This window comes from Pongo abelii, chromosome 5 (assembly GCF_028885655.2).
Source record: "Pongo abelii isolate AG06213 chromosome 5, NHGRI_mPonAbe1-v2.0_pri, whole genome shotgun sequence".
In the NCBI taxonomy this organism is placed as follows: domain Eukaryota; kingdom Metazoa; phylum Chordata; class Mammalia; order Primates; family Hominidae; genus Pongo; species Pongo abelii.
The window spans coordinates 133,301,283-133,445,461 of record NC_071990.2 but is presented as its reverse complement, the minus strand read 5'-3'; the positions used below and the strand labels follow the sequence as shown (position 1 = coordinate 133,445,461).

The window sequence follows — 144,179 nt, the reverse complement described above, 5'->3', positions numbered from 1 at the left end:
ATCTTTTTAAATTTTAAATTGACACAGTGTTTTGTTACGCTGCCCAGGCTGGTCTCAAATGCCTGGGCTCAAGTAATCTTCCTGCCTTGGCCTCCCAGATTGCTGGATTACAAGGGTGAGCCACTGCTCCTGGCCACACCAAATTTTATAAGGATAAGTATTTGATCCTATGTTCAATTCTACTCTTATGTAGAATTGAACAGCCTATTCTTCCACCGTGTACAAAGACTTAACCCATGTTCTCTTTTTTCCAGACCATACGACCAACCCACTAGGTAGCATCATCTGTAATACTCCCAGGAATATCTGCATATTCAAATAAATGAAAGAATGGAAAGGCTAATGAAGCTGCCAAAATTCTTCCTTTTTTTTTAGATGGAATTTTGCTCTTGTCCCCAGGCTGGAGTGCAATGGCACCATCTCGGCTCACTGCAACCTCTGCCTCCCAGGCTCAAGCGATTCTCCTGCCTCAGCATCTCGAGTACCTGGGATTACAGGCATGCACCATGCCCGGCTAGTTTTTGTATTTTTAGTAAAGACAGGGTTTCACCATGTTGGCCAGGCTGGTCTCGAACTCTAGACCTCAGGTGATTTGTCTGCCTCGGCCTCCCAAAGTGCTAGGATTACAGGAGTAAGCCACCACACCTGGCGCTGCCAAAATTCTTACTGCTAGAAATTCATATGTTCCGCTGACTCTTTTTGACACACCATGCTAGCTACAATGTGCAATTTTCCTGTCCAGGAAATGGAAAGGCCAGGTATGGTCTGGGTAGAAAGGGGTTTTCGGTGTCATTTTAAGGCCTTAATAAGCTCTGAGAATTCTTACTATGGAAGTTCCTCTCTACAGCATATTAAAAAATCAAAACAAACCCCCATCCCACATTAAATATAGTTCAGGACTGTAATTTTTTTGAAAGGATGTTTATAATTTTGCTTTTGAAATTATTTGCCTACAAGTGGCATTTGATTTATGATAAGCTATGATTTGTTAGCTATCATCACCATGTATACTTAGGAATTCTTTCAAAGTAAGAAATCCCAACTTCCAAAATTACTTTCGAATGTAATGAAATTAGTATGCATCCTAAATTTTACAATTAATACAGTTGACATAGTGTTATAGTCATAAGATTTTAATTTAACATTTATTACTTTCAATTTTCCCATTTCTGATATTATTTTGAGTCTATGCATATTTTTTCAGGACTCAGTCATTTCATGGCCCTCTGAAAACCCTCTGTGCCTATGCTGCACAAGGAATAAAATAGCCCCAAAGATGCATTATCCCAAAACTATTCTGGATGAGAAAAAATGCATCCCAAAAATGGATCTCAGAAATAGAACCTTAAGAAGAAACTAAAATAAAAAGTCATTTTGCAAAGGTCAAAGAATAGAAGCTATGTGTGAGACAGCAGGACAAAAGCTAGAAACTTGAAATTAAAACTGAGGAACAGGAGTGAAGGGGAGAAAGCAAGTGAAAGGATGCTTAAGTAGTAAGCTGCAGACATTGCACCCCTGTGGCCTCATGGAAATGGGGCCTGTTGAAGAGCTCGCTTTTAAGTATTACACATTTTTAATGTGATCTGGAGCCAAAAATATGCCTTCATTTTCTCGCTCCAAATAACTGCTCCCCCGACTCCAGAACCTTGCCCTCACACCATTCTTTCTCTAGTTTTCCAAGAGGCCTCTTAGCTCCCAGTCCAGACTCCTTGCATGCTGCCCTCCCTGAGTGGGTCTTAGAGGTTCCTCCTTAGACAATGGGCTGTCCTAAACTGATCTTTCAATTAAGAGTCTCTGACTCTTATCCCAGAAAAGCCTATATTTTTTCAGATGTGTTTCTCTCCTCTTGATTTGATTTGTCTAAAGCAAATTGTCACCTCAGTTGTTAAAGCAGATTCCTTCCTTAAGGCAAGTTGCACTTCTGCTCCCAAGATTCAAAATGAAGTCTTCCTATCACTCTTCTATACTTATACTTCTAACCCCATTACTCTTACAGTCAGGTGACCTCAGTGATTAAAGGATTTCTGACTGTGATGGAGCATCTCAGTCCTTTGACTTTTCCCATTTCCCACTGAATTCATGTTTCCGAAGACCACTAAGTTTTAGGTTTTGAAGCATAGACAATTGTTACATCATCAGTAAAATTATTTCCATAGGTTCTAATGATAAAGTCAGATGTCTCTTCACTCAATCTCAGAAAGAGAACTTCTGGAATCTAATTACTGCTTTTTTTTTTTAAGTTTCATTGTTGCTGTTGTTGTTTTTTTATTTTTAGTAATAACGCCCTGATTGATGAGAAGCAAAAGTGTAAGTCTGACCCTCAAGCCTAACCTCATCCCATCTTCTTCATGGAATGAGCAGGCCAGCCACAAGCAGTCTCTGATCACGGAGCCGTTGAGGAGCTGCTCGTTCATGGTAAAGAGCTCTTGGGGAAAGAAGTATCACCAGCGGAGCAGTGGCTGCCCGCCACAATCTCGGGAGGGTTAGGAGGGAAGTTGAGGTGATTGAGCAGAACACATCACAAAAGAGGCTAATGGAGAAAGAGGCCTGTGGGTGAGTGTGCTGGATGCCCCAGCACACCTGCTCACGTCTGACCTGATGGTATCTGCCGGTAACAGTGCACGACAGTGTGAGTGCCATCCCTGGAATTACAGCGTGTGCTATATGTGTCATTGTTCACAAGGGGCCTGACACAGGGAACTAAGCCTGGTAACAGAAATGACGTTGAAAGCAAGACAAGCTGGCAGGAACCGGAAAAGCCATCCTCTAGGTCTATACATGAAAATGCAATTTGAGATGCTACGGAAATCCCTTACCGCTGCACTATCAAGAGCCGTCACCACTAGCCACACATTGTTACTGAGCATTTGAAATGTGTCTAGTGCAACTAAGGAACTAACTTTTAAACTTTATTTAATTTGAATTTATTTAACTTTAAAAAGCAATACTCTGTTCAGTTATTGAAAAAGTTTAATATATGACTAGAATAATTTAAGTATATGACTATGTTTTCAGTCATAAATTTCATAAAATCTGTACACAAATCAGATATTTTCAATGGAAATTTAGTGTCCGAGTTGAGATGTGCTTTCAAAGACTAAGTATAAAAAAGTGTAAAATATATCAATTCTATAATGATTATACATTGAAATAACAACATTGTATTGGGCTTAAATAAAATATATCACTTTTACTATGCAGCATTAACATTAATATAGTACTAAAATATATTATTAATACTAAACATTTGTATATCTTATGTAAAATATATAACTATATAAATGTATAAAGTAATATATTTAAGAATATATTAATGTATCATTGAAACTAATTTTACCTGTTTCATTTTCATTTTTTAATGGGACGCCTGAAAAATTTTCAATTATATATATGACTCACGTATTTCTTCTTTTTTTTTTTTTAAGACAGAGTTTTGCTCTTGTTGCCCAGGCTGGAGTACAATGGCATGATCTCGGCTCACCACAACCTCCACCTCCTGGGTTCAAGCCATTCTCCTGCCTCAGCCTTCTGAGTAGCTGGGATTACAGGCGCCCGCCACCACACCCAGCGAATTTATTTTGTAATTTTAGTAGAGACGGGGTTTCACCATGTTGGCCAGGCTGGTCTTGAACTCTTGACCTCAGGTGATCTGCCTGCCTCGGCCTCCCCAAGTGCTGGGATTGCAGGAGTGAGCCACTGCACCCAGGCTGACTCATGTATTTCTATTGAACAGCAGTACTCTATTACATGTTGGTGTATATATCCATTTAAATTGTTTAATAAATATAATTTTAATGGTTAAATACTGTACAAACTATTTGATAACCATTTTTTCCACTTCTCAATATGTCAAGAACATCTTGCCATAGCAATAGATATTCATCTACAACCTTTCAAAGACTAAAATGTATGAGAGATCCTTATTTGCCGGCATGAACTTATTGCTGAGCAAATTATTTGTGTTTGACGTCCATTCCTTATTAGAACACCTCCTAAAATACTGAGGACAGAGCAGAGAGGTAGCAGGTAGGGGAGCCCTGGACCATGCAATGAGATGTGTTTCCAAGAATCTAAGTACAGACTTGGATGAAAGGAGTATTTAAGAGCTAAACTTTTCATATTACATCTGCCCTAGTTGTACTAACAATAAGAGACAATCATCTGTCAATAGCTTCTATGGGCTATTGTCCCATTCAGGCTTATGCTCAAGCAATAAATACCATTTTTAGGAGGTGACTGTATAGTTGACAAACCATACAGCACCCACAGACTGCCTCTAAGCAACCAATACAAAACAGATTGATGAGACTTGCTGTACTTAAAGTCTTGTAAAAGAACAGGGAGTAATAAAGTCTCAAAATAGATTCTCTAATAAGAAAATTTTTCCTTAAATGTCAACTTTTGAATTTCAGCTCAACTATAGCAAATCTGTAGTTCTCATACTTAAAGAATAATTATTCTTAGATGGAAATATACTGTAGTTGATATATTGAATATACTGGCGCAAAAAGACTAAATTATTTCACAAATTTTCAGATCCCAAAGGAAATGGCACCAATACTCCTTGCACAGTAAAAATTGTCTAGAGACAGTATTCATCATCAACGCCACTTCTCAGAGATGCAGCATGGTATTGGGAAATTACGGGTTTCTAGTGTTTCAACAACCTGTATTTAAATCCTGGATTCACATTTACCAGTTGTGTGATCTTAGAATGTAATTTAACCTTCCTAAACCTTTCCCCATCTTAAAAGGAAGCAGCAATAAATGCCCTGTATGTCAATGTAAATATCAACATTTAGTATTTCATTCAATGGATCCTTTGAAGCATTTATTTTGTGCTAGGTACATAGTAGCTCATATATAACTGCTAAGTAAAAATTCTTTTTTTTTTCTTTTCTCCTTTATGTTACTTAAACATCTAACCCAGCTACATTGGAGAACACACAGGTAAAAGGGCAGCGATAGGACGAAAATAAAAATAAAACATGACACCCTGCCATAAAAGACTAATAGGATTATATACAGTTTGGGATTTTTTCCTCCTCATTTCACTTGCCCCTAATGATTTTGTCTCAAAAGACATTGCAATGGAAGTCCACTGCAATAGAATCATTTGCTCTTTCTTTTGTATTACACTGACATCGTGTGGCCATCTGAAGACATCTCTAGAAATTGACAACTGTCATTCCCAGATTTTTAACCTTCAGCTGCAGAGATGCCATATGAGTAGTTGAATCTCTACATTTAAGAACCAAATGACAAAACGAGTCCCTTTTGGAGGCTTTAAACATATTATATACATAGATAATTCTAAGAATACAGATTAGTTGAATAATTTGACATATTATTCTGTTGTGGTTTAGATAGTTAATAAAATATTTATTGTTTGTTTGTTTGTTTTAGGGAGACAAGGTCTCACCCTGCCACCCAGACTGGAGTGCAATAGCATGATCATAGGCCACCACAGCCCCAAATTCCTGGGCTTAAGCTATCCTCCTGCCTCAGCCTCTGAACTAGCTAGGACTATAGTCACATACCATCATGCTTGGCTAATTTTTTTTTTTTTTTTTTTTTGGTTGAGACAGGGTCTTGCTATGTTGCCCTGGACTGGTCTCAAACTCCTGGCCTCAAGCAATCCTCGAGCCTCAGCCTCCCAAAGTGCTGGGATTATAGATGTGAGCCACTGCTGTCAGTCCATTAGTCTTGATTTACACTTTAGTAATTTTCTTTTGTGATTTGGAGACAAAACTTTACAAACATTTTTGTAGGCCTTTAAAACTTTATATCCATAAGCACTGTATCTGGAGCTCCTGATAGATGAAATATTGTTTTATGACAGGGCTTCCCAAATCATCAGAATCCTTGGCATAGGGTTTGTTAAAACAAAGATTGGTGGTCTCCAACCACAGAGTTTTTGACTCTGCAGGTCTGAGGTTGGATCTGAAAATTTGCATTTTTAACAAATTTCCTGGTGATGCTGATACTCCTGGTCCCAGCACTACATTTGAGAACCACTGGTGTTGTGTTTGCAACTGCTAGGATTCAGAGCAGACCATGAGTGAGGTGAATTCCACTTAGAGGAGCAAGGGTATGTGCAGCTGTATAGGAGATATTTGATTTTTACCTCAAACTGCTTACCATGTGGCAAGAAGTACTGTCCGAAAGACATGGTGGTGGTGCAGCGGGCCGTGGAGTTCCAGTTTTTCTATTAATTTGTAGAAATCCCCTGGGAAGATCATTGCCCCTCTCTGGGGTTCAGTGCTGCCTGCATAGAGTGGGTTTTGAGGATCAAAAAATTATGAGATAGCAGGGCACTGTATCCATGAGAGTTAATACTTTACCAGTATTAAATGAGAAGTGAAAATAATGTGGAAGCATAATATTCTTGAAATAAATATGCAGTCTAAACACTGCAGTCTAAACACTAATGCAATGCAGGAGAACAGGAAAACCTAAGTGAGAAAGAAGTGGTTTGGCACACCATTAGCTAAGGCTAAAAGGCCCTCAGGACCAGCTACTCTCCCATAGCTTCAGATTACAATTGCTAAAAACCTGGAGTGAACTAAAGACTGTAACCTTATTTTACAAATGAGATTACCAGCACGGATGAAATTGCAGTTACAAACAACTGGCATCTGAACCCAGCAAGACCCATGTCCAACAGCGACACCTTGTGGCAATGACTTAGATAGCTGCACTGAGGGACAACAAACTCCAATGCTCTCTGCCTAAGGGCTTGGAAGAGGACCAACTCCCTTTATGTTGAATAATCCTGAGGAGTTCTTCAATAATTTGGGGGAGAAAGTAAGACCTCAAAAGAGAGACACTGGATTCTTGCATAAAGAATAAAATCCAGGCATCTGGATTTTTTAAATTACACAGAAAAATTGTGACCATATTTGTATATTAAAAATCAGTAATATGGGTCATGTTTGTAATACAATATTTGTTTCTGCTGTGGGAGAGTCAAGCAGGACTCAGTCTTCTCTATCTAGATCTGTAAAGGACTCCAATAATCAGAGAAGAAGCAGCTGTCACTGGTCCTATTCTGATGTTAAATATATCTATGTGTGCTAAGGACTGCGTGAATGAATAATCTCAGGTGTTAAGAATTTGCTAGATGGATTTATGTTTCTGAGCTGTAGATAAACTGAACATTCTCCCACTACAAACCTAGAAATTCTGGGTAAAATATAGCCAACATTATTTTAAATGCATTGTTGAGCTCTCAAGAAAAAAGAGGAATTCTACAGGGCCTTCAAATAATAATAAATTTAAAACTACGACTATGAGTGCCAAGTAACACGGAGGCCACCTTGGGAGGGAGGAGGGTTTCCAGTCCCAATAACCAAAAGTCTGCAGTTTTAGCACCCATATGAGCACAGAATGTAAAACGCTGAACCCAGCTGATGAAGCTGAAACTACAGCCATCACTCCATGCCCATCCCCCAATAAAGCCAAAACACTTACTGAACCAAAACCTCATTGAAGGGGTGGGTTACAAAAAATCCACTCACTAGCACAAGGAGAAACAGTTTGATCTGTTTGGATCTGTTTGGATCTGTTTGGATAGGAAAACAATTTTCCCCACCATTTATATCTGTGAGTCTTCCCATAAAACTGCTTGAAGTTTGAAACAGCACTACCTATATAGTCTGAGAACCCCCAAGCCAGGAGATTATTGTAAAAGTTAGTCCCAATATACAAATATCTCTAGGGTGTCTGACTAAAGCAAACTGGAAACCTCTTCAGAGGGGCATAGTTCCAAGTCAGGTTGTAGAGGATTTCTACAGATGAAGCCTAAGATGAGTTCACAATTCAAAATCACAAAACATAATTTAAAATGATCATCCATGAGAGAATGTTGGGATACAAAAGCAAGAATAATAGACCACACCCCACAAGTTAACAGAAAGGAGGAGTGGAACATCAGTTACGGATGAGGATGGGATAAGGAATAGGTCTCCACTCCATGCAAGTGGAAATGACTGCTAGTGGCTCTCCTGAGCTCTGTGTTGAGAATATTCTGAGGCCATGTCCAGGCTCCATGGGAAAGTTTCATTGTCATATTTACTGTTCTCTTCCTATTAGAAAAGTGTGTTTCTTTTCTCTCTTTCTTTGTCAATCTTCTCAGACAAATGAAAACAATTTACTTTACCCAAAGCACTAAAAAGAAAAAAAAATCGACACACATATTCATCTATTTGTCTTCCCTCCCTTCCCTCACCAGCACCTGTGACTGTTCTTGACACATAGAAGGCGCTCACCTGATTTTTATTTTTAATTTTTGTGGGTACATAGTAGGTGTATATATTGAGGAGGTACATGAGATATTTTGGTACAGGCATTCAATGGTAACTAAGCACAGAATGGAGAATGGGTTATCCATCCCCTCAAGCATTTATCTATGGAGTTACAAATCATCCAATTACACTCTTTAAGCTATTTTAAAACATATAATTAAGTTATTATTGACTATAGTTACCCTATTATGCTATATATAGTAGGTCTTATTCATTCTTTCTTTCTTTTTTTTGTACCCATTAACCATCTCCACCTCCCCGCCATCCCCCCACTACCTCTGGTAGCCATTCTTCTACTCTCTATGTTCATGAGTTCAATTGTTTTGATTTTTAGATCCCACAAATAAATGAAAACATGAAATGTTTGTCTTTCTGTGTCTGACTTATTTCATGTAATATAATGATCTCCAGTTTCATTCATGTTGTTTCAAACAACTGGACCTCATTCTTTTTTATGGCTAAATAGTATTCCCTTGTGTATCTGTACCACATTTTCTTTATCCATTCATCTGTTGATGGACACTTAGGTTGCTTTCAAATCTTAGCTATTGTAAACAGTGCTGCAACAAACATAGGAGGGCAAATATCTCTTCAATATACTGATTTCCTTTCTTTAGCATATATATCCAGCAAATGTGGGATTGCTGGATCATATGGTAACTCAATTTCTAGTTTTTTGAGGAAACTGCAAACTGTTCTCCACACTGTTTGCACTAATTTACATTCCCATCAACAGTATACAAGGGTTCCCTTTTCTCTACATCATCACCAGCATTTTTTATTGTCTGTCTTTTAGATATAGGCCATTTTAACTGGGGTGACATGATATCTGATTATAGTTTTGACTTGTATTTATCTGATGGTCAATGTTGAGCACATTTTCATATGCATGTTTGCCATTTATGTGTCTTCTTATAACTTTTATTTTAAGTCCGGGGTACATGTGTAGGTTTGTTACATAGGTAAACTTGTGTTATGGGGATTTATTGTACAGATTGTTTAGTCACTCAAGTATTAAACCTAGTACCCATTAGCTATTATTCCTGATGCTCTCCCTCCTCCTATCCCCTATCCTTCGACAGGCCCCAGTAAATGTTGTTCCTTCACATGTGTCCATGTATTCCCATCACTTATAAGTAAGAACATGCAGTATTTGGTTTTCTGTTCCTGCCTTTGTTTGCTAAGGGTAATGGCCTCCAGTTCCATCCACTTACTTGAAAAGGGCATGATCTCATTTTTTTTTATGGCTGTGAAATACTATAGTATTCCATGTTGTATATGCACCACATTTTCTTTATCCAGTCTATCATTGATGGGTATTTAGATTGATTCTATGTCTTTGCTATTGTATATACTGCTGCAATGAACATACAAGTGCAGGTGTCTTTATAATTGAAAGATTTAGTTTTCTTTGGGTATATACCCAGTAATGGCATTTCTAGGTAGAATTATATTTCTGTTTTCACACCTTTGAGGAATCACCACACTGTCAACCACAGTGATTGAACTAATTTATACTCCCAGCAACAGTGTATAAGCATTGCCTTTTCTCCACAACCTCGCCAGCATCCGTTATTTTTTGACTTTTTAATAACAACCATCAGCCATTCTGACTAGTGTGAGATGGTATCTCATTGTGGTTTTGATTTGCATTTCTCTAATGATTGGTGGTGTTGAGCCTTTTTCATGTTTGTTGGCTGCATGTATGTCTTCTTTTGAAAAGTGTCTGTTCATATTCTTTGCCCACTTTTTAATGGGGTTGTTTTTGGAAATTTGTTTAAGTTTCTTATAGATGCTGAATATTAGATCTTTGTTGGATGTATAGTTTGCAAATACTGTCATTCTGTAGGTTGTCTCTTCACTCTGTTTGTATTTTCTTTGCTGTGCAGAAGCTCTTTAGTTTTATTTAGATCCCATTTGTCAATTTTTGCTTTTGTTTCAATTGCTTTTGGTGTCTTTGTCATGAAATTTTTGCCTGTTCCTATATCCAAGATGGTATTGCCTAGGTTGTCTTCTATTGTTTTTATAGTTTTGGGTTTTACATTTAAGTCTTTCATCCACCTTGAGTTGATTTTTGTGTATGATATAAGGACGGGGTCCAGTTTTAATCTTCAAAGTATGGCTAGCCAGTTATTCCAGCACCATTTAATGAATACAGAATCATTTCCTCATTGCTTGTTTTTGTCAGGTTTGTCGAAGATCAGATAGTTGTAGGTGTGTGTCATCATTTCTGGGTTCTCTATGCTGTTCCATTGGTCTACGTGTCTGTTTTTGTACCAGTACCATGCTGTTTTGGTTACTGTAGTCCTGTAGTATAGTTTGAAGTTGGGTAGCGTGATGCTTCCGGCTTTGTTCTTTTTGCTTACGATTTCCTTGGCTATTCAGGCTCTTTTTTGGTTCCATATGAACTTTAAAATAGTTTTCTCTAGTTTTGTGAAGAATATCAATTGTAGTTTAATAGGAATAGCATTGAATCTATAAATTGCTTTGGGCAGTATGGCCATTTTTATGATATTGATTTTTCCTATCCAGGAGCATTGCATGCTCTTCCATTTGCTTGTATCATCTTTGATTATTTTGAGCAGTGTTTCGTAGTTCTCCTCGTAGAGATCTTTCACCTCTATGCTGAAGACTGGGTGCAGGGTCCTGCTGGATGTGGTGTTGGCTTGGGGGCAGGGCACTGGCGTGAGCAGGTCTGGACACCTTCTCTGTGCCCCACAAGCAGGAGTGATCACTCAGGGTGGGAGGAGGGTCCACTGTTCTCTGCACAGTGTTAGCACAAGGGCCAGGTGTTGAGGTGGGGATGGGGGGGTGGGGGAGCTGGCTAGCTCTGTGCCCACCAAAGCTCTGTCTTCAATGGCAGCCAGAAGAGGCGGGGGGCAGACTACACTCCCATGCACTGGCAGGGCAAGAAGGCAAAACCTGCCTGTGCAGACATGTGCCAGCAAAGAGATGTGAGGAGTTTCCTGGGCCTAGGAAAGCTGCAGTGTGGGGAGGGGGTGGATGGGCCGGTGTGTGGCCTAGGGGCAGCCTTGCTGGAGCTCTCCACCAATCAGATACCATCTGCCAGCACAGAAGCTGTGATGTGGCCTCGAGGGCACCCGAGACTGCCCTGCAAGCAGGTCTGGCCAGGCTGGGACCCCAGAAAGGCCAGCAGACCAAGGGGTGCTCAGGTCAAATCAGCCCTGTCTGATGGACAAGACCACCCTGCAGAGTTCAGTATGGACAGTTCCCCTAGGGCTAAAGTCTCCTATGGGAGCAAGTCAGGCCTGGGGAGATGGCTGTCCCTGGCTGTGCTCCACTGCAGGTGCTCCCACATCAAACCCTCCTGGCTCCATATCAGCTTGCTTGCCCTCCCACGACTTCTCCAAGGAGCTCTTCTTGCCAACTTGAGTGTCCATGGTGATCAAGGGATCTTCTCCTGCCGGTATTCCAGAGGCCCGTGGAGAGAGCAGGTTGCTCCTTGCCAGTTCAATTCACCCATTCTCCTGGAGCTGTTGTGGTCCAAAAATCAGTCCCAGTGAGCAGTATTCCCAGGCAGCGTTCCCAGGTTTCTTCCCCTCCAGCCCAGTTTCTGTGTCTTCCCTCCATCCACTCTCAGTGCCTTCCCTCTGAGGATCTGTTAGAAGCATGCCAGTTATCTGGGTCCCTCTGTGGGAGCTGTTCCACCTGGCTGTGTCTATCTGGCTATGTCTAGCCAGCCTACATTGCATTCCCCCACTTGCCCCCATATCCATATGTCTTCTTTTGAGAAATGTCTATTTAGATCCTTTGCCCTATATTTTAATCAAATTATTAGATGTTTTTCCTATAGAGTTGTTTGAGCTCCTTATATATTCTGGTTATTAATCCCTTGCCAGATGGTGATTGGTAGATCAGCTTTCATGAAACAAACCTTCTCTTCCTCTTTGCTAAGCTACCTGTCTTCCTGAAATCCTCGGCCTGAATAGTGACACCAGCTGGTTAGAGGCATCAAAGGCAGCAATCAGCCCTCAGAGGACAGTCCCAGTGGGGCACAGGAAGTCAGCTAATGAAAGGGCTGGCCACCGAACCTCCTCATATGCCACTTAAAAGCCACTATTTTTACTCTTTGCAAGATATTTTCCACTTCAAAGCTGCTGCCTTTCCCCCCTTGATATACCCTTACTTCCCAAATAAATTTCAGGCATGCTTTCTTCCAGTTTCAAGCCAAAATTCCCCCTGAAAAGCTATCTCTCCAAACATGGTTTTATGAGGAAAGCTAACAGACCTGAACTGTGGGGTGTTGAGGGCACCTTTGATATGGCCCAGAGCACAGACAGCCCTGTCTCCTCCAGGGTGCACTGCCAAACAGACAACTACTTTAAATAGACAGAACTCCACCTCTGTCAGCCTTGCCCTCCTCCCCTTCACAACCCACATCCGAAATCTCTATCATCCACACTCCTCTGTTTGGTCTGGACAAGGGAGTGACTTTGACAAGGCTCTCAGAATATTCTTCATGAATGCCAGCATTCCTCTTTGTGGTCTGGTTAACCACAGTAGATGAGTTTAGTTTCCCCTTTTCACAGAATTTTAGAAGTTAGTGGACAGATGCAAGACTGTAGAGATCTGATTACTTAGAATGGCAGAATCAAAAGGAAAAGGAGAAAACAGCTTCACAGAGAAAATGACATTTGAGCAAGACCCTAAAGGAAACATGAAAGGCCACCCATGAGGAGGGAAGAGTACACACAAAGATGGAGAGAGAAGATGTGAGGTGGATATGGGGCAAACCAAGGGCCACAGCTTGAGAAAAATCTAGCAAATACCATGAAGATGAATAATAAAAAATAATTTTAATAAGTTTGTTGGGGTCAGATCATGGAACAAAAAAGAATTGGAAAGTTATTCTGTGGTAAAAACAAAAACCACAAACATTTAATGAGCATCTATCTACCATGTGCCAAAATCTACCATAGCCACTGAGGTTACCATGAAGTCTCAGACACGGGCTTCAAAGTCCCCTCTAGAAACACAGAAGTTAATGTCTCGCCACTAGGTTCTTGAGTAACACATGTTATAAAATAAGAGTATTTTACCCTGTGACATAAACAAAGTGCTTTAGGAAATCAGAGGCAAGGGAAGAAGACGTGATGATGGGACAGTGGCCAAGTTCAGTGTCACTGCAGGGGAAGAACAATTAGGACTGAGCTTTGTAGAGTGAGATAACGAGAGGTTTGGGGATTGATGGTGTATTAGTCTGTTTTCACATTGCTATAAATAACTACCTGAGACTGGGTAATTTATGAAGAAAAGAGGTTTAATTGACTCATAGTTCTGCAGACTTAACAGGAAACATTACTGAGAGGCCTCAGGAAACTTAGTGTATTCGTCTGTTTCACACTGCTAATAAAGACACACCCAAGATTGGGCAATTTATAAAGAAAGGAGGTTTAATTGGCTTATAGTTCCACGTGGCTGGGGAGGCCTCACAATCATGGCAGAAGGCAAAAAACACGTCTTACATGGTGATAGACAAGAGAGAATGAGAGCCAATCGAAAGTGGAAACCCCTTATAAAATCATCAGATCTCATGAAGCTTATTCACTACCTCAAGAACAGTAAGGAGGAAACCGCCCCATGATTCAGTTATCTCCCACTGGGTCCCTCCCACAACTCGTGGGAATTATGGGAGCTACAATTCAAGATGAGATTTGGGTGAGGACACAGCCAAACCTAGTAACTTAAAGTCATGGCGGAAGGTGAAGGGGAAGCAAACACCTCTTCATATGAGAGAGAGAGAGCTAAGGGGGAAGTGCCACACACTTTTAAACCATCAGATCTCATGAGAACTCAGTATGATGAGAACAGCAAGGGGGAAATCCACCCCATGCTCCAATCACCTCCTACCAAACCCCTCCTCCAAGTCGACATGAGATTTGGGCAGGGACACAAATCCAAACTATATCAGATGGGATATATAGGCAGTAAAAGGGATGTTGTTCAGGGAGAAAGCAAGTGTGCTTAAATCAGTGTAATATCAATAAATATTGAATAAACAGCTGGAGGTGAGGGGAGATCTTCGTTAGTAGAATTACACGACTTCTATTGTAAATGCTTCCATTGTGGATACTTTCAAACTACCAATGTGAAGTTAACCCACTTGCAAAACCTCTGACAATTTATCAGTGGACCTTTCTAAGTAGGTGAAGGCTGGTCCCTGCACACCACTGCTTGGTTTGAATATGCTGAATATGCTGAATTCGAGGTGACTAGTAAGAACATTCGCAGAATGTTGAAGAATTAATCCTTCCAAGTAGCCCTGAGTATACTCCAAAGTCTCTTACACAGATGCTTTTTACCCTATTTCTCATAATCGCTTACTGCCACCTGCTGGGCAAAGAGATGTAGCACTCAAGGACAAATTGTATCTCAAGAACAAATTTAAACCTAAGCAGCTGTAACGTCCAGTTCTTGGTCCTGGGGTGTCACTACAGTTGTTAAGACAGAAGCTGCTAAAAAATGACAGTCTAGACAGTTCAGAGAAATGTCCTCAGTGGCAGCTGCAGCCATTGCCAGTCATTCTGAGAGCTTTCACGTGACTGGTGAAGGTCCCATTGATTGGCCCAGACTTCAGTGACCCCTGAGGCACAAGGGAAGGTATTTCTCCCCATATGATGCTCCTCTCAGTGTTCAAAGATCCCAGTGGATACTCCAACACACAAGCCAACGTCTTGGTTCTCCAAAAATTCCCATGGCATCTGCATATCTAGTTCATGGGCACTCCTTACATCAAATACCCCTGACATTTCCTAAACTAAAAATATCCAAGGATGATACTTCACTGAGATCTAATATTTAAAAGACTTTGCATTGTCTATTATACAAAAACATAATTACAAGAGCTAAATATAGTTGCTGACTTACTTTTCTTACTTCACAAGGAAGAGGACTTCATTATGAGAAGAAAGAAAAAACACTCAAAAGAAGGCATAAAAGATATTTTAAAGTTATTGATGGACTAATTATTAGTGTGATCACCACTTTTCATATGATTACAACAAGGTGAAATTTAGTTATTTATGAATATGCTAATACGGGTATTAAAAATTTTTACCAGGAATGAAAATTTTTCTTTGTATTATTTATTATTTTTTCTAGCGGGGTGTGTGTGTGTTTTAATAACTACTATTTAGCGTGACTCTTTTGTGAGTCACCTGCTCAACATCACATGTGCTATGGTTTAAATGTGTATCCCAAAAGGCATGTATTGGAAAGTTAATCCCTAATGCAACAGTGTTAAGAGGTGAGACCATTAAAGAGGTAGTTAGGCCAGGAGGGCTCCACCTTCACAAGTGGATCAAGGCCATTATCTGGGGAGTTGGTTTGTTATAAAAGGACAAGATTAGTTCATTCCTCTCTCATTTGCCCTCTCTTGCCCTTCACCTTCCTCTATGGGATGACATAGCACAAAAGCCCTCATTAGCACTGGCACCATGATATTGGACTTTTCAGCCTCCAGAAATGTGAGCCAATAAAGATTTCTGGTTTTTATTAAAAATTAAAATAACTACTATTTAATACAAAAATGGAAACCTCGTAAACATAACAACTAACATTCTGATTTAACTTGATTGAGAAAAATTAAATAAAGTGGAGTTTCTTGCACCTTAGAGTGGTAGACAAATTCAGATGTTACATTTGTTTCTAAAAACAGAGAATACTAATATCAACCCCCCACAAAAAAAACCCTACAACTAACATCATTCTTCAGGATGAAAGACAATACGTTCTTGCTAGAATCAGGAACAAAGCGAAAATGTCCACTCACCACCGCTTTTCAGCATGGTATTAGAAGTTCTAGCCAGTGCAATAAAGCAAGGAAAGGAAATAAAAGGTGTGTATATTGAAAAGAGAAAAATAAAACTGTCCCTTTTTGTAGAAAGCATGATTGTCTATCTACAAAAGTCCCAAGGAATCCACCAAAACACCCTCCTAGAACAAAAATTAATTGTATTTCTACATACTAGCAATGGAAATGTGGAAGGTAAAATTTTAGATACAGCAGCATTTACAATTGCTAAAAATATTCTTGAGTGTGAGTCTAATAAAAACGTGCCGAAAACTATGAAATAGCAATGAAAGAAATCAAAAATCTAAATGAATGGAGAGACATACTGTGGTCATGGATCAGACAACTCAACACTGTTAAGATGTCAGTTCTCCCAAAATTGATATATAGGTTTATTGCAATTACCAGCACAATCTCAGGAAGAAATTTTGTTGGTAAGGACAAAGACAAGATTATTCTAAAATTTATATGGTGCTGGGCACAGTGGCTCTTGCTTGTAATCCCAACACTTTGGGAGACCAAGCTGGGAGGATGCTTGAGCCCAGGAGTTCCAAGACTAGCCTTGGAAAAGTAGGAAGACACTGTTTGTTTGTTTGTTTATTTATTTATTTATTTATTTAGAGACAGTCTCGCTGTCTCCCAGGCTGGAGTGCAGTGGCTTGCTGCAACCTCCCACCTCCCGGGTTCAAGCAGTTTTCCTGCCTCAGCCTCCCGAGTAGCTGGGACTACATGCGCATGCCGCCATGCCCTACTAATTTTTTGTATTTTAGTGGAGACAGGGTTTCACCGTGTTGCCCAGGCTGGTCTTGAACTCCTGAGTTCAGAAAATCCGCCCGCCTTGGCCTCCCAAATTGCTAGGATTACAGGGAACTGCGCCCAGAGCAAGACCCTGTTTCTAAGAATCAAAAAAAAAAAAAAAAATTAGCCAGGTGTGGTGGTCCACACCTGTGGTCCCAGTCACTCAGGAGACTGAAGCAGGGGAATCTCCTGATCCTGGGAGGCTGAGGCTGCAGTGAACAGTGATCGTGCCACCACACTCCAGCCTGGATGATAGAGTGAGAACTTGTTTCAAAAATAAAATAAGATAAAATGTATATGGAAAGGCAAAGGAACTAGAATAGCTAAAAACAATTTTGAAAAAGATGAATCAAGTGGGAAGACTCACTCTGCCCAATTTCAAGACTTACTTTGCTGACACAGTAAACCGGTTACATGGTATTGATAGAGGGACAGTGACATAAATCAACAGAACAGGATAAAGAACCCAGAAGTTCACCCAGGAAAATACACTGAACTGAGTCTTAACGAAGGTAGAAAAGCATTGTAATGGAGGAAAGATAGCCTTTTCAATATATGGTCCTGCAGCTATTGTATATTCATAGGTAAAAATGTGAACCTTGACCTAAATCTCACACATTATATAAAAATTAACTCAAATTTTTGAATCATAGATTTTAAAGTAAAATGTAAAATATAAAACTTTAGAAGAAATCATAGGCAAACATTTTCAGGACCTGGGGTTTGATGAAAAGTTCTTAGACATGACACCAAAAGCATGCTTCATAAAAGAAAAAAAATGATAAATTAAACTTCATCCAAATTAAAAGTGTTTGTCCTGCAGAAGACCCAGTAAAGATGTGAAAATACAAGCTGCAGAGTAAGAGGAAATATTTGCAAACCACATATCTGATAAAGGAGTCATGTCTAGAATTTATAAGCACTCTCAATCTGCAACAGTAAAAAGTTAAACTATTCACTTAGAAAATGGGCAAAAGACGTGATGAAGTATTTCACCAGAAAGCATATATAAATGTCAAATAAGCACCATGAAAACATATGCAACATCTAATCCAATTGTGAAATGCAAATTAGGATCACTATGAGCTACCACTGCATGCCTATCAAATCAAACCAATGAAAAATAATGACAATAATGAAAAATAATGCCAGTAAATGTTTCACACGTCGTGGGTGGTGATTTTAAGTGTTATGGCCACTCTGAAAAATTGTTTGGCAGTTTCTCAAAAAGAACTAAACATTCACTTACTAATCAACCTAGCAATCATCCTCCTGGACATTTAACTCAGAGAAATGCAACTCTAAGTCCATAAAAGAACCTGCATATAGTTGTTCATAGCAGTGTTATATGTAACAGACAAGAACTGGAAATAACTGAAAATGTCCTACAATAGGTGAGTGATTCAACAAACTGTGTACCTCCAAACTAGAAATGTAACTCAGCAGTAAAAAAGCAATAAACTATTGATACACGCAGCAACTTTGCTTGATTACAGGAAAGTGCACCAATTGGGGGGAATAAAGTCAATCTCAAAGGGTCACATACTGCATGATTTCATTTATATAACATTGAAGCTACAAGCTATTACAGGTTACAAGCTTAGTTTATTCTCTGCATTAGATTTGCATGATTTACTTGTCTGTGTCTCTTTATTAGATGTCATCTCCAGTGTCAATGTCATCCTTTAATAGATGAACAGTTGCCAGGGTTTAACGATGCTAGAGGGAGGAGGTTAGTAGTATTGTAAAGCAGTAGCCCTGGAAGATCCCTGTGGTAATGAAATAGTTATATATCTTGATTGAAGTGGTACTTATCAAATCTAAACATATGGTAAAAGGACATAGAATTATGCATATGCTTTTTATCATTGTCAATCAACTCCTTGGTTTTGATGATGTAATCACTGGGGAAACCAGGTAAAGGATACACAGAACCTCTATACTATCCATCTCTGCAATTTCCTGTGAATTTGTAATTATTTGAAAATGAAAGTCTTTTTAAAAAAAAAAAATCCAACTAACAAAAATAGAGAGAGGATGCGCTTTGACAATTAATATATTTGTGTGCTATGCATGATCGAATTACCTCTTCTTGGTATATTCAAAGGGCAGGAAGGCCGGGTGTGGTGGTTCATGCCTGTAATCCCAGCACTTTGAGAGGCTGAGGCGGGTGGGTCACCTGAGGTCAGGAGGTTGAGACCAGCCTTGCCAACATAGTGAAACCCAATCTCTACTAAAACCACAAAAATTAGCCAAGCGTGGTGGCAGGGGCCTGTAATCCCAGCTACTCAGGAGACTGAGGCAGGAGAATCGCTTGAACCCAGGAGGGGGAGGTTTGCAGTGACCCGACGTGCCACTGCACTCCAGCCTGGGCAACAGAGCGAGACTCAGTCTCAAAAAAAAAAAAAATTAATTAATTTTAAAAAAAGACAGGAATCCAATTTATTAATTATACTCCTGCTGAACCCCTTTACTGCTTCCTTTATGCCCCAATTCTTATACTCTAGTACATAGATGGTTTCTATTACACTTACAACTCTTTACTAAATTTGATTTAATGATTTACATTTCTATATCCCTCTATCAGATATCCAACCTGGGTCCGCACCAATGTCATCTTCGAAATCCCAGTGTTTAGCACAATAGTGCAAATTAAGAGTTAAATACAGGTTGGTGAATGAATCAGCTATAGTCAAATAAATTGTACATTCATTTTAAGAAGTGGAAGAATTGGATTTAATCATTCCACAATGTATACACATATCAAAACTTTACATTGTACACCATAAATATATACAATCTGTCATTTGTCAATTAAAATATTTAAAAGAAATAAATGGAAGAATGTATAAGTGAATAACTTCAGATAATAGCTATGGGAGTTTGGTGTCTTTCTAGGAAATATTTTGATGAATGAAAGCACCTACGTTTTAATGACAAGAGCGTCTTACTTAGACCGTTCTCTCTCTAGCTGTCCTGGTTCCTTCCCCAAACTGAACAATTCCAAGACTTGCCAGCAGGGGGAGAGCAACTCTTTAGAGATGGCCTCTAACTACATGCTACTCTGCAGCTGTAGGAGTTTCCTATGTTCAATTTTATCTGATGTATAGAGTTAACAATGTTTCTAAAGTGACAATTGTATTTATTGCTGTTGTTTTTAGTATTGCTGTGAAACATAGTCATAACAAACTTGTAAGTTATCTACAATCAGGATTTACTATTTATGCTGTCAACACGTCCTCTTCCTCCTCATTAAAAAAAAATTGTGGTTAACCACAATTTAAAAAAAAAACCCACATAACATAAAATTTACCATCTTAAACACTTGTAATTATGTGGTTTAGTGCTGTTAACGTTGTTGTGCAACAGATCCCTAGAACTGTTTCATCTAGTAAAAGTGAAAATCTACACCCATTAAACAACTCCCCATTCTCCCAGCTCCTTGTAAGCAACATTCTACTTTCCATTCTAGAAATTTAAGTTCTTTGGATGCCTTATGTAAGCGGAATCATACATTGTCTTTTTTGTGAATGGCTTATTTTACTTAGCGTAATGTCCTCAAGATTCATCTATGTTGTAGCATGTGTGAGATCTTCCTTCTTTTTTAAGACTGAATAATATTCCATAAATATCCCACATTTTATGTATTCATTTATCTGTCAATAGCCACTTGGGTTGTCTCCACCCCCTGGCTACTGTGAACAATGCTGTGAACATGGGTATGCCTCTACTACGTCCTTTGAAGTATGGAATCAATATGCGCACCCAAATGACTTTTCCCCAATTCTTTTTTTTTTTTTTTTTTTTTTTTTTGAGACAGAGTTTCACTCTTTTTGCCCAGGCTGGAGTGCAGTGGTGTGATCTTGTCTCACTGCAACCTCCTCCTCCCGAGTTCAAGCGATTCTTCTGCCTCAGCCTCCCAAGTAGTTGGGATTACAGGCATGTGCCACCACACCCGGCTAATTTTGTATTTTTAGTACAGATGGGGTTTCTCCATGTTGGTCAGGCTGGTCTCGAACTCCCAACCTCAGATGATCCACCCACCTCGGCTCCCAAAGTGCTGGCATTACAGGCGAGAACCACCATACCCGGCCTCCAATTCTTTGTTTTATTTTTTTGAGACAGGGTCTCACTCTGTTGTCCAGACTGGAGTGCAGTGGTATGATCATGGCTCACTGCAGCCTCAAACTCCTGGGCTCAAGGGATCCTCCTACCTCAGCCTCCTGAGTAACTGGGACTACAGGTGCACAAAACTATGTATGGCTAATTTGTTTTTGTATCTTTTGTAGATATGGAGCCTTGCTTTCGGGCTTAGGCTGTGTCTCAATTATTAACTTTACAAACAACTGATGGAAAGAAGTAAAACTGGACCTATTATTCTCTGAAATGTTAGATTTATGTCAATTGTATTTCTTAAAGTGTAGACCACTAGCCTCAGAATTACTTAGTGTGTATTTATAAGGAAGAGCTACAGACTGTCGTGAGAGTGATGGGCAGGATTCTACCTGTCAGTAGGGTTTACTGAGTTTTATAGACAGTAATGGTAGAGAACCACAGCCTCAAGCTAAGTTTCCCCAAGCAAACCATAATTAGGTTCATCCAATCCAAGGGAGAGAGGCCAAAGTGGGTTTAAAATGACACATTGTATTATAAGAATGAGCACAGCAGAAGAGTGGCTTACACTCCCTCTTAATTGGAGAAACATCTAAACCTCCTGAAATAAACAAGAGATTCTGAATGCGACAAGCAGAGCCAGAATTGGCTCTGAACTCTGCCCCCCAGCTTTTCAGAACCCTGATTTTTCTCACTAATTCCCTCAAAGATGAAGATAAGCAGATTGACTATGTAGGTTTACCTGTTCCTTTTCCTGACTACTTTGGGATGGAAATCAGTTGTCTTATTTAGCTAATGCTGCATAACAAATCATATGTTGATTTATTAGCTTTGTACAATTTCCTATTTTTCAAGATTCTGTGGCTTGTCTGGGCTCATATAGGTTGTTCTTCTTATGGGCTTTTCTGGGGTCACTTGTGCCGCAGCAGTCATCTGGCAGCTCTATCGGGACTGGAGGGCATAAAATGGCCTTACTCTCTCATATGGGACCTTGGTCCCAGCTGTGAGCCTGGACCTCTCTACTGGATAGTCTCTCATCGTTCAAGTAGTTTAACCTGAGCTTTTTTTCATAGTGGTAGGAGCTCCATTTTCGGAACCTAAAGCAGAAGCTGCAAAGCTCCTAAGGATGCCTTATAAAATGCAAAATGTCACTTCTGCCACATTCTATTGGCCAAAGCAAGTCCCAAGGCTAGCCTACATTCAGAGGATGTGGAAACAGGCTCTGCCTGTTGTTGGGGGAGCAGCAAAGTCATTTTGAAAAGGAGCATGCAGGATGGAAAGATAAAACAATCGCTACGGAAAATGGTAACATGATGGGAAAACTGGTGAAACAAGGAAAGGGAAAACAAGGACAGGTACAGTGGCATGCACCTGTAGTCCCAGCTACTTGGGAGGCTGAAGCAGGAGGATTACTTGAGCACAGGAAAAAAGTAATAGAAGACAGAGGTGACAGAGATGTGTTATCTCCTGGGTAGGTGATAAATAAATGGGCCAAAGTATAAAAGCACTCAACACAGGAATTATTTATACCTCAAATGAAGAGGAACTTCATATAAGACACAATTCCAGAAGAGGAAAACAGCTCAGATATCACGGAAAGTCTGAAGACAACCTCAATCCATCCTTTCTTCTATCCCTAACTTTCCTTTTGGCTTCAGAAAAGTTGATAAGCTACAAAATGTTCCTCCCTGACACTGTAGTTTAAAGGAAGAAACAAATAACTCAGACACAATTTGGAAGATGGTCACCTATCCATCTCAGAGTAAAATAGAATGTCGATCATGAATAACATAAAAAGAAATGGCATTAAACTCGTAAGTATGCTATAAGGTTAAAACAAGGAAACAAAGGAAGGAAGAGAAGAAACAAGGAAGGATGGAATAAAAGAAGGAAGGAGGGAAGAAAGAAACGGAGGGAGAGAGGAAGGGAGAAAGGAAAGGCTCATTCCACCTGCTCCACTTAGAAGAAAATATAGGGGATAAAAAATGAGAATAAACACTGAAAAAATGTTTCATGTTATATAACAGGTTGATAGGAAGGAATACAAATCCAATAAATAAAAAGAAGCTCAAAGAAGAAACAATAAAACAATAGAAGGAGATTTTAAAACAGGGAATAGCAGGTCCCCAAAAATAAAAATATAGAAATAATAAACTACAAATAGCAGGTAATGTAATAAGCATTGATAAAAAATGAAAGCAATGGGACATATAGGAATGTTTGAGATAATCACAGTGATGAAAAATATTTTTAAAAGAGATTAATGCAATAATCAAGAAGCTAACAAAGAAGGCAGAACGTTAACTGTCGTGGGTTGCATGAATGCTTGTTATTTTCTTCCTTATACTTCACAGTATTTTTTTGTTAATTTTCAAAATAAAAATAAAATCTGTCCATTAGAAAATATTGTTTTTAAAAGGGAGGTTATGGGAGGTGGGGAAGTGTTGGGAGGCGGTCAGAAACTGACATATAAAAAAGGGAGAGCTTAGTAAGGAAATAAAGACAGAAAATATAAACCAAGTACTATTAGTCCTGTCCCACAGTAAAAAGAGAAGCCTGAGAAAGCCAGAGGGAACAAAAGGAATGGGGTAAAGACAACAGAAAAATGAAAGGATGAGAGCATATTCAAGAAGAGAGATGGAAGCAGTACAGAGGTGGGAATTACAGGTGTGTGTGTGTGTGTGTGTGTGGTGTGTGTGTGTGTGTGTGGTGTGTGTGTGTGTGTGTGTGATTTGAGAAACAAAGCCTTGTAGGAAGTGAGGCGTCAGGTCTGAAAGAAAAAGAGTTACACTTCCTCGATGAGGGACTAGAAAGAATGTCAACAGATGTGAACTCAGAAATGCTTGAAAGTGGAAAGGAAGATGATAAAAAACAAATGTCTTGTGCAGTGCAGCAGAATTCAAGCCAGAATAACTGGTTTAGAATGCAACTACTGATGGAATAGAACTTAATGAAAGAACAGGAACATTTTCAATGTGCTTTCAGAGGAGACAATATAATGTATTATTTAAATATATGAGCTTTGCCAAGTCCTGGGTTCAAATTCTTCCTTGGATAATGTAAATCATTTAGCACAATGTCTGAAACAAAACCCAGTAAATGATAGCTACGATTATTTTTATATTTGTATTTGATCTATTTCAGAGATGTCTTGGTTATCACAATATTGCTGATTCATTGGGTTTATGAAAATTTATGTTCCATATTTCAGTTTCACTGTCAAGTATCCGTCAGACACCTGATGGATGGGATAATTTTGTTTACCTCTAATTCACTTCACTACTACCTTAGCCAATGCTAAACTCCATTGCCCTGAATTTCAAAGATAGGAGGGAGGGTGAGAAAATGTCTCTCTTCTTTGGTAAAGTGTGTGAAAGTTGCCCAAAATCTATTTGTTCCATATGCCCCAGTGTGTTTGCTACTGGAGTAGTAACACCAGTAGCACTGATGTGCTTTTCCTCACAGCAGAAGGTGTTACCTGGAGTTGAGGGATGTGAGAACCAAGAGGCACTTGGTTCTCACATACCCTGCATCTCCACCTTTGCCAGTGAATGTTTATGATAGCTTGTCGCTGGAGAAAAACTATGTGCTTTGTAGAGAGGTTTTCATTTGAGATGTCAAAACTGAAAAATTCGCGCTTTCCCTTCAGCTCACCAGGCAGCAGACTTTCCACAGGACAGATTAACTGAAACAATTGTGAATGGCTCTTGAAAAGTATTCTTATTCTTTTATTATTATTTTAAAAAATTCTGCTTTGTGCACTGGGAAGATATCTATAAATAAACTCTTTCAAAAAATATCCCATTGAAAGTATCTTCTAGCACTTGAAAACTAGGGAGGCAAAGAATAATTACTGTGAAATTGTCTTCTGGCTGTATTTCTGTAACTTGTTATTCCTTAGCTGTCTTAAGTGGATGTTTGGTATGATTGTACCTTTGGGTTTCATTCTTCTGGACATTTTTTACTGAGCAACTCCGATGTGCCAGACATTATGCTAGAAATAACAGATGGTTTTGGAGACATGACTGATATGGTTTGGATGTTTTTTTCCCCTCCAAATCTCATGTTGAAATGTGATATTTGATGCCGAGTTGGGCCTGGTGGGAGGTGTTTTTGTCATGGGGGTCCTCATGAATGGCTCTGTCCTTGTGCTAAAGAATTCTCACCTTATGAGTTCACACAAGACCTAGTGTTTAAAAGAGCCTGACACCTCCTCCCTCTCTCTCTCTTGCTCCTTCTCTTGCCATGTGACATGCTGGCTCACCCTTTGCCTTCTGCCATGATTGGAAGCTTTCTGGGGCCTCACAAGAAGCCAAGCAGATGCTGGTGCCATGCTTACATAGCCTGCAGAACTGTGAAGCAAATACACCTCTTTTCTTTTTAGATTACCCAGTTGTGGGTATTCCTGTATGGCAATGCAAACAGACAAACACAATGACGATAAACACATGAAAAGGAAACTATCTCTGTAAGAAATATATGCCAACTTGGTTTGGGTCTGTGTCCCTACCCAACTCTCATGTCAAATTGCAATTCTCACTGTTAGAGGAGGGGCCGGAGGGGAGGTGACTGGATCATGGGGGCAGACTTCCCCTTCTTGTTCTCATGATATTAAGTGAGTTCTTATGAGATCTGGTTTGAAAGTATGTAGCCCATCCCCTTATGCTCTTGCTCTCTCCTGCTGGCCATGTGAATACGTGCTTCCTTCCCCTTCACCTTCTGCCATGATTGTAAGTTTCCTGAGGTCTCTCGAGAAGCAGAAGCCTGTGCAGCCTGCAGAACTGTGAGCCAATTAAACAACCTCTTTTCTTTATAAATTACCCAGTCTCAGGTATATCTTTATAGCAGTGTGAGAATGGACTAATACAGATGCTAAAATGCCAAATGAGAGTTACAGTCACTGAAAAAAACAATCCCACAGTATTGAGCTGTCACCCTGTGAAACTGCCTTTGCAAAGATTATGACAGTGAGAGAAATCTAACGTGGCTGACTCTATCTTGCTTCTAGCCTCACCGGCTGGCTGTCTTCCCTCAATCCAGTGAAGCAAATTTGTGACTTCCTCAATTGTCCCTATAGATAATGTCACTATTGTAGAACCTAAGATTGATCTTTTGATAAATTTTTCTGATTTTTGCATTCTGGCAACTGACTTCACCTGGACCCATGACTCATGACTTAACCAGTCCTGTGGTCTCCCACTCAGAGGTGGACTCAATGCATGAGGACTGTTTTCACACCCCTATAATTGCCTCTCCAACCAATCAGCAGTACCCATTCCCCAGTCCCATGCCTATGAAGCTATCCTTGAAAAACCCTAACCTCTGAGCCATGTAGCTAGATTAACATTAACTAAATGCTCTCTTTACTACAATGTCACAATCTCAGTGAATTGGTTTTGTCTAGTCAGTGGGCAGGAAGAACCCATCAGGTGATTACACTTCTGAAACAGCACACTTGGGACACATAAATCTCATCAGGGTTACAGTTTTCAGGAATATGCTCAAAGTATACACTCTAAGCAAATGTAACTGATGTTAACCTAAAAGAAGAAACTGAGGCAAACTTAATAGAAGCAGTTTATTTGGGCCAGTTTTGAGAATTGTAACCCAGAGGCATGGATTCAAGTTTGCCCTGAATGTGTGCTCCAATTAGCAGCAGTTACAAGTGAGTTTTTAAAGGAAAAAAGAGGCAGTTCCTAAATTGTTTACCAAGAAGTAATATCAACATAACATAAGCTTGCTATACATTGTTACAACATAACTTGCTATACATTGTTCTTTGCATCACAAACTCCAGGCATGTGAGGATAATGAGTGAGGCAGCTAATAAGGAATGAAAAGACTTTAAACAACTGCCCCTAGGCATGGGGGGAGGTGGGTGGTAAGAATAAAGTCTCACACTCACATCTCTCTGGGCCTAATTCTACATGCCTCACACAGCTCAGGCTGCCCTGAGCTATTTTTCTTTTCTTACAGGATCACAGGCTGGGAAATGTTTAGGTGGGGCAGCTTCTCTGGGCTTCCCAGTTTCCTTAAGAGGTTGGTGTTCTCTGTAGGATAAGATCCCACCAGGTCCCTGGAAACCCCAAGTGGAAGCTAACAATCCTCTTATACCTATAACCACACCACCTTGAAATTATTTTATTTCATGTTAAGCTTGCAAAGACTGCTTTTAGCAAGTTCTGTATTTGGATTTGGAGTCTGGGTCCTGGGTAAAATTTCTTAATAGGCCACGGTGCCATCTAACAACACTGTGTATGGGTTATGGAATAATCAACTTCATTACACATCTGTAGTTGTATTGCAACCATAATACATAACAAGAACTAGACTGAGGGCAGGTACTGTCTGTTACTACCAATGTTGGGAAAGTCTGACCACATAAACAATGGATCCCAAGGATATCTCTTTGGGCTGGACCTTGAAATAAAGGTAAAACATTGACAAGAGAGCACCAAGGGGGCAGGCATCCCATCTGCCCTGTTCTCCAATTTACCCCTAATGCCTGACACAGAGTAAGCTCAGCTTTGAAATCTACTGTCAACCCTGAGCTGGGCAAATCTATTCCAGTGCCAATGTCTTAAAGTGTGCTGTTGAGTAAACCTGCAGAGATAGCTTATGAACAAGTACACAGACAAAAGACCCATAGATTTACCATCTTGTTTCTGTTTGGACCTTAATACAAGTGGTTAATTTCATGCGCGTCCGTGTGAAGAGACCACTAAACAGGCTTTGTGTGAGCAACATGGCTGTTTATTTCACCTGGGTACAGGTGGGCTGAGTCCGAAAAGAGAGTCAGCGAAGGGAGATAGGGGTGGGGCCGTTTTATAAGATCTGGGCAGGTAAAGGAAAATTACAGTCAAAGGGGGTTTGTTCTCTGGTGGGCAGGAGTGGGGTCGCAAGGTGCTCAGTGGGGGCGCTGTTTGAGCCAGGATGAGCCAGGAAAAAGACTTTCACAAGGTAATGTCATCAGTTAAGGCAAGGACAGGCCATTTACACTTCTTTTGTGGTGGAATGACATCAGTTAAGGCGGGGCAGGGCCTTTTCACTTCTTTTGTGATTCTTCAGTTACTTCAGGCCATCTGGGCATATACGTGCAAGTCACAGGGGATGCGATGGCTTGGCTTGGGCTCAGAGGCCTGAGATTCCTGCCTTCTTATATTAATAAGAAAAATAAAACAAAATAGTGTTGAAGTGTGGGGGCGGCGAAAATTTTTGGGGGGTGATATGGAGAGAGAATGGGCGATGTCTCTCAGGGCTGCTTCAAGCAGGATTAGGGGCGGCGTGGGAACCTAGAGTGGGAGAGATTAAGCTGAAGGAAGATTTTGTGGTAAGGGGTGATATTGTGGGGTTGTTAGAAGAAATATTTGTCATTTAGAATTATTGGTGATGGCCTGGATACAGTTTTATATGACTTGAAAAACTAAATGGAATAAGAGAAGGAGAAAAACAGGTATTAAAGGACTAAGAATTGGGAGGACCTAGGACATCTAATTAGAGAGTGCGTACGGAGGTTCAGCATAGCATTGCCAGCAAAGATTATTTATTTACTTTAAGAGTTAAGAGTGGCGGTTTGGGGATAGTACCAGGAGATATCAGCTGTGATGGCTTGGAGAAACAGTGTAAACTGGCAGTGTAAACAAGAGCAGGGCATGTATGAGTAGTTGAGAATGGTGAATAGGGGTATGACTAGACAGAAGATAGTAGGGATGACAAGTTTTTGGCGGCACAGTCTAAGTTGGCCTGGTGTCTGGAATGAGACTGGGGCCTAATAAAAAGGAGTGTCTATACAGGAGCTTAAATGGGCTATATCTTGCAGCATTCCAAGGACAGGCCTGAATTCTGAGAAGCGAAAGTGGTAAAAGTATTGTCCAGTCCTTTTTTAGTTGGTGGCTGAGCTTGGTGAGGTGTGTTTTTAATAGACCATTAGTCTGTCACTGAATACTAAGAGCCTGAAAAAATGCTTGGCTGATTTGACTGATAAAGGCTGGTCTGTTAGCAAACTGTATAGAGGTGGGAAGGCTAAACTGAGGAATTATGTCTGACAGAAGGGAATGACAAGGCTAAACTGAAGAATTATGTCTGACAGAACAGAAGAAATGACTGCAGTGGCCTTCTCAGACCCTGTAGGAAAGGACTCTACTTATCCAGTGAAAGTGTCCACCTAGACTAAGAGGTATTTTAGTTATCTTACTCGGGGCATGTTGAGTAAAGCTAATTTGCCAGTCCTGGGTGGGAGCAAATCCTTGAGCTTGATGTGTAGGGAAGGGAGGGGGCCTGAATATTCCATGAGGAGTAGTAGAATAGCAGATGGAACACTGAGAAGTGATCTCCTTGAGGATAGATTTCCGTGATGGAAAGGAAATGAGAGGTTCTCAGAGACGGGCTAGCGGCTTGTAACCTACATGGAAGAGGTTATGAAATGACGACAGAATAGAATGGGCCTGTGAGGCTGGAAGGAGATATTTTCCTTGGTCTAAGAACCATTTGCCTGGTGTGGGAAGAGATTGATAGGTGGAAGTTTCAGCAGGGGAGTAGGTGGGAGTGACCGATGTGAAGGAGAAAAACTGGTCATGAGGGACAGAAGTTGGAGAGCTAGCTGCTTGTCTAGCCACCTTATCAGCGTAAGCGTTGCCTAGAGCAATGGGATCTCATGCCTTTTGATGCCCCTTGCAGTGAATGACTCCAGCTTCCTTTGGAAGTAAAGCGGCCTTGAGTAGAGTTTTTATTAAAGAGGCATTAATGATGGAGGACTCTTGTGTAGTGAGAAAACCTCTTTCAGCCCATATGACCGCATGGTGGTGCAGAATATGAAAGGCATATTTAGAATCAGTATAGATATTGATGCGTAGTCCTTTTGCAAGAGAGGGCTTGAGTTAAGGCAACTAGTTCAGCTTGCTGAGAGGTAGTGGAAGGGGCCAGAGCGGTAGCCTCAACGATATATGTGGAAGATACTATAGCATAGCCTGCCTTTGCTGGTGTGTGGCAATTAGGCCTGGTGGAACTGCCATCAATAAACCAAGTGTGATCAGAGTGAGAAACAGGGAAGAAGGAAATGTGGGGAAATGGGGTGAATCAGGTGGATCAGAGAGATGCAGTCATGAGGGTCAGGTGTGGTATCAGGAATAATGTGGGAGGCCGGATTGAAGTCCCGGGCAGGAACAATGGTAATTGTGGAGACTTAACAAAGAGTGAGTACAGCTGAAGGAGCCAGGGAGCAGAAAGGATATGCGTCAGGTGTGAGTAAGAAAATAGATTTTGGAAATTATGAGAGCTGTAGAGAGTGAGTTGAGCATAGTTTGTGATTTTTAGGGCCTCTAAAAGTATTAAAGCAGCGGCAGCCACTGCACGCAGACACGAGGGCTAGGCTAAAACAGTAAGGTCAAGTTGTTTGGACAGAAAGGCTACAGGGTGCGGTCCTGGCTCTTGTGTAAGAATTCTGACTGCACTAACCATGCCTAGGAAGGAAAGGAGTTGTTTTGTAAGGGATTGAGGTTTGGGAGATTAATTGGACACGATCAGGAGGGAGAGCACGTGTGTTTTTATGAGAATTATGCTGAGATAGGTAACAGATGAGGATGAAATTTGGGCTTGATTGAAGTAATGGCGGCTGTCTGTGAAGCTTTGTGGCAGTATAGCCCAGGTAATTTGCTGAGCCTAATGGGTGTCAGGGTCAGTCCAAGTGAAAGCAAAGAGAGGCTGGGATTAAGGGTGCAAAGGAATAGTAAAGAAAGCATGTTTGAGATCTAGAACAGAATAATGGATTGTGGAGGGAGGTATTGAGGATAGGAGAGTATATGGGTTTGGCACCACAGGGTGGATACGCAAAACAATTTGGTTGATAAGGCGCAGATCCTGAACTAACTCGTAAGGCTTGTCTGGTTTTAGGACAGGTAAAATGGGGGAATTGTAAGGAGAGTTTATAGGTTTTAAAAGGCCATGCTGTAGCAGGCGAGTGATAACAGGCTTTAATCTTTCTAAAGCGTGCTGCGGGATGGGATATTGGCATTGAGCGGGGTAAGGGTGATTAGGTTTTAATGAGATGGTAAGGGGTGCATGATCGGTCGCCAAGGAGGGAGTAGAGGTATCCTATACTTGCGGGTTAAGGTGGGGGGATACAAGAGGAGGATGTGAAGGAGGCTTTGAACTGGGGGAAATGGTGGCAATGAGGTGTGGTTGTAGCCCAGGAATAGTCAGGGAAGAAGATAATTTAGTTAAAGTGTCTCGGCCTAATAAGGGAACTGGGCAGGTGGGGATAACTAAAAACAAGTGCTTAAAAGAGTGTTGTCTAAGTTGGCACCAGAGTTGGGGAGTTTTAAGAGGTTTAGAAGCCTGGCCGTCAATACCCACAACAGTTATGGAGGCAAGGGAAACAGGCCCTTGAAAAGAAGGTAATGTGGAGTGGGTAGCCTCCGTATTGACTAAGGGGACAGACTTACCTTCCACTGTGAGAGTTACCCAAAGCTCGGCGTCCGTGACGGTCTACGGAGCTTCCAAGGCGATCGGGCAGCATCAGTCTTCAGCTGCTTAAGCCAAGAAGGAGTCAGTCAGAGAGCCTTGGGCCAGAGTTCCGGGGGCTCTGGGAGTGGCTGCCAGGTGAGTTGAACAGTCCAATTTCCAGTGGGGTCCTGCACAGATGGGACACGGCTTAGGAGGAATCCTGGGCTGCAGGCATTCTTTGTCCTGGTGGTCAGATTTCTGGCACTTGTAGCAAGCTCCTGGGGGAGGAGGTTCTGGAGGAATGCCTGGCTGCTGTGGTTCAGGCGTTTGGAAGTTCTTGTGTGCTGGAGATGTGGCTGGGGTTTGTCTCACAGTGGAGGCAAGGAATTGCAACCTTTTTCTATTATTGTACACCTTGAAGGCGAGGTTAATTAAATCCTGTTGTGGGGTTTGAGGGCCGGAATTTAATTTTTGGAGTTTTATTTAATGTCGGGAGCAGATTGGGTAATAAAATGTATTTTGAGAATAAGACGGCCTTTTGACCTTTTTAGGGTCTAGGGCTGTAAAGCATCTCAGGGTTGCTGCCTAACGAGCCATGAACTGGGCTGGGTTTTTTATATTTGATGAAAAAGAGTCTAAACGCTAACTGATTTGGGAGAGGTCAGATAAAGAAAAAGGAGTATTAACCCTGACTATGCCTTTAGCTCCAGCCACCTTTTTAAGAGTAAATTGCTGGGCAGGTGGGGGAGGGCTAGTTGCGGAACAAAACTGTAAGCCGGATCAGGCGTGAGGAGGGGAGGTGATAAAAGGATTATAGGGTGGAGGAGCGGAGGCTGAGGAAGAATTGGGACCTAGCTTGGCCTGGCGAGGAGGGGAGAGGTCAGATGGGTCTGTAGAAAAGGAAGATTAGAAAGACTCAGTGACGCTTGGGGTTGGGACTGAGGGGACAGGTGGGAGGGAAAGAAGGAAGATTTGGGATGAGTTACACTGGGCACAGAGACTAGGAAGGGACTGATGTGTAAAAGAATGCCTGGACATCAGGCACCTCAGACCATTTGCATATTTTATGACAAGAATTATTTAGATCTTGCAGGATGGAAAATTTGAAAGTGCTGTTTTCTGGCTATTTGGAACTACTGTCGAGTTTGTATTGGGGTCAAGCGGCATTGCAGAAGAAAATAAGATGCTTAGATTTTAGGTCAGGTGAGAGTTGAAGCGGTTTTAAGTTTTAAGAGCACAGGCTAAGGGAGAAGAAAGAGGAATGGAAGGTGGAAGCTTGCCCATAGTGAAGGAGGCAAGCCCAGAGAAAAGAGTAGAGACATGGAGAAGGGGTAGGGGGTTCTTGCCCTCCAGAAAAGCAGAGAAGGGGTTGGGGCACGGAAATAAGGGATTGGGGTGCAGAGATATAAGAGGTTGGGGCATGGAAATAAGGGATCAGGGTGCAGAGATATATGGGTTTGGGGTACTTGCACCTCCCCTAGAAAAGCAGAGAAGGGGTAGAGACACGGAAAGAAGTGGTTGGGGTACTTGCCCCTCCCCCAGAAAAGCGGGACTTGCCGCTAAGGGTGAAGGACCAAGGCAGGCATCCCTGTGTGGTCTGACACCTTTGAAATGTGGGTGAATAATCAGGCGTCCCTGCAGTGATTAAACACCAAGGGAAGGCTGCCTTCCCAGTCTGTGACCGGCGCCGGAGTTTTGAGTCCATGGATAAAACGTGTCTCCTTTGTCTCTACCAGAAAATGAAAGGAATTGAAATTAAGAGAAGGGAGAGATTGAAGTGTGGCACCAAGTTTGAAAGGAGAAAGATGTTGAGGGATAGTGAGGGAGGTTGTAGAAGAGAGTAAAAAGAGACTGCTTACCGGATTTGAAATTGGTGAGATGTTTCTTGGGCTGGTTGGTCTGAGGACCTGAGGTCATAGGTGGATCTTTCTCATGGAGCAAAGAGCAGGAGGACAGGGGATTGATTCCCAAGGGAGGTCCCCTGATCCGAGTCACGGCACCAAATTTCATGTGCATCCGTGTGAAGAGACCACCAAACAGGCTTTGTGTGAGCAACATGGCTGTTTATTTCACCTGGGTGCAGGCGGGCTGAGTCCGAAAAGAGAGTCAGTGAAGGGAAATAGGGGTGGGGCCGTTTTATAAGATTTGGGCAGGTAAAGGAAAATTACAGTCAAAGGGGGTTTGTTCTCTGGTGGGCAGGAGTGGGGGTTGCAAGGTGCTCAGTGGGGGAGCTTTTTGAGCCAGGATGAGCCAGGAAAAAGACTTCCACAAAGTAATGTCATCACTTAAGGCAAGGACCAGCCATTTTTACTTCTTTTGTGGTGGAATGTCATCAGTTAAGGTGGGGCAGGGCATTTTCACTTCTTTTGTGATTCTTCAGTTACTTCAGGCCATCTGGGCATATACGTGCAAGTCACTGGGGATGCAATGGCTTGGCTTGAGCTCAGAGGGCTGACAGTTAACTCTCCAGACAGTGACATTGTGTCAAGATATAGAATATAACAGAGAATCCAGAATTGTAGGTGTCATCAGAATTTTTTTTTTTTTTTTTTAAGATGGAGTCTTGCTCTGTTGCCGAGGCTGGAGTGCAGTGGCACCATCTCGGCTCAGTGCAAGCCCCGCCTCCCGGGTTCATGCCATTCTCCTGGCTCAGCCTCCCAAGCAGCTGGGACTACAGGCGCCCACCACCTCGCCCGGCTAATTTTGTGTGTGTGTGTGTGTGTGTGTGTGTGTGTGTTTAGTAGAGATGGGGTTTCGCCGTGTTAGCCAGGATGGTCTTGATCTCCCGATCTCGTGATCCACCCACCTTGGCCTCCCAAAGTGCTGGGATTACAGGCGTGAGCCACTGCACCTAGCCAGTGATTTTTTTAAACTATAAAAATTTGAACAAGATCCATTCATTGGACTGAAAAAATTTCAGTCTAATTTAAAATCCTTTAGAATTTTTAGTTAAGTTATAAACTTTTGGTTCGGAGATCCCTGTTTTATTTCCTTTATGTCACAGCCAGCACAATGCCATCTAAGTAAATGCATACATTTTTTAACAGTGAAAAATATCTAAACATTGTGGGGCAAAATTATGAGACACTGTAAAAAATTTATTTCCTATATATTTCTTCAATTATTTTGTATCTCTACTATGTGAAAGCCAAAGTATATTCCATTCTGAGTTCTGAATTTCTGATATATCATTTAAAATATGTCATTTTAATTAAAATCCTAAAACTATCCCTTGAATCGAGAATTTACAGGCAAGTAAAAAGTTAAATTTAAAACAACAGCATTGAGTAGGATGAAAGAGGCTTCTTTTATGTTCCTTCCTTTTGACATCCCATGAGTATAATGCCTTTTCCAAGGATTCTTCCATTTCTAGTGGATTAAAATGTATTTCACGTATCTATGTGTTCTGGTATGAATATGATTTCTAGTAAACTTTTTTTGTTCAATCACTATAATGCAGAGGATAAATACAAAAATTTCACATTAAAAGAATCTATAGAAGTTCCAAGTCTGGTTCCAGACCATTCTAAACACTAAAGAATATACATGCCTGTCATTTGTTTTTACCTGGAAGTATGATTAAATATAATTAAAATACCAAGAACAAGGATATAGGTCACAGATCAGAAATGCTTACTCTATGAACCTGAAATGAACTTTGGATTTTTTCACCTTTCAACATTACAGATGTGGTTAACTGTCAACAACCTTTGGACTCAGTTTCATGTCTGCAGAGAAGCACCATCGCCCATGACCCTACCCATCCTGCACACACAAAGCCACAAAGGAAAGCAGCCAGAGTTCTGTACATATGTTTTATTTAAACATCCACATTTCTTAGCTTAGAGACAATTATATTCCGTACACTTTTCTTCTCTCTCTCTTACAATATTTAGACTGGCCAAAAACCAGGGAAAATGTCCTTGGACTGCAGTCATTATAAAATTTTACTTAATGCTTATGAGAGCACTCGTGTGATAAGCGTCAGCATGAAGTGTAATCACCACATTCAGTTTCAAAGTTCAAATGCCCATTCCTATGATGGGTAAACACCTACCATAGTGCAAAGAAGGAGAGTGATTGTGGGTAATGACAGAGGAGGAAAAGTGAAGGGGGTAACAGCTTCTTCCAGAGGAGGGGGTGGTCCCTGTTCCAGCCCATCTTGTCTCCTTAAACAGGAACGGCCAACAGGCCTAACAGTCCTTGTACTCTACGCAGCTACTTCCCCTGCTGGAACATGAGCATCTGCCTCCTTCTCCCTAAGGTTTGTCCTCTTTTATCTGATTTTTGGAAACGTTTTTAAGTTCTGCCAGGTTCTTTGTTCTTTCATGAATGAACTGATGGAAATTTCCTATGGAAGTTACTTACCTCACTTAAGAAGTACACAGTGGCTCTCGCCTATAATCCTAGCACTTTGGGAGGCCAAGGCGGGGGAATTGCCTGAGCTCAGGAGATCAAGACCAGCCTGAGCAACACAGTGAAATCCTGTCTCTACTAAAATACAAAAAGCCGGGTGTGGCAAGCGCCTATAATCCCAGCTACTCAGGAGGCTGAGGCAGGAGAATTGCTAGAACCCGGGAGGTGGAGGTTGCAGTGAGCCAAGATCATGCCACTGCAGTCCAGCCTGGGCCACAGAGCGAGACTCCATCTCAAAAAAAAAAAAAAAATACTAAGGTGAGGCATGACAGTAGAAATCAGGATAGGCTGGACGCAGTGGCTCAAGCCTGTAATCCCAGCACTTTGGGAGGCCGAGGCGGGCGGATCACAAGGTCAGGAGATCGAGACCATCCTGGCTAACACGGTGAAACCCCATTCTCTACTAAAAATACAAGAAATTAGCCGGGCATGATGGCGGGGGCCTGTAGTCCCAGCTACTCGGGAGGCTGAGCCGGGAGGATGGCATGAACCTGGGAGGCGGAGCTTGCAGTGAGCCGAGATCTCGCCACTGCACTCCAGCCTGGGCGACAGAGCATCTCAAAAAAAAAAAAAAAAACAAAAAAGAAATCAGGATAAATAAAGGTTTCACTTTGCATCATTTGAAAAGCTAAGAACAGCCTTTATTGGAGAAAGTAGGATAAAGACATTACCATATATGTTCATGGGAATTTGCCATTCAAATTTACCATTCAAACTGGGGGAGTAGAGATCAGTCACTTTTGCCATCTTATCTGTTTAAAACTCTTTCAAGAAAAGAAAAGGAGGAGTCTCTTTCAAGAAAAGAAAAAAAGGAATACTGTGTAAGAACCACAGAAAAAAAGCTAAGTAGGAGCAGATGTGGGTGCTCTTTCCTTAACAGTCAGCATAGAATGTAGAGACTGACATTTTCTTTAAGAACAGATTATTATAACAAAGCAAGAAAAAGTATGTGTACATAAGTTGGTCACAGTGACACTTGTAGAAAATATAAGTAGCTGTAAATGGGAAAATGTCAAAAATGTTCCATCCAAGGAATGTTAGAAGGTCCCTTCTTTGCCTTGCTCATCTGAAAAGTTCCAATTCACCCTACAAGCCTTAGCTCCAAGGCTGGGAAGCCACTGCCGCTACTACCAAGAAGCATCCAGTGTCTCTTTTGTGCTGCCTGGCACCCCTCCTGTGGCTTCATGATAACATCTATCACTCTTTAGGGATCATTTACACTTCTGCTGCCTCTTCTCCCTAAGACAGAGAAAATTGTCACTTGTTCTTTTTTGTATTCTTGGTGTCCAGCAAAGGGAACAGATATCTATCCGTTTAATTAAGCTCTGCTAAGATGCTTTGAGTTAAATTGTGTATGTTTGTGTGCTGGAAAAATATATAAAAATCAGTGAGACACTTCTACAAAGACAGAGTAGACATTGTTCTGCTAAATGCATATAAAAATCCTGGATATTATATTACAACACAGCAAGACTCTGAATAGTAGAGAGAAAATAGGCTAGGAACATTGGGGCCCAAGGAACAACACTGCGATGAGTTCCCTACATTTTCTTTTCAGCTCATATATTTCCAACTTGGAGCTGAAAAAGTCAGCAACCTGGAAATGTCAACAAATGCAGGGGAAAAAAAAAAACCTAAAAGAGTCCTGCTCTCTCCTGCCAAAGGACCAGAAAAGGGTAGCCAAGCAAGGGTAAAAAAGGCTGTACTCCAACCAAACACCATGGAAAAAAACCATGGCCCCACCCATACCAGCAAATGCTGAGTGGGGAGTCCAGACTTACACTCTCACCAAGCTGTAAAGAGGTGCCCCAACTCCCTGACTTTGATATTCTTGGTATCCAGCAAAGGGAACAGGCATCTATCCATTTAATTAAGCTCTGCTAAGATGCTTTGAGTTAAATTGTGTATGTTTGTGTGCTGGAAGAATACAACTCCAGAGTGGTGTTGGAGAAGGCTGTGTAGGCTACGGGGAATTTCATTCCCACCTGGTGTAATGAAGCCCTTCCTGGTCACTCTGTCCCATAGCATTAGTGGAGATTCCCAGGGTGCTGCAAAAGGTGCCCTGCACATCCCAGCCAGGGAGGAATCAATAAAGACCTAATGGGAAACTGAATTCTCAACTTGCCCAGTAGTAACGAGGGGACCCTGTCACTCAGTGTCAAGGGAGCCTGACTGGGGAACCTGGACTCCTAGCCACACTTGGTAATAATGAAGCAGTGCTCCCAATTCCCCTGCTGTGGTGGTATCAGAGAAAGTTGGCTAAAGCAGAAGGTTTAAATAAGACCCATAGTCTCATAACATAATACCTAAAAATATCCAGGTTTCAATAAAAAATCATTCCACACACCAAGAAACAGGAAAATGTTTCTGAATGGAAAAAAGACCATCAGTAGATGCAAACAATGAGGTGACAGATGTTGGAATTATCTGATAAGGATTTTACAGCAGCCATCATAAAAATGCTTCAGCAAGCAAGTATAAATGCACTTGAAACAAATGAAAATGTATAAAGTCTCAGCAAAGAGAAATTCTCAGCAAATAGAAGATATAAAGAAAAACCAAATGGAAATTTTAGAAATAAAACATACAATAACTAAAATATAAAAATCAGGAATAAATGGGCTCAACAGAAGAACAGATTAGACAGAAGAAAGAATCAGTGAGCTTCGAGACAGAATAATAAAATTACCTAATCTGAACAACAGAGAGAAACAGGCTGAAAAAAATATCATATACAGAGCTTCAGGAAACTGCAGGACTGAAAAAAGAAACTTCCTAAATTATTAAATAATTTTGAGTTGCAAATTGTATTTTCCAAAAGTCTTTGCAGCTGGCCCTTAGGCTGTTAAAGAATGGTCATACGAAGGACATATAAAAATCTTTGGTGTACTGATATTATACCTAAATTGGATGTACATAGCCTAAAAGTTAATGCAGTCTTTGAAGGTTCACAGGTAAGGACAAAAAGGTACAGTCAAGGGAGTAAAGAAATCAAGTTCATTGTGTCATTTATCATGTCCACCAAGAAGATATGAGATGATGGGTGGCATGTTCTCTTCAATCTATGGAACTTCAAAATGAACCACTCAACAGAGAACGGCTCTGCTGCTGGTAGGGTAAGTCTTGTGCACAGAAAGAAACATTCCAAGCATCTCAATAAAAAATGGCACCTTGCATGCACTGACTGGTGCTCTGAAGTTTTGCCAAGATAAGGTACAATTTTAACAGTCTAAAGGGCCACATTTGAAGCCATCTTAAACCTATGTTAATTACCAGTGAGCAGGATGGGAATATTTTTCTTTTTTTTTTTAATACAAATACAAAGTAAGATTTTATAATAGGTAAGTATATTCAAAGATCGTCCCTCAAAGTTGAACTCGTTTGAACCATTAAATCTAAAGAAATCCAATCAAAAAATTAAAAACACACAAGATTAATAATTTGGATTTTGAGAGGATATACAGCAAAGATTGAAACAAGGTCTCAGAAGTATTTTGGCTTCTGTTAATTTTTTTTTTTTTTTTTTTGATTACAATGAAACTCCAAGTTAAAAGATATCCAGAACCACTTTAAAATTCTCGTAAAGATAGTCACATAACATGGGCTACCCCAATCCTACTATAAGTCTACTGTTTGCCCAATACCATCAAGGTTTATTACCAATAGTAAGATTCAAATATCTGGTATCCAGACAATGTTCACAGCTACTTCTCCTTTAAGAGAAGCAGAAAGGCAGTTTTAGGTGTGGTCTGTCTTTATTCCCCCGAACTTGATCAATGTATACAATGCTTACACATTCAAATATGTGCAAGATTCAACAGGAACACTCTCCACTGCTGTGCTGAGTACGCAAGTTTCCCTGAGATGTCCGCATCACCGAGGGCTCCGTTCTAACTCTGGTCGACAGTTTCTGAACAATGCAATAGTGTAGATAGAGGACTATATAAAATATAAGGTTCTCTCAAAAAGATTCATGGTGTTCGGGGATAAAAAATATATCAGTCTTCTTGGCTAAAGGTTGGCAAATGTGTTTTCAACTTTAAAATGTCTGAAACTGGCTCTTTTCTTTGTTGATAGAAGCTGAGTCCAGTGATGTGCTCAACATCTGTGATCCGTGCTCTGTGTAACATTAACAGTTCTTCAACCCATGAGGATTCATGCTTCCCATGCTAGGAAAATAGGAAATATAAGAGAAAAGTTACCAAGAGAACACTCAGTTCACTTCTATAAGCGCTCCATCTCCCCAGTTTAATCATTTATGAGACTTCAGCTCTGAAGTGGAACATGCCACATGATTTGTTAGGCATCATCTCTCCTCTTGAGTAGATTTCCTCCTAATACATACCATACATGTTTGTTTAATTAGATGCATCAAGTTTGGGAAAAAGAAACTATACCTGGAACAAATGGTCCTGCATTACATAGGTTTAAGAAGCTTCAATGGTGTGGGGTTAAAAAAAAGTGGGAAAACAGAAATTACATGGCATGGAAAAGAATATGAGAATAATGTAAAAAATCTCACTCAGAATGCCTATTATTAAAAAGTCAAAAAATAACAGATGCTAGCAAGGTTGTGGAGAAAAAGGAATGCTTTTATACTGTTGGTGGGAGTGTAAATTAGTTCAACCACTGTGGAAGACAGTGTGGCAATTCCTCAAAGACCTAGAGGCAGAAATAACCATTTGACCCAGCAATCTCATTACTGGGTATATCCCCACAGGAATATAAATCATTCTATTATACAGATACATGCACACATATGTTCAGTGCAGCACTATTCACAATAGCAAAGACATGGAATCAACTTAAATGCCCAACAATGATAGACTGTGTGGTACATACAGGTACAATGATAGAAAATGTGGTACATATACACCATGGAATACTATGGTGTATATGGTCAATGATAGACTAAATAAAGAAAATGTGGTACATGTATACCATGGAATACTATGCAGCCATAAAAGATCATGTCCTGTGCAGGGACGTGGATGGAGCTGGAGGCCATTATCCTTAGCAAACTAATATAGAAACAGAAAACCGAACCCTCATGTTCTCAATTATAAGAGGGAGCTGAAGGATGAGAACACATAGACATATGTGGGGGAACAACATACACTGGGGCCTGTTGGAGGGCAGGGGGTGGGAGGAGAGAGCATCAGAAAGAATAGCTAATGGATGCTGGGCTTAATACCTGGGTGATGGGACGATCTGTGCAGCAAACCACCATGGCATACGTTTACCTATGCAACAAACATGCACATCCTGCACATGTACCCCTGAACTTAAACTAAAAGTTGAAAATTTTTTTAAAAGAGGCTGGTTCTGTGACTATCTTATCAGGTAAACTAAGGAAAGTTATTTAACATATAAGTCTTGATTCCTTTATCTGTATCCTCCTCATCGGGTTATTTTGAGGATCAAACGTAATGATGTGTGCAAATGTACTACACAAATACTAGTTTTTATGAGCATGTGTTACCTACAAAGATGCATGAAGAAGCCCACGCGGGCCAAAGCCACACGCTAAGAACGGTGGAGCAGAAAGAGGGAAAAGTTCTGGGTCCCTAATGGTGCAGTTGACCCAAAGCGCCATCCAAGGACTGTGTGCAGCTGGACTTGCTGTTCCATGAGGATTCCCTGACTTGCTTAAGCCACTGCAAAGGGGTTTCTGTTATTTGCTGCAGAATCCTACTCTAATTGATACATCCAATGACAATATAATCTCTCAAAAGAAATAAAGTAATGAAGCAGGGAATAGCTGCATGTATCCAAGAATGCCCACAAAACTGACAACTTTCAGTGGTGTCAGATAATCATCAGGCAACCAACTGAAGTCTTGCTATTCTGTATTTAATTCTGAATAATAAAGGGAAAAATAACTTAATGAGAAATGTGTTCTATAGGAACAACTAATTCTGAAAGCTTATCATCGAAACAATTAAGGAGAGACATATCTTCATGAATTTTAACGATATATAGAAAGACTACTACCATCAGGGATGGCAAACGGATCATTGTATTCTACTCTTGGGCCCAGAGAAGAGCTCACTATTTTGTTCACTGCTGTGTCCTCAGTACCTAGAGCACCTGATTATAAATATCAAAGGAATGAATGGCTGAATCAAAGTAGTAGTGAATGAATGAGTGAATACAGCACTCTTTCCTGCTGAGCTCATACTGGATCTCAAGATCCTAACTCCAGGTACCTACCACCCATTCATTGGAACTGGTATGAAAGCTACATCTTTTTGCAGATTCAGGTCTAGACTTACTTGGTGTCACTTCAATGAAAAAAAAAAAAAGGAAATGTGGGAAGTACTCTGAAAGAAAAATATTTTGGCTCACCATAAGGGAAAACTTAAAAATTGCTAAAATGGGCTGGGTGCAGTGGCTCATGACTGTAACCCTTGCACTTTGGGAGGCTGAGGCCAGCAGATCACCTGAGGTCATGAGATTGAGAATAGCCTGGCCAACACGGCGAAACCCCATCTCCACTAAAAATACAAACATTAGCTGGGCATGGGTGGCAGGTGCTTGTAATCCCATCTACTCGGGAGGCTGAGGCAGGAGAATCGCTTGAGCCCGGGAAGCAGAGGTTGCAGTGAGCCAAAATCACGCCACTGCCCTTCAGCCTGGGCAACAGAGCAAGACTCCATCTCAAAAAAAAAAAAAAAAAAAAAAAAAAAAAAAGGCCGGGCACAGTGGCTCATGCCTGTAATCCCAGCACTTTGGAAGGCCAAGGCGGGCGGAACACGAGGTCAGGAGATCGAGACCATCCTGGCTAACACAGTGAAACCCCATCTCTACTAAAAAAAAAAAAAATACAAAAAAATTAGCCGGGTGTGGTGGCAGGCACCTGTAGTCCCAGCTACTCGGAAAGCTGAGGCAGGAGAACGGCGTGAACCCGGAAGGCAGAGCTTGCAGTGAGCCCAGATCGTGCCACTGCACTCCAGCATGGGCACCAAAGTGAGACTCTGTCTCAAAAAAAAAAAAGAAAAAAAAAAATTGCTAAAATGTTATGCAGTCTTGATGTCCCAATCTACAATGTAGATTTTTAAAATTCTGAGCAAATAAGATAATATAAAACAATTATTCCCAAACACACTGGGATGACAATAGGATAAGAAAGAAAAAGATTTTTTATAATTAAGTGATACACAGAAAATCTGAAATGTTGTCTAACAACTTTAATTTATAAGTGCTTGACACTTTGAAATTATAAATCCAGTTTTGAAATAAGAGAAAATCCATACTTTAGATAAACCTAGAATTTAGTGGTTAAGCCATACAAAGTTTGATTCTGATCTGATTTTTAGTATCTTTACCAGACAAAGGGGCCAGGCACAGTGGCTCACACCTGCAATCTCAGCACTTTGGGAGGCCAAGACAGGAGGATCATTTGAGGCCATGAGTTCAAGACCAGCCTGGGCAACATAGCAAGACCCTATCTCTAAAAAAAAAAAAAAAAAAAGAAAATGAAAAATAAAAGCAGACAAGGGTAGTCTTTCCCAAAGATATGTCATCTTAAAAGATCAAATTTAAAAGCATCCTATAGTTTCAAAGTCCATGTGTATTCAAGAGTTGTGCTTTCTCTCACTGTAATGTCAGATATATGACACAAACAAATATGCATATGTCTAGATTTTCAACATGCAAAGTAAATATACAAAAGCTTACCAGACAGCTCTCACTGTTATCAGTCCTGTGAGGCAAAATGAAAGCTAAGGTGTCTAGGTTTTCACAGTGCAAAGGAGTCTGAGATGTATCTTTACAGCTTGTTAGCACAATAAAGAAGTGAGTTGGAATCAAAATTTCTTGGTTACGGATGACTCTTCTTTTTCTGTAAAATATGCCAATATTTATTTTAAGAAAGAAATAACTATCTTCCTTTTGATGAATATTTCAGTACAGCATGCTTTTAATACATATAAAAATCAAATTCAAGCAAATAATTAAATATAAGAAGCTAGTAATCACAATACCTCAACATACTCTGCCAGATTGAGAGTAATAATTAGAAGACAGGCAGATAAAAACACTCCAAATAATTTTTATTTTCTGTAGAAATTTATTGACTTTTAGAATTCTTTTAGTTCTACCTAAAGACACTGAAATTGAAACACTAAAGAAAAGAAAATGTCATTTTTGATCACCTACGACCAAGAGTGTAAACCATTATTGATAGTCTTAACTTCTAGGCCATTATAGACAAATAGTAGGCAGAGAAAGGACTGGTTAGGAATTTTCTATTCCAGCCCCTTCAGAGAGGACATGTTGTCATGAATTGTTTGTTCTAACTGGATTTTCTTCCTTAATAACTTAATTTTTTAAACTGCAGTATATTATCAAAGATGTCCCAAACATCTTTACCTCATTCTCCTATTTTAAGGCTGTGTTTGTTTTTTCAACATCTTTCAAAATATAAGGCAGTGGAATCATTGTTTTCAAATGTGACCTTATGTAGGAACATAATCTATAAAACAGATTTAAACAGAGGCTCTGGGTGAAGCCATGGGTAGGAAGCATATGCAGTTCTCTTCTTTATCCTCTCCAGTGCTACAGCTTCTAAGGCAGCTTTATGCCTCAAGGGAAAGTAAAAAAACTGTAACTTTACAAATTGATGTGCTCTCCGGTGTATTTTGTAAGTCACATATATCTAAGTCAGCCTGGGAGAGTAGGAAAGTTCTGAGAGGGGCTGAATCTCAGTGGAATCTCAGTCTTTTTCCTACGGACTTAACAGCAACATTGCTTCCCAAACTACTGTAATTATTGTTTTAATAAAAATCAACCAGTTTCCAAAATGTTCTTTCCCTCTCTTTTATTAAAAAAGCACCACTGATGGTTTCCTTCAGACGGTTGCTTTTTATCATGCCCCACCAGCCACAGTTGGGTAAAAGCTATAACATTCACCCAAGGCCACCAGACTCCAAGCACTACAGCTTTATAACCCTATTCATTCCTAGACTCAGGATATCTGTAGCCACACCATAGAGTTCTTCATCTTCTGACTCACAATATATTAAGATCATACCTTAACAATTAGTCACACAGAGATCTTAAATGAGTTCAGCATTTAAACTGAGCTCAAAAATTATTCAACTGAACTCAGTGGGTGAGAAACACTACTTTTTTACCTAAAAATATTTTACTGAACATTGAGCAAAACATCAAAATTAATCAGATATTTCAAGAGGCTTCCTGTGTAGTCAGAGGTGTCACACACATAAACATACGACACTGGATAAAAAAGGTTCTGTTGACTCAACTGGATGGTAATCCCATTTTTACTGGATGATAATTCCTATTTTTAAGAGTAATGAAATATGTTCTTACTGCCTCAGAATCTCTAAGGAATCATAACGTCCATCATAATCAAAGTCAAACACAGGACCACTGACGACATTGACACCATTTCTTTCTTCAGCATACTTTCGCAGTAGGGTGTCATGAAAGTAGCGCCATATAACTGAAACAAGATAGAAGCCAGTGTAGTTTCAAAAGAACAAGGTACCATGTTGACGTGTGAAATAAATTAACACCATGATTCAAAATTAGCATTTATAGTAAATAAAGATAAAGTCAAGTTTGGCTTCAGTCTTTGCTTTGTTTTGTTTTGTTTTTTGTTTAGAGACAGAGTCTTGCTATATCACCGAGGCTGGAGTGCAGTGGCACAATCATAGCTCACTGCAGCCTCAAACTCTTGGGGTCAAGAGATGCTCCTGCCTCAGTCTCCAGAATAGCTAGGACTACAGGTGCACATCACCATGCCCAGCTAATTAAAATTTTTTGTAGAGACTAGAGACCAGTCTCACTGTTTCCCAGGCTGATCTTGAACTCCTGGCCTCAAGCAGTTCTGAGTTGGCCTCCCCAAAGTGCTGGGACTGCAAGCATGAGCCACCACACCCAGCCTTGGCTCTAATCTTAGTGTGAGGCCAAAAATTCATTGTTCAGCTTTGGCCTTTGAAAGGACTCACAGACAAACATTGAACCCAACTCTCTTTGAGGCATCCCTGAACAAGTACATCATGTTGAAATTGTGATCATATGTCATCATTAAGCACAGCAACATCGCAAACACAAACAAGGCATATTATTCAGATTTCCTATTAATATCTGAATATTAACTTTGAAATATTCACAAGTATTCTAGATATAAATTAGAGTAAAAACTCCTTATATGCTTATATTTTGATATTCTATACATCAATTTAAGTAACTATATTTTTATTCCTGTAAAAGTCAAATGCTGCAATAGTTAATGATGATGTAAAATCTATTCATTTGAAACAGACAATTATCGAGAACTTCCAAAAAGTTAAATAAGGAAGCCGAATGAAAGTTAATGTAAGTGTTAGCAAACTGTATTAGCTGGATAACTTTAGGAAGCGCATCTTATACTTTCTCACCAAAAATGTTTGCAAACAATTAAATACAAAGCAGAATGGATACTGGAATATATGATAATTCTAATATTTGTAGAATTTTTGTGTACTAGTATTCTCAAAGTTAAACCTTTAAGAATGTATTTGGTATTAAATCATTTACTTTAGACCATAAGTCCTATTACATATGAATTATGCCTATATGGGCAGAAATTCATTAAAATTATCAAACATAAAGTTAACATTTTTTACCTTGAAAACTCTGGTACATTGGCACTACATTTGTAGTAAGCAAAGCTTCAGAATATATTCTACTTGAATTTTTATTTAGTTCTACAAAGAGAAAAGAGGACAACATTTTCATTCTTCACAAATAACATAGGAAATTATAGTTTCTCATGGTCAGGGGAGCATTTTTAAAAATTAGCTGAGTACCATCTTAAACCTGTAAAACTTTCCCAAGTACAGGGTCAAGGGAAAATGTAATGTGTTTGGTCAAGTCCTTTACAAAAATAAAATATTTAAGTCTTTTCAAGATGAGCATGTCAAAGAAACATAAACTTTAATAACAAGAGCCCCAAATTAAACATATTCAAACTTTATTGACCTCATTTCAACTAAAAGGAATTGTGTTGACAATCTTCTTTCCTTACACTTTTTCACAGTGAAAAGAAAAAAGAGAACATCTGGCTCCAGAACAACACCTGCTACCCAGAAAAAACATCACAGGATGTCTGTCTCGAAACGCCGTACAAGGCTTCTCTGTATGAATTTGAGGCTTGGACCTCGTCTATTTTTATAATGCAATAGCCAAGCTCTGACTTCAGACACATACCCTGGGAACTGAACTGGATGCTGACAGTAGTTGAGCACCTGGAGCTTTCTGATTTTTGCCTTTAAGGCCGGCCCCAAAATGGCTTCTCATCAACATACAAATTTGCCATTTCAAAAAACAGAATACTTAGCTTCAAAAAAGCCATTCCCTAGAGGTTCTGGATCAGTGAAAAAGCAAGCATACGTAAGCCTCTACCTGTACCTACTTCTCTGACAAACGCATTTTCTTTTTAAACAACAAAGTTAGATCTCCTTCCTAAGAATCTTGATATACTCTTCCAACCTGATATATATATTCCAACTTCACAATATTCTCAAATTGTTTAAAAGAAATGCAGAAAGGAACCATGAAGTGTTCTGCTTACCATATCTGCACTAAATCAACTACCCTCCCAACAAAATTTTATAAAATTCAAGTTTTAGATGATTAAAATTTTTCCCTTGGTAGTTATAGACCAAATCTACAATTTTTCACCAATAAATAAAGAGATATATATATATATATAGCTTTATATATATAAAATATATATTATGTATTATATGTATTATATATATATACCCTATAATGTATGGTAGGATTTATAAACAAGAAAGAAAACAAAAAGGAGGAGAAGAGGATAAGAAAGGGAAGGTCAGGAGAGGAAGAAACTTACGTGGTGGGGAGAGGAACCCGTAACTCACTTTGGTGTTATTTTTATAAAATGAACACTTATGGACAGGACTGAGAGAAATTCTAAAGTCCTGGTAGAGACAGTTGGAGAAGTCTTCCGTAGAGAAACTGTCCTGAAGAACGAAATGAAAAGAACTCTCAGATATCAGGCACAGAGAAGAAAATTGCTTTATTAATATTTAAAGGTGAACTACATCATAAAATTATGAAGCTCTAGCTGTCAGCTCATGTTCTTCCCTATTTTTCCATTTTCCTACTAGTATATTCATCTTTTTTCTAACTAAAGTGTAAAAATGCTTTACAATATTAAAGATACTAATTGTCATATTTGTGCAAATATTTTCAGATTCCGCTATGCTAATATGAAATAATGTTTAGAACTTTTTTATCTACACAATTTTAAACATTTATTTATTTTTTAATTTTTTTTTTTTTAAGACGGAGTCTCGCTCCGTCACCCAGGCTAGAGTGCAGTAGCACAATCTCGGCTCACTACAACTCTGCCCCTCAGGTTCAAGTGATTCTCCTGCCTCAGCTTCCCAAGTAGCTGGGACTACAGGCATCTGCTACCACGCCTGGCTAATTTTTGTGTTTTCAGTAGAGATGGGGTTTCACCATGTTTTAAGGCTGGTCTTGAGCTCCTGACCTCAGGTGCTCCACCCGCTGGAGCCCCCTCAAAGTGCTGGGATTACAGGTGTGACCCACCATGCCTGTCTAATTTTTTGTATTTTTAGTAGAGACAGGGTTTCACCATGTTAGCCAGGATGGTCTCGATCTCCTGACCTCATGATCCGCCCACCTCAGCCTCCCAAAGTGCCGGGATTACAGGCGTGAGCTACCGCCCCTGGTCAATTTTAAGCTTTTATATAGTAAAATGTTGATTTTTACAGATCTGAGTCTATCTTTTGGCCAACTACACTGCCAAAAGTTGCTGGAGCAAAGAAGGACTGTCACTGAAGAGCAATGTAAAAACCTCAAGCATCGCGATGACTGTAAAGTCATGCATTTTAATTATATAAGAAAACTGAAAATGGAATCAAGGAACACCATAATTAAGGTATAAATATTAAAAAATAGGATGGGGTGCCTATAAAAAATGGTGTAGACTGATCAATTACAAAGTCAAAAAATTTTTTAAGTGTTTGGTGTTTGAAGACAATATTGAAAAATTTTAAAAATCAAAGTTCAAGAAACTTTATATAAATATATGTGTGTATTATATATTTGTAACGTAGAAATTATATATGAACAGACATATCCTTATCTTTTTATTTGGCCGTCTCACTGATTAGTAAAAATAATTTTATTTTTTAAATCAAACTGCTGCCCTCCACTATGCTCTCTCAAATCCCTTTGTCGTTCCCTTAGGGCATCCTGTACCTTGCCAGTCACTTTCAGTTTCAGCCCGGTTTAAAATTTCAATTCCACATAAGATCAAAATCTCATCTTCCCAGCACCATCTCCCTCACCATTCCTCCTTCTACCAGAGCACCCAGGGGGCCACGAGTGAGGGGAAGGCTGCTCTTATTCTGGGATATTTGCCCTCACTCCTTTCAAGGCCTAACTCCTCTGGCGTTGGTGGTGGGCAGGATTCTGGCCTCTCCCTGGTTTGGGCTCGTGTCTTCCTATAGATGGTACATGCAATGATGTTACTGAGCTTTAATGGCTTTGCCAAACAGTGAGGGCCCCCTTAGATTTGGACAGCTGAGGGAAATACTTGTCCTCACACAGCCATGTATTTACAAATGGGTAACTGACTGATCCTACGGCTGATTTCATGCAATTATAAATTGGAATAATAAAATATTAAAACTGGGGTCAGGGAGGCAAAAGAGAATTCTTTTCTTTTTTCTTTCTTTCTTTTTTTTTTGAGATGGAGTCTCACTCTGTCGCCCAGGCTGGAGTGCAGTGGAGCCATCTTGGCTCACTGCAAGCTCCGCCTCCCAGGTTCACACCATTCTCCTGCCTCAGCCTCCTGAGTAGCTGGGGCTACAGGCGCCCACCACCACGCCCGGCTAATTTTTTTGTATTTTTAGTAGAGATGGGGTTTCACCGTGTTAGCCAGGATGGTCTTGATTTCCTGACCTCGTGATCTGCCCACCTCGGCCTCCCAAAGTGCTGGGATTACACGCGTGAGCCACTGCGCCCGGCCCAAAAGAGAATTCTTTACTGCACAACCCTCATTTCATAGAATAAATCTGGTCTGAGTTCTCAAAGTCATGCAGCTGCTCAGTGGCAGAGCTTGAACTGGAACTGAATTTTTCTGACTCCCTCTTCAGTGTTCCTCTAATGCGGGAACTGAGTATAAAGCCAAGGTGAACAGTGAGAAACTATGCATTTAATGTTCTGCTTAATCGTTAATTTGAAACAGCCACACATAAAGAGGTGACAAATACTTGCATTTCTGTCCACAGTATAGGATGTCCAAAGGGGCATTAAGATGTCTTGGCTGTATCCGCTCATAAACTGGTGCTGGGAAAGAAGACAGATGGTGTTTTTCTTCTGGAGAACTCTAGGTCTTCCATAGGGTAAAGTTTCATGCTTAATAATTTTCTCTTGGGTCATAGGATGAAAATAAATGTAGTTAGTGTGCATTATATGATAATATATAGTGTGATACACTCATCTAATCCTTTCCTCTACTTATCATATTGAAGATTTACTTTTAACTCTTAAAAAAACCTGATTACAAAGGGTAGAAGCATAAACAAGACAAGTGAGGTTCACTGTAATTTTTGCCTACAAAGATTCTGAAATCAATGTAATATCAAGATACCATGAGGACACTATATGAAATTGCTAAATATTCCAGCTAATTCAAAGTTATATTACCAAAAATTCTTAAGCACTATTTTAATTACTTATTCTTTAGGACACACTCCAGAAAGCAAATTTTTTTAATGATACATGTACTTGGAAAGCAGAAGTTCAGAATTGAAATTATAAGACTAAACTAAATAAAACAATAACAATATAGATATTATTTATTGCCCTTTTTCCAAATGTCAAGTGCTTGGTACACATCATATAACTAATTTTTACATTTCCCTATGAATTAAGGTTATATGCCCATTTTACAGATGACGAAACAGCAGCTGACAAGGAATACTTTTTCCATGAACATATAGTACCTAAGCTCATATTCAAACCTGGATCTACTCAATTCTGAAAGTGCCATCATTCACTACAATACTTTGCCACCTTGGAGATATCAAAGATTTTCCTAACTCCAGCATTTACCTAGGGATTTTATAGAGACAAGCTTACATCAGAATTAATGCAGAATTTACCTCTTTATTCTAGTAGAAAAAAAAAGTGTGCCAAGTAACTTGAGGCTGAGAGAGTGTATTATAGTGACTCCAAACATTCAAGTCATAAGTGAAAAATTTCATCAGTTGTCTGTATATCCTTGATTTTTGGTCAAAAGTGATGCAGAAATAACTTTAGATCAATAAATATATATAACCTTGTATGATTAACTAAGAACCAGGTGAGATAGAAACTTAGGTATTTCAAATGGGAATCTGAGTCTCTATTATCAACTTATAGAAATCGTCAAAAATTTTAGAACACCTCCATCATGTTCATAAAATGTGATTCAGCTTCCACTAAATACATTACATACGATATCCACTGCAAAATATCTCTTCTTTCCTTATGCCTAACAGTCTAAACTGTCAAGCAAAGAAACTTCTATGTTTCATCATGTAGTCCTCCAGAACTCCCTTTATTTTATTGGTTATTCTCAAATAATATCCCCAAGCCAGTTCTCTGCATTTCACACTGATGAGAAAATGCCTGCTTCACATTCCGAGCTTGAGTGTAGCATGCCTTACCTTCTGCCACGGTCAGATTGAACTGTGTCTGAAAATCCTCAATCGGCAAAATCTAAAAAAGGTTATAAAACTATTTTTAAGGACTGAGAGACATGTTTTAAATTTTGTAACATAGAACTGCTATAGATTGATTATTCCAACATAGAACAAAGATCATTTACGATAGTCTTGTATTAGTGGATTTTTTTTTTTTTTTCTCTTTAAAGGCAAGAGTCTTGCTCTTTCACCCAGGCTGGTGTGCAGTGGTGCAATCATGACTATCATGACTCACTGCAGCCTTGGCCTACTGGGCTCAAGCAATCCTCCCACCTCAGGCTCCCAAGTAAATAGGACTCCAGGCATATGCCACTATGCCCAGCTAATTTTTTTAGTTTTGTACAGACAGGGTCTCACTATGTTGCCCAGTCTGGTCTTGAACTCCTGGTCTCAAGCAATCCTCTCACCTCGGCCTCCCAAAGTACTGGGATTACAGGTGTGGTACACCATGCCTGGACAGAAGTTACATGTTTGATGAAAAGGACAGAAGGAGAAGAATGACAGTTGCAAAAGACAAAATTGTTAGTATAAGCATCACACCAGTAATTAAAAAATAAGAATATGATTGCTGCTTTATAATTCTCATCTATATACCCCAACAGTCTTTCTTCTATTCTAACTCAAGTCTAAAACAAAATGTAAAGCATAAAATAAACTACTCTCCAAATTGCTCTCTCTCTCTCTCTCTCTCTCTCTCTCTCTATATATATATATATATATATATTTTTTTTTTTTTTGAGACAGGGTCTCGTCCTGTTGCCCAGGCTGGAATGCAATAGTGCGATCTTGGCTCACTGCAACCTCCGCCTCCCCAGGTTCAAACGATTCTCCTGCCTCAGCCTCCCGAGTAGCTGGGATTACAGGTGCCCTTATGGATGTTATCAATTTTGTTCATAACTTGTCTAGTATTTTTATCTTTTTATAATAACGACATATTAACATGGAACTAAAAAAGGACAGTGTAGTATATTCATTTCATACCAAGAAATCTTTTTTCTCCCTACATTTAAACAACCTGAATTGTATTTTTTAAAAGGTACATTGTGATTGGTTTACTACGTGCTCATGACCTCACTGCTAGAGTTAACAGCACAGATTCCCTAATTCAGGATGCTCAAGAACTGAACTAGACTTCTCCACACCTGCACCCAAGTCAACTAACTAGACTTCACCACACCTGCACCCAAGTCAAGTCACAGTTCCAAGGAATTAAAAATAGAGCAGAAAATGCAAAAACTAGAAAGAGAAAAGATATATTACAAAAGATCTGCATGTGCCCCCTAGAATTAAAACATATGTTTACCTACCCCCACTCCTAAATTCTAATTTGATTATTAAGTATTTTTACAGCACATGCTATGCAGAGGGTGCTATCAAACCATACATACTGGACCAAACTTCTTGACGATACTTACTGAAGGGTTACATGAGCAGCCAAGGTTATCTCTGGGGTTTCTTGTGAAGGGGCACTGTCCCAGGGGGTGCACTTCTTTGGGATGCTTTGGCGTATAAACAGGATTCTTTAGAAGGTGGTTAAGACTTCCACGAGTTCCGTTATTAGGAGCCGGTGTCAAATTCAGTAAATCTGCATAATTTCAAGATGGTAGAGTTACTTAGATGTTTCAAATCAAACAAATAGTAGACTTGTGCCATCATCTTCACTTTTTTAAAACCAAATACATGAGTCATTTACTCTTTAACTAAAATAAAAGTATAAAACTCTCTTGGGTTTTAGAGTATTTAAGACTAGGTTATTTTTAATAGAAATACTGATATGTATGCTGTATTTCACTACAAAATTTCTGATATTTAAAGTGCACAATAACTACAGTCACCACCTGTTGAATGCATATTTTATGCCAGTCATGGTGCTAACATATTTTCTTATTTATTCCCCAAAACAATTTTATAAGTTATCAATATTTGGTAGATGAGTAATCAAAGTGTTTCACCCAAGTCTCAAAGTTACTAACTAAATGATCTAGAATTCAAAACCAGCTTCGTCTGAGTCTAAGACTCATGCTCTTAAATGTAATAACAGCAAAACTTATGTAGTAAGCACTTACTACATGCCAGGTGCTGTTTTAAGTATTTTAGGATATATTAACTCATTTAAACTATATAGACTCCCACTAAAAGAATTATACTTAAGACATATTTAAGGTTTTGCAAATGCCTAGGACCATTATCAGAATAAGAAACTAATATTTAAAACACAGTGCTTCACCATAAAAGGACTACTTCAGAAGGTACAAAGTAAACCAAGAATCTCCCTAATGGGTCCTCCTTCATTTCTACAACCTTGACATTGACCTACATTCAACTATTATGGCTACCAGAAGTTCCACAAGTTTTGTTCACCTTTCACTGCCCTCAATCTCTTTTTTCTGGCTTCTATCACTGCTCTGAGTCAAGAATCAAATAACTAAGCCGAGGGCCTAGCAAAGTGCTGGGCACTGGGGGTGTGCAGACCACCCTGCTGTGAGTGGTGTACTTTAACCAGCAAGCAGCCTAGTGGAACAAACAGATAAGTAATAAGATGACATGTTCCCCACATTTCTTCAGTGAGTCTGAGAGTCAGGAACAAGGTAAAAATCTGTCTTGCCTCACCACCATCTCCACAAAGTTTCCTACAATGTGACCTGCTTCTGATAATTCTATTTCAGGTCTGTTTTCAGAAGGGAAAAAAGCCACCTGTTCACACTTACCACACATTAAGTTATAGACTTCAATGTTTTCAAAGGTGTCAACCTCAATGCCATGCCTGAATCCAGGTCCATAGCCAACAAAGAGGGCCTAGATGGCCAGAAAAGGAAGTTTATCAGTGCATTTCAGCTGTCTACAAGTTGGTCCAAAAAATTCTGTCATCCACATTGTACATATACAAACTGGTTATGATAAGATAAGAGGAAAACTACCACGCTCAGTGGACTTTGTGAGAAATATAGTTTTAACCCTTACACACACATAATCTAAGGACATCTAGGATAGGTCTCTTAGTTTTACTACAATTCTTGATTTGACAATCAGAACAGAATGAATGATAACTTTTTTTTTCATCTATGACATGCAATATAAACCCCACCCTGTCCACCTTACACAGTGATGCAGGGATCAAATTAAATAATTATTGTAAGTTTATTTTGAAAATGTTAAAGTGCTGGGTCAATGTAAGATATTATCCTTCTTAGAACATAAGTGTGATACTTTCTTATCTATTATATCACTGGTTTTCTTCAACTGTAAAGCAATATTCTCAACAGAGCACAAAAATATGAAAAGTAATTATTAGAAATATAATAGGAGATATGTCATGTGTTTATGAAACATGAATATAAGATTTTATTAATTTTTTAACTTTTATGAATGTAGGGGTATGAGTACAGTTATGTTACATGGATATATTGCATAGTGGTGAAATCTGAGCTTTTAGTGTTACCCATCACCTGAATAGTGTACATTGTACCCAATAAGTGGTATTTCATCCCTCACACTCCTCCCACCCTCCCACCTTTGGGGAGTCTCCAATGTCTGTTATTCCACTCTGTATGTCCGTGTTTGCCTACCGTTTAGCTACCACTTACAAGTGACAACATGTGGTTTTTAGCTTTTTGTTTGAGTTATTTCACTAAGGATAACGGCCTCCAATTCCATCCATGTTGCTGCAAAGGACATGATTTCATTCCTTTTTATGGCTGAGTAGTATTCCATGGTATGTGTGTGTATATATATATATCTCTCTCACATTTTTAATCCAATCATCCATTTATAAATATTTAGGTTGATTCCATGACTACTTCTGTGAATAGTGCTGCGATAAACTTACGAGTGCAGGTGTCTGTTTGATAAAATGATTATTTTTTTTTCCTTTGGGTAGATACCCAGTAGTGGGATTGCTAGATTAGGGGTAGTTTCATTTTCATTTCTTTGAGAAATCTCTATACAGTGATCCATAGAGGTTGTACTAATTTACATTCCCTTCGACAGTGTATAAGTGTTCCCTTTTCTCCACATCCTTACTACATCTGTTGTTTTTTGACTTTTTAGCAATAGCCAACGAATATAAAACTTTAACAAAATTCTTTAATGTTCAAAGAAAAATAGCTTTATGAAAGTATGTTTCATTAATTCTCATTCAAGACATATAATCACAGTCTGTTTTTAAGTCTAAAACTTTGCATATCATTTTTTCTTTAGATTTAATCCAATTAAGTATAATAGGTTTACTCACTTGCATATTTGAAAATATATTGTCAGAGCCATGAAATCCACTTCCACAATATTTCCTTTCTGCGGGATTCCTAATGTTGACATATATGAATTAAAAATGTAAAGTCCTTTCATAAAACATAATTGATAATCATAACATTATTTTCATTAATAAAAAGTAGGTAACTGTTTTGTTAAACCAACACAATGGTAAATAAAACCACCTGGCTTTGAAAAGCATTAAGAAGTCACCTCTATCTTTTATTTCATGGACAAATAAACTATAAGCAATATAGTAGACAGAAGAAAAACCACTAGCATCAAGACAGAAGTGGTTTTGAACATTGGCTGTGTGATTAACTACCTGTGAATTTAGATAGATATAACTATCTTCTTTGATTTCAATTTCTCATGTTGGTTATTTGTAAAAACTCAATGATGTAGCCTAAAGAAATGCTTGCAACATGGTGTTTAGATATTTACTAAATATTAGTTCTCTCATGAAGATAGGACCATTTCTCCTTTCATATTTTTTTTTTTTTTGAAAACTAAAAGCCCAGCTCTCCAATAGGAGTGGAGACAGTATAATTCTGTTTACTGAATTTTGGTTCACTGCTTAGGTTTTGCTTGACAGGGGTATGTATCATGACTAGCTTCTTGGCAACCACCAAAACAGTTAATGAACAAGTTGTGAGATATTAACACTATTAACCATCCAAATAATTTGCCAAACACACCAATAAACCAAAGTTTATTGATGGATTAGTATAAGAAGAATGAAAAAACAACTGTGTATAATGAAGATAGTTACTCATTATTATAAAGTAAAGTGCTTTTACCAACTGTTGGCTGGGCTTTGGAGGCACAATTAGACATACTGTAATGTGCAGAAGACATGCAATGGCAAGTGGTAACAAATGTAGATTATAAGAAGTAATCAATATGGATATGAAAAGCCAGAACAATGGTTCTTAGCCAAGGATGGTCTGGGTGATCCTTCTTCCCCAGGGGACTTTTGGCAATGCTGAGGGACATTTTTGGTTGTCACATTAGAGAAGAAGTGCTACTTTCATCTAGTGGGGAGAAGTAAAGGATCCTTGTCAAATATCCCACAATGTGCAGGACAGCTCTCCACAACAAAGAATTATCTAACTCAAACATCCATAGGCCGACATTAGAAATCCTGGCGTAGAGTGAAGAGAATCATACTTACACAGTTTTCACATAACAATATTGTTAGAAAGGGCCCAATGGTTACCCTGAATCACTAACCGATCAGGCTAAGTTTACCTGGGAGACTGTCAGAACTTACAATGCAAGTTGCCACTGAGGGTCCAAATAGAATGTCAACGGCTCAATTCTATCACTCTTAGCAAAGTGCAAACGCTTAGGTAAGAAATGTTTCAGGTAAGGTTTGAAGTGCTGGTTTGGTTCCCGGCACTGAAATTGCAAACAGCAAAGAAAAACTATTATTTCCCTAATATTTAAAGTGTCAACTTTTCTTGAAATTGCTTTCTAACTTCATATGAAATTTTTTTTCACAAACATTTCATCACCCGGCCCAATAAATCAGATGAAAAAACAGCTAAAAGTTCTTACCACTTATATAATGTACAAGGTAAATCTTCCAAACTACTTGAAATATTTAGAGGAAATCATAATTATTACTGCATAAAAGCCCCAGAACTCAGTGTCACTAGATTACATTCAAGTTACCACTAATGGTTCTATTTTCAAACATCCTTGTAAGTGCAATTGTAAGAGTTTTCTTGCAGACTTAAAATGTATGAGTATAAAATGTAGTATAGATAACTCAGCACTAGTATAGAAACTTATTTTTTAAGGCATAAAAAAAGACTGGAAGGAAATATATCATAATGCTAATGGTGTTTATGGTGGTACAGCTACAGGGTTTTTCCTTCTACTTTAAAAATTATTTCTTGTAAATAGTTTTAAAATTATTTCTTCTCCTCATATAAATTTTATAATGCCAATAGATAAATTCTTAAAAATTTTTCAGACCTGGATTATGGGGATACGACCTTAAAGATCTTTAAACTACACAGCATTTCCATGTTGGCCCAGATTACTAAAATATTCTAATCCTTCAATCCCAATAATAGATGCTGAAACTTTTCTCTCAATATATATTATACAAAACTAAAAATAACTAGATAATGGAAAATAAAGATACTCACAGAAAGATTTCGGGCAATGCCTTCATAGTTAACTGGAGGGGAACAAACATAAGAATTAATAGTTGATTGTATACTATAATTAAAACATAATACAAAAATATAGAATGTCAGATCCAAACTCTGTATTTAAATACCAAGGCAGGTTTTAAAGAGATCATTTAAGTCATTACATTGTAGCCACTGAAAGGAATTAGACAGACCTTTAGGGATCACCCTGTAATGACACCCATGATATAGTGTCATATTGTTAAAGGGAAAGACAAGTTACAGAACATCTACCTATCCATCCATCTGTTAACCCACATATCCATTCATCCATCTAACTATCCATCCACCTGTCCAACCATCTTTCCATCCAGTTAGTAACCAATATCCATCCATCCCTCAAAGTATCTATCCATCTAGATCTGGTATGGTTTCACTGGGTAAAAATAAAAACTGTATGTGTTTTGTAAGGCTGTTTTGTACCTCTAGTTCCCTAGGAAATACTCAACAACAAAAATAATTATTCAAATATCTCAATTATCCGGGAAGACATAATCCAAGCTTAACAACAGTTGTTTCTAGAGAGGGGAAATGAGTTGTCAAGTAGGAGGACTTCAGGTGGGAAGCTGTTTTTTTTACTTTGTGTACCTCAATATTCAATGATAGTTCTAGAATTTTCAAAAAAGAGGGGTATAAGGAAACTTCAAAGAGAAGGCAAGTAGACTAATTTAAAAACTGCATTTGCATAGTATGCCCATGGATTTACTTAGGTACTTTCTACTACAAATCAATAACTGTCTAGCTTTCTAGATTTTATTTTAGCCAAACATCACATAAATTTGAGAAAATTATCCAGATAAGAGTATACATTTTATATACATATATATTTATGTAAAGTGACATACATATATAGTTTTTGCTTTAATTTGGGAAACTTGAGGGCCTGAGATAAGGGTATGGTACAGCTTAGCTATCCCATCCCAAACATCTCTGGAGACTGCTATTGCCTGTAGAGCTTTTTTTTTTTTTAGATGGAGTCTTTCTCTGTCACCAGGCTGGAGTGCAGTAGCGCAATCTCAGCTCACTGCAACCTCTGCCTCCCAGGTTCAAGTGATTCTCCTGCCTCAGCCTCCCCAGTAGCTGAGACTACAGGCACATGCCACCACACTCGATAATTTTTGTATTTTTCGTAGAGACAGGTTTCACCATGTTGGCCAGGATGGTCTTGATCTCTTAACCTTGTGATACGCCCGCCTCAGCCTCCCAAAGTGCTGGAATTACAGGCGTGAGCCACCATCACGCCCAGTCTATCTGTATAGTTTTTATAACAGGTTTTATAACAGTCATGTACTACTTTTCTAAATTAAAAAAATACGAATTAAAACTTGGTATTAGGCATATGCAGCCTGTGCTTTGTGACACTGTGTAAATATATCTGCATAACCATTTTCCTGCAGTGAAATCTATCTTCTTCATTAATAGTCAATAGTATCTATCTATTGAAACATATCTACCAAATAGCCCAACCTAACCCAATTCCGGTAATTGTCAGAAAAGCTTATTCTCTTTCTGTTTCAAAGTTAACTAACTATATCAAAAAGACAAACAAAATTTGCTCTACACATCTGAAAGTTATAATGGATGGTAATCAAAAAGACAGGGAGGTAACAGAGGTGGAAACAGTTATGAAATACACTTGACTGGCAGAAGAATAAATATTTTAAAACATCTTTTGGCAGTTTGTGTTCCACATGTGGTCAAGAGAAATGTGAAATTCATTCTTCCCTATGTAAAAGATACATTCTTTATTGTTTCTGAAATGATTTAAGGGAGGACAGGAATCAATTGCCTATAGAATTAATCATTTCTGCCAGCATTCCTCCTCACAACAGAATATTAATCCCAAACTAAGTAATTTTAATAGAGGGTCATTAATTAAACTTGAATAAAGGTAGTTGGATTTCTCTCTTAAACATTTTTTCTAGTATAATCTTTATCCTGACACACAAGTAAAACACACACTTCAACATAAAATTGCACTAAGCTCATCAAATATTATGCTTAGTCCATGAATAACCAATAGGTAAGTTGTGTTCTCGCATCATCCAGTCCCATAAAATCCATTTGTGTACGAAAGCTCTGCATTGGAGATTTAATCATAAAAAAATTAACTCTGATTCCCTTTAGTTTAGAGATATAATGATTTAAAGGAAGGTACTCTTTTTTTTTTTTTTTTTTTTTTTTTTTGAGACCAAGTCTCACTCAGTTGCCCAGGCTGGAGTACAGTGGCATGATCTTAGCTCACTGCAAACTCCACCTCCTGGGTTCAAGCGATTCTTGTGCCTCAGCCTCCGGAGTAGCTGGGATTACAGGCAGCCGCCACCAAGCCAGGCTAATTTTTGTATTTTTAGTATAGATATAGTATAGTATCGTATATGTATTTTTAGGGTTTCACCATGTTGGCCAGGCTGGTCTCGAACTCCTGACCTCAGGTGATCCACCCACTTTGGCCTCCCAAAGTGCTGCGATTACAGGCGTGAGCCACCGTGCCCGGCCTAAAGGAAGGTATTCTTAATATGACCATATTCAAAGTTATCATAGAGATATACTTACATGAATAGTATTTATCTGGGACATCAGAGGGTCTCAATCGAGCTGCAGGTCCATAGATAACTTTAATATTTTTAACATCCCCCAAATATTTATTCAGATATATGTATTTCTTACAACTGCCTTGTTCCATGCCTAGGAGAAAAAAAAATCCCAAAACATGCTGTAACTTTAACAAAAAATTTAATATGCAGAGCAGAATTTTTTTCACTTCCAAGGTTAAATTCATTAAACATGGGTGTAGCACTCATATTAGTTGAACATCTGATAGGTAAGACAATTTCAGCTGTACCTATCACTTCACTTTTTTCAAAATCTTTTCCGTCACCCAAATTTTGTTTAATGTTTCTTCTTATTTATATATTACAATATCATTATGTGAGCAAAGGAGAATGTCTTATCACATTTTTAGACTGAATGTGAAAGCCCAGTTATTTGCCCCAAACCACCTAGGATATTAACTGGGAGTGTATGTGTATGATTCACTCTCATTCCAAGACTGGAGCTTCTTTAGCATGTAACTTCTTAGGACTGCTTCTAAACACAGATTTCTATAATTATTTCTGAAGCAAAAAACAAGAACAAAAACAAAAAGAACCTATTTTCTATTTTCTGTAGGCACGCTGCTCCTATAGTCCCCAAATGGTACACAAGCGTGTTACAAAGATCAAGGTAAGTAAAAGTGAAATTAAAATATTATCAAAATTAACATATAATGCTTCTAAAGTCAGATTTATCATGCTAAAGAAAATTGAAGGCTGGGCACGATGGCTAATGCCTGTAATCCCACCACTTTGGGAGGCAGCGGTGGGAGCTTGAGACCAAGAGTTTGAGACCAGCCTGCTCAACATAGCAAGATCCCATCTCTACCAAAAAAAAAAAGTTTTTAATTAGCCAGGTGTGGTGGCACATGCCTGTAGTTCCAGCTACTCAGGAGGCTGAGGTAGGAGAATCACTTGAGCCCAGGAAGTTGAGGCTGCAGTGAGCTGTGATCATGCTACTGCACTCCAGCTTGGCTAACAGAGTGAGACTGTCTCAAAAACAAAAAAAAAGAAAAAGAAAAAAGAAAATTGAAGATATAATCATCAGTTCCAACTAAATCTAAAATTGTAGAGTTACACAAATTTAATGTTGAAAATATATATTTTTTAGCTATTCAAATTCTTGATGTATTGTGCTTGATAGGCACTTAGGTTTCTGTGAATTCTGTGTTTCACTTATATTTTATATTTAATGTATTTTTTTCCTAAAGACTGTCCACAAGAAACTACATTAAAAAAAAATTAACTATAACATTCAGAAGAAATTGGGAAACAATCAAGTAAACTTTCTTCAGCCCTTTATCCTGAAGAGTAAATAACGCAAATTCAGATTACCATGATCCGAAATAAGGATGAGGTTCAGGCATCTGTGCAAGTTCAGCTCTTTCAGACCATCCATCAGCATACCAACCATACTGTCAACCCTCTGCAAGGCTTTGATGACCTAAGAATGGGAAGCAACAACCTCATGTGATACCTTCCACACTAATGGCTATTTATACATAAAGCTATCTCTGTTAAAAAAAAAAAAAAGAAAGAAAGAAAGATAGATAGACAGCTAGATAGATAGATAGATAGATAGATAGATAGATAGATAGATAAGGGCCAGTGGATGCAACTACAATGAGCTGATTCACATTAGACTAAGACAGGTCAGGGTCAGAGATACAAAGAACAGTAAATAACTGCAGATCATTAACAATGCAGGAATCCTAATTCTACACACGTTCAATTTTAAGTTTTGGGAATGAGATTAGCTGATCTATTCCTGAGGTCAGAATGCTACTACTTAGATTAGACCCAACTTAAGCCAAAATAATAATAGCTCAAATCTACAGTGTTTGACCAGAAACCAGTATGTTCTTAATTACCACTTCATTTTCCACAATTAATTTCTTCTTATACTACTTTCTGATCATTCAAATGGTCACTGTATAAATACGTTTCCTAATTTTCAAAAATGTTCAAATTATTCATGAAATGCTTCTTATAATTCAATGTATTTAATTTTCTAAATTAGAACTCATAGGAATATAACCCATTATTTCCTTACAAACTGCATGTATTTTACATATGACTATCACAAGAACACAGAATGACAAATGATATTGGCAAACTGCTTTCTGGCACTTATTTTATCCTCTCTCCTTGCAAAACCATTTGAGAAAAATTCTTGTGCAGTTTTGTGTATTTTCTGTAATGTGTGGAATCAGCTTAATCTTCATTCATTGTCAGTATTATTTCACTATAATATGAAATAAGCTCTTTCACTGTAATATGAAACAAGACAAGGTCTTTCATTCAAAGTTATCCAAGCAACATGAACTGGAATTTTTAAGTATTAAGATAAAGTGGGTTTTGGTGTGCCAGTAATGCTGGAGTTTACAGAGTTTGCAAATTGATGGATATGATTTGAAAAGTAATGGGCTCAACCTTAAATGAAGATGACTCAGAAAAGCAGGTGCTTTGGCACATTGTTAGTGAATTAGAAAAGGCAGCAATGATTTTCAAATGTATGTAACCTTATAAACAAGTATAAAATGATCCTTGGATTTTTCTGTAGCCAAATTGACCCAGACACAAGTCTTGGGTATCAGTGACTTTAGTGAAAGAGTAAAAATCACAGTAGCATGTAGCCAATTGTTCAAATCAAGACAACAGCTACAAGAAACTTTTCCCTTTGACCAATTATGACATGTCCACATTGCTGGCACGCATCTTCCTTATCCTCCCTCTAAGCAGGAGTTTTTCTGCTAAGTTGAAGGACAGAATGAAAGGAGGGCACAATGGAGTTACTAACTACAGTGGAGCTGCTGGAGATGGATTTCGATGGAAAGAATACAAAGGGTAAAAACAGACCTAGGTGAGGGTCAACTTCCTTCTCTCTTCACTCTCTTTTATCTAAGGTGATAGTGATCCAAGCAGTACCTACTTTTTAAGAGGGGCAAATCTAGGGCAGACCCAGGGAAAGGGAAATGAAGGGAAGATGGTTTAGGCAGCTGTTATAAATTCAAGTGAGAAAAATAAGGATGCTTTTTTGCCTCCCTTCCTTCCTCTGCTGTTGCTGAATTAGGCAAGCAGCACCCTCAAAAACAGGGATCATGATAGACATGTCAGGTCAGGCTTTAGTCTGAACTCTGTGCTGAAGAGTCCTTAAGGCTCACCGACTATCCAACCTGGGCTGCCTGGGCGGGAGAACTGATAGGAATTTGGGAGTGAAGCCCTAGAAAATTAAGAGAGTGTTTTTTTTAATAGTCTATGACCCCTTGGAATCACAGGGGGCACAAGATAACTACACAAGGATTCTGACAGGAGGGATCCTGGCAATACCTCTTTTCACTTTTATCATGACCCAAAATAGTCAAGATCCTTACTTTTTACTTCCTTTCATATCTTAGGTCACAGACAAAATATATATCAGAAGGAAAGTCAACTTAGAGGTACAAGGAAATATGCTCAAATCATTTTCTTTTTCTTCTTTTTTTTGAGACAGAGTCCCGCTCTGTCACCCAGGCTGGAGTACAGTGGTGTGATCTCGGCTCACTGAAACCTCTCCATCCTGGGTTCAAGCGATTCTCTTGCCTCAGCCTCCTGAGTAGCTGGCATTATAGGCACACACCACCAGGCCCAGCTAATTTTTTTGTATTTTTAGTAGAGACAGGGTTTTGCCATGTTGGCCAGACTGGCCTCGAATTCCTGACCTCAGGTGATCCACCCGCCTCAGCCTCCCAAAGTGCTGGGATTATAGGCGTTAGCCACGGTGCCCAGCCTTCAGATCATTTTCTGTTCTAATGCTTCCTGTGTTCCAAAATACTAGGCTGGTGCAAAAGTAATTATGTTTTTTTGCCATTAAAATGGTAACAAAAATGATATGGCCACGTGAAAACTGAAAGCAGGGTTTGCTGTTTTAAAGTGCTACACACATTAAAAACATAGCTAGGCACTGGCTAAGTTCCTGAAAGGGTGTCAGGTCAAACGAGATGTTACACTGAAAGTGTTAGTCCATGAGCTGTTTCGTACCTCTAGTTTCCTAGGAAATACTCTACAAAATTAATTATTCAAATATCGCTATACTTTTGATAAAATCTCCCATACTTCTATGGGACCTCTGTTATAAGCATGGTTTCAGGTGGCCAAAGACATATCCCCTAAGGAAGAGAGTTCATAGGAGGCTTCCTCTGCTATTTGACTTATTACCCTGTATTTTCATACTGGAGGTTTAGCTGTTTACAACATTCTCAAAAAGCACTTAGTATTTAGGCCAAGGTAGGAGGCGATGGAGTGGATAAAGGCTTTCAAATTGAAAATATAGAAGCCATCATCAGTTCAATTTAGCACTGTGGAAAACACAGGCTAAACAATTCTCCCAACTCTTATTTTGTTTAAAGTGCATCCTTTTATTTAGTAATATTGTGTGTAATACTTGCTTTTTCCAGAAACCACAGAATCTTATAGAATGGTCTAGCAGCCTCCTTCAAAGCGAGGTTCAGTTTGATGACTGGGTTTAATGAAATAATTACTGATAAAAATGTACTTACTTCACTGCTGACTGGTCCATATGAATGACCTGAAGAATCTGGTTCTTCTAAATACAGAGTGTAAAAGTGTGGTCTAAATCAAACAGTATCAAAATGTAATATTTTACGAACACATTGAAAAACAGAATGGAAAAAATAATTCATCAATTGATAGGGATGAAATTTTGTAACACTGGCGTAACAGTTCTACTGAGAAATAATTTACAGCTTTGAAATTCTTCAAAATGTGGTATAATCATTTACTAAAGAATTTATTTCAACATAAAACATCGTAGCAAATAGCAAAGTTTTGTTGTAGTCTATTTTAAAATAGTATATCATTTCTACAAAACGAAGTATTTACAATAGAAATTAATTGCCTACAGACCTTTCATCTTTAGGAAGCTGTAGCCACTGAAGAACAGCTAAAATCCTTTCTTCAAATGGTACTGAACTAAAATTAAGAACAAACAAAAATAAAAGATGGCTGACAATTGTTTGGGTGTAAAATATAGTTTTTTTCATTGAAAATGTCATTAAGAGCTACTAAATGCTATTTCGCATCTATTGTGTTTGAAATCAAGGGTTTTATTTGAAAACTTAAATTTATTTTCCCAATGAAGGAATGAAAGTTAGGTTTTACACAGATAAAAGTTGCAACCGGATTTAAAACTTTGCTTGCTATCCTCTACTTGAGGATAATATTCATGGACCTGAAAACAGTAACTGCATACCACAGGAATAACTCATGTATTAATATACTTTGCAAAGCATACATCACGAAGCACTCACTCACTGATGACTCAGCACAGCTATGAAGCAGGCACCTGAGGAGCAGATAGCAGTTCTCTGCGCAGTATTTCCTAAGCAGAATTGAGTATGCCTTCCTCTGGACACAAGCTTTGTTTACACGCCTCTAATCAGAGTTCTTGCCCCACCCCAAGTACAATTAGTTGTGTACTCTACTAAACCTTAAAAAGCCAAGAGACCATATACTATTAATCTTTGAATAACCCATGCTTAGTACACAAACTCTTTTTTTGAGACGGAGTCTCACTCTGTCACCAGGCTGGAGTGCAGTGGCAGGATCTCGGTTCACTGCAATCTCCGCCTCCCAAGTTCAAACAATTCCCCTGCCTCAGCCTCCTGAGTAGCTGGGACTACAGGCGCGCACCACCACGCCTGTCTATTTTTTTTTTTTTTTTTTTTTGTATTTTAGTAGAGATGGGGTTTCTCCTGACCTTGTGATCCGCCTGCCTCAGCCTCCCAAAGTGCTGGGATTACGGGCGTGAGCCACCACGCCCAGCCCATAAACTCTTAATTACTGTCCATGGAATAAAAACAGTGGCAAATAAGAAGGTGGAGAAGAGGCATTGCACTGTGCTCATGGAAACCATAAAGAACACTAACTAGCATAAGATCACAAGGAAAACTGCTATGCATTTTGTGTCTGGGATTTAAGATCTTTTCTGTTCACCCTTCTAAATGCATTGTTGTATTGATTTTGTGACAGAAATTTTATAATTTAAAAATAAATAAAATTATTTCGGTAATCTTGCTGAAATCGGCCAAAGAGGTTCTTCCATTAAAAAGTTTTTGTTTTTTCTCAATGCATCATGGATTTCAAATATCACAGAGAGGTTATTCAAATCAGTTTCTTACATTAGAAAGCGTATTTACTAATTTAGAAATGGAAATCTAGAGGTACCATTAATATCTTCTTTTTAATAATATTTCCAAACACAATAGATGCTAAATAGCAGAGAATCATTCCTGTGTCCTCTCTAATACACTCATCTTTTCCTTCTCTTGGTTCTGAAACCATCTTTGCAAAAATTGTAACTGAGGAAATTATGACAGTGAAAGAGATCACACCTAACCAATTCCATCTTGCTTCTAATCTTTAAGCTGTCCTTGTTCATTTCTGGGCATAGGCTGAAATAACCTTGGGAAGGAATTTAGTTGATAGTTTAACTCCAAAACAAAGTTGGTAATAGCCCTTCCCCACAACTCCCCCCCAAAAAAAAACACTCACAGAAAAAAAACCAAAAAACAAAAAAACACTTCTTGCCTGAGGACGGGTCTACCTTTGTAGGACTAACAAATTAGCTACAAGATCAGAAATTATAGTTTAGGGGCCATGCGGCCTCCAGCCGTAAGAGTCTGAACCTCCCCAAATTGCTCCTGGGAATAACAGCACTAGTGTAAAATCTCAGATGAGTGCTTGAGATATTTAGCAGACCCTGCCCTGCAATGCATGTACCAGCTGACACCACCCAGCCTGGTCATCTGGCTCAACCAGTTTTGCAATCCCAGGAACAGGAGATAGCAAGAAAAACTCACTTGACCCGCTATAATTCCATCCCCAACCCAACGCATCAGCATTCCCCACTTCCCGAACTCCTATCTGCCAAATTATCCTTAAAAACTTAGATCCCAAAATGCTCGGGGAGACTGATTTGAGTAATAATAAAACTCCGGTCTCCCACACAGCTGGCTCTGCATGAATTACAATTTCTCCATTGCAATTCTCCTGTCTTGATAAACCCAATCTGTCTAGGAAGTGTGTAAGGTGAACCTGTTGGGCGGTTACAGTTCTTTTTCTTTCTAGAGTTAAGATGTGCAGTACTCCCACTCCCAGATCTCCACCTCCACCATGACCTCATTTTTCATGTCTGCCCGAAGATCTGAACTCAACACATTATCAGTGTTTCTAGAAAGTCTCTAGAAAACACTTGTCTAGTCTTTTTTTGTTTGTTGTTTTTTTTGTTTTTGTTGTTTTTTGATAGGGAGTTTCAATTTTGTCACCCAGGCTGGAGTGCAATGACGTGATCTCGGCTCACTGCAACCTCCGCCTCACAGGTTCAAGCGATTCTCCTGCCTCAGCCTTGTGAGTAGCTGGGATTACAGGCGCCCGCCACCACACCTGGCTTATTTTTGTATTTTTAGTAGAGACGGGGTTTTCCCACATTGGTCAGGCTGGTCTCAAACTCCTGACCTCAGGTGACCCACTCGCCTCAGCCTCCCAAAGTGCTGGGAATACAGGCGTGAGCCACCACAGCCAGCCCACTTGTCTAGTTTTACTGTCCATTTACCATCTATCTAAACTCTTTGAGAAAAAGTTCTTCAGTTCTCATTTTTCAGCCAACGTATCACTCAAATGCTAAAGCTTAGGATTTGATAAAAAGGAGATTACATAAGAATAAGCTGTTCTATGTTACAGATCCTAGAAAAAGTTCATTTCACATACCCATTATACATTTTATAGATGTCTGGGAAAATTCCATTAATTTCCACATCTGATCCTGGCCAGAAAAATGTGCCAGACTTGAGGCCTTGATACTTAGCTGTGACCCAAATCTGGAGCAGATAATGAAGGAAAATTAAGAAATCATGCAAACATTCATCTCTTAGGAAAGTACATATTCATGCAACCAATGCATTCCTGTCTGGTGCTAGAATGTTTTTAAGGTCAACAAGCTTCAGCACTTAGATCACATAATCATGTAATATGACTCTTAAGCAGCAACAAGATATTAAATAGTCAGAGATCAACTTCTGCAGCTTTTGGAGCTATTCCCCTAATTAACAGTTTTCTCTTAAAAGAAAAAAAATTCACTAATACACATGTCTTTAACTTGCTGAGATATCTGTGTATGTAACTAACATTTATTAAGCACTTATTATTGCCAATCATGGTTCTAAATAGTATTCCTACAAGCATGCTACATTATTAATTCACATAATCCTCACAATAATCCTACAAAGTAGTAAACAATATTATCTACAGTATAGATATGATAAAACGGAGGCAGAAACAGAATGATTTGTCCAAATCACACAGCTTTAAATGTCAGAGCTAAAATTTGAATTCATAACCTGAAAACTAACTATTATGCTCTTTGTCCTTCTAACAGGAATATCATGATTATTTAAATAGATCTTATATAATTATTGTGGCAATTTTAAAAAAATTTTTTTAAATTGTGGCAATTTTAAAAAGTAAATTGGAGAATTGGAGAATTTTAACAAGTAAAAAGGAGAACACAGCTAAATCACAATTGGAAAGAACCTCCTAAATTAGCACATGTAAATAAAACCAAGACTTTCAAAAACAACACAGTTTTGTGTAGATCAAAGCTATTACCCCCATACTACTGCTATATGCTACTGGTAGAAGAATTGATCAGAAAAGAAAAATTGCCCAGCACAACCCAAATCCACCTCTGAAATAAACTAGTCTCCTTTTACGCAATTACACAACTTATGTTTAGGATTATCAGCATTCATCTCCATTTACAAAAGAATGGCCACAGACACACTAAATGAAATCAGTTATTAAAAGCTCTAAAGAATCTGGTTATTTTACTCTGATTGAAATAGATGAGAATAATAAACTATTTTAGTAGAAAAACAAAGAACTCACTGGTTCTCCTTTGTACCACTCAGGATTAAATTTCTCTTTACTTTTAAGTGAAAAGGAAGCATTCATTTTGGGATCATACATTTTATTGTCGATTATGCCATGAGATTCTGGATACAATCCCTAAAAAAGATAAAACAGATTATATGCAAGTTGTGTTTACTTAATGTTAAATAAATTCACAGAAAAAAATCATCAAAAAGAAACCGATAACTGAAGCTACATGGAATTATAAGTTTAAGGAAAGAAAAACAAAAAAATCGGGTAATGGCAAAACAACACCACTTAAGATTTTATGTAGTATTTGTGATTTAAACTATGTAATAGGAGAAAATAAGTCAGTAATATTAAGGATAAAGATCTATATAAAAAAGGGAGCCTCGGCCGGGCCCAGTGGCTCACACTTATAATCTCAGCACTTTGGAGGGCTGAGGCAGGCGGATCACGAGGTCAAGAGATGGAGACCATTTGCCAACATGGTGAAACCCTGCAGGGAGCTGAAGGCCCGTGGGACGTGACCAACTCAGCATTCCATGGAGGCTATATGATCAAACAGCAAACTGTTTATCATGAATGCAGGATGTGGGCAAACTCACACTGCCCTGCCACCAAAAGGTTTGCTGAGGGCCTCACTCCCTAGCGCCAGGCTCCTTGAAGTTATCTACTGAGAAATCTAGCCTATTGTTAAAAGAATGTAGTCTCACAAGCCTGCTGTGAACCAAAAGGCCAACTGACAATTAGCCGACAACCACCGCCCCCTACTCGCTATCTCTTTTGCCTAATAAATATGGAGGGCTGTGTAAAGCTCAGGGCCCTTGTCCACTAGAGGCAAGGTACCCCCTGACCCCTTCTTCCAAATATACTCTTTTGTCTTTGTCTTTTATTCCCACATTCCCCCCATCCACCACTTTTTTCAGTCCCCCTAGGTCCGTGCAGGCTACAAAACCCCGACTCTACTAAAAACACAAAAATTAGCCGGGCGTGGTGGTGTGCACCTGTAGTCCCAGCTACTTGGGAGGCTGAGGCAGGAGAATTACTTGAACCCGGGAGGTGGAGGTTGCAGTGAGCTGAGATCGCACCACCGCACTCCAGTCTGGTGACAGCACAAGAGTCCATCTCAAAAATAAAAAATAAAAAAAAAAACCCTCTGAAATTTTGAAAACAATGCTGTTGTCTTTTTAAATTGCTGAGTAAAGCATTTCTGCAGAACAAATTCCTTTTTTGGCGAGGTCCCAGAGTAGCTTGGATCAATATAAGCTAACATACTAATTTTCTGGCTTCAATTCTAAAGCTTAGTGAGTTCTACTGTTTTATTTGACTCAAATTAAATCTGGAAACATTGAAACAAAAACAGGATTGTAATCCTATTTGGAGTCAGGCAAAGGTGGCTTGCTTAAATTCATCATCAAGATGATTAGAAAGACAAGTTGTGAACACAGGAGTTTGGGAAGGTTTTTTGGCTCAAATAAAGTAAGCCTCAAAACTAGGATACAAGAATCAGAGAATATTAACACTGAAAGGAAACCAGGAAATTGTTTCTTGAGATCTTGAGTCATCTCTTTTCACAGATGAGAAAATGGAGACTCAGCCAGTAAAGTGACCTTTCCAAGCCACAGCTAGTTCGTGGCAGAGCAAAGATCAGAACCTGTGTTTCCTTACTTAACTACATACTGGAAAATAAGTTGTTTTTCTTTTATCTTAAATCTATTCCCTCAAAAAATGTTACAATCCCATCTCACTTCTGCAAACAGATAGAAGTTGAAATGCAGAGCTTACGGTGACAATGCTGTAGTGATTGGGAAAAGTTTTTGTTGGATATACCGGTCTCATGTTTTTAGTATATGTTCCACATTTTTCTAGAAGGGAAAAAAATAAACATTGTTATTAAATACATCTGACAATTGGCTTATCTCATTTAGTGGTGGTACCACAGCAGTCTAAATCACGTAAAAAAAATTAGCCCAGGAGGGATTTTAATCAGATAAAAATTCAGGATGAATTATAAAGCAACACTGTGGATACAAATCCGATGTTAAAGATGACTTCATTTTTCTCTCAGTCAGAAAAACATTAAAATAATTAAGCCAATTACCCATAACATTACTTCATTCAAGATGAACAAGTTATAATAAAATGATGCTTGTAAGTTCTTTGATACTACTTAGTGGTCAAATACCTAAATCATAAGAGGTAGAATAAGAAAACTGAACTAAGTCTATAAATTAAAACAAGGGTAAAGGAGTAGCTGGGAAGACAGGGTCCCAGGCCATAAATCTAGAACCAGCTAACCTTGGACAAACTCGGCTGCTTTAAAGACAAAAGGCATCTTGTGGCTTCAAGTCCAAGAAAGCGCAGAAGTCCGACTATTCCTGATGCCCTGCCGATCTAGTTCTGGTGTCTCATTCTTTTTCTCCTGCCTCTACTATTGAGGAGGGAACACATAACTAATGATTCCAGCGTTCAATACTCCATTTGCCTAAAAATGTCCCTCAAATTGGCATGTGTCTATATATCTCACTGCCTTCCATCAGTTCAGAATTACAGGCTACCTTCCCTAATTATTCAAAGCTAGGGCTTGGGCTCATTGTTTAATGATTTATTTTAAACTTCACATACAGGTACCTCCACCTCTGAACTCTAAACTCACGATGCCACATTCGGCACCATGGAGACAGGCTCTCCTGATAATGGTAACAAAGGGCTGTATTTAAACTTCAAAGGCCACAGGTCTGCTGGGAAGAACACAGCTTTGTCCATGCAAAGCTAAAGACTTTTTATGCAAAATATTAAAACAAAACAAAACTATCTTCTTGCATGTAGAAATTAAAAACTAAAAATTTTTAAAACTCTCCCAAAATTATTTTGGCACTTCATAAGACAAGCATAGTGACATACATATGAATTTACACAGAGTGATGTTAATGTTTAAAGCACCTCACATACTCAAATCTGGTAAGTAATATTTTAGAATTCCAGAAAAAAGCTAAAGTAATTGCATTTACTTACTTCTATTTTAGTCCAGTATTACATTGTAGCTGCTTAAAGGTTGTTAACATGATTTAAAACTTTGGCATCAATATTAAGAAAACACCATTCTACTATTTTATAGGGAATTTATAGAAAAGTCACTTAATTAAGGCCTGATTGAGATTTAAAAAAAAAAAAAAAAAGGAAGAGTCCAATTCAATCCAAAGGATAATACAGAATAACTGACAAATATTCTATGTCTGTACTCGTAATATCTCAGAAATACCTTTAGTTTTTGAAATTCTATTTCTGAAATAAAATATCTGTAAAAATAAGGCCCGGCGTGGTGGTTCACGCCTGTAATCCCAGCACTTTGGGAGACCAAGGTGGGTGGACTGCTTGAGCCCAGGAGTTAGAGACCAGCCTGAGCAACATGGCAGCCTGTCTCTACTAAAAACACAAAAATTAGCCAGGCGTGGTGTCATGTGCTTGAAATCCCAGCTACTTGGGAGGCTGTGGCACGAGAATCGCTTGAACCTGGGAGGCAGAGGTTGCACTGCGCCAAGATCACGCCACTGCACTCCAGCCTGGGCGACAGAGTGAGACTCAGTCTCAAAAATAATAATATTTGTAAAATAAATAAACAAGGGACTTTTTCACAAGGAATTCAAAATTCTGAGAAAGAATAAATACATATAAAAATGGCCAAAGGTTAAAATTCGAAGATAACTATATTAACATTTTTTTGAAGGGCAGCCTCAGAGTAATCACACTATTAAAGATAAGTGCCTTATCACCAGGTTCAACTACTTTGCCATAGAAAAGTTTAGTGAAACAGTTAGGTTCTGCCAGTACTTTTCCAAGAAAGACTGCCTGCCTAGTCGGTCTCACTGAAATCGTGATATTCCAGCAGTAAACTCTGAAGTTACTCACTTAGTTTGCTAATAACAGGAAGAAGTCCACCCCAAGTGTGTAAATATTCTGCCCTGAATCCATCCAAAGAAAATAAGAGGGTAGGAGGCGTTTCAAACCTGGGTAATGAAAAAGAAAAAAAAATGTTTAAAGAAGCAAAGACAAGACACATCCAATGAAGATGTACTCCCTTCTTGGCACAGGTCCAGTGAAGATTTTCCACTAAGGTCTGTGTGATCGTAAGAAAACTAACTAACAAAGTCGGCAAGCATACTTATAAAGTATATTTTACATGCATTTATATTTATATACAAGCTCTATCATTTCATAATACATATATATCATCAAATAGTATATATTAAGCATTCATATCATTTTGAGCCACCATACAGAAACATCATTCATGGTTCCTGCTGTTCCAAAAGCTAAACCAATTGCTACTAAAATATAATATTGTTTTCCCAATTTGCAGGAAAATAAACAATAAAAAACAACAGCATATAATATTTCCATAAATATTCTTCCTGAACCACCACTTTCTGATATGGACTCTAATACAGTAAATAGTACTTCATATAATATATACATTACACACTATTTTATTATTTAATTTATTTTACGATTTTATTTTTATTTTATTTTTGAGACAGGGTCTCACTCTGTTGCTCAGGCTGCAGTGCAGTGGAGCTATCACAGCTCACTGCAGCTTCAACCTCCTGGGCTCAAATGATCCTTCTGCCTCACCCTCCCAAGTAGCTGGGACTACAAACACGCACCACCACGCCTGGCTAATTTATTTATTTATTTATTTTTGTAGACATGAGGTCTCACTATGTTGCCCAGGCTGGTCTCGAACTCCTAGGCTCAAGCAAACTTCCCACCTCGGCCTCCCAAAGTGTTAGGATTACAGGTGTGAGCCACCCACCAAGCCTATATACTGTATTTAGTTTTTAGGCTTAATATATTTAAAAGATATAAATACTTAATACAAAAGTTTGAGAGATACTATATTTAAATATATAAACAACAAAGAAATAATTCAAAGCTGGGAATGATCAATGAGGTTTCAACAACACATACATACCTATACAAACAGTTAACGTGTAGTGTGGAAATTTCAAAAAGGAGGCCAGAAACCACAGAGGATGCTAATATACTTGACAAACGAGAATAGCTATGGACGATGGCCATGTGGCTACCCCAAAACGGCCATGGCTCAGAAATTTTTCAGCATCTAGTGACACATGGTAGGTGGCAGGGAACTTGTATAACACTGGATAACTGTTAGAAGACTTCCCACTAAAAGTTTACTCAGTAAATTTAAAGTTTGACAGGAAATACCTTACCTTGCCTTTTCAACTCTGCCTCCTCCCACCTTACCCTCACACACAAACACAAAAGCAGCCCCACAAGGAGAACATTTTTATACAATTTTCACTAGCTACTATCTGTAACAGAGCTCCATTGAGAGACTCTGTGGAACCAGTGTATATAGTCTTAACGGTCCATACAAAACTAGTTTTATTCAATCAACAGAAATCATAAAAGCAGGTTAGTGGGCCGTCACGTAAACATACTGGTAAATTATCCAGTGTAATAATAAGTGTCCTAAGTTACAATCTTCTTGTAAAGAAAGGGTTATGTTTTCCACTAAAAGATTCAATATTACAACTGAAAAATTATAAGCAATATTTAGAAGAAAAAGAAAGATTCGAAATTCACCAAGTCTAACATTCCCAGTATTCCTTGGATTTAAAAGACAGTTTAGGGTACATGAAAAGTTTTCCTTAAAAAAAGCCTCTTCTGTTGAAATTATTTGGTTGAGGTTTAGTTTTGGCTGCTGTTGCCACTGCTTATTTAAATCAAAAGTACTCTTCCTTCCAAAAGAAGAAAAGAAGACATATAACAAAAATTATATACATGAACAAAATGAACTAAAATACAGCTTAAAAATTTTAATAGTCTGGGAAAACTATCATTTTAAAGAGGTAAAAATACATTTCTGAAGATGAATAATTCAAATGTATGAGATGGTAGACCTCAAATGGAACAAAGATAAATACACTTAACACCTTTATAAAATCTTCACCCTTTAAATTCCACACACACTCTTTTTGATGGTGTCATATATGGAAGACCCTGTACAAAATATTTGAAGGACAAAAAAACCAAATATGAATTATTTTAAAAAACGTATCATCTCTCACGAACAGGTTGTTATCCCAAAAATGTATAAATGGACCAAAATACAAAAAAAAAAGAAGCTAAATTTTCTACAAGTTTAGCAGCTCTCAAAACTCCAAATACAAGTAAAGATTCTTCCTTCCTGAAAAGGAAAATGCAAATATTTTTATCTAGGATTCTTCAATACCAAAGACTAAATATTCATGGCCTCTCTTTTTTCTATAAACTTCCAGAATAGGGATAACTCCATAATCATCTCTGTTCCACCATTGCCAAACACAAGATCTGGCTAAAAATACAGGTTGGGCAACCCAAATCTGAAAATCTGACATCTCAAATGTTTCAAAATCCAAAACTTTTGAGCACTGACATGATGCTCAAAGGAAATGCTCACTGGAGCATTTGGGATTTTCAGATTTGAGATGCTCAAACTGGTATAACTGAAATATTCCAAAATCCAAAAAAATCCAAAATCCAAAACAGTTCTCATACCAAACATTTTGGATAAAGGATACTCAACCTGTAATGTTTAATAAACCAGTGATTTTATTCTTTTTATCATCTTAATTTGGAAAGAAAAAAATGATGCTGTACTTCTAAAAAAGAAAAAATTAATACCTCAGAATATAATCTTACCCTGCTGGGCACTGTGGCTCATTAACGCTCTCACATGGTTCTTCTACCCAACTTTTCTCACCTAAAATATTTTCAAGAAAATAAAATGAATTGAACACGCTTAACAGTAATAATAATTGTGATGCTTGTGAGACACATTAAGACAGATTCCAAAAACAAAGTATGTTAACAGATTGATAGATAACACAGGACATGACTCTGGAGGTGTATAATCAATAAAGAGAATTATTCTGCTTCAAAATAAGAGTTAGTTGATATCAGGAATTAAAAATGGATGCATAATTGTAAGACTAAAACATACTACTGTATTTGTGAGAACTTGAAGGTATCTTTTCCATTTTCAAATTCTTAATATTTTCAGCCAAAATTTACAACCCTCTCCTTCTATCCACTCATCAAAATCCTTGGTATTTTGGTGTCTTAGTTCTCTCTCATATAGAGTCAGGTTCTGTCAAGAAATTTGAAAGAATAATAATAATAATACCTGGACAAGACATCATAATAGTATCACCTTACAAAATGCCCTCGAATCTTTCTAAACAATTTCACATTGACTCTCTCAATGCACAGCAGACAGTGCCCCCATTTACAAGGAGGGAAGCTGGGACATAAAAGTCAGACAGGACTGTAAGAGGGATCTTTCCACAAATACAGCATCAAGTGTGCTGCTATTATCAAAATAACATGAGAGGGTGGTGGCAGGGGAATGAGTGGTTATAGATAAAATATGATTGGTCGTGTGTACATAATCATAATTATGAAGCTGGGTGACGGGTATAATGTTCATTACATACTCTCTCTCCCCATGTGTATGTTTAAAAGTTTCTTTAATAAAAAGTTTTAAAATAATTTTTTTCAGCTAATATAGTTGGCCAATAGCCATGACTCCTAATATAAAAGATAACACCTATGTAAAGCCCAGCTAAGATGCTGGAAGATGCCAGGCTGCTGCAGAGTCCAGTGAGCACCTGACCTTGACACACAGAACTGTAGTTGATGCAGCAGTCGCCCTGGTCCTTGCAGTCATCTGAACAGGCACAGAGGCTTCTGGTCAACCTTTTCTCACCACACCTGAATTTGTTGCAAGTCCATATATGTTCTAGAAACAAACATCAGCAAAATGTGTTTTATGTCTCAAATTCAACATGTCCAAAGTGAACACAGAATTGCTGTCTTCCTGAGTATGATCCATGAGCAACAATGAATGAACAATTTCACAGCTCTTAGTCACTCACAGAATCTGCCACTACCATGGCCACTCTGAACTAATGGGGTAAAATATGTAGGAACCAATTATTATTATTTCACTAAAACTCCAGAATTTTGTCATTTTCAAATTTAGACGCACCTTACCACTATGCAATTCATATGTAGACTTGGCTGCTTCTACCTGCTAAAATTTAATCTAAGTCTGACTCTCAGGCCAAGGTGAGAGGATTGCTTGAGGCCAGGAGTTTGAGATCAACCTGGGAAATGTAGTGAGACCTCATCTCTACAAACATTTTAAAAATTAGCTGGGCACAGTGGTGTGAGCCTGTAGTTCCAGCTACTTGGGAGGCTGAGGCTGGAGGATCTCTTGAGCCCAGGAGTTCAAGGTTGCAATGAGCCATGGTCGAGCAACGACTCTCCAGCCTGGGTGACAGAACAAGTCCCTGTCTTTAAAAAATAAAAACCAATAAAAAATAAATAAATCTCTCTCATTTAAAAATTATTCCATGTCATATGCAGAGAATTCCAAATCTAACTAAGAAAATTTTCATATTCTGATAGTTTCATTTTTAAAAATATAGGTGGACATATAAGATCTCTTGCTGTCAAAGAACCATAATGAAAATATTTCTATATTTCAAGAAGGCTTTTAGAATTTGAATGCAAATTAGATTACAAAGGCTTTCAGCATACATTAAAAATAGACAAAGTTCTGCTATCCATAAAATGTTTAACAAAGAAATTCTGTAAATTTTTTTCTCTTAAGGAACTGTTGAAAGAAAATATAAACGCTAATGTCAAAATGTGTATGTATGCTAAATTAAAAAAAATTCAAATGAATTAGGTAAATCACATACCTGAAAGATACAGAACTTTCCTTGATCTTTTCCTAATGACCATAACTCCATTTTTCCCTGCACATCCTTACCTGGTTCTATACACGTCTCCTGGTAATCTAAACAGCAGTTTCCAAGCTCAACACAGGCAGCATCACAGCGACAGTTCCCAAATGTTCTCTCAAAACAGCGACCTTTGCAACTTTTAACTGAAAATATTGAACAATAAGTCAGATGTTTCTAATCATAATATAATTCAGAGTAAACATCAACGAATACAACTAAATTAGGTGTACACTAGGTTCAAATACCACTTTAGAAAATACAGATGGGGTAATAAAGTAACGCAAAAATCTTTTCCCAAATACACACAAAAAGTGATACAAACAGAAAGTAACCTTATGTACCTGGTTTGTGATTTTTATCTTCTGATGTAGGAAAGAAAGATAACTTTTTTATTATTATTATTACAAACCTTACTGGGTCTAATAAGACTTAAATAACCATGGTATGATAAAATAAAAGTCAGAATAAAGGCCTGTTCTGAATATTTCATGCTATGAAAAAGTTGGCTTAAGCAGGCATGGAGTTCCCTAAAATTTCAAAATGTGGGACAAAAATTTTTTAGAAGTGATTAAGAATATTTTAGAAAGGAAAAGATTACCTAGCCTGCCTCACTCTCAATCCTGGTGTAAAGAAGTAGTGGGTTTGTTCAGAACATGCTCCCTGACCTGAAACACCCATTTCACCTTTAGATCCAGCCTGGCTCCCTCCAAAAAGCTTTCCTAACTCCCCAGCTAGGCCTGATTTCCATTTTTTTTAAGCTCATATAAAACCTTGTCCTTCCCCTCAGTTACTTAATTCCACTTGTAACTAGGTTATTTGGTTAATACCCCAGTTAGACGGCAAACCAAGACCACATCTGGCTTTGCCCAGCATACTGTATCCCTAAAACCCAGCCAGGTGCATGCCATATAGTTGAGATTAGCACATTTTTGCTAAATGAATAAATGGTAGACATGGGAGGAAAGTACTTTTCATGACAAACAACAATTTTACTGTTGAAGTTCATTACTAGATACCTTGATAAGCCGGGTTTCATTGGAGAGCTAGAAAATTAGGACAATGAGAAAAAAAGAAAAAAAGGAACGCATGGAAAATAATGGACATCCAACAACAACAAAAAAAAAGAAATAATCTTAGTTCTTGACTTTAATGGTGTTCTGACCCAAAAAGACACTGCCATGGAATTTACCTCTCATTTGATACTGGGAAATCAGGCAATTTTAGGAAGATGAAGTAACAATAATAATTTCTAGTGTCAGAAATATGAACTTTCCTGACCTGCAGTGGGGGTCAGGGAAGTCTATTAGAATAATAGCTATTACTTGGAGCTCATTAATATGTACCTAATAATTTTTAAAAATACGATGTTGGGCTTGGATTAAAATTGCTATTTTTCAATTTGTATGTGTCAACTCAGGAGTGAATCACTTCATGCCAAAAGATGACATAGGTAAACACTAAAGTCTGTAACTGTTTACTTCAGTTAAACTTAGATACATGTGTTCTGAATAGTTTACTGAATACATAAAATTACTACCTTTCAACAGTACATGATAGCTTAACAATCACTAAAAATTTTTTAAATAATTAATATTACAATCACAGAATAGCCAAACAGAAGAACCTGTTCAATTTTCAAAGCTGAATTCTCTACAATGACCATCAATGATTTTATTGCGAGGGGATGGGGGGGAACTACCTCAAAGACAAGATAATAACCACTACAATTTACTATGATCCAGTTTAATTATTTATTGTAATCTTGTCAATGCTGGATAGATTTCTGCAATTGATGGAAAGAAAAAAATATATCTAGAAGTTTAAAAAATATCACTATGGCTTTGAAACAACCAATGTCTGCAATTTTAGAACCTTAAGAGCACATACTGACAAGTTTCTGGTTGTCCAGGGATGGTAACTGTCACCTAGTAACCTACAGGGCTGCTTCAGCAACTAACTCCTTAGGGGAAAAGGGCAGTAAAGAAGGCCCTCCGAGCCCCTGGAGGAAGTCAGGGAGCATGGGCTCTAGGACAACAGCATCAGAACCCCCGGCCATGTTTTGTAAGTAGAACTTTACATGACTAATATAATACAAGAGCTTCAAGAAGAAGGCTCAAACCAGCGTTGAATTGACAATATCTATGGAGTACCCATAGGAATAGGAGATAATGTTTACCTCAATCACATTCTTAATAAGGCTGTGCACACACACACACACACACACACACACACACACACGACTAATTACCTTCTTTGGCACAGCTTGGTTTCAACCCAAATATACAACCAAGTATTGTTGTTAACACACATACTGACAATACCTGTAGGGAGAAAAGAGAAAATTATATGGTTTCTTTTATAAAAACTATTTTATTTTATTTTTTATTTTTAGAGATAGTGTCTTACTCTGTTACCCAGGCTGGGGTACAGTGGCATGATCATAGTTCACTGTAACCTCGAAATCCTGGCATCAAGGGATCCTCCTTCCTCAGCCTCCCAAAGTGCTGGGATTATAGGCAAGAGCCACTAGGCCTGGCCTTATATAGTTTCAAAATCCTTTTATTTCTCCAAATGTTTTATTGCTTTAAATGTTTCTAAACTTGTTGGTGCTGTTCTTTTTTCCAGTCTGGGGCTAGTCACGTATATGTGTTAACTTTTTGAAAATTCCAACCATACACTTGTGATTTGCATACATTTCTGTATTTTATACTTTAATGAGAAGTTTACTCAAATGTCAACCAACCATTCTATACCACCCAATGTTAATGTAATTAGAAACTCTCCCAGTTAGTATAAATGAATTAGTCATAAAAATTATAACTATTAAGGGAAAGAGAGAGAAAACTCTATTTAGAGTCTGGATTTCCTATGTATTAATCCATTAAAGGCAATATATAGAATATTATATGCCTCTTTTAACAGTTCTACACAAACCCAAACCTAATATCCTCACATGTACTGTGGCACCTTGTGGGAACGAGCCCTGAAGAGGGTCAGCTGACAACCTCCCGTACCAAGTGTTACCACAAACTAGTTGGATTTCAGGCAGGTCACTTAAGCTTTCTAGATACCAGTTTATTCATCTATAAAATTTAAGGGTTGGATTACGTGAACTCTAAACATCTTTCCAGTGCTAACGCTTTGCCACTTTCCCATTGTCCACTCTTCTGGTCTTTGACATTTTTAAAATAAATCGACACACCCTACAACCCCTAAAAATCATGACAGAACTTCTATGAGTTAGAAGACAAAGGAGTAGAATAACCCACAAAATAATCCTCAATTTTTTTTAGTGGGACAAAATTTCCTTGAAAGCTCCTTGGAATGTCAGATTACAGGGCACGTCAATAAAATATTAATTGAGTACCAATGATGCACAAAGACTGTTATACACTGAAGGAAAAAATAAGAGATAGCTCAAGGAGTTTCTATTTGGGTAGGAGAAGTTAAAAACAGCACATCAGTGGCCCATATTTGGTAGGCCCTACAAACCGCCTGCAAAGTTCTACAGTTGTTTAAAGAAGGAGAAAGGTTGGGGTGGTTAGGGAGAGGGAGATCAGAAAGAGTTTCCTAGAGCAAGCCTTTGGCATGGCTCTGAATGGGGTGAAATGATGGCATGATGTTGCCAGGCGGAACTGGAGGAAGGAAAGAGAGGACAGAACACAGCAAACTTCTAGGAGAAAGGGCAGCATAAAGAAGGGTTCCAGGAAGGCAGGCACATGGAAGGTGGCAGATGAATAATGAACAGCCTATCTTAGCTGAAACCAAGAAAATGCAAAGGGGAATGGACAATGGGTGGAGGTATGGAAAGATGGTGTAGTATTTCTGGAAAGCTAAGGTGAACAGATAATAGAGACAGGAGGAATGGGTGAATAGGACCAAGTGGATGGTTGGTGGAGGCTTTTATAAGAATTCATTCCTTCAAATGAAGAGTATCGAGTACTGACTATGTACTGGACATTCAGTAATAAAACAGACATGACCTCTGCTCTCGAGGTGCCTACTGTCAAGTGACTGCAAAGACTTAAGAGGAAGTGAATGGTAAGGAAAGTGAGGCAGCAGGTCTTACTTACTTCAAAATAAAATGGATAAAAGAAAAGAAGAGTTTTTGCAAAGAAAGCAAAAGGTTAGCCTTCTTTAAGGATGCAAAAACATGTATTTTTCTTTGTGTATGTGTGTATATTCCTTAAAATAAGGAGGTATCAGAGGAAGAGCTTGAGCAAGTCAACAAGGGCAAATAAGCAGAACAAGGTATGAGAAGAGAATAGTAATGGATTCTCCTAAACTTCTGATGGTGGTGTAAACTGACACAACTGTATGGAAAGATAATCTCTAAAAATACCTATCAAAAACATCACAAATGGCCAGGCACTTTGAGAGGCTGAGGTGGGGGGATCACTTTAGGCCAGGAGTTCGAGACCAGCCTGGTCAACATGGTGGAACCCCATCTCTACTAAAAATATAAAAAATTAGCCCAGCATGGTGGTGCACGCCTATAATCCCTGCTGCTCGTGGGCGCTTAGACAGGAGAATCGCTTGAACCCTGGAGGCGGAGGTTGCAGTGAGCGCAGGTCGCACCACTGCACTCCAGACTGGGCGACAGAGCAAGATGCTCAAAAAAAATTAAAAAAAAAAAAAAAAAAAAAAAAAAAACTAAACCAAAACAACAACAATAAAAACTGTTTTACTGTCAATTATAAATGTATAAGAAAATAAAACATAGTAAAACATCTATATTTAGTGTATTATAACTTAAAACATTAAAAACATGAAGAATTGGCAAGGCACGGTGGCTCGTGCCTGTAATCCCAGCACTCTGGGAGGCCAAGGCAGGTGGATCACGAGGTCAGGAGTTAAAGACCCGCCTGGCCAAGATGGTGAAACCCCGTCTCTACCAAAAATACAAAAATTAGCCAGGTGCAGTGGTAGGCTCCTGTAATCCCAGCTACTTGGGAGGCTGAGGCGGAGGTTGCAGTGAGCCAAGATCACACTACTGCACTCCAGCCTGGGCGACAGAGTGAGACTCTGTCTCAAGAAAAAAAAAAAAAAAAAAACCATGAAGAATTGAAATTGTATTTATCTGTAAACTTATCTAGAATAGTCCAAACAGTACTTACCTTCCTCTCATCTATCACGTAACTCACAATACAGAGTGAGAATATTTTCTACACCTTGGAGAATTGTCATATTCCATATTCCTTTCTAAATTTAGATCAGTTTCCAATGTTTTCACATAACCTTTGCACCTTCAACATTACGAAATGTCTCCAAGAGGAAGTTTTGTGCCAGTGTCACTCCCTCTGGGATATCTTCATTCTTTTTCTCACAACCACTCTCCTCATTTGTGTCAAAAAATTCAGCTTCACTAGACTCCTCTGGCTTCATATCTGGAGTCTATTGCACCATGGCAGTGTTAGTATTCCCACGGTTAGCTATTTCTTCCATAACTCCATTTACTTTGACTTCAATTTCACTTCCAGCATTATTACCTCTTTTCTTTTCTTTACTTTACTTTCATTCTTTATCAGTTCATTCACTTTTTCAATTATCCAATTTAAAAAATGTCATATAGGTTTACCTCTGAGAGGCAAAGCAACAACACAACTACATGCTTTTGCTGTCTGTGCATGAACTGACTAAAAGATGCCTATGGGCTAATCACTGACAGATTTTGAAAGAAATGATGCAATTGGTCACTGACCATAATTTGCACTTGCTATTTGCACAGTGATTTGTGGATTGATGAGCTAGCAGCAAAGTTTGTACTTTACGCAATTACTTACAGTTAATATATCTTGGTAAATGAAATTTGAACTATGTTGTTGGGAGCTGGTTTTATTTAATTAAACTGTGGTAACTGAAATTGTGCATGTCAGAGAATCATGCAAAGCTAGTACTAACTGTACTCTCACAAGTGGCCAAAATAGTTGTCCAAGGAGTTTATTTCAAAACTATATTCATAAAACAAACAAACAAAAAACTAGGAACAACCTAAGCTCATTTTAAGGAAGCTGGTTGAACAAGTCATATTTTACTTATACAATAAAATACTCTCAGGGGGTTAGCCTCAGAGATAGGCATGTCAGAAGGCTGAGAGGAAGATATACACACACACAGAAAAACACCACATACACACACAAAATAAACTAAGGTATAGCAATAGGAAGCTAGAAACAGCTGATGATGAACCTCTTCAATCTTCTTGGCCAAGTAAGAAGCATCAGGGTGGGAGTGTGGAAGGAATAGAGAGGGCTTAGAGCATCCCATGTGAAAAATGGCAACAAACCAGTGGGGACAACGAAGACTGTCAACGAGGGAAGAGTAAAAAGACCCTTAAGCTCTGGCAGCCCAGCTTAATCTGAAATCATGAAATATAACAAACTTGAATGGCCTGAAATTCTAGGAGTGGAAGTGGGAAAATGGAAAAAAAAAAAAAAAAAAGACGACATGCCCTGGGAGAGGGAAAGGTGGGGAAAACAGAACACAAAAGGGGATAAGAGAATTAAGGCATGGGTGGAATGGCTGAAAGGGGCAAGACCAATTGGATATGAGTATTTGAGCAGAAGAACTAGATGGACAGGAAAACTACTATGGAAAGACTAGGTGGTAAGCAAGCATTTAAATGGTAACCATTGGTTTAAAATACACATGGTTTATATATAGCTCTTTATCCTCTTGTTAAGTAGCTGAAGGCACATGCTGACTTTTAAAAATCACCTCTTCATTATTAAAAAGAAGTTCTTGATTTACCTTTTATAAGATGAGGCATAGCATAGAACTGAAACAAAAGTATGACAATAGAAATGATCATTTCTCATTTACAGTCACATCCATAAAAGATGAAATTTAGAATATCTACTACTCTGTTACAAAACACCTAATCAGAATGATTTTTAGTAGGAAATTCCCCTTCAACAATTTTCAGAGCTGTGAAACCTAATTTAGTTTGAATCTTTTTGTCAAAGCAGTTTAACTCATCAATATCATAATCTACCATCCATTTTAATCTCCATAACAATTTAGGTATTTTTCAAATTTTAATATTTTCTAAGAAACCATAGAAAAACATCTTATCTTAGAAAACAAGAAACTGGGAGACAGAAAGTAAAAGCAAAGTTTTTGGAATATTTGGAGTCTCCTGCTTCTTTAGTTAACTAAATCATTAGTTCTTAGGCATTTAGTGAGTCAAAAGAAATACTAAAAAAAAAAAAATTTTCCCTCACCGATTCCCTCAAATACAATGGCATTAATATCATGTGTATTATTCTCTCTGTATCAGGCATTCACTGAAATATGAGTGTCCACAATGTGCAGTCCCTGTACTAAAGACCAGAGATACAAAGAAAACAACTCCTACCCTTACAGAGAAACAAAGGAAGTTGGCCGGGGGAAGCATTAGAACGAATGATTGCAATGGACATCAGTAGAAACATGTGAAAAATGCTAACATACTAACAACACAGTGGAGAGCGGAAAAGAAGAAAAGGGTTTCAAAAGGCTTTACAAAGAGAGATTTGGAGAAAAAGGGACCTCTCCCTCTATCAGTAAACAAAGGTTTGATTATCTGCAAGATGCAATGTATTTAGATTCCGTGGGGAAATACAAAAAAAAAATTAATTTGTGGTGAAGTCCTAACGTCAGAGTTTATAAATCTAATAAAGGCAACAACAACTCTGGAATGATGCCATAGGCTGATGATAAAGATATGACACAGTTAGAAGCAACCTAAGAAATGACATAGTGGTGACCATATATACGCCATGGTGCTTCATGCAAAGCCACAGAGGCAGGGAAGACAACACCAGCCTGGGAAGGAGAAAATAACAATAACAATCATGGCTGTCACTTCTCTAGTAATTCCTATGTGCCAGGCACTTTTCTAAGAGTTTTATATTAAATCATTTAATCCACACTATAACATCACAAGACAGATTATGATTAACACAGTTTAAGGAAGGTGAGCTACGGAGGTTAGTAACTTGCCAAGGACTGGGGGTTGATAAGCATCCACAGCAAGATTTGAACACAGGCAGGCAGAGTGTAAAGGAGGCAGGTAGAAGCGGGAAGGGAAGGGGCTGGAGGGAAAAGGGAGGGAACAAAAGGGTCCTGAGGCAGCCTGGGGGCGGTCAGTGGAGTGTGTTCAGGCACTGAAATATGAAAGTGACAGGACTGGATTTACAAATCCCAGAATGATCCCTTGGGATCATTGTGGAAGGCTATGTTATGAGTCCGGTGGGAAATGAGGCCTTGGACTTGCTGGACCCTCTTCACCGAGGAGATGCTAGCACCATGTTTCTCTAGGTCTTTCCTCACCCCTAGTTACTGCAGCTCTTACCATGCTCCGTAAGATTTGTCTGTCTCTTAACTAGACTGTGAGTTCCCGAGAGGCATGGATTTATTTACTCAATCCTGTGTTTTCCATGTCTAGCATGGTGCCTTGCACAAAGTAAACATTCAACAAATAATCGTTAAGCTGAACATCAGCAAGCTGTGATTTAAACATAAATGGGGAGAAACCATAAACCCCCTAATTTTCCTCATCTAAGCTGACAACGTCAGTTTGTTAAGTGACATTGTGTCTGCTTTACATAAAGGATACCTACAACAAATATACACACAAAATTTTGTTTAGGAAATGGTAGATTGCTGGATGTGGTATTCCAATGTGTCGGATGGTATGAAAATGTCATTTGAAATGAATCAGCTGACTACATTGCCTATCAGTCCTCTGATCTTTGACCAAAGTTGCGTGCTTTCTGAAAAAGAACTGTGAGGATTCAGACCAGCATGGTGCTGGGAGTCTTCACGGGATTTTGTTTGCTGGAGGATGGGGATTCGATCCTATTGAGTAAATCCAGTGCCAAGAAACTTCTACAAGATATTCAAAGGGAGACTCAAAGACAACACATTCCTGAAAAACTTCGGAGCATTACAAAAGCTCAAAGCAGAAGTTAGAATCTCTTCTAAAAAAAGTTCCTAAGTCCACTCAAGCAGTTGTTCATGCATGCTTGGTCTCTTATGCACTCAGTATCACTTTAGTTACGTTAGATTTATCTGAAGAAGATCCTCTCAAACTGCAGTGAAACTTGATGTGAAGCCATTTACATAACTAGTCACATGAAAATCAGGAAAAGAGACATCCAGCACTGAACAAGTACATCACATAGGGACAAATCTCACAATCTCTCAGCGAAACACTAACACTGAAGAAATTGACACCTGCCTGGTAGAAAGAGCTTCAAGTTCAAAATGACTTTGGTTCAAATCCCACCTTTCAATTCATTTATTCAGCATTGAACAAATATTTCTTGAGACCCTACTACATCTCAAGCACTGACCTAGTGTGGGAGAGACACCTGTGCACAAAACAACTGCAGTGGTCTCAGGCGGCTTGCATTCTTCCGACTTCTAGACAACCAGCAGCTGTGAAAGTAGGGAATATTTCAAATCCTCACTAAGCCTCATTTTTAAATCTATGAAGTGGTGATAATACCCACCTCATAAAGTTGGCAGGAGCCTTCGGCGGAATGTACAAAACATGCCTAGATTGGTGACGAGGGCATAGGGTTACTGAATAAATGGTAGTTCCTACTAGAAGTATTCAATCACTGAAAGGACTGGGCCCACTACAGATTCTTCCAAAGGGATAGTACAACTTTACCAATGTTTGTCAACTGTAGGACAGCCTAGTTCCTATTTTCTTAAATGCCATAAACCAGTGCATTAACATTTTTCCTTTTCTTGTTTTAGTTCTACAGTAATCTGTTTTCAACAGTAGCTGAAGACCATGCAGGAGCAAGGAATCTGAGAAGAAATACAACATATTATTTTGCAGGAAATGATGGCACTAGACATTTTAGTTATAGGTATACAGCGGCCTTCCAGCCCATGCTACTGAAAAGGGAATTCATGTAAACACCAGTTTGTATTAATATATTAGAGATTTCTACAGATTCATATCTATCTGCACTTTTAATATATTGCAGCCCTAGACTGATCCAAGCATTTTGGGTACAAGTAGCTGTGAAAAATCCTAAAACAAATGCCATAAAACATCTATATTATTTGCACTTCTGGGAGTTTATACTAAGGTTAAGAAAGTATGTACAAATATTTAGATGTAAATATATACATTACAGTACTATGTATAAGAAAAAATAGACATACACATAATGTCCAAGAGTAGGAAAATAGCTAAAGAAATATAGACCATTTATATAACTGTTATACAGCCATTAGCAGTGATGATTTAGAAGAATATTTAATTGACATGGAAAAATGACACATTATTGGGTATAAAGAACAGATTATAAAACAGAATGGGTAATATGGTCCCAATTTTTGGTTATACATAAATCTACAGTTGATGGATGGGCTTGCAAGTTATTTTGTCATCTTCTTAGTGTTTATATTTATTTTCCAAAGTTTCTCCAATGGACCCATGTACTTTTGGAATCAGTACACAGGACAACCACAGGACTAATGTGGGTATTAGTGACCCAGAGTAAACTCTTCCTCATTCTGGCATTTTAGGGGTTCTCAGCATAACAGTAAGCTCCTTCTCTGCCTATTTACCTTAGGCAAACTTCAATAAACAAATTCTGCCTGAATACTCAAAGCTCCATGAAATCTACCTAATCTCTCATCCTTAAATATAAATGAACCACCATGATTCACCAGTCATTTGAGGTAAGCCTAAAACAAAAGTCTAAGATCAACACAGAAGGGTAAAGGGGAGAGGAGAATAGAAAAAAAAAAAAAAGAAATAAAAAGACATCTTATTAAGTATATTCAATGGGATTCAAAAAGACATATACAAAACTTCACATCAAAGAGTCCTAATATCAAGTATCCAAAGTAATAAATCATAGAAGAAGGCTCATACCGATTCACATCATTGCAAAATTCCAGGACAACAACAGTAAAAAGATCTTCAAGTGAAAGGCCATGCTAACTTCATAAACTAGGCTGTAACGATGGTAAGATTAGAGTTCGTTTCTCCTTGGAGGTTTAGAAGAACTCAGTGGTGAACGTATCTGGGCCTAGAAAAATCTGTGTAAGAAGTTTATTAATTTGTGGTTCAATCTCTTCATGGGTTAGAGAATTACTTAGACTTTCTAATTGTTCTGAGTCATTTTGATAAGTTGTATTTTTTCTTGTAATTTTTCATTTCACCTACATTTTTAAACATATTGTTATAAAGTTGTTTATAATAATCCTTTGTTATACTTTCAATGTCTGGAGCATCTCTATTTGTGTTCTTTTTCATTCCTGATATGATTTGTACTGCCACCCTTTTTTTGTCTGTTTTTTTACTTAATCAGGCTAACCGGGAGTAATCTTATCTTTTCTTTTGTATGCTTACTGTTATTTTATTAATTTCTGGTCTTACTCTTATTTTTCTTTCTTTCCATATCTAGGCTTAACGTTCTGGGTTTCGGTTTTTTTTTTTTTCTTACTGTTAATATGAATGCTTAGATTATAGCTTTTCAGACTTTTCTTTTAATATTACTATTATTCTAACTTGTAAACCCCTTAAGACATCATTGTTTTATAAGTTCATTTAAACTTACCAAATATTTACCACTTTCTTTATGCATTTTTTCTTCTCAGCTTTCATCTGGAATCATCAGCCTAAAGTACATCTTTCAGATTTTTCCTTATAGCAGACTCTCTCAGTATTCGTTAGTCTGTACATGTCTTTGGTTTATTCTTGTTTTTGAAAGATATTTCTACTGGATATGCAAATTCCAGCTTGGCAATTATTTTCTTTTGGCACAGTGATGATATCATTACACTACCTTATGCTTTAATCATCACCACTGAGAATCCAGTCATCAGACTATCATCCTTTTGAAGTGTATCTGTCTTATTTTCTCCAATACCTTCAAACTTTTTTATTTTCAAGTTTGTGTTCTACAATGTTATTCTGTTGTCAACATATATTTATTTTGTCTATTCTACTTAAGATTCAATAAGCTACATGAATCTAAAGATTGGTGTCTTTCATGAGTTCTTGAATTGTCATTTCTTCAAATAGTGTTCAAAATAAGAAATAAGGCAAGATAGATAATAGTAATAGAAAAAAGTATATTATTTTAAAAAAGATCTAGAAAGCTAAAAAAATAAAATTTCTAGAAATGAAAAATAAAATGAATAAAATTAACTAAATGATTTAAGAGCAAAAGAGACATGGTAGAAGACACTAAAGATTAAATATTAATGCCTGCCTATGTGATGCCTGGGAACATCTAATATGATAATTGCCTTAGAGCAGAATGCCCTACATCCTCATAATTATGTCAGCCTTGGCAATTATGGGAATAGTAATATTTATTATCTCATTAACAGGTCTCAAGATTCACAGAAATCATTACAGGAATATCTATCAACTTACAGCTGGCATAGGTTGAAAATGACAATGATGGAAGGGGAAGTAGTAAAGAAGTAATGGAAGAGTTATTTTATAAACTTTTGTTTGTTTGGTTGGTTGGTTTTTGGTTCGTTGGTTGGGTTTTTTTTTTGTTTGTTTGTTTGTTTTGAGACAGAGTCTCACACTGTAACCCAGGCTGGAGTACAGTGATGAGAGCTCACTGCAACCTCCACCTCCCAGGTTCAAACGATTCTCCTGCTTCAGCCTCCCAAGTGGCTGGGACTACAGGCATGCACCACCACAGCCAGCTAAGTTTTGTATTTTTAGTAGAGAGGGGGTTTCACCATGTTGGCCAGGATGGTCTCAAACTCCTGACCTCAGGCGATCTGCCCGCCTTGGCCTCCCAAAGTGCTGGGATTACAGGCATGAGCCACCGTGTCTGGCCTTTATAAACTTTTAAGCAATTTATCAAACTACACACACACACACACACACACAATGACAACAGGAACCCCAAATAAGCTAGAAAACTCACTCTTGTTCTTGGTGGACAAGGTCATTTATTACCAAACCACTGCTTGTAAAGACTGACAAGAAGCAATCAGTAGGCTAATGGCAACATAACTGAGGGGAACCCTGCTGGTTTCCTTTGCCTCTGCACAGATCCACACATAAGGTAGTACTTGTCACTACCTGCTCAAGCCCAGCTGCTAAAGCACGTCTAGGACCTCTCTGTGTGAGCTCTAAGCAGGCTAAGATCACAAGCACTTTCCCTAAAAAGGGATTCCTGCTTCTATGGATAAAAAGAATCTCTGCCTATGGATGTCAGTACTGCACTTTCCACAAACATAAAAGGAAGAATATTGGCTTTAAAATGAGTAATGTTAAGACAGGAGTCCACAAAAACATGCTTCAAAGACTCATCACAGCAATTTTGTTTGACTTTCCAAGAATCCACCATCAACTCATTTTTTTACAATAATGATTAATGAAATTGCTGGACGTATGCCATCATGTCAAACAGTACTTGCTTCTAATTTGTGTCAGTGTCATAAATCTCGTGCATTTAAAAAAACGCCAAGTTCTTCTATTATTTGGTAAGTGGGGAAAATCAGTAGCAGGCTGAGTTTAATAGATTTTATCTAAGTGGATTCTAATTGTGAATAAAGAGAACAATAAGATTTTGTCTAAGTGGATGCTAATTGTGAATAAAGAGAACAGTATTCATTAAAACACACACACACACACACACACACATATACTCGGCTGGGTGTGGTGACTCACGCCTGTAATCCCAGCACTTTGGGAGGCTGAGGCGGGCAGATCACCTGAGGTCAGGAGTTCAAGACCAGCCTGACCAACATGGTGAAACCCTGTCTCTACTAAAAATACACAAAATTAGCCAGGCATTGCAGCGGGTGCCTGTAATCCCAGCTACTAGGCAGGCTGAGGCAGGAGAATCACTTGAACCCAGGAGGCAGAGGTTGCAGTAAACTGAGATCACACCATTGCACTCCAGCCTGGGCAGCAAGAACAAAACTCCATCTCAAAAAAAAAAAAGAAAACCACACACTCTTTTTGGGGATCTTTTGTGCTTTCTGTCACATCTTTCTTTTGAAAGAACAGAAGACAAGAGAAATAAAGTCAGAGAAGGTTGAGAAGTTTTACAATTACGACACGAAATGGAAATCCTTAAGTGGTCCCCATATGTCACTTAAGGGATCTGGGCCTTTAACCTTTCTTTAAATGAAAAATTAAGATAATCACAAGTATATTTTTTTAACTTTCAAGTATGATATGATGTACATGAAAGAGAACAGAATCCCCTAAATCTAATATAATGTTAGGAGTCACTGGTAATAGAAAATGCAGCTCAAAACAATTATTTTAAATGATGTGAACACATGGACACATGAGGGGGGAACAACACCCACTGGGCCTGTCAGGGGTGCAGGGAGGGAAAGCATCAGGAAGAATAGCTAATGGATGCTGGGCTTAATACCTGGGTGATGGGATGATCTGTACGGCAAACCACCTCGGCACGTGTTCACCTATGAAACAAACCTGCACATGAACCCCTGAATTTAAAATAGAAGTTGAAGAAAAAAAATAATAAAAATAAAAATAAACAATTATTTTAGATAAACATAGTATAGATTTGGTTGGACTAGTATCTTGGGCAAATAAAACTATCAGATTCTTCTCTAAGCTAAAATTAGTAATCCAGAAAAAGGTACTTTAGTACCTCTGATATTTAAGCAAATAATCATTACATCATTTCTCTTTTTAATTAATTATCCTGATAAATAAGCATTTGAAGAACAGACTCAAAGAAAACTCCTATCAGTAACTCATGGGAGCTGGTAATGACAATTGACAAAATCATTTTTTTAGAAGGAAAGGTTAAAATGAAATATCAAATTAAAAGACTGGCTTAAGAAAACAGGAATGATTCACATTTTACCAGTTAAACTGTAAGTAAATTACACATTAAAATTCCAGCCAATTCAATTAAAAATATAAGTTTGGTGAAATTGTGACCATAATCACAAAGAGACCAGTAACTCTCAATGGTTTCATACCTGAATTACTTTTAGAGCTTTGTGTATTACTTCTGGAGCTCTGTGATCTTGAGAAAGTTACATTATTTATGTCCCTTTATCAATAAAAATAAAGAGTTGGACTAAATATTTTCTATGGTCCCTAATAAATGTAAAATGTCTACAAATTTACTTCTCTCTGGAAATGAATCATACCTTTATTTGAATAACCCCTGACCCTATATCCTGTACCCTCTTCTCTTAAAGACTATTACCTCAGCTGAGCGTGGTGGCTCACACCTGTAATCACAGCTCTTTGGGAGGCCAAGGCGGGCAGATCACGAAGTCAGGAGTTTGAGACCAGCCTGGCCAACATGGTGAAACCCCGTCTCTACTAAAATGGTGAAACCCCATCTCTACTAAAAATACAAAAAAAAAATTAGCCAGGCGTAGTGGCACACGCCTGTAATCCTAGCAACTCAGGGGCCTAAGGCAGGAGAACTGCTTGAACCCAGGAGGCGGAGGTTGCAATGGGCTGAGATCATGCCACTGCACTCCAGCGTGGGCGACAGAGTGAGACTCCATCACAGAAAAAAAAAAAAAAGGACTATTACCTCAAATATGTACATGCATAAGATTCTTGGTTGAACACAGGCTATTAGAATGAGAAGTTTGTCTTGAGAAGCTCCTGAAACACCAGCCCAGGAGCCTCACTTCCCCAGGCAAAGCAGAAAAGGGGCCAGAAACTCACCTGCAGCAGGCCCTTTATATTTGAAATGTTTCCTGGGTTTCTGCAAGCCCTCCAGACAGCTGATATTTCTAGGGCAATTATTCTCCTCTCCTATCATGCTCATTCATTTTTGTTTCAATAAGTACCAAACATTTTCAAAGACAAAGATAAAATTTAACCAGCACCTACAACTTCTGCCTCAGTGGGCAAATCACTTCTCTACTAAGATCTCACCAAATGCTTTCACAGGTCATTTCTCTCTGAAGTTAAAGGTCAAAGAATAAAACATCCATCTCATAGTATAAAGTAATGGTTTCGTTGAGCTTTCATGTTCACCTTCACTCCATGACTTGTAGACCGTCATTGTGTCTTGAGACACAAGCATTTCATCAATAAGGAGAGTGACAGAAAACACCTCAACTGCACAGCAGAATCACTCTTTAAAAGGCTAAAGGGTCCCTCCTCGGATACAGCCTCCAGCCACTGGAACTTCTATTTAGATTCACAGATAGTTAACCCCCAGAAGTAATCACAGAATTATTAAATATCCATTCCTCTGTTCTTGGTCTGATAGTTTTAACTGTCTCCTGTCTTTAGTAGGACTGTCACTGTAGCAAAATGCTGTTTTTGTGGTCTTTCTTTATCTATTGTACTGATTTACTTCAGCATCTTAAGAAAAGCAATCTATTGAGAAAAAAGATCTTGAAGTGCTTAGTAAACAAAATTTCTATCTCTTTCCTGATAACAAAATAAAATGGCAAATGGAGCAAATGTTTAAAGGTATAAAATAAAATCGCCAGAAGGAAAGATGAGCAAATATTTTTATAATTTTGCTTTACAAGTATGACACAAAATCCAAAAATTATAATGGAAAAGTTGATACATTATTTGAGTTCATAAAAATTGAAAATTCCTGTAAAGCCAAAAAAACAAAAATCCACCACATTGGGATGGGGGAACAAAGATAAGAGATTTTTGGTATATGACAATAGATAATAGGATATAAAAATCAAGTAGAAAAAAAAATCCAATTTTTAAAAATACCAAAAGTAATAAACCAACTATTTAAAGAAAATAGCTAATAAAAATATAAAACATTCACTCTCATTAAAAAAAAATCAAAGAACTACAAATCAATGAGTCCCTTTCCTGCCCAACAAAATGAACAAACATTAAAAAGACTGATAATCACAAGCGCTGACAAGCACATGAGGAGAAATAGACTCTTTCACACTGTCTTCACAGAGTGTAAGTTCCTTTCTAAAAGGTCATTTCAATGAATCTACCTACATTCAAAGTGTGCATATTTACCACTCTTGCAATTCCATTTCTATTATCTGCTAGAAATATTCACATAAGCACACAAAGATATGCACACAGAGATATTTATTGTAGCAGTGTTTGGAACTGCAAAAACTTGCAAATAACCTAAATTTCTGTTTATAAATCATGGAGCAAATATAATTTGGTAAATCCAAACAACATAAAATACTATCCAATTATTTTAAACTTATGTAGATCCATCACTGGAATACTTGCTCTTAAAGCCGTCAGCCCCCATGTAAGCAGTTACCCTTACACGGAGGACACCATGCTACGAGGAATCCCAACCATTCCGTGCACAGAAACCACCTGGGGAGGCCCTAAGACTGCATGAAGAGACAGAAAGATGCCTGGCCAGCCCCTAAATTCCCCAGCCCTTGCTGTTCCAACTCTAAGTCACCATCTAACTGCAGCTGCATGAGACCCTGATTCACACAGGTCCAGTCAAGCCTTTCGTGGACTCCTGACACACCAAAAACTATGAGAGATTTTTGAGTTTACAGAGCTGATGACTAGGTGCTGAACAGAGATGAATTTATCAAGTTGGTCACACAAACCAAGATGGCTCCCTGCCCACATGAGGAAGCATGCTTGCCTTTCTCCTTCTCCCAGATCTTATGCCTAAATCATTCCCAAGGTAAAGTGCACATCTGGCCAGCTTCATTCTGAGGTAATAACCTGGTTATTCATCACTTCATTGGAGAAAGGGAGATGTCTGAAAACTAATCCACACGTATAGTGCAATGGAGGCATGGGTGGTGTGATGCCCACCTTTGGGAAATGCACAGAGTTCAGGCACAAAGGTTTATGTAAGTCCACTCCTAATTTGCAGGGTGGAGAAACTGACTTTTGATTATACACACTAGTTTTATGGTTATATAATATTAAGAAATCTGGAAGGAAAAAAAACAAGTCAAGAGAACCTAAAAGCCTGGAACATCCTGTAGGGCCAGAAAGTAAGGAAGTGCTAAACACTTACAAACACACACACGTCAAAGGGTCACAGAAATTAACTGCCAAGTGGCCATGGCTGGAACAAGTTAAGCAAAAACACGAAAAACAGAGTATTGGGTTATAATTCAAAGTATAAAATAGACATTAATGACTCCATACTGAAAAAGACTGAATAAATAAATATAAGGGGAAGAACAAATTTCCAATTCAGAAGAATTCCAAATAATTTATGCAGATACTCCACCATCAAGTAGGTGGAACGTAACTCTCTACCAAAGGTACAGTATGGAAAGAGACAAAAAAGAGTATCTTTACAGCAAAGAAACCTGAAAAAGACTACCTCAGCCGGGTAGTCAAGGTTAACATCATCAATGACAAGACCTATTAATAGCATTAATAGCAGATACTCTTGAAATGATGTCTTAAGAATGGCACTTTACCATCTGTCATGTGCTTCCCAAAAATACGTCAGTCAAGTATAATCATGAGAAAAACATCAGACAAATCCCAGTTGAAGGACATTCCACAAAATACATGACTCATACTCTTTAAAACTGTCAAGGTCATCAAAAACAAGGAAAGTCTCAGACGCTTCGCCAAGGAAAGCCTAAGGAGGCCTGACAACTCAGTGTAATGTGGTATTCCTGGATGGGGTACTGGAACAAAAAAACAAAAAAAGACATTAGGGAAAAAACAAGTAATTCTGAATAAAGTATGGACTTTAGTTAATAATCATGTATCACTGTTGATTCATGAGCTGTAACAAATGGACCTTACTAATGTAAGATGTTAATGACAGAGGAATTGGGCATGGAGTATATGGAACTCTGCACAAGCTTCACAGCTTTTCTGTAAATCTAAAACTATTCTCAAACAGTATGTTTATTGAAAGGAAAAAGAAAAAAGAGAAAAGAGAAACAGGCATGAATCCACATTATTCTACCAAAAAAAATTCCATTTCATTTTTTAAAATTTTTGATCTATTTTCTTTCTTTCTTTTTTTTTTTTTTTTTTTTGAGAGATGGGCTGTCACACTGTTGCCCAGGCTGGAGTGCAGTGGCATGATCTTGGCTCACTCCAACCTCCACCTCCCAGGCTCAAGTGATCCTCCCATCTCAGCTTCTCGAGTGGCTGGGACTACTGGTACATGCCACCATGCCCAGCTAATTTTCTGTATTTTTGGTAGAGACAATGGTTTCATCATGTTGCCAAGGCTGGTCTTGAACTCCTGAGCTCAAGCAATCCACCCACCTCGGCCTTCCAGAATGCTGGGATGACAGGCGTGAGCCACCCAGCCTGACCCTATTTTTTTTATTATTGTTTTAAATGCATTTACACACTCAAACCCATACACGTATATAACTGAGAAATGATTCTATATACAATTTTTGTTTCATCTTTTTGCATGTAATACTATTTTGTAAACATTTTCTTATCTTATCAATAAATCTTTTAAAATATACATATTTTAATTTAGGTAGATCTACAGGCTGGGACATGGAAATATGTAAATCATAAACAGAATTTAGTTAAAAAGGCAAACTGAACTTTCACTTTTTACATTTCATCAATGTATGATTTTTTTTAAATCAACAATGTGCAGACAGTGCTTTCACATCCTTTCCCTGACTGTGATGGACGCTGTGGTCAGGTGCCTGGACTCCCCTTCAGAGATAAAGGCACCACTGCTCCTCCAGCTGCTGGGAGTGGTCACCTACAGGGAGTGTCTCAGCTAAAGACAGCCACTTTGCCCAAAGTCTCTCCTCCTTCCTGGGGCAGCTTGCTCCCTCCTGGAGCACTCTAGAGGGTCTCACACTAGTTTAAGAAGGTCCGTAGAGTGGGCATAGCCTCCAATGAGCATCACATCCACTCAGCATTGCAGCTCACCTTCACCCTCTGCACAGCCCTACTTTCTTGCCTTACCTTCCACAGGTGCACAGCCTCCAATGAGCATCACACCCAATGAGCACTGCAGCTCACATTAATCCTCTGTACGACCCCAATTCCTTGTCTTGCCTTCCACAGGTGCTGATCTCAAGAACATACCCTAATGAAATCCCAGGCATGCTCATTTCCATCTAATAGTCTGTTTCCCAAGAAACCCAAGTTGTGTTACTGCCTTTTCTTTTGATCTGCCAACTCAGAGAAATAACTTTGACTACTACATTTCCCAGACTCCCAGACTCCAAGCATCAGACCAGGAGAGGCCAACAGGGAAGAGAACATTGGAGGGTGGGAGGAAAGGAGAAATCAGAATGTATCTACCTTGTCCTCCCTGCTCCGGGTGGGACCCCTGCAGTGGCTGCATCTGCCCAGGGTCCCAGCTGCTACAGTGAAGCCCTAGCTCTCAAGCTCTGGTTTCATCACCTTATTCTTTTGCCCTTCCTGCTCTCCAGGTGGTAGCAGCTTCCTTCTGTTACTCTTCTCAGGGTTGCCTAAGGGTCCTACCATTCCCTGTTTGACTGTTAGCTCTTCTAACACTTTTGGTATTTGTTTCCTATATTAAATTCTTTTGATTAAGTTACTGAGTATAAGCTTTGTTTTTCTAATTGGACTCTAACAGTAAATAATCAGATCAAGATAGATAAATACATGGATGGATGGACAGATAGACAGACAGACAGACATCCCAAGGCACGATCTAAACTAAATTTAATATAGGCAAAGAACTCTCCATTTTGTTTTCTAATTCTCAAATCCCTTTGATGCAAAAACATATTTTAATTAGATCTTTCTTCAGTTGGTTTAAAAAAAAAAAAGAAAAATTGTCCCCCAATCGTGAAAATAGTTGGTCTCTTTTGCAGCAACTATCAAGAAAGATATGTCGTTAAATAAAAGTAGTATTAAATTACTTTAGAAAAGAATTGTAAAGTTTAGTTCAGCTCATAAGATAGCAAAGGGAGGAAAGCAGTTTTATTAATAGGGCAGAACAGCTCTTTCTGCCCTCAGGCAGACGACCCAACAGATGGACTGCAAGGAAAAGCCTCATGAATCTTATCCAAAAAACAGTTTTTCCTGCCTAGGCAAGTATCTTGCCTATGCAGATAGTGGGTCAGAGACGAAAAACAAAGGGTGGAAAGAACATAATGTGCAGTTAAGTTTCTGTAATTTATTTGCTGTTTTTTTCTGAAATAATTTTTGGAACATACTCATTCGGGCACCTTGTGTTTATCCTTGAAAGATGGGCTCAGTAGAAACAAACAAAAAGACAACTGAACAGAGGATTTCTAGTAATTCTTCCTGCGGACAGGAAATGGGAGATATAAACCACCACAATTTCTGTAAAGGCCTAGTATTTTATTCAATCACAATTACAGTGACAACTTAAAGACAGAATTTTAAAATTGGTAATGGAGGGGAATGTGTGGGCCTGGGGCCTGGGGCTGGAGTCACACAGGGCTCTGGTTTGTTTTCCAGCTGCCTACTAGACCTTACTACCAGGATGGCCCACAGGTACTGAAAACCCCGTGTTTTCAATACCACACTCATTAGCCTCATCCACCATTGACCCTGTGGCCAAAGACAGGAAATTTTTCAATTTGAGACTAATTGCAGGGTTCCAGTTGGCCAGCATTCATAGGAATGAAGACAAACACAGAGATGGTATGTCTAAGAAACCAAAAGGTATAGATCACCTGATTGAAGCATTTCTGATTTATTTAATATTTTTTCATTATATTTCTGTCCTCCTACAAGGGAAAGTCATGATTACACTAACCGAGCTAAAATGTTTACTAGCAGACACCCAGTCATCTTATCACATCTTAAAATCATGGTAGGATGTCTTCTGGTATTACATCATGCTGATCATGTGGACATGCTGGCTGGAGCTCTCCAGCTGACACAGAGCAGGCTTCTGTGCTGTCTTCATACAAAGTGGAATTTGACAATCACTGCACCATGCCTTGGAACATCCTGAAAGCCAGCATAAACACATCCTCTAATCCCGGGACACCACTTTCCGCTCCCACTCGGAATCCAGTACGACCTCCACTGACAGCAGTACTCCTACATCAATGCTGTCTGTTACGAGAAACAGCTCCATTGGTTTGCAAAGTTCTTTCCCTACCTGGTGCTCTTGCACACACTCTTCTTTGCAGCCTGCAGCAACTTATGGCTTCACTACCCCAGGTACCAGCTCCAAGCTTGAGCATTTTGTGGCCATCCTTTATAAGTGCTTCAATTCTCCATGGACCACCTGCACCCTGTCAGAAACAGTGGCCGAGCAGTCAGTGAGGCCTCTGAAACTCTCCGAGTCCAAGATTTTGCTTTCGTCCTCAGGGTGTTCAACTGACATAGATTCCAGAAAGCAGTCATTGCCCCACCCGCAGCCGGATTTGGAGTCAGCTGGTATAGAAAGCCCAACTTCCGGTGGCCTGGACAAGAAGAAGGGGCAACAGGCCACAGCCATCTTTGAAAAAGTGAGAAGATTCCGTATGCACGTGGAGCAGAAGGACATCATTTATAGTGTGTATCTGAAGCAGATAATAGTCAAAGTCATTTTGTGCTCATCATAACTTATGTTCCATATTTTTTAACCTACATCACTCTTTAAATTGACTGTTCAGTTGACATGTAGGCTTTTACAGGATATAAACCTACCAGTGTGTCTATTCCTTCACAGAAATCTTAAAGCTTCTGGCTTCATTTTATGCCATTTTGGATATACTCTACAGTCTGACCTCCTCCTACAGGCTGTGGTGGATGCTGAGGAGATCCCTGAAGCAGTATTCCTTTGAGGTGTTAAGAGAAAAAAGCAACTATAGTGACATCCCTGATGTCAAGAATGACTTTGCCTTCATCCTTCATCTGGCTAATCAGTATGATCCTTTTTATTCCAGACGCTTCTCCATATTCCTATCAGAGGTCAGTGAGAACAAACTGAAACAGATCAACCTCAGTAACGAATGGACAGTTGAGAAACTGAAACATTAGTTTGTGGAAAATGTCCAAGACAAGATAGAACTGCATCTTTTTATGCTCAACAGTCTTCCAGACAAATGTCTTTGAGTTCACTGAAATGGAGGTGCTAAGCCTGGAGCAGATCCCGGAGGTGAAGCTGCCGTCTGCCGTCTCACAGCTGGTCACCCTCAAGGATCTTCAGGTGGACCATTCATCTCTGGTAGTAGACCATCCTGCACTGGCTTTTTGGAGCAGAATTTTAAAATCCTCTGCCTGAAGCATCCTGAAATGGGAAAAATCCCATGCTGGGTATTTCACCTGAAGAATCTGAAGGAACCTTATCTTTCCCCTGTGTGGGAACCTTTTCTGTCCCACAGAGGGAGGCTGTGTTCTCCCTGAACAGTTCAGTACTGTGCGGTTAGACGGCTTTCAGGACTTAAAAAATCCAAGGACCCTCTACTTGAAAAGCAGCCTCTCCCAGATCCCACAAGTCATTGCAGACCTCTTGCCTTCACTGCAGAATTGTCCCTTGATAATGAAGGAAGCAAACTGGCTGTGCTGAACAACTTGAAAATGACGGTCAATAAGAAAAGCCTAGAACTGATCAGCTGTGACCTGGAATGCATTCCATACTCCATTTTCAGCCTGAATAATCTGCATGAGTTAGACCTAAAGGAAAATAACCTTAAAACTGTGGAAGAGATCATTAGCTGTCAGCATCTTCAGAATCTTTCCTGCTTAAAGTTATGGCACAATAACATTACTTATATTCCTGGATAAATTGGGGCATTATCTAACCTACAGCAGCTCTTTTGGGTTCTTATTGAGAATCTGCCCTTGCAGCTTTTCCTATGCAGCAAACTACATTATTTGAATCTAAGCTATAACCACTTGACCTTCATTCTAGAAGAAATCCAGTATCTGAGTAATTTGCAGTACTGTGCTGTGACCAACAACAATAGTGAGATGCTACCAGATGGGCTGTTTCAGTGCAAAAAGCTGCAATGTTTACCTCTGGGGAAAAGTAGCTTGATGAGTCTGTCCCCTCATGTGGGTGAGCTGTCAAAGCTTACTCATCTGGAGTTCATTGGAAATTACCTGGAAACACTTCCTCCTGAACTGGAATGGAAGGATATCAGTCCCTAAAACAGAGCTGTCTGATTGTTGAAGAGAATTTGCTCAATACCCTTCCTCTTCCTGTAACATAATATTTATAAATGTACTTAGACAAATGTTGACCTAATGAAGAGACCCATGTTTCAAAATCATTTTTAAAAGTATGCTCCAGGGCTTTAAATAAGAAGTAAAATTTTCTAAGTTAATAAAGATGAAAAATGGGTGACTATTATGAAAAAAATTAGTAATTAATATATGAGCCTATAATTAGAAAGGGAACACAATTTTAGAAATGTGTCACCTCTTCATGTATATATTTAGGCTTAAATCAACTTAATCATATTCAATAATCATTTGGATAAGGAATCTTAAAATAATATTTATAAGAACATTGACATCTTAACCCTTTTAATTTGCCTTCTAGTAAATGTTTCTTGAACAAGTACTATGTACATTTTCATCATTGTTAATTGGAGAATTATCAAGGTATTTTTTAAAAACTATAATATCACAATTTTTACATGCTATCCAAAAGAAGTTTTTAAGATGCTAAAAATGTTCCACAGATCTGTATTGTCAATATGAAAGTGACTAGCCATGTGCCATTGCATAGCACTACGGATGTGGCAAGGGTGATTGAGGAAATAAACTTTTTGCTTCATTAAAGTTTAATTAAATGAAATTTTAATTTAAATAGCCACATGTAGCTAGTGGTTATCATCTTGGAGTGAACACATCTATGAACTCAAAATCTAGCAGGAAAAAAAAAAGTTACGAAGTGGTCAATTGACAACAATAACAAAAAAGACAGTGTGCTCTTTTTTTTTCAGGCTCCCTTTGATTTGTTAGTGCCACTAAAGCTATCATAGTTTGCAGGCTCCTGTTCATTTTGTTTGTGCCACTAAAGCTATTATAAAATGACTTTTCCAAAAGTAAATCAGACCTTGTCACTAAGAATAAAAATAAAAAAGAAACCAAACAGAAAAATATTTCAGTGATTTCCAATTGCTTTCAATTGCTTTTTTTTTTTTGAGACACAGTCTCGCTCTGTCACCCAGGCTGGAGTGCAGTGGTGCCATCTCGGCTCACTGCAACCTCCACCTCCCGGGTTCAAGCAATTCTGGTGTCTCAGCCTCCCGAGTAGCTGGGATTACAGGTGTGTGCCACCACGACAGGCTAATTTTTGTATTTTTGGTAGACATGGGGTTTTACCATGTTGCCCAGGCTGGTCTTGAACTCTTGGCTCAAGTGATCTGCCAGCCTCAGCCTCCCAAAGTGCTGGGATTACAGGCGTGAGCCACTGCGCCCGGCCTCCAATTGCTCTTAAAACAAAAACCGGCTGGGCACGGTGGCTCACACTTCTAATCCCAGCACTTTGAGAGGCCGAGGTGGGTGAATCACAAGGTCAGGAGTTTGAGACCAGCCTGGCCAACACAGCGAAATCCCATCTCTACTAAAAATACAAAAAATTAGCTGGGCATGGTGACGAGCACCTGCAATCCCAGCTACTCGGGAGGCTGAGGCAGGAGAATCGCTTGAACCTGGGAGGCAGAGGTTGCAGTGAGCCGAGATGGCGCCACTGCACTACAGCCTGGGTGACAGAGTGAGACTCCGTCTCAAAAAACAACAACAACAACAACAACAACAACAAAAATCCTGCCTGGAGATGGCTCTGGCAACACTTCCCACCTCATCCCCATTACACTCCACTCAGCGCTACACACCAGTCATCCTGGCCTCCTCCAAGCTCTGGGATGGGCCATGTCGTCTCCTCTCCCAGGGCCTTTCCCCTGCTGCTGCCTTTTCTCATAATCCTCTTCTGCTTCCCTGTCACTTCCTAAGAAATGCCTTCTCAGACCTCCTGGATAAGGCTAATTCCCCCTCGCTATGTACACAGCTTCTGGGCTGCACTTATTTTAGCTGCAACTTGAGATATTCTTGTGTAATTCTTTGACAAATATCTGGCCCCCTCAGATAAAACCCAAAAAACAGACAGTAAGTAAACTTTCCCTTTGACCATTTAGCCCCCAGCCTCTTGCACCAGACTGCCCACACAGTAAAAACTCCACATATTTGTTAAATAAGTTACAAACCATAGCAATAACAATACTGAACCCTGATCTAGCATCTACTACCAGGCACTCTTCTCATTAGTTTATAAATATGAATCCATCTAACCCTCAAAACAAACCTATGAGGTACTACTATTATTATCCCCATTTAATAGGCAAGGAAGCTATGACACAGAGAAGTTAAGGGACCTGCCCAAAGACCCAAAGCAATTATTGGCAGAGATGCGATTTACACTCCAGCAATCTGGCTCCAGGGTCTGGCCCTTACTCACTAAGCTCTATGGCCTCAACAGGATTCAGTAGCAATTGAGTGGTTCTGGGACAGGGAGATGGGGCCAAAGAGCATCTAAAGAATGTTTCATTTGAGAGGACACATTGAGTTGGGTCTTGCTGGGTGCCTGATGTTGGGTGAGAAAAGGAGAGGTTAAAAAAATCACTGTGGGGTAGAAAACAGATATAATCTGTACAAAGTGTATTTGGAGAACTGTACAAGGCTGAGCTGAATGTCATAGAAGGCGTGCTTCAGAGGTGTGGAATGCTGATGAGAGATATGCATCTTCAGTCCTTTTTTGACTCTCTAAATGGGCAAAGTGCCATCCGAGCAGCAGTTGACTGAAACATATCTGAGCCCTACAAACTCCTAAATACAAAGTATGCACATAATATTGCATGTACTATACAACATATAGGATACTGAGTCCCACTGAAGTATGGGAGCTAGGCCAGACACTCCCAAGCCAACAGATTTGCTCCCTCCTACCTCACAGAACTGTGCCCATTAAAGGAGATAAGTCTTTAGCATAGGGCCGGACAAATAGTAAACACAAATAGGTATGTATGTATTTAACAAACACACACAGCACTTACTACCAGCAAGGGTCTGCTCTAAGTGGTTGACAAATATTAACTCATAAATGACTGAACACGTATGTCACAGACTTTCAGCACTGCTACGAATGGATGAAACTATTCATGGTGAGCCCTACAGTGATTAACATCTACTGTTAACCCAAGTGTGAGAAATAAAAACCAGTCTCGGCTTAGGAGTATATATTTTCTCATTGTGTGCTGTGGCAGTCCCAGAAAAATTCTGAGCAGAAACATAATGCAGAGAAGTTATTATTTTAGAAAAACTAGTAATTTAACCATGAGAAAGAGACATAAGCAATAGAGATGGAGCTAAGGAATGAAAAAAACAGAAAACAAACACGTACCAAAAAGCTGGAAATTCTTGGGGACTGAGAATGTCTAAAGTATGCATAGAAATAGTTTCAAAGACTACCTATTGAACTGAGGATACTAAAATAAAAGTCTCAAAATCCTACTTATGAAAAGTACATTATAAAGCTGTCTATCAATGGTAAACTTTCATAATGGAATATAAATGAAAAAAGGCAACAGAATAATATGCACAAAGTGATCTCATCTTTGTTTTTTTTTTAAAGTGATATGTACACATAGAAAAGTCCTGGAGGGGAAAAAACCCAAAAGCAATTTTCATTTTCTTCTTTATACTTTTTTATATTTTCTGAATTTTTTGCAATAGATAGTATTTTTATAACAAGGGGGAAAATATAAGCTCTCAAAACAAATATTTTGGAACTAGAAGGAACCCATCTAATCCAACTCCTCATATTACAGTTAAGGAAACTGAAAGTCAAAGAAAGAAAGTAATTGTTCAAAGGTCACATAGCAAATGATTCTTGTGATTCAAGTTTAGACCCTTTACATGATCCCTGTCTCTGAAGACCTTTGCTTGAATCATTCCATAATACTCAATATTCTTTTTCTTTGAAAGTTTCTAAGAGATAACAAATGTATAAATACTTACAAATGTCAATATTCTTCACATTTACCTCCTTTGTGCTGATTAGTAAGGTATTCAAATACATTGTGTCCAAGTAGACTTGTTTCCTGCTTATTTCCCCGACTAATCCAAAAGCAGATAAGACTGACAGAGTCTCTTCATAATGCTCCTAAACCACACTGTTCCCACATGAATATTTCATTCACCTGTTTCCTAGTATCCCAGAGATTCTAATCGAAGTGGTGCTGGGTGGCAGTTTATAGGAAGCTAGTGTGTTTGGATGATGAAGTATTATGGAATAAACTCTGGGCCAAGGACATTTAACCTGATTTTACATCACCTGAAAAAGCATTGGTATAAGATTCCTTTGTTTTGGTTTTGTGTCAAGTATACTGTTGACTGTTGAGAGGGGACTGCAGTGGAAACTTGGAATTGGAGAGTTCCATTGATCGTGCGATGGAAAGCACCATCTACATGATATTTTGATAGATGGATGGCTGAATTGGAAAAACATCTGAATGTTATCGGGTAACAGCAAAGACAGAAGATTGGCAACGCTAAGGGCAATAAAGAGCAATTAAAGGACAAGCCAGTGCAGAGTAAAAGAAGGCAATTAAATTATAAGCAACACACGAGAGCACAGGCAGGTTCCTGAAAGACGGAGACGGCATATGCAAAGGGAGGAGACTATGTCGTGTTCTATATGTGCAAGAGCAATGGGGCTACTTGTATCCATGTGCCGCTGAGGTTCACGGAAGGAAAGGTGCCAAATGCAACCAGAGGTAGCACCAATTCAACCTAATGCAACCACAGTTGAGGTCATGGAGGCCCACCGAGTTTTTTCATTTTGTTTTAGGTTTCTAATCACAACACCATGTATGAAGTCAGTGGCACAGCAAGGGTTAATTTGAATTCCCAGCTACGGAAATTCCAGATGTGGTGCCTTCTGTGCTGTCTCATAGCCTTATGGAGTGCTGATACTCAAACTTAATTGTTCAGACAAACCTCTGAGGATCTATGAAAATGCAGACCTTGGTTTGGTAGGTCTGGGGTGGGGCCCAAGATTCTGCATTTCTTACAGATTCTAAGACGATAATGCTGATATGTCAGTCTGCAGACCACAGCTTGGGTAGTAAGGATGTAAAGCGCCTTCTGAGTAAGGAAAAATAAAAAATTCTCAGTCACATTGAAGCTTATCAACAATAACAAGAAAAAACCACTTATTCAGGGCATATTATGCACCATTTTGTACACATTATATAGTTTACTTCTCCTAACACACTCTAATATGATGTTGTCTCTATGCTACAGTTGTGGTACTATTTAGGAAACTTTTTTGTCTATATTCAAACAGCTAGTAACAGTACCAGGATTTAAACTTGATTTTGTCTGACTCCAAAACTATTCACCAATAAACTACAGAGATGAGATTAACAGAATTATTAATTTTGTGATCTTGGAAAGTCTCCAAACTTTCTCTGAGCCATGATTTTTTCATCTCTAACATGGGGATGGATAATAGCAGAGCTGTGGTTTGGACTAATGAGGTAGGAGATGTAGAAGTATTTTGAAATTTATCAAAGAATGTAAGGATACAATCATTGTAACTAGGTTAATTTTCACTCTCCTCTCCCTAGTTCTTGAGAGTTTATTTGGAGGTTCTAGCAGGGGAGTGCACCTACTCATATACCCTTGACCAAAGACTGGTTCTCGTCTATGGGAGATAGTCATCTTCTTCAACTGAGCGCACATCTTCGGGAGGGACACACGTGGAGTAGTGAGGGAGGAAGGGGACACCCGCCTGGCCAGCCAGATAGCCAAATCAGCCGTGGTGATCAAGGAGGTGATAGATGTCACAGCCAGATCGCCCTCACATCCCCTAGTTCTTAAAAATATTACTGAAAATATTACTGAATGTACACCTATTTCCTAAATATTTGTAAATATATTCACAAAATTTTGCTTATCAGGATCCCATTATACTTCTAAAAGTTACTAACAACCCTAAGATGCCTTTTCAGATGACTATGGACATTCTTCTTTAAAACCACACCAAAATTCTAAAAGTAGCAATTTCTTAAAGTATGGCCAGTCGCTCCGAAGCAGGGAAGGGGGGCAAGATGGTTTACATCTCGAATGGACAAGTGCTGGACAGCTGGAGTCAGTCTCCATGGAGATTATCTTTGATAACAGATTTCTTCTGGGGAACAGCTGAGTTTGTGGTTTTGCTTTTCAAAACTCTGCTTCAGCAAGATGCGGAAAAAAAAAAAAAAGAAGCTATGGAAACTCATCTGATTCCAGATATGATGATGGAAGAGGGCCCCTGGGAAACTCTCCCCAAAGAATTGGTCGAATCAATCATTTGCGTGGCCCCAGTCCTCCTCCAATGGCTGGTGGATGAGGAAGGTAAATGTCTGCTCTACGAAGCAGACAACTGGACATGCATATTCACAGCAGAAAGAAACCATCAAGAAGTGGGGGGCTGGCCATGCTGGAGCAGTAGACAAATGTGTATGTCTAAATAGGGACTGCTCTGTGTCCTCACAGATAAATGAGGTAATGCTGAGAATTCCCTCTGCAGGGAACTGGCTGACTGACATGCAGTTCCACAAATGCACGTTTGTCTCATTATCTTTTTTGTATAGTTTATTAAAGTATTAATATAGTTTCAACAAGTAAGTATTTTTAGGTTGTAAAATGAACTCCTCATCTTTATATTAAATTCACAAAAAACTGAATCTGAAGAATATAAATAAAAGGCTGTGTATTTAACATTTAGTGTCACCTTTTCAACTTCTGAAATACTGTTCATTGGTAATTTGTTCTCATTTATAAATCCCATTGTATTCATTTCGATAGTATGCATATATCTGTGCTCTTGAAATAATTCTTATCTATTTGTCTTTTGAAAAAAGTAAATTATGGCATAAAAATGGAAAAGATATTACTGAACTTTTCCTGTTACATTAACTTTACTGTTACATTAAAATCCATTAGTCTATCTTGCACTTTGAATGGAAATTATACCAATGTATAATTTTGTAACATCATCCACTCGTCCTTTGGAAAATATTGGTTCACTAAGTTCTATCATTCTTCCAAATGTTAACGCATGTCATTAAACAACATGAAAAAAAACCCCACATTCCTCGCTGTCTTCATCAATTTTGTGTAAAGATCAGGAAGCTGTTACACTCAAATGGCAAATACAAGTTTTTCAAAATTCTAATTTTTGCTTGGAAGCTCAGATTTTATCATAGACAACTGATAGCTTCATAGGTTTTCCTTGAAGGGACAAGCTAACATCACTCATTTTTGAGAAAATATGTCAAATAAATAAGTCTAAATAAAAAGCTTGTCAGTTCTTTCAAAGAAAAATGGTGTTCTTTGAAAAAAAATTAGTTCAGCTTGCAACTTAAACAACTGCACAACTGCTTTTCTTCTAGACAACAGTACTTCAGTATGCAGCAGATATGCTACATGCATACTTCCAATTGTGTCACACAGAATATCAAAAAGACAGATAATCTAGGTTTCAGATTATTAAATCTGCTTCATCAAGGACTTTTTTTTTGAGACAGAGTCTCACTCTGTCACCCAGGCTGGAGTGCAGTGGCACAATCTCAGCTCACTGCAACCTCTGCCTCCTGGGTTCATGCCATTCTCCTGCCTCAGCCTCCCAAGTAGCTGGGACTACAGGTACCCACCACCAAGCCCGGCTAATTTTTTTTGTATTTTTAGTAGAGATGGGGTTTCACCGTGTTAGCAAGGATGGTCTCGATCTCCTGACCTCATGATCTGCCCGCCTCGGCCTCCCAAAGTGCAAGGATTACAGGAGGGAGCCACCGCGCCCAGCCTCATCAAGGACGTTTTTACTGCTTCATCTAAGGTGTTCTTTTTAGTGAAATGGCTTTTTTTTTTTTTATTGCAAGTGCATGACTACTTGTACAATTGGTGTCATTGCAATGACTTCTGCTAAGGTGCCATCACTCCTTTAATACCACGGTGTAAAAGTCAACACAGTGGAAGGGCAAATAATGTCTTAATCTACTGAGTTTCTTTTCAATTCTCTCTCTCTAACCATAAGAGATCATCAAGACCCCCCCAGATGCTTGCTAATGTCAAAAAAAGCTTTCTAAGCGGGAGGGGGATCGGGAAACACACCTTTAGGAACAAGCTAGTTTCTCAAAAATATTCACCTGAAAACCAAGATAGTGATTTTTTAAAGACTCTCAAATCACACCTGTTACAGGATGTTTGCCAGCTAAGTCTGTGCAAAGTCCTGAAATACGGTGAGAAAATGGTCAATCCATAAATGAGAAACACTTGTGACAATTCGCTGTGACAATTTACTTCCTCCAGAATGATTTTCTTATGCATATTATACATATATATATAAAATATGTACATACACACACGTGTGTGCGTATGTGGGTGTGTGTGTATATATATATATGGAGAGAGAGAAAGACAGACAGAGATTGAGAGAGCGAGAGAGAGAGAGAGAGACATGGGGTTTCATTATATTGCCCAGGCTGATCTTAAATTATGGCCTCAAGTGATTCTCCTGCCTCGGCCTCCTTTAGAGGCATGAGCCACCTCACACAGCCCAAAATCACTTTCTATCAAAACTATTTTTCTATTCTGCTGCATTTAAAAATAAGCCAGGAAGGAAACTCAAACTAAGAAGAAAAGTACAATTTCCCGTAAGTATACCTACTTTGGAAGCTCCCAGAAACAGTTGATTGTTGACTTCACACTAATCAAGTGCACTAATTTTGACTTCCACCCAGGAAAATCTAGTCACTGAACTACCGAAGACACATATATATCTCAATATAGAGGCAATCTTTAGCATCACCACACCAGAAATTTCTTAGGTTCTAACTACATATTGTTTTACTGAAGCGGGCAAAGGAGAGTTGGAAACCCAACAGCAGGCCAAGCTTAATGAATAGGATACAACATTTAGCAAATGAATGGGATGGCATTAGCTATTAGTCCATGATAAAAATCTGTAGATGAAAGTCCTTCCAGTTACCATCATAGTCTATTACTTACTAACAGTGTGGCTTTTGCCTATAAATTTAGCCCATTGTTGCTAGAAGTAGAGTAAATGAACCACCTACATCTGAATAACTTGAGGTGCTTGTTAAAAAGTGAGGATTCTTTGGGTCCATTCCAAATCTAATAAATCATAATCGCTGAGATTGGAGCCTAGGAATCTGTCTTTAACACTTCCCAGGTGGTTTTTATGCACAATAATGTCTGCATGGAAACCTGACTGAATCCCTGACTGAGCCTCAGATTCCTTATCTGTAAAGCAGAATTGACTGTCATCATAGTTTCCTATTTCACAGTTGTTGAGTATTGAGGATCAATCAAAAATATATGGGAAATGCTTTTTAAAACTGCCAAGTGCTACAAAAATGATTATAACCATCTAAACTTCTACCACCTACATTTCTACCAACACTTCTTCTAAAAACTAAAAGTAAAAAAAGGTAAAAATAATTTTTCAAAGACACTACAGATATTATCTTAATTCTTGCAACTAAATCTCAGATAACTAGAATACTCAGAAAATAGTCTTCTCGTTAATACTTAACTGAACATTCTGGTCACTCTTTTGAAAAACCTTAAATGTGTTACTACATTGCCTTTCCTTGGTAAATGCATAACTTAGTTTTTATCTGATGACAATGGATTTTTGAGCTGGGTCAGAATTCTGAGTATCAGGTTTTGTTGCACAAGATTTATGCTTAGAAGAGTAATCTATGTTCGGCCCTGAGCTCATTTGCTAAAAGGTTTCTTGTTTATTTTTTCTTGTTTGGGGGATATTCTACGGTTGATGGAGGCATGCTTATTTTAACCAAAAGCAGATCTCTAATTACAAGTTGTATTCCAAACGTTTATTTGTTCCTAAGTTGTCTGGAACTTAAATGCCTCTCCCCATAGCAAGAAAAAAAAGTTATAAATCATGATAAAGTTCTCTGACTTGTACAAAAAGGCCACAATATAGATGAAATACATTTGCTGTATCTTAAATGTCACACAAATATTTTACAATGGTATTCATCAAACTTGAGAGCAAAATTGAATATGAAACTATTTTCATTTACCTTTAACATTGCTACTTAAGATAAAAAGAGTCAGCTGGATGAAGATGAAAAGCTGATAGAGCCGGGCGTGGTGGCTCACGCCTGTAATCCCAGCACTTCGGGAGGCCGAGGTGGGCAGATCACTTGAGGTCAGGAGTTCGAGACCAGCCTGGCCAACATGGCAAAACCTTGTCTCTACTAAAAATACAAAAAAAAAAAAAAAAATTAGCCAGGTGTGGTGGTGCGCACCTGTAATCCCAGCTACTCAGGAGGCTGAGGCAGGATAATCACTTGAACCAGGGAGGCGGACAGAGGTTGCAGTGAGCCAAGTTCACTCCACTGCACTTCAGCCTGCACGACAATGTGACCACCAGGGATTTTCTTCAGAGTCATGATTAGGACATGATGGGGGCAGGAGATGACAAAACTGAGTGTCCAAAGTTAACTAAACAAGTGAAATAGAAATTAGCAAAGTGTTTTTGAAACAGTAGCTGCGTATCCCTAAGAAAGAGATAACATGGAGTGGAAACAGCTGAGCTATAAATGGTGAGAAAGAAATACCAGAACAAGATTCAAGGCAGAAGAAAAGAAGGGACAGAAAGCAATGCTGAAGAAGAGCGAAGAATCACTGAATTCAGGGTGTGGCAGCAAAGTTACCAAAACCAAAGAGGCCTTGGTGTAAGTGAAGGAGGCTCTCCTTCATACATGCCAACTGCCACACTTGGAGTGTTTGTACCTGCGAGAATGTTCACTGACTAGATTTCTGATTCTGAATCCAAGTTATCACAGAGGCCCCATCTGCCTTCTTCTTAGGCACCTTCACCTTAGTTGGGCACTTCTGTTCCTTCACTATCTCCTCCATCTCCCTATACCCAAATAAAATTATATCCCAGTTTTAATCTTACCCCTGAATTTATACCCAAGTGTCATCTCTATGTGGATTCCTGACCATCACAGACCCTATGGGTCCCTGCTTGTGTATTCAGTCTTCCCATCTTCCCCTTTTCCAAATCAAAGTGTGGCTCAGTCTAACTAAAAATGCAGTACATTCATTCAAGCAATTAAAAGCTGACACTGAGTGTCAGGTACTATCCTCTGCCTAATAGTAAAAACAACAGTCTTGGGTTCCTAGGAATCCTTTATGTATTTTATTAGAACATGTGAAACAAATACCATAAGGGACACAGAGAACACTTCTCTGGCCTCTTTAAGATGCTCTGGTTATTTTGAATTAAAATGTTCAACTATGGCTGGACAGATAACAAATTTTATAAACCGAAGGAGCAATGTCAACTCCAAGTCTGATTAAGAGCAGAGACTTAGTTTGAACATTCTTCCTTCCGTATTCTAGAGTTCAGATAATGGATTATAAGGGAAGGAAAAGGAAGCTAATTGAATTATAATTTTTACACCCAAATCTCAAATAATGCCAGCTTCTGCCTCTTATAAAGAACTCTTTCACAGCATATACTCAGGGCAACTTGAATCTATGCTCCTGGGTTGCATTCCTCAAATTTGGCCCAAATAAAGCTCTATAATTACATTAATTTTGCCTTGGTTTTTTTTCTTTAGGTCAGCAGGATTCACAGTGACTTCCCACCACCACCTGGTGTTTTTCTCTAAAATCAGTGCTTCGTACCAGCATGAACTCATTGCATTCTCCATTTCTGGAAGTCCTACCACATGTTGTGGAGATGAGGTCTCACTATGTTGCCTAGGTAGGTCGTGAACTCTTGAGCTCAAGCAATCCTCCCACATCGGCCTCCCAAAGTTCTGGGATTTCAGGCATTAGCCACTGTGCTCCGCCAGAAATCTTATCTTGTGTGGTTGAAGCTGATTGAGATTGGATAGATCGGCATTTCCATTGTGCAAACCACACTCAGTCTTCCAGACTGGAAGAATAAATAAATGGAATCATGAAAAGTTAATTGGCAAAGCTTACAGAAAGCTTTAACCTTCCCTGGCCTAAGGCTCTTCTATTTGCTTAACTTACATTCTACCCTGCTTGGAAAACATCAGCTTTCTCCTTCTGAAATAAGAATGGAAATATCCATGCACCTGGATGAAGGAGCCTATGAACCAGCTCTCCTGAAAAGTTGTAAACTAAACATAAAATCCAAAGCTCTCAACCAACTGAGTGGACCTACTCTCGGCCAAGGAGACCCCAGAGAAACCTCAAAAAACTGAGGTCTCAGTCAAAATAGGAAGAGAGGTCAAACGCACCTCATTATACTCCCTCCCTTTTGGAGTTGAGGTGTAACAATTGACCAGCATTAATGTTACAATAGAAATAAGACCGCAAAAACAGGCTCTGTGGCAACAAGACATCAAGTTATAAACAAGACCTTAAGGGTATGCAAGGAGAGGGTGAAGTCATGTCTGCAAACCATCAATCTTGCTACACAGCATGCTTAACTTACAACATCCCTTTTTTTGTTGTTTTGAGACAGTCTTGCTCTGTCACCTGGGCTGGAGTACAATGGTGCAATCTCGGCTCACTGCAACCCCCGCCTCCCGGGTTCAAGTGATTCTCCTGCCTCAGCCTCCCAAGTGGTTGGGACTACAGGCACGTACTACCATGCCCTGCTAATTTTTTTTTTTGTATTTTTAGTAGAGAAGGGGTTTCACCATGTTGGTCATTCTGGTCTTGAACTCCTGACCTCAAATGATCCCACCTGCCTCAGCCTCCCAATATGCTGGGATTACAGGCGTGAGCCACCACACATGGCCACAACATCCCTTTCTGTTGATTCCAAGTTTTAGACAGAGCCTTACTCCTTTAATCAATTGCAAATTAAAGAATCTCCAAATCACCGGGCAAAGTGGCTCACGCCTATAATCATAGCACTTCAGGAGGCTGAGGTGGGTGGAACTCCTGAGCTCAGTTCAAGACCAGCCTGCGCAACAAAGTAAAACCCCGTCTCTACTAAAATACAAAAAAATTAGCCAGGAGTGGTGGTGTGCACCTGTAATCCCAGCTACTTGGGAGGCTGAGACAGGAGAATTGCTTGAACCCGGGAACGGGAGGTTGCAGTGGGCTGAGATCATGCTATTGCACTCTAGCCTGGGCGACAGAGCAAGACTGTCTCAAAAAAAAAAAAAAAAATCTCTGAATATGCTGAATAAATAACCTGTAAGCCCTTGCTTTAAGATATCCCACCTTTTCATATGGAATCAATGTATACCTTTCATGTACTGATTTATGTCTTTGCCAGTAACTCCTGCCTCCCTGAAATATATAAAAACAAACAGTAATCCAACTGCCTCAGGTGCACATTCTCAGGACTCCTTGAGAAAGTGTTTCCCTGAGCCACAGTCACTCATCTTGGCTCAGCACCAAGCTCTTTAAAATATTTTACAGAGTTGGGTTTTTCCATCAACAAGGTGATATTCTTCATTATTGTCAAAGCCTTATAAGTTTCTCACTGAAAATTCTAAATTAATTGAGGATTCTTTTAACAGCAAGCTCTTAGGAGACAAAAACATCAAAGATCATGGTCTCCAACCTGGAAGATATTGTTTAATAGAAAATACCATCAAATAAAGGACTCCTAGCCACGTTAGAAGGGCCAATATCAGGCTGCCCTGCCTGAGTAGACATCTTCCTCAGTGGAGATCTTCAACACTTTGTTCTTTAGACCAGGACAAGAAGTGGATTGAAATATTCATTTGGTTACCTTCAGGAATAGGAACAATTTTCCTATTTGTATTTCAAGTTGTTTTGTTGATAATTGTCCTTATTTGTGTCATCTTTAATTGATTATGCTTTGTATTTCTAGATGTCTAACGTCTACCACAAAATTTTATAACAAAAAACTCATCATAATACCTAGATGCTTAGAAATAACCCAGCACACCTCAACTCCAGTGTAAATGAATGACCTGAGATCCCACTGCTCTGTCCCCTTATTTTTCAATCCAATCCCTGAATTGTTGCCTACCAATTCAGCCTTGGAACCTCACTAAGTTCTTCAGTTATAGTACTTCTGCCCATCTCATTCCCTCTGACATGGGGCAAGATTATCCGGAAATGAGCCTTCCCAGCAATGTGGGACAAACTTACATCCAAAATGTTGATCATCAGTATTTTAAGAAGAGAAAAATTTTTATTAAAAGGAGGAAATGAGAAAGAAAAATTGCTCAGAGCAGTCTGAGATATGAGAACTATGCAAAATTTATCAGGCCCAGAGGGACATGAGCATGGGACTTCAGTCACATCACTGCACCCATTCCCAGGGGCAATTCTTTAAAAGCATTTTGTTCCTGACAGCTGCCTCACCCACTATCTTCATGTTCCTGGAATGTGTGATACAAAGAACAATGTATAGCCAACCAATAGCTTGTTATTGTAACATAAATGCTTGATAAACAACTTAGGAACTGCCTCTTCCTTTTTCCTTTAAAAACCCATTTGTAACTACTGCTAATAGGAGCATATACTCAGGGCAACTTGAATCTATGCTCCTGGGTTGCAGTCCTCAAACTTGGGCCAAACAGACTCTCTACATATATATATATATATATATATATATATATATATTTTTTTTTTTTTTTTTTAAATAACTCTTTCACTGAAACATGAAAGTAGTCTTCAGTGACCCCCACCCATACGCAAGCCCTTTACACATACACAGATACACAGATATATGTATTCGTAAGTATAGCAGAAGGTCAGAAACACACACAAAAAAATGCTTTTGAGGAGCTAACTGGAGAAATGTATTGCAATGTAGTTGAGAATTACATGACTCTGTAAAATCACACCAAGAAACAAGAAGGATATTTAAATACATCTCCAGGTCAATACATCTCGGTGGAAGTCTACACTTCAGTTCAAAACTTCATTTACAACCAAGGAAAGGCATCTAATATTTAACATACCTACTGACGCATGTAGAGAATAATACTTGTTTTTCCCTCTTGCTGTTTTCCTCAGTTTGGCTCAGTACCTAGGCACAAGCATTCCAGGGCCCAGGGCCAAAAGCCTCTAAAGCACAGCTTGGTGGCCCTCTCCTAAGATCAAACACACAATGGGGAGAAGCCAGGGTAGGACAGAATCCTCACTGCTTCATCCACTCTCACACGCCTACATCATTTTAGTTTATCTGAGAAAACTGCAGAATAATGTAAAAATTACATTGCCACTGCAACATGTTTGCCTCTGCAAGGCAAGGCAACCCTTCTATTTATCCTGCTAAATTAAAACAGTGTAGCTGAGGATCATAGTGGTGGGCCTCTCCTAATCCCAACCCCAGGGTGCAATTAGTTCAATCTGTTTCTGCAGCTTTATGAAAAGTGTGCTGAGGTTTAATCTGAAAAAAAAAAAAAGGAATTCTATAATTGCAGCTCCTCTCTAGAAGACATATCCCAGAGCTCTTTGACGACAATTGTCAGGTTGCTTTTGGGGCCTTTTCCCTTTGGAAGCCCATTATTTGGGGAAGTTCTCGGGGGAGAAGAGGTTGGGGGAAAAAGGTATTGAAGTAGGGAAGGGAAAGAAGAATACGAGTTTGCACTTTCAGTTCAGTAGCTAAATAGCAATTTCAACAATAAAGGGTCTCACTGTGTCACCCAAGCTGAAGTGCAGTGGCACAATCACGGTTCACTGCAGCCTTAACTTTCCCTGGCTCAGCTGAACCTCCCATGTCAGCCTCCCAAGTAGCCGGGACATAGACGCATGCTACCATACCCAGCTAATTTTTGTATCTTTTGTAGAGATGGGGTTTCATCATGTTGCCCAGGCTGGTCTCAAACTCCTGGGCTCAAGCAATGGAACCGCCTCAGCTTCCCAAAGTGCCGGGATAATAGGTATGAGTCACCGCACCACGTCTGTTTGGTAACATTTATATGTTAATGTCTCACAGTGTTCCATCAAAAGATATGAAGTAAGAATTCTTTCCAATTCAATAGATGCAAAAGACCCCAATTAATGAATAAAAAAGGTCCATAATAGTCCTACTTGTGGAAATAAGTCCTAGGACACTTTCATGTCAAATGCCCAGAGTAGCATCATCACACAGAATGCTGTTTGACCAGTTGACTGCAGGTCTCAAAGACTGGACGGCTTGTTCCAAAAGTAGACCTTTGCTGATATCTGTTGTGGATGTATAAGCAAATGAGCAAGAAAAATTTAAAAACTGAATTTTGCAATTGGAAAACCTGTAAAGATTTATAGGCATGTAGAAATGGTTTTACACTAGAGTTACACACAGATTCCATATACAATTCTGGACTACCTCATCGTGTATGAAACACCTCAAGGTATTGATACTAAACAATTTAAGTGATCAAGTTGTAAAAGCTAAGGTCTTCCATTAACAAAATTTTAAGAAGGTGACTCAAGAGACTAAGTTCTCATCAATATTGTGTTATTATAGACTCAAACAGTGTTACAAGATGCAAAATTTTATCTTGAGATGCAAACATCATGTGGCTTGGGATACTTATTCTTTGAACCTTAGGCTTCTTTTTAAGTACTAAGTATATGGCACCATCTCTTAAGTCTAGGCAGATTGATTCCTCAAAGTATTTTAGCATCTCCATGATCTCCCAAATATAGTGAAAATGGAAATGCATACAAAATGAAAGGAGACTTCAAAAATTAGAAATTTTTCTACAAAGCATTGTTCAATCATATGTAAGGGGATATATTTTAGGGTACACTATACATAGAAATCTGTGATTTCCATATAATACAATAAAAATAATTCTATTTCCTTGCTGTTTTCAATTTACTTCCCTACATACATTCTTCAGCTTGATTTTCACAATAATCCCATGCAATGCACAAGGGAGTTGATGTTGTCCCATTTTCACACATTAGAAATTGAGGTTTGGGGACAGTTACGCAAGGCCTCAGCAATTAATAACAGCCAGGAATCCAGGCCTTCTCTCAATCAGCACTTCCCACCATGAATTCAGAATAAAAACCAACCCCCACACTTCATGAAGTTGACTGTGGGTCCTGCAAATGTCACAGCAAAATAGCAGAGGAGTAATAGGTAGCTTTTGTTAGCAACACAAACCGTGTAGCCTATGGTTAGAAGAGTGGGCAAAGAATCATAAAGGTTTCTTCAGTCCCATAATGTGAATATCCATGGAATTTCTGAGCAGCTGCAAGGAAATTCCAAAACGGAGCGAAAGGGAAAAAGTGTTCCCTAGAGTTCCAATAAAACTTAAAGAGCTCCGCTAACTCTTCAACTGCAATCAGTTAACCCAAGTGAAGTCATGTATACTGCGCCCAGAGCCCCCCAAAAGAAGCAACACATTGATGCACCTTCTTAAGACCAACAACTTTCGCGTTTGACATTTTTCCCCTCTAAAAACCCGTACTCTCCTGGGGCAGGGGGTCGAGTATTTCTAAGGATGACCGTTTTGAACAGCCTGCTTTCACAGGCATCCGTAATTCAAGTGAGAGTGAACCATCCTGCCCTGCAGGGCGGCGGTGTAGGGCACTTGCAAAGGCTGCGGAGGAGAGCGCGCGGGCGAAGAAGCACTCCCGGACCATGCCTCTCTCCGGTGCCCGGTGCTGACTGCGCTGCGAGCGCAGGAGCTCGGCGCCGCCCTCCCCGTACTCCCAGCCCTCCCGGGCGCCGGGGCCTGGCCGCGGACCTACCAGCGAGAGTACTTTATAGGTGTTGGGGTCCTTGGCAGTGCGGGCGCGCGCCGCCTTCTCCAGCGGCTCCTCCCCCACGTCCATAGGGGCCAGCAAGGACGCGGCCGCCTGCGGGTCCCCAGGCGCCTCGGCAGCGTGGCTGTGGCCCCGATCGCGGCCGTTCCCCGCCGGACCCTCCCGGGGAGCGCGCCCGCCCTCGCCGCCGCGGCTCCCGCCCCCAGCGCAGCCGTCGCGCTCCATCGTGGCCCCAGGCGCTCCGGCCCGGCTGCCCAGCCGCGCCTTTAATAAGGCCCCGCGCCGCCCGCCCCGCCCCTCCCCGCCGCGCCCGCCCCTAGCGGTCAGACCCTTGGCTCCCCGCCTTACACCCGGCTCTCGCAGTCAGGGCAAAGCGACTCAACGCCCCGGATTATTTGGCTTCCTGTCTGATTTCGGGCACTCTGTGTGTCGGTTATTTTGGGTCCCTTACGTGGGCGTGTCTTAAACTTCCCCCCAAGCCGTCACCTCCCCGCGCCCCGGCCACCCTCCCGACACTTGCAGGAATCGCCCTGCGTGGCCTTGCGGCGCGGGCTGGACTGGAATTGCAGCGTGTGGTCTGCAGAGGGCATGAGATCATGGGGCCCCAAAATAGAGCGGGGAGGAGGAGAAGGATGCAGCCGCTGATGCCGGTCCGGCTTCTCAAAGGTGGGAGAGAGTGGAGTCTTGGGGTCGACCTGTGAGTTTCTGGATGGAAATGCAAATAAACCATGGAGGAAGGCGAATTTCTGTTTCTCCCCCTCTGAGCCCTGTCCCCCACTACCTACGGTACTCTGAGAGAGAAATCGTCCACTTAAAATACGTGGGTTCACATATACTGAACACACATGTAAGGGATATTTCGTTTCCCACGCTTTTATGTGGTTTCTGGAGTCTTCTCGATATTGTTTTCATGTATATTTGCTTATTTTTCTAGACTTTCTGTATTGAAGGTTTCAGGAGTTGGCGTTGCCCTCTCCTGAGGTTGACACTGATACCTAGCAATATCAAAAGTGTTAATGCAATCTGAAATACTTTGATAAGCCTTATTTTTCAACTAGGACGCTAACAGTGAGCTGATTCTTGATGGGTTTTGTTTTACCTTTGATTCTGGAACTTGCACATTTTCTGGCTCATCAGTTAGCAAAATCACCAGTGTGTAGTGAAGTGAGACAGAGGGAAACCAGTGACTTTGAACTACTTTGCAATACCCAGGACTGACTTCAGGTACCAAAGAAAACAATTAATTTTCAATACATTTTGAATACATGAATATATACAAATGTTTACAAATGAGAATGAATGTTTAACAAATATAAAATGCATGTTATCCCCTTTAAAATAGTCAACTTGGGATGCTCTTCATTTATGCTGACTCATCCATCCACCCATCCATTCATTCATCAAGTAATGAATCCTTCAACTCAATCTTTTGGCCTCCAACTGTGTATACCATACAAAAAATGAATTAAAATGTATCTTTCCTCAAGTGTGGTGGAAGCGGGGGTAGGGAGGTAGGACCAACTTGTAAACAAAATAATTAAAACCTAAGACATATATGCACAATAGAGTCACACATAGGATATTGATACAGGAGATAGAAAGAAATTATTCAGGCAGATAGTGTGAGCAAAAGAGTCCTCGGCAGAACTTACCTTCTAACAAAAAGCAGCCCAAGAGATCACTTCCTTTCTAACAAAGGGCAACCTGGAAGATTGGGCTGCAAACATAGGTAAGGAAACTGGAAGCTTGCATGGGAGATGCCAGCAGCGGCACAGACAGAAGGGGCTACTGGGGCCAGGCATGTCCACCGTGGGGGTTCCACCTCCCCTCTTTTTTAGCACATGCACAGTAAGAAGGAAATAAGCAACATGGAGTAGCTACCTGCCTATATAGCAGAAGATTGGGGCCGGGGCTGCCAGGGATTTAAGCCCTATGCAGATGACACACCTGGTCCTAACTGGTTTTTCATGCCATATACATGAAACCAGGTATTCGTTCCTTATGTAGATCAGACACCGCCTCCCCACTAGCTCATCTATAAAAACCCCTGCATTTCACCACGTATTGCAACCCATTTTTCGAGACCCCTCTCTGTAGCAGAGAGCTATTCTCTTTCTTTCGCCTATTAAAAATTCTGCTCTAAACCTCACCCTTGGTGTGTTTCCACATATTTGATCTTTGTGGCCGTGAGACCAAGAACCTCAGATGTCACCACAGACAACAAAGCTGCTTCAATATTATGAGAGCTTAGTAGAAAGGACAGTTGACATCTGGAAGAAGTAAAAGCCTTCCCTCAAAGCATTATTGAACTTTTTTTTAAAAAAGTTACCTTTGAGTCAGCTCACAAACCACCCAAGAGAAACAGGTTTTCACTGTTTCATAATCACACATATTTTTCTGTCCCAAACTTGGCTCCAAATTTTCCTTTGACTCTTTCCAAAAATCAGATTCAAGGACAAAGATTTGCTCCACTGAGACTGGTCAAATGAGTGTCAAAACCTCCAAAAGCAACTCAACAGAGACATTATCCAAAGTGCCTTTGAACCTGACAAAACAAATGGAAGAAGTGTATTGTCTGCATCTCAAGGCAACGAACCACTTTAAAGACTTAACATTTGGAAAACACAGTGTGCAGTCTCCAGGGTCACAAACATCTTAAGACCTAGGGAAAGCATTTTTCTGTGGCATTAATTTGTTTTTAAGATTTTGTATGACATCCTGGTTTTTCTTTGTTTTTTTTGAAAGCACAATATGCCGTGAACCATATTTGACTGAGGCAGCCCTATACACACTGCAAAAGGCAAAACATGTGCCATGTTAAAGGTTGCAGCATCTATTCAACAGGATTGTGTGCCCAGTGTGGACAGATGGTCAGATTTTTCAAGAGAAGCAGGAAATTTAAATGTTTGTGTGAATTCTCCGGTTGCAAAATGTTGTCTACAAAATTCAGAGAAACAGTTTCTTCAAACAAACAAAATGTAGCACACTTAAAAGCCAAACAAAATGTAGCACGTCTGCAGGACAGACCTGGCACACACGTCACCAGGATGTGGCCTCTGCCTAATGCTCATGCCTCATCTGTGCCAGCTGGGACTTAATATGGGTAATTATAAAAACCCAATTGGAAGTCTAAAATCGGAGGAATAAAAATGAGCCAAGGCCGGGCGCGGTGGCTCACGCCTGTAATCCCAGCATTTTGGGAGGCTGGCGCGGGTGGTTCACTTGAGGTCAGGTGTCTGAGACCAACCTGGCCAACATGATGAAACCCCGTCTCCACTAAAAAGACAAAAATTAGCAGGACATGGTGGCACATGCCTTTAGTCCCAGCTACTCCGGAGGCTGAGGCAGGAGAATTGCTTGAACCTGGGAGGCGGAGGTTGCAGTGAGCCAAGATCATGCCACTGCACTCCAGCATGGGCAACAGGGTAAGACTCTGTCTCAAAAAAAAAAAAAAAAAAGAGAGTCAGATATGCCATTTTCAGGCTTAGCTATAGACATTGCAATGCCTATAGTGAAATATTGCCTCAGTCTTCTTTATTCTAAATGGTCTGAGGGACAGCTTCACCATCACATTCCAAAGTACAATAAGGTCATAAGACATAAAGCCACAACACAACTTTTTGGGTTAATGCAAAGATGAACAATGAATGTTTCATCCTTAATCCTAAATCACTCTGTTTTAGTGATTGCATACTCTAATCTGGAATGGCAGTAAAGATGATAATTTAATATTTTGTGTAAGTTGTCTATTAAGTTTTATTGTAACACATAAATATTTAAACATTTCTGTCTTGGTGCTTGAAGCTTTGGTTGTAGATAAGGCCAAAACACCAAACAAAAACAATTTATCAATGTTTAATTATTACTTTGAAATATTACTTTGAAACAACTTTTCTTAGGGATTAAAAAATGAAATATGCTGTAGGGTAATTATTTTAGCAGCTGTTCCAGAGCTTTTCCAGCTTTCTTCTAATTTGCCAGTAAAACAAGAAAGACATCTAGCCAAATCTAAACAGAAAAAAAACCCACAAGCCTCTTTTATCTTTGTGAGGCCTAGGGAAAACATTTTTCTGGGCATTAATTTATTTTTAAGAATGTGTATGACATCCTGATTTTTCTTTCTTTTTTTGAAAGCACAAAAATATGTCCTCTGGAGCAAGAAGCTTGGATAACCATGTGACCTTGAACAGATTACCAGAAGCCTCTGAGCCTTAGTTTCCTTATTTGTAAAATGCTCTTTCAGATAATATCTCTAAATGCCAACAAAATGTTTGACATTTCAACTTTATACAAGCATTTAAATCTATCCTTTGCATTTGTAAATCGACCACTCACTACCCCTAAGGGAGAAAATAAAAAGATTTAATTTTCTCCTATATATAATCTCTGGGAAGGTTTGAGACCTGTTATTGGGCCTGCATCTACAAAGAGGGTAAAGAAAGGATTCTTGCTCCTCTGGGATGAAGGAGAGATGCCTACAGGGCATCAGTTAGGTAACAAAATGAACAGAGAGAATTCAGAAGTGTAAGATCCAAAGGAGAGTAATAGAAACTGGGAAAATGGAAAACGCAGGTACCATCCAAAGAGAGTGTGGGGTTCTAATTAGGGAAAAGGAGTCAGGATGGCGGGACCGAGGGAAAGCAAAAATATAAAGCAGATAAACTGTAAGTCTGCCTTTCTTCATGGTCCAGAACATGTAGCCCTCTTGCACAAATAACTCAAAATCTTCCTGCACTCAGCTATCATCAGACCCTCGGGTGATTAAAAAAAATGCAAGCTAATTCACTGCAACCTCAGTGTTATCAGTACTGCACAAAGCCCTCTTCAGCACACAGCACAAGCACCATTCTAGAACATCCCCAGCAAGCCCTCGTCTCCTTGCAGTCTGCTCCTCTCTTGCTGGCCTGCCCATTGTTCCCTTGCAACACATTTTCATACATGCTTTAATAAATATGACTTTCTTTACCTACAAGTATCTTCATAAATTCTTTTTACCCCCACACCACTGGCCCCATATTTCCTACACAAACTCTTGGTATTCAGTCTTCCATAAGTGTTTGTTAGAATTATTGAGATGAAGCCATTCAGGCCTGGGCTTTCCTCGTGGAAAGATTTTTAATTATAAAGCCAATTGTGGCAAGGCATGGTGGCTCATGCCTGTAATCCCAGCAATTTGGGAGGCCAAAGCCAGTGAATTGCTTGAGCCTCAGAGTTCAAAACTAGCCTGGGCAACATGATGAAACCCTATCGCTACAGTAAAAACAAATAATTAGCTGGGTGTGCTGGTACTGCCTGTAGTCCCAGCTATTCAGAAGGCTGAGTTAGGAAAAATCACCTGAGCCCAGGTGATCAAGGCTACAGTGAGCTGAGATGACACCACTGCACTCCAGCCTGGGTGACAGAGTGAGACCCTGTCTCAAAAAATAAAAATAAAAAAATAAAGTTAATTGCTTTACTTGATATAGTATTTTTTTCCTAGGTCAGTTTTTTGTAATTTCTAGGAATTTTTCCATTCCATCATTTTGTCCATAAAGTTGTTCATAATATTCTCTTATGATATTTTTAACTTCTATAATATATATACTTATGCCCCTTCCATTGTTTCTGGTTTTGATGGAGATTTCTGTCTTCTCTCTTTTCATATTGGCTAGCCCAACTAAAAGTTTGTCAGTTTTGTTAACCTTTTCAAGAACCAACTTTTAGTTTAATGGATTTTTCTATTATTTTTTGTTTTTCATTTCACTGGTTTCTATTCTGTTTTTTATTTTTCTCTGTCTTCTACTTTGTTTGACATGCTAATAATTTTCTAGCTTCTTAAAGTGAGAATTTATATGATTGGTTTCAGATCTTTATTCTTTTGTAATGTAAGCATTTAAAACTATACATTTCTTTCTAATATGTAATGTTATATATTAATAGATATATTAGATATTATATATAATAGATCTGAAATCAATATTATACATATAATATTAGACAGAAATTTATAGCTAGCATATTCTATTCCCAAATAATGTTCTAGGTACTCCAGGAAGGAATGTCAATTCTGCTGTTGTCGAATAGAATGTTCTGTATATGCTAATTAGGTCAAGTTGGTCAATAGCATTGTGTAGGTCTATATCCTCAGCAATTTTCTGTTTAGTTTTTTAAAAAGTGATTGCTGAGAGAGGAGTCTTGAAATCTCTAACTATAATTGTTGAGGTGTCTATTTGTCCTTTCAATTAGGTTTATTTTGCTGTTTACTGTTGGGTAGGTATATGTTTGTAATTGTTAAATCTTCCTGATGTATTATCCATTTAATCATTATGAAATGCCATCCTTCATCTCTATGCTGATAATTTTTTAGCCTTAAATTTTCTAGTGTTCTATTTCTTGTCTTAAAACTGATTTTTTTTTCATTTTAATTTAGCTTATCCAGCTCTCTTATGGTTACCAATTATATAATATATCTTTTCTTATTCTTTTACTTTAAATCTAAAATCTTGCTTTTGGTTAGTCTGACAATCTCTGCCTTTTAAATTGAGTATTTGATCATTCATATTTAATGTAATGATTGATGTTCCAATTTATGCCTGCCACTTTGCTATTTGTTATATCTAATTTTTTGTCTCTCTCTTCCTCCTTTACTTCTTTGAGTGTATTAAAAATGCTTTTTATTATACCCTATTCATTTCTCTGTTGAATTTTAGCTTTTTTAAAAGTTATTCTCTAGTCATTAGCCATTGTTCTAGGAGTTACAATATGTATTTTCAATTTATCACCTACTTCAGATTGAAACTGACTTAATTCTGGTAAAATATAGCAATTTTCATGTAATACATATCCATTTATTCATCCCTCTTTTCTGTTATTACTGTCATATATTAATCTATATGTCTTGTAAAGTCAGTGTTGCAGTGTTACAATCATAGCTTTAAATAATCTTATGCTTTTTAAAGAAATTAAGACTAGGCATATATATGTATATATATACACACGTATATGTACATACATATCTGCATACACACACTAATTTTTTCCCTGTGTATGAGTCATAATATCTTCTTTGCATGAATTGTAGTTTTAGTTGAAAACTTGACTTTTAAATGTATAACAACTCTGAATTCTGATTATTTTTCTGTTTTTTGTTTGTTTGTTTTTACCAGTGTTGTCACTTTTACAAAGCAGTGTTTTCACACTGCACTATGTTTCTATCAAATTAAGTCTATCCCTACAGTGGCTAAAAGCTACAAACTCCCACTGTTGTTATCTAAAGCTCCAGCAGTTTTTCAGGAGTAAAAAAGGCCAGCTTGACTGCCTATGATCCATTTACAGAACCCTGAAATGGGTGTTGTTGAGAGTATTGTTCATTTTAATACTTGCATTTTGTGGAATGAATTTGCCACTCTTTTCACTTTCATATCTGGATTTTTAAATAAGTACTGGAAATTAGATTTTTTTCCATTTTTAAATATTGGCAAATGAGTCAGTATTTTTAAAAACACCACGGAAGCCAAAAAAAAAAAGGTACCTGTGAGACTGACTTATCCTTAGGCTTCTAATGTGCAAACTCTGTCCTAAGGGTGTACCAGTTATGTCTGCAAAGGATTAAAATTTTTCCTCAGCCTTCATTTATTTAAACTGTAGGCTAGGAATTCCCTATCTATGCCAATGTCTACTCTATAAATACTAAATCACATTATCTCAATCCCTTTCTATCCTTTTGGATAACTCAGTGATTGGCGTAGTATAGAAAGAGCCAAAATGTGTTGAGCTGTTAAGGTTTAAGATTGTTAAGAAGGGGCTGGATCCTCAATGTATAATTGATATGTTGTTCCAAAAGAAAGGGGGTTTCATGCTGGATAGCAAAGATAACAGATGTTCACCAGAATTTCACTGGTTCCCATTTATTGTTGAAATTCTCTAAAATTATGAAGTCTCCATGGGCAGTTTCCTCTGAGACAAATTGCTATAAAGGGCCACTCCTTCTACTTATTGTGGGCATCCTGTCTGTTCTTTGGATATTATTCTGAATTTTAGGAAATGTATGGAAGAGACAAAAATCTACACATTTCTAGTCTGGTGTGTATATACAATGGTCCAGTGTCCTTATAAGCCTTCATCCCACTGGGTAAGAAGGGATTGAGATGGTAGAGGTAGGGGAGGGAAAATGAGATCATATCATCTCAATACTTTTCAGTATCTTTGTGATAACTCAGTGTTTGGAGATAGATGTTTTCATCATTCCTGTTTTCTCTCCTGCCTTTAATCTTTCCCAGGATTGTGTCTAGATGTTTATTGGCAGGATTTGGACAGGATTGTTGTGGCAGTGTGAGATGGGCCTTGCATTGGCTTGCTTCACTTTGAGTTCTTCATTATGTCCTTGCTGATCTATGTGCTCAGTGTCTGGTCTGATATGGTCCCTGGGAACTTTCCACTTGTATCCTCTGAGATGCCGCTGGCAAATTTCTGACTTGTTTTCTTAGCTTCATCAAGGCTCAGAGGTCTTTTATAGCTAAACTCTACCTCAGTTCATGGTACAGCAGCAGACACCTCTGAATACAGCCACATTCTCCATAAAGCCATGGTCTAAGCTCTTTAATTTTGGCTCTCTGGGTTAGGATAACTTTATCTTTAACTGTGAAGTCCACAGTATTACTCCAGTGACTCTCAACTCAGGTACCTACCATAGACCCAAATGTCATGGGGTAGCTTCTGGATTGTTCTCTTCCTACAGGAGAGTCAATGAAGCTTCAAAGTGCTACCTTGGATTCTGCTTAGACACACTGTGCAGCTGTTTATTCCTGGAAGTAGCACCTGCGTATTGATGAGGGGAACATTCGTCCAACAGTCTCCTCCTCCATGAGGTCCAATCAAAATGCAGGGTACAAACATCTGTACTTCAGGCTTTCTACCAACCTCACCTAACACTTAGCCCCAAATCTAGGATTTCAGCTTACCATAAAGTAAAGGCATCATAAAGGTGTGTAATTGGGAGCTCCCCTTAACTCTTTTCACTCTTTTTCCACACTCCACAGAGTCAAAAAGTCAACTTTCTCTCATTCCAGGGTAGCAGAGACTTCTTGTACATCATCTCCTGACTTTTTTCTAACCAGTGTTTATAGTAAACTGAATATTCAAGTCTTTCAGACCGTACTCTTAATAATGCTTGTGAGAATTTAAGAAGTTTCGAAATAATTTTCTCTCTTAACAGCACCTTGCTTTGCTGGGTAGTAAAAGTTATATTTTTGCAGCAAAAAGCTAACAATAATACTTTCTTTTTTTTGTATATTTGGCATAATGAAGCCAAGCCTCCCTACCTTATCTCCTTCCCCATGCCTGAGGCAAATGGATAATTCTGGTTGATTAGGGATCAAATCACACACACAGGAAAACAAAACCAAGGAAACGCTCGTCATTCTTTTCAAAAATTATTACTCGCTTATGCCCCTGCTAGTATACGACCATAACATGTACATATAAAAAATCTTAACAATTTAAAAAAATTCACCAGTATGGGATGTCAATTTTTTTCTACTGATAAATCATCAAAGCTGGTTATGTATGATCATGGGAAGCAGAGAGCCAAGCCAGAGGCAAGAACATGGCCTTCCTTTTCACCTACCTAGGAGAATATTTGCTACAAATAAACTAAGCAAAATAAGCACACAGAGAAAAATAAGACCAAAAAGAAATTAGCAGAGCATTAGGTACCTACAGGACATATAATTAGCATATGTGTATTAGGATTCTACAAAAACGATGGCTAGAAACAATATCTGAAAGAATAATAGAGTAACACTTTTCCATTTCGAAGAAAACTATGAACCGACAGATTCCAGAATTTTAACAAATGCCAAGCAGAATAGACACCGAAAGACCACACCAAGGCATCTCACAGTCAAACTGCTGAAAAAGAGTATTTTTAAAAATCTTAAAAGCAGCTAGACAAAAAAATACGTCGTATACAAAGGGTAAAAAGATAAGAATTATGTAAGACTTCTTGTCCGAATGAGTTTGAGCCAGAAGAAAATGGAGTGATATCTTTAAAGTACAGAGAGAGAGAAAACATTTATCAAACTTTAATTCTTTACCCAGTGATGTAGTTTGGCTCTGTGTCTCCACCCAAATCTCATGTTGAATTGTAATTCCTAGTGTTGGGGAAGGGACCTGGTGGGAGGTGACTGAATCATGGGGACAGATTTTCCCCTTGCTGGTCTCATGATAGTGAGTGAGTTCTCATGAGAACTGATGGCTTAAAAGTGTGTGGCCCCTCCCCCTTCACTCTCTCTCCTGTCGCCATGTGAAGAAGGTGCTTGCTTCCCTTTTGCCCTTCAGCAATGATTATAAGTTTCCTGAGGCCTGCCTGCTATGCTTCGTGTACAGCCTGTGGAACTGAGAGTCAATTAAACCTCTTTTCTTCATAAATTATGTAATTTCAGGTAGTTCTTTGTAGCAGTGTGAGAATGGACTTACACATCCAGTGAAAATGTCTTTAAAAAACAAAGATATAATAAAGACATATTCAGACCAACAAAACAGAGAATATATCCCCGGAATTGCACTATGAAAAATATTAAAGGAGATTCTTCAGGCAGAAGGAAAACGATACCAGGCTAAAATTTAGATCTATAAAAAAGAATAAAGAGTACAGAAATTACAAATGTTTGGATAAATATAATTTTTCTCATTTTTATCTCTTTAAAGTATAATTCAATTGAGCCAATTAATGTGAATTTATCATGGGATTTGCAACATACACAGAAGTCAGACACACAGCATGAGAGGGTGAAATGGAATTAGAACTACTACAGTTAAGCCAGATGTGGTGACTCATGCTTGTAATCCCAGCACTTTGAGAGGCTGAGGCGGATGGATGGCTTGAGCCCCAGAGTTGAAGACCAGTCTGGGCAACATGGTAAAACCCTGTTTCTACTAAAAATACAAAAAAATTGGCTGGGCACGGTGGCACGTGCCTGTAGTCGCAGCTACTTGGGAGGCTGAGGTACAAGAATCACTTGGACCCAGGACGCAGAGGTTGCAGTGAGCAGGGATCATGCCACTGCACTCAAGCCTGGGCAACAGAGCAAGATTCTGTCCCCCCAAAAAAGAGAGAGAGAGATGAACAAATTAAATTCAGATAAGCAAAGGGAAGAAAATAATACAAGAAAAAGAAAGAGATGAACAAATTAAATTCAGATAAGCAAAGGGAAGAAAATAATACAAGAAAAGTGTAGAAATTAATGAAATTGAAAGCAAAAAAAAAGTAGAGAAATCAATAATATCAAAAGATTTGTGTTTGTTTGAGATAGGATCTTACTCTGTCACCCAGGCTGAAGTGCAGTGGACAGATATGGCTGCAGCCTTGACTTCCTAGGCTCAAGCAATTCTCCCACCTCAGCCTCCCAAGTAGCTGGGACCAAAGGCGTTCACCACCATGCCCTGCTAATTAAAAAAAAAAATTTTTGTAGAGGTCAGGTCCCACTATGTTGCCCAGGCTGATCACAAACTCCTGGGCTCAAGTCATTCACCCACGTCGGCCTGTGAAGTGCTGGGATTACAGGCCTGAGCCCCTATGCCCAGCAAAAGATGTTTCTTTGAAAAGCTTAATAAAATTGATAAACTTCTAATCATACCTATCAGGAAAAAAAGAAGTCACAAATTCCCAAAATTGTGAATGGAACAGGTGACACAAACACTACAGATCCTACAGATCTGGGACTTCAACATAACTTTTTGGGGAACACAATTCAAACCACAACTACTGAATGAGGTTAAGACATGATGGATGTGATAAACTGGGAGAAAAGAAAAGAGGTCATGATAAGGTCAAAGAACAAGAGTAGTAGAAAGGAGGGTGGTTGAAGGAATAAGTGGCTCTAGTGAGAAACTAGAATACTGAATGCCTATACATAGGTCAATACCTGTTGAATAGTACACCTAAAATCAAAACATTTGGTGTATATAAAATATACCTACTAATGGAAAATTTTTAAAATAAAAAATGAATTAATGCAAACAGGGACTTCTGGGAAAAGAGGATGGATCTACCATACACATTTATATTCACTTTCTTGATTTTTTTTTTTTTTTTAGAGACAGTATGTTTCTCTTGTCACCCAGACTCTTGAGTGCAGTGGTACAATCATATCCTCACTACAGCCTTCAAATCCTAGGCTCAAGTGATGCTCCCACCCTAGCCTCTCAAGTAGTTGGAACTACAGGTGGAAGCCAATGCACCTGGCTGATTTTTAAATTTTTGGTAGAGACAGGGTTTTGCTTTGTTGCCCTAACTTCAAGCAATTCTCCTGCCTTGGCCTCCCAGTGTGCTGGGATAACAGGTATGAGCCACCATGCCAGGCCCGGTTTTTTTTAAAAGACATAAATCTGTAAAGACAAAGAGGGTGATTAATAGAATATTAGGTGGACAAACAAATGGACACTTGGTAATTGCTTTAGGAGGCCCAAGAAAGTTTAACCCTAAAACAAAAGTGGAGACAGTCAAGATGCAGCCAGGGGCCAGGCCCTGTGGCTCACACCTGTAATCCCAGCACTTTGGGAGGCCGAGGCGGGCAAATTATGAGGTCAGGAGTTTAAGACCAGCCTGGCCAACATGATGAAACCCTGTCTCTACTAAAAATACAAAAATTAGCTGGGTGTAGTGGCAAGCGCCTGTAATCCCAACTACTCGGGAGGCTGAGGCAGGGGAATTGCTTGAACCTGAGAGGCAGAGGTTGCAGTGAGCCAAGATCGTGCCACTGCTCTCCTGCCTGGGTGACAGAGGGAGACTCCATCTCAAAAAGAAAAAAAAAAGAAAGAAAAGATGCAACCAGGTTGAGCTGCACCAGGTAGTTCTGTTAGAGGATGAAGGTAGGACTAGGAAACAAGAGAGTTGGTTAAAAATCTTTTTAAGAAGCTGTTAGAAGGCCAGATTATTTTTCTGCCTCCATGTAGCTGGTGACTGTCTCTTCCCTTTTATCAAGAGAAAACTGGAGGTGAGGTCTAGTCTATGAAGAAAATAAAACCAGAGCCCTTGGACTCTAGGATTCCAGAAAAGAGAAGAAAAACTTTATCATATTAATATATTTAATTAATTAACATATCATTACCATAATAATGTGGAAAATTGATTGCAAATGTTTATACTGAATAATAATATACCTGCCCTTTGAACACACTGTATACCAAGGACTGTATTAGAAACAATAGGGATAAAGAAAAGAAAAAAAGAATGGCCCATTCTTACAAGAAATTTCTAGCCCAGTGGGGAGGACAGAGAAATACATTAACAGTTAATTGCAATTCAGTGTGTTAACAGCTATGAAAGAAAAGTACAATGTATTGGAGCCCGTCAGAAAGGTACCAATTCCAAATTAAGAGCCATAGTCCTTTTGACCATCATTGTTTACACCTATCCTGTAGTCCACATTGGAAAACCTATTCTCCTGACAGCCACTAGAAGGGGCAGCCCCACAGATCCTGGGCCATGGCACTGCCCCATGACTAATTTGAACAGAGAGGGAGGCCTCACAGAAACCCAGCAACCCATTGACTCAGCTGGGACTGAGGTTTCCTTGGCTTGGCTTGAGGTTTTCTGTTGCTTGAGAATTCTGCAGCAAACATAGCTGGAAGATCATGACGTATTAGGCTGGTGCAAAAGTAACTGTGGTTTTTACAATTAAAAGTAATGACAAAAACCGCGATTACTTTTGCGCCAACCTAATAGAAAAAGGGGCTGAGGGAGACCATGCTGTGCTGTGTGCAAGTCAGCAGAGGAATCTGCCATACACAGACAGGCAAGCACGGAGCGAGCTCTTGGAAAGAAACGGAGATAGGAGGGAACATGAAGTGACCTGATTGTCGGGCCCTAGCCCCCATCTGCGTGGCTCTACTCTCCCTCACCTACTGTCTTTGGGTTTTAAATACTTCTTTATTCTTAAAACAATGTTTCTTGTTTTTGTCGTGATCTAATTTTAGTTGGTTTCTTTTATTAAATACAAAAAGTACTGGGGTCATAGAAGACTTCCTAAAGAAAGTGATGCCTGAGCAAATCTTGAAGGACCAGCAAGATTTAGGCAAAGAATAAGAGAGAAGATAATATTTCAGGATGAAGAAGCCACATACACAGATTCATAGGCATGACAGTGTTGCTTCTTCCAAGACCTGCAGTGCAAGCACTCGAATGCACTGAAGCTTATCACAGCTGGACAGAGAGAGGCCAGAAACGTGCAGCTGACATCTAGGCACTGAATGAATGAGGTGATTAAGTTAGCTCTTCGCCCACCCATATCTTGGAAAATTCTTTTCTACAACTCAGAAAAAGATAAATAAGATTACTGGAAAGTTTGGCAAGCCAATTAAAGACAGGATGAGTTGTGATACTTGGTTCCAAGGGAAAGATTTACAGGAATAATACTGTGGGTAAATATTCTATGTACAAAATTATTCCAATGGGAGAAAACAGCTTCCAAAAATATCTTCATTGTCTATGAACTATATGTAAAATCATTTTAAGAAATTAATGTAAGATGAATGGAATGGTAATTATGTACAAGTTGCAAATTTTCCATGTAGATCTAAAATCAAGTAATTCTGAGAACTTGCTATCAACAAACTGAGGACCAAATATTAAAACTGACTTTATTATAGCATAAAAACATTAAATATAAAGAAATCTCCCATATTATTTGGATTATCATACTTTTTCTTTAGAAAGTGTTTAAACTGCAGCCAGGCACAGTGGCTCATGCCTGTAATCCCAGCACTTTGGGAGGCCGAGGCAGGCGGATCATGAGGTCAGGAGATCGAGACCTTCCTGGCTAACACGGTAAAACTACATCTCTACTAAAAATACAAAAAGATTAGCTGGTCGTGGTGGTGGGCACCTGTAGTCCCAACTGCTGGGGAGGCTGAGGCAGGAGAATGGTGTGAAACTGGGAGGCGGAGCTTGCAGTGAGCCGAGATGGCGCCACTGCACTCCAGCCTAGGTGACAGAGCAAGACTCTGTCTCAAAAAAAAAAAAAACAAAAAAAAACAAAGTGTTTAAACTGCAATAATTTTATTAAAATATATTCAAATTAAAATGAAATTTGAAGATTGAAAAATGTTTCAATAACTTTACTATTGGTAATGTATTTCCTGACTAGGAAAAAAAGGAACATTAAAAATTAATTCTTTTAGTAAATTGATTTGGAAAATCAAGGCAAAAATATATATATGTATATATACGTTATATATATAATAAATATATATATAACGTAAATATATATACATAAATATACGTATATATATACATATATATATACTGGAGTGCAGTGGCATAATCTCCACTCACTGCAACCTCTGTCTCCTGGGTTCAAGCAATTCTCCTGCCTCAGCCTCCTGAGTAGCTGGGATTATAGGCATGTACCACCATGCTCAGCTAATTTTTGTATTTTTAGTAAAGACAGGGCTTCACTGGGTTGGCCAGGCTGGTCTCGAACTCCTGACCTCAGGTGATCCACCTGCCTCGGCCTCCCAAAGTGCCAGGATTACAGGCATGAGCCACTGTGCCCGGCCGACTTCCAGTTTCTGAAAGCATAAATCACATCTTCCACAAACTGAAACACTCAGCAAATTGATCTGATCAGGAATGGGAACTAACAATAATGATAGCTATCATTTTATTAAGTGCCACCATGTGCTAATCATGGTGCTGGGAACTTTAGCCATTCATTCATTTTTCACCTCTTCGTTCATTGATTTTTTAAAAAAATTCATTTATTCACCAAATACTTACAGAGGTCTTACAATGAGGCCAGCATTATTCTAGGCTCAGTACCCAAGAGTAAGAGAACATCAGGCTCCTCAAGTTTAGTCTAGTGAAGAGACATAGATATGAATCAAATGAAGTGCAGAGAATTATAAATGTAAAAATTGTAATAAATACTCTGGTGAAAAAGGACCAGGGGCAAGGAGAACATATAACTGGATGTATGTAGCTGAACCAATCTGTAGCAGCAGTAGGATGTGGTCAAAGAAGGGTTCCCTAAGGAAGTGATGCTTGAGCCAAGATTTGAGTGATAAGTAGGGCTTAGAACTAAAGGAAGTGGAAATAAGACCACAGACCTAGATGATTTTGAAACATGAATTTTGTTGGTTGTGTAAAATGTGTATATAGGAAGAAATGAGACAGATTGGCCATGAGTCACCAACTGGAGACTATTCATACATCAGTTCTTAAGCCACCAATTTTATGGGTTCCCTTTTATAGATGAGAATAATTCAAGGTCCCTCAACATTGCCAGATATAGTTTTATAAATCAGAGAGGAGGAAGGCATTTGAACTCATAAGTAAACCAACTTCAAAGGGCTAATAAATGAAAATATACACTTGAAAAGCGATTTGGGTATTTGCATTTGAAAATTAGGGAGAGAAGCAGTAAATTAAGTCATATACATTTGAAAATAGATTCAAATATATATTTTGAAAACAGTGGAAGTTGCAGCAAATTTTAAAAGTTATACATTTGAAAGGAGATTGGAAAAGAGAGCAAGACACAGAATGATTTTGAGGAAGGAAATCAGTAAAGATACTTTTTGTTTTGATTTAACTTAAGTTCTGAGATACTGTAAGTAGCAAGTATTCTATTGAGGGCTGTAATAGGGAAATGAATGTCTTTTGTTTTTTCTCCTCAAACATAAAAAGTTGAACTTGTGTAGACATTTCATAGGAATAAGTTCTGTGCAAACAGCAAAAGTGAAATATAAAGATGCATTTTGGTTATTTTTACACTTTCTTCAGAATAGAGACATTTGAATCTTGTGAATCACAAACTGTAAAATGCAGCAAGTTTTTATTTTAGTAAATTATTATGTATCTTTGAAAACGGGGATGGAAACTCTGTAGGTCACAATGTGAGGCCGTTATCACTCTGTCCACAAGGAAGCAGTAGGCTCCTCAGCTCAGAGTTAAGGCTGCCACAAGAGATGAATGGGCAGCTCAGCTCTCCAGCAGTTGCTGTATTATAAACACAGTGAAATAATCACAGAGACAAAAAGGACTTTAAGGATTCACTCAAGTATGCTCTTCGGCAGTGAGCCGTGATTAGGGCCCGCTGGGAAACAGCTGCTGATGACAGCCCAGTCTGGCAGCCCCTGCGAGAGGTGGAGTTGCTTTTGTGGAGCAAATTTGGGCTTCAAGCTAACAATGATTCGAGTGGGCCTTGAAGCAAACAATCAAAGGTGCCTCATAGAGAGCCTTGTTGCCACGCGACTCTATTACGTCAAGAAAATAAATAATGATAAATAATAAGATCATATCAGCTGCCACTTATTGGACATTTAAAATATGCTAGGCACTGAGCTATGTGATTGCAGATTGTCTCCACTTGGGACTACTTCACTTGTGCTGACAAAACAGAACCACCTAGAGAGCTGTGCCTCTATCAGTCCTCTGCCTGAGGCAGGGATCACCATCTCTTTTCATGAGAAAACTAAAAGGTTTCCAGTCCTTTTGTTACAGTCCATTTTACCAATGAACTATATTTTAAACCAATTCCCTTTGTATAGAGTTGGATATGAGGTTGTTTCCAATCTTGTAACTCCCAAGAATGTTACAAAGAATATCTTTGCACATACCGTATTTCCCAGTGTGACTACATCTGTAGGATTCACACTTACAAGTGAAAATGCTGGGTCACTTTTTTAAGTCTCTAAAGATCCTTGCAAATAGTCCTCTATGTAGGGTGAATGGATTTACTCTCCCACAAGCAATGCATGACAGATCCTGTCCCACTCCCACAACTTCTCAATATATAGTGATAACAATAATAGCAGCCACATGTTGGTATCTACTACATTCTAGGCGCTATTCTAAATGATTTATATACATTAAGTCACTTAATCCTCACAGAACTCTAAGAGATAAGTACTATTATTTCATTACCACTTTATAGATGAGGAAACTGAGGCAAATAGAGATGAACACATTTGCCCAAGGTGACACAACTAGTCACACAGGCAGGCTTTTAATTTAGGGTTCGTGCTTTTAAATCCATGGTTATACTGCTCAAGTTTTATTTTTGCAATCTGATGGATGAAAAGAGAGTACCTCATTGAAGGGTCTATTTGTATTTCTCAGATAATAAGATTGACATTCTTTGTGTAATAATTTGCTTTGCCCCCTCCTGGGAATTGGCCATTCCTTTTTGTTTCTTCATTTTTCTACCAGGCTCCTGGGCTTTCACTTATTGACTCATCATACAGTCAAGACATTTTGACTTTACTTATGACTTTTGCTCCTAAGTGTTTTTTTTTCTATGCAGTATTTTGTTTTTATGTAGTTGCATTTATTGATCTTTTATGGTTTCAGGTTTTTATGTCATACTTAAAATTCTTTCTTCTAAGTTGTATGAAATTTTTTAATTCTAGATATGGGTTTTATTTTACAAACAGCTACCTATTTTTTCTAAAACCATCTATTGAATATCTTTTTCCTACCTGTTCCAGTCATCACAGCTGCATAACAAACCACCCCAAAATTAGTGGCATAGCTGAAAAACCATTAGATAGTCGCATGCCACATAATGGTGTTTTGGTGGATAATGGACCACATATCCAACAGTTGTCCTAAAAGATTATAATGACCTGTTTTCACTGTACATTTTCTAAGTTTAGATACTCAAATATTTGTCATTATGTTACAGTTGCCTACAGTATTCTGTACACTAACATGGTATACAGGTTTGTAGCCTAGGTGTGTAGTAGGTTGTACCATCTAGATTTGTGTAAGTACACTCTATGATGTTTGCACAACAATGAAATCACCTAAAGACCCATTTCTCTGAATATCCCCATCATTAAGCAGCACATGATTGTATTATGCTCACAAGTTCTGTGGGTCAGGAATTTAGAAATGTCACAGCAGGTAAGGCTGTCTCTACTCCACGATATTTGGAGTCCTCAACTGTGTTAAGGAAGAGGGCTGCCATATTGATAAACTTTTTATTGTATTGAAGATTGTCTATGATATTCAATTCCCCTTAATTCAGCACACCCAGAATCCAGTTCCGTAATTTCTCCCCAGAGACTCTGGTATATGGGAACTATATCCTGTGTCTCATTTGGTCTAAGTCCTTTTTCTCCCCTCGCAGGCCCGATGCTCACACGACTCAGCTGTGTTGTCACTTGACCCTACTTATTGGTCTGGCTAAAAGGGACGGGGAGCTACATCCAGAGGTGGGCATGTGTTTTTTTGTTTTTTTTTTTTTAAGGTCTCAGCTCATCTTCAAGGTGGTGGGTACTAGTTTGAAAAAGGAAGAGTGGACCCAGTTCTGCAGGTTTGGAGTCCTGTTTTCTAGCAGAGAATAGGTAGCTTTTGAAGAGTATTCAAAAGCTGAGATATCTTTGTCTGAGATATGGGGCCCGGACCCATGGCAGAACAAGACATTGTGTGATACTTCATATAAGTCATTCCTTAATTCTTTGGTCATTTCTGGGAACAGCGTGAAGGCGTATTTTTGACCTTTTGAAGCAACAGCAGGGAAAGTTGTTGCTTGTATTACCTTACGCTTTCAGTGTTTCACATCCCTTTTCATTGTTCTCATGATATCATTTCCTATCATACGCCAAATACATCCTAAGTACTTCTGTGTCCATCTGTTTCTGTGGAACCCCAGAGCAGTCATAAAACATATTTAAAAATAGTTGTGTATTAGGCTCCAGCGTGTTTGCAAATCTGTTTCCTAAATATACTTACTCACACAAGTTCCTCCTTTGGTTACAGATATTTTATTAGATTTGTGTTTGAGGAGTGGGTGAAAAGAAGGGGAGTGGTAGCAGGAAAGAAGGAAAGAGTATGGTTAGGTTGTGCCCAGGATCCATGAATCCTAAATGGACAGCATCCAAAATGAATTATTTCAGGGGCTTCTGTAGCTGTTTGTAAATACAGGTAGTTAAGGAAGTAGCATGATATGGCGAAAAAAGGATTTGGAATCAGAATGCCTTTATTGAAGTCCTAGTTTCTCTATGGAAAGTGGGATGACCATAGTCAAGTCATTTGACTTCTTTCTGTTGTGGTTTCCACATTTGAAAAAATGAGAATAATAATACTATCTGCCCTGCCAATTTCAAAAAGAGCTATTTGAAATATTAATTAAGATTCTGGACATGGCTTTCCCTCTGGTGGCAACCATCAGGTAAGCCACGGTGGGTGCATACAAGTACATCCAGGAACTATGGAGAAAGAAGCAGTCTGATGTCATATACTTTCTTCTGAGGGTCCGCTGCTGGTAGTACTACCAGCTCTCTGCTTTCCACAGGGCTCCCCACCCCACCTGGCCTGATGAAGCACGCCGACTAGGCTACAAGGCCAAGCAAGATTATAGGAATCGTGTTCGCCGTGGTGGCTGAAAACGTCCAGTTCCTAAGGGTGTAACTTACGGCAAGCCTGTCCATCATGGTGTTAACCAGCTAAAGTTTGCTCGAAGCCTTCAGTCCTTTGTAGAGGAGCGAGCTGGATGCCACTGTGGGGCTCTAAGAATCCTCAGTTCTTACTGGGCTGGTGAAGCTTCCACATACAAATTTTTTGAGGTTATCCTCATCAATCCATTCCATAAAGCTATCAGAAGAAATCCTGACACCCGATGGATCACCAAAAACCGGTCCACAAGCACAGGGAGCTGCATGGGCTGACATCTGCAGGCTGAAAGAGCCGGGGCCTTGGAAGGGCCATAAGCTCCACCACACTATTGGTGGTTCTCGCTGGGCAGCTATTCTCTAGCTCCACTGTTACCGTGAATACAAGTAAAGTTTGTACAATTCATACCTAATAAACAATTTAGGACAGGAAAAAGAAAAGATTCTGGACATGAAACACTTTGTAAATTTTAAGAGACCATTTAGGTTGGTGATGATCTTCCTGTTGCAGTTAGCATTGAATAGTTATAAGCTAAAGGCAAACTATTCCTAAAGGGTGAATTTGCCACTTGAAGTGATGGTTTCTTTCCTATAAAATTTCTTGCATTTTATTTTTTAATATTTCAAACTAAATAAATGTTGTCAAATGAAACCTGGAAATATTTTATGTTTTAAATTAATAATCATTTCTAGTTTCATACCATGAATATTGAAAAAAAGTTTTTATATCCTCAAAAAAAAAAAAATCTACAGGTTATAACCACAGAGAAGGCAAACTGGTTTTTCCTATGCTCCTAAGCACTTTCTACCCAGAGGGACAGCTGTATAAGTTTTTAGACATATCTGAGGATCCAAAGTAAACTTCTAAATATACAGAACTCCATGCAAGAAAATGATACTTTATTTTAAAGTGAAATTTGAGTTTAAAAATAAAAGTGTTTTTTAATAAGTTCTGTGCTGAGATAACCAGGCCTGCCCTGTCTCCACCTCTCCCCACTATAATTATCTTTGTTCCCCCAAAAATCACATAAGGTTTCTTTCTTGCTTAACATTACTTCTTTCTGCCTCATCCTGGCCTATTCTCACTTCCTTTGGGTCTGTTGCTCCCAGGTGACATGTAGAGTTTTCAGGTAATAAGCAATATTTAACTATCCTTTCTTAAGGAAGATTCTGGATATTCCTTGATTCTCTTTCCTCACTTTCAATATCTCCTGTATCTCCTGTTTCTTTCTTTCCAAAAATGTATTATTATGATTATATAATATACATAAAGTAATTAGACCCAGTAATACAGTTATTATTATTAGGAATAACTAAATATTTTGCCAATTTAAAATCACTCTTTAACTAATAGTAGAAAGAAATCCTTGAAAGATGTTATCCTACTAAAGAAACAGCACATTGAAATGATTCTCTTGGATATATAACAAGCTTGCAATGAAAAACAATTAAGCTCATAAAAATATAATCCCTTGGCTTGTCTAGCATCCTACCTGCCCTGCCAAAGAAAAGAAAATGTGCTTATCAAATCAAATTATTCCAGTTGGTTGTTCTTAATCAAATCACTGGCATAACTGCCGAATCCATTCGCTTGGGCGGCCTGCCACACACTCCTAATAGAATCAAATAGAACCAAAACCCTAGGCATGTTAACAAAGGTGAAACCAAGACAGAGCAGGGAACTGGACAATTCCATTGTTCTCCTAAGCCCAGGGGAAAGAGGGCCCCTGCTGTGATCACCCACATTTCAGCCCTATGATCCTCTGTGGGGGATGTTAGACTTTCAAAGTGGCATGTGTTTTCTTTTTGTTTGTTGGTTTGCTTGCTTTTTTGAAACAGAGTTTCGCTCTTATGATCCAGGCTTGAGTGCAATGGCTCAATCTCAGCTTACTGCAAACTCCACCTCCTGGGTTCAAGTGATTTTCCCGCCTCAGTCTCCCAAGTAGCTGGGATTACAGGCACCCGCCACCATGCCTGACTATCTTTTGTATTTTTAGTAGAGACAGGGTTTGACCATATTGACCAGGCTGGTCTCAAACTCCTGACCTCAGGGGATCCGCCCGCCTCAGCCTCCCAAACTTCTGGGATTACAGGTGTGAGCCACTGCGTCCGGCCCCATGTGTGTTTTGGAAACAAAACATATTCAATATTGTGATAAAAGTGTATAGTTGGAAAGCCAAATAAAAGTGCTTTTTGAAATTTCAAATCATTTATTTTTTCCCAAGGAGGGCATGGATTTTGAAATATTGAGAAATGCTATCCAGATTTTTTTTTTCTTTCTGCTTCTTATGAGAACTTGCCTGATGTTCTTGGCAGAGCTAAGGTCTGTATTGACGGTGTCAAAACCCATCAGAAAGTTAAAATCATGTATGCTACCAGCTTCACAGGGTGCAAGGGGGAGAAACCCAGCCTCCATAGGATCCATGGCCCAAGGCACAGAAGCTCATGGCACTTGCCTCCACGCTTCTCATCCTCAGTCTGTTTATGGAAACCGTAATCTCAATGCCCGTGCTGGCACATGAAGCTCAAGTCGTGTGTCTAGATGGAGCAGAGGGAGCTCTGGATAAGTCTGGATACAAGGAGAGTTGCCATCCCAGGACAGAGTGATTTTCTACACCAATTTCCTGAGAAAGAAGAAGGAAAGAGAGGGATGAAGGGGAAGGGAAACTTGGCCGCATTTATCACTGTGGGCTTATTTAAGCCTTTTGCTAAGTAAACATAGAAAAATACAGTGAAACCAGACTTCATTACTATATCCAGAAAGTATTTTACATGATTAGGTGCTTTTTAGTCTTCAAATCCTGGAAGGCAGCTCTGCAAAATGCACTAATAGTTCTCAGAAAACCCATAAGAAAGTTAAAAGTACATATGTTAGTGGTGTCAGGAAATATTAATGCATACGTGTTGTAATGTTTTTTATTGTTTTTTAAAAATAAATTATTTATTTATTTATTTATTTATTTATTTGAGACAGAGTCTTGCTCTGTTGCCCAGGCTGGAATGCAGTGGCACAATCTTGGCTCACCGCAACCTCCACCTCCCGGGTTCAAGTGATTATCCTACTTCAGCTTCCCTAGTAGCTGGGACTACAGGCATGCACCACCGCACCCGGCTAATTTTTTTATTTTTAGTAGAGATGGGTTTTTGCCATGTTGGCCAGGCTGGTCTGGAACTCCTGACCCCAGGTGTTCCACCAGCCTTGGCCTTTTGAAGTGCTGGGATTACAGGTGTGAGCCACTGCACCTGGACAAAAATTCTTTATTTTAAATATTTGTGGGTACATCATGTTGTAATGTTGGTCATTCCATACAGAGGAATAAAGATGGAAGTCTTTACCATCTTTATCAGAGTAATCATTTGGTAACTGACAAAAAGGATAAAGAATTGGCCAGTTTCTATACCTGAGACTTACTGAATATTTGAAGTGATTATTGGAATCAGTGGTGATTTCTGAGAAGTGAAGGCTAAAGATTTTATGGTCTCTGCATTCTCTACTCAAAGATGGAGCACTTGCTTTACTTAGACTTGTCTTTCAAAGACCCTGAGGATCCCCGGCTTGAGAAAGTACAGATTTGAGGGCAGAAGTCTCCCTAGCCGAGGCCACATTCATCTCATCTATGCACACAGTAGCCTAGACTCTGATTTCAGAAACAAAGTTACTAGGTTCCGCAATCCCACCATTAACCAGCAGATGCTGAAATTACATAATTACTATATTAGGAATGCCTATACTTGGCCTAACACTTCACTATAAAATGCAAATATACTTAAGAGGGATAATAGAATATATTTCATCTAGTATTTGTATTTTAATGGAG

General features: G+C 39.0%; 1 protein-coding gene and 3 pseudogenes across 1 annotated transcript; 3 read left to right on the top strand and 1 right to left on the bottom strand.

Moving 5' to 3' along the window:
- Window positions 1–39,179: 39,179 nt before the first annotated feature.
- Window positions 39,180–120,250, bottom strand: ENPP1 (ectonucleotide pyrophosphatase/phosphodiesterase 1). Its single transcript, XM_024248916.3, has 25 exons — window positions 119,971–120,250; window positions 80,689–80,761; window positions 78,467–78,583; window positions 77,303–77,428; window positions 76,330–76,390; window positions 73,531–73,628; window positions 71,407–71,486; window positions 69,634–69,753; window positions 68,458–68,567; window positions 65,596–65,661; window positions 65,229–65,301; window positions 62,026–62,134; window positions 60,653–60,784; window positions 58,055–58,086; window positions 57,169–57,296; window positions 55,879–55,948; window positions 54,356–54,443; window positions 53,063–53,232; window positions 51,612–51,663; window positions 50,176–50,330; window positions 47,759–47,888; window positions 46,524–46,604; window positions 45,223–45,355; window positions 43,567–43,729; window positions 39,180–40,055 (listed from the first exon to the last, which is right to left on the bottom strand). Exons 1-25 carry the CDS (start codon window positions 120,208–120,210, stop codon window positions 39,885–39,887), a joined length of 2,778 nt encoding a protein of 925 aa, XP_024104684.2. The 5' UTR covers window positions 120,211–120,250; the 3' UTR covers window positions 39,180–39,884.
- Window positions 100,019–102,470, top strand: LOC100435267 (volume-regulated anion channel subunit LRRC8B-like; annotated as a pseudogene).
- Window positions 108,346–109,031, top strand: LOC100435644 (selenoprotein K pseudogene; annotated as a pseudogene).
- Window positions 120,251–124,606: 4,356 nt separating the features above from the next.
- LOC100436009 (large ribosomal subunit protein eL15-like) lies at window positions 124,607–140,725 on the top strand (annotated as a pseudogene).
- The last annotated feature ends 3,454 nt before the right edge of the window (window positions 140,726–144,179 follow it).

Coding starts and splice junctions, on each gene's coding strand:
- ENPP1 (XM_024248916.3), bottom strand. CDS start 120,210: ATGGAGCGCGACGGCTGCGCTGGGGGCGGGAGCCGCGGCGGCGAGGGC. Junction 76,391..77,302: donor CTACAGTTCTGTGTGTCAAG/GTCAGGTGCTCA, acceptor AAAATATTTTAG/GTGAGAAAAGTTGGGTAGAA. Junction 45,356..46,523: donor AATGTACCAGAGTTTTCAAG/GTAAAAAATGTT, acceptor ATCTTGTTTCAG/TTATATGGCGCTACTTTCAT.